We start from the raw sequence: 140,280 nt of genomic DNA on the forward strand, positions 1-140,280 counted from the left end.
TGGTTGTAGGTACGTAGGTTCTGGTAGGTATATAACAAAAATGCGGACCGGAATTAACTTGACACGATCGCATACCTTACCCTTTTGTTTTCCGATGAAGACTTGAATTCTCCACTCTGGCTGACAATTCTGATATTTTTAAACGTTCTTCTCTTCCAAACATTCACTGCCAACGATAACAATGACAGACAAACACCTACATGTAGATATTGCTAGTGTTTTACATTCCCCAAAGTCTTCAGTGCTGAAGATGGCTGCATACTGAAGTTTTGTGAATGTGCCATGCCGATGGGACAAGCAATTTCGTCGATTTAAAATTGAGTACAGTGTCGCTTCCATGGGACAAGCACTTTTGTCAGTTTAACAATGAGTATTGTGTTACGTCATTCTGAATTTAGTCAAGAATTCTCATTGGGTTAACGACGAGTACAGTGTCGAACAAATAGGACAAGCATTTTCGTCTGTTTAACATTGAGTAGTACACAGAAGGCTATGTTCCAGACCGTTGAGGACTAAAGGTCGTGTGAAATCTAGATTTTGTCACTGCAGCATAGCATGCAGCCGACATTTACATTGAATGTCCATGTTTGTCGATAATTAACAGATAATGAGTAAAAGAATAAATATGCCTGGCAAGCCAAGAATATTGGCACACGTACAGATAGCCATGTTCCTGACGTTATAAACCATGTACCTTAATTTAATGGTGCACGTAGCTTCTGTTTTATGTAACATGTAGGAAGTATTGTAGAAAATTTTCCAACATGAAATGCGATTGTAATGTGGTTTTTGTTTTAGATATTTTTAACACGGTTATAAATTTAAGGATACATAATGCCTGTAAAAATTATATATTATTTCCCCACATATCTATTTTTGGGAGCAATTGCATGGTCTCAGTCTATCAGATAGTATGTTTACTCAACAACTAATACAGCATATCCTAATTTTTGCTGAGTTCGCAGGAAAAACGTGTTCAAAAGAATTTGTGCTGGAGTTATGATCGTTCGCTTCCCTCCTGACTTATTCCATATATTTCTTTCCATAATTAAGCTAATATATTTGAAGTTATATCAACCCAAAGCTGCTTGAGAAGTGCTAAGTTGCTTTTACTCCCTCACTAACTGACCACATTATTGAAGAGACTTGAATGTTTACGAGAGATAGACAGACAAACAGAAGAAGAAATTGATAGATAAAGAAATATAAATATCATAGATTATATGTTTCTGACTTTTTGGAGGAAATATGTGCATTTTATTATATATTTCCTAGTCGATTTAGTTCATTGATCGTTCATACTGATAATACAGTTTTATAATGCATTATCTGACATACTGACCATAATGAATGTGGTAATTATAGTTTACTGCATTTGTATGAGAAAATATTAACTCGATTTTTCGGATGGATACTGCATAACCTGTGGGAGTGAAATATTCATCCGATAAAAAGTTCAGAAAGAATTGTCGTTTTGGTCTACATAAAATTTAAATTTTGAGCATTATTTTGAATGAATGCGCATTGCAACAGCTTTTCCATTTGGTCTGGAATGAATGGAGTTTGCTTCGGGGTTTTGGCGGGGGGTTAAGGGGATGGGGAATGTTGTCGATTTTATTCAATTCCTCCTATTATGGACTGGATTTAGCTGCGTCAATTCCACATGAAGTACATGTGATTTGAACAGGGATGGACTCATCTTCACTCAGTTGATTGTGTGTTTCTGTTTGTTATTTAATGTTTGAGATCATATTGTGGGAAAAATATGAACTCTTTCAATTATAATTATCAAAATGATGCTATGGAATATCACTTTCATTTCGTTTCGAGTGCAGTAAGGAAAATATTTTTGCAGTCGGAATACAGTACAATTTCGTAATGTGTAATCAAGCTTTAGAACCCATGACACAGCTCCTGTAATTCGGATTTGTAGAACTAAGAAAGTACATTTTGAGGAAATTTAAGACGCAAAATATAGTATATTTTTGCCAGTCTTATTACCAGCTAGAGAAGACATGTTATGCCTGGTAATTTGCATGCTCCTTGTATGAACCCGAGCTATGTTATGATCTGTATGGCGTCTATCGCTAGCCTAAATCTGAGACACCGTATAATGAATTTGCTGATGGAGTCCATGATCAGCACCATTATAAATCCTAATGTATTTGCTGATGGAGTCCATAATCATCACGATTATAAATCCTAATGTGTTTGCTGATGGAGTCCATGATCAGCACCAATATAAATCCTAGTATATTTGCGGATGGAGTCCATAATCATCACCATTATAAATCCGAATGTATTTGCTGATGTAGTCCATAATCATCACCATTATAAATCCTAATCTATTTGCTGATGTAGTCCATAATCATCACCATTATAAATCCTAATCTATTTGCTGATGGAGTCCATAATCATCACCATTATAAATCCTAATGTATTTGCTGATGAAGTCCATGATCAGCACCATTGTAAATCCTAATCTATTTGCTGATGGAGTCCATGATCAGCACCATTATAAATCCTAATGTATTTGCTGATGGAATCCATGACCAGCACCATTATAAATCCTAATGTATTTGCTGATGGAGTCCATGATCAGCACCAATATAAATCCTAATGTATTTGCTGAAGGAGTCCATGATCAGCACCATTATAAATCCTAATGTGTTTGCTGATGGAGTCCATAATCAGCACCAATATAAATCCTAATGTATTTGCTGATGGAGTCCATGATCAGCACCATTATAAATCCTAATGTGTTTGCTGATGGAGTCCATAATCATTACGATTATAAATCCTAATGTGTTTGCTGATGGAGTCCATAATCATCACCATTATAAATCCTAATGTGTTTGCTGATGGAGTCCATGATCAGCACCAATATAAATCCTAGTATATTTGCGGATGGAGTCCATAATCATCACCATTATAAATCCGAATGTATTTGCTGATGTAGTCCATAATCATCACCATTATAAATCCTAATCTATTTGCTGATGTAGTCCATAATCATCACCATTATAAATCCTAATCTATTTGCTGATGGAGTCCATAATCATCACCATTATAAATCCTAATGTATTTGCTGATGAAGTCCATGATCAGCACCATTGTAAATCCTAATCTATTTGCTGATGGAGTCCATGATCAGCACCATTATAAATCCTAATGTATTTGCTGATGGAATCCATGACCAGCACCATTATAAATCCTAATGTATTTGCTGATGGAGTCCATGATCAGCACCAATATAAATCCTAATGTATTTGCTGAAGGAGTCCATGATCAGCACCATTATAAATCCTAATGTGTTTGCTGATGGAGTCCATAATCAGCACCAATATAAATCCTAATGTATTTGCTGATGGAGTCCATGATCAGCACCATTATAAATCCTAATGTGTTTGCTGATGGAGTCCATAATCATTACGATTATAAATCCTAATGTGTTTGCTGATGGAGTCCATAATCATCACCATTATAAATCCTAATGTGTTTGCTGATGGAGTCCATGATCAGCACCAATATAAATCCTAGTATATTTGCGGATGGAGTCCATAATCATCACCATTATAAATCCGAATGTATTTGCTGATGTAGTCCATAATCATCACCATTATAAATCCTAATCTATTTGCTGATGTAGTCCATAATCATCACCATTATAAATCCTAATCTATTTGCTGATGGAGTCCATAATCATCACCATTATAAATCCTAATGTATTTGCTGATGAAGTCCATGATCAGCACCATTGTAAATCCTAATCTATTTGCTGATGGAGTCCATGATCAGCACCATTATAAATCCTAATGTATTTGCTGATGGAATCCATGACCAGCACCATTATAAATCCTAATGTATTTGCTGATGGAGTCCATGATCAGCACCAATATAAATCCTAATGTATTTGCTGAAGGAGTCCATGATCAGCACCATTATAAATCCTAATGTGTTTGCTGATGGAGTCCATAATCAGCACCAATATAAATCCTAATGTATTTGCTGATGGAGTCCATGATCAGCACCATTATAAATCCTAATGTGTTTGCTGATGGAGTCCATAATCATTACGATTATAAATCCTAATGTGTTTGCTGATGGAGTCCATAATCATCACCATTATAAATCCTAATGTATTTGCTGATGAAGTTGATGATCAGCACCGTTATAAATCCTAATGTATTTGCTGATGAAGTCCATGAGTAAAACCTATATAAATGTATTTGCTGATGAAGTCCATGAGTAAAACCTATATAAATGTATTTGCTGATGAAGTCCATGAGTAAAACCTATATAAATGTATTTGCTGATGGAGTACACAATATTACAAACCTCTGAGCGGATATTTTATCAGTGGTTTTATATACCTGGACTGAGTTCCTTCAGTCAAGGCAACGTCTGACATCAGTAGTACTAGAATGCCGAGGGACAATGGTAGAAAATGCTTTTTGACAGATGTAAATGATAATTATTGTTGTAAGGAAATGCGAAAGCGTGCGGGTTCAATTAAGATTTTGTATAGTATCTTATATTCAATGTGTATCTCTTTACAAAAAAAAACACATTTGAAAAGAATACAGTTTATTTCCATAAACCAGGCCTTTTCAAAGAAACAAATACTTAATCTTTACATTTGTGCTTGAATTCTGAACATTAACATGAAATTGTACAACAAAAGTTTGGAATGGCCTACGTATCCTTCTAATTAATATGTATAAATAAGTCTATAACATCGTTCTGGGACCCTTCCTCAACTAGAATATTTCTTCTATATAGTCAGTAGAATGAAATTTAAAGACGCATTTTCCTCCAGCTAATTATTGTTCCTGCCGTCTGCTTCAAGATGAAAACGTGACAAAATGCGAACGATATAACAAAATTTTTATTAGGTCATGAACAAAGTTATTGGAAGTTAGAGATGGATGCTATGAAGGGTTTTTGATCAGATTCTTATTCAATATATCAAGACACAATCGTCGTATTCCTCTCATGTGAATGTTTGGTATTTAATGTTTTGCTAAAAATTATATAAAAAGGCCAAAGGCTTTCGATCACTGTTATTATTGTCTACGAACAAAAAACCCCAGATATATTTGTCATATTTTCGTGATATCGTAAACGGTGACACGCATAATATCTCCAGGGAAGTGAATCAAACTATCAATTCAGTTCATTATGTTCTTGTCAATTGCATTTTCTCAAGATCGGAAAAAATAATAAAAATATTGATACAGTGTGATTGTAGAAAATGTTTCATCAAACAGGAAGAATTTATTGTCTCTAAAAAAAATCCATGTTCAAAGGGCGATCCCATATCATAACTTGTCGGCAAGCGAAGTGCGAAATAACAACCTAGTCTATCAAAACTTCTATATACAAAATCAATTAATCAAATACGTAACAGTAGTAAAATTCCTAGGAATGTTCTTTGACAACCACCTCACATGGAAACAGCACATTGAACAACTCACCCAGAATTGTAACAAAGATCTCAATTTACTCAGGAACATCACAGGGACTGACTGGGGATCCAACCAGGAAACCCTCCTCACGATATATAAAAGCTCAATTAGATCAAAACTGGATTACGGTTGCCAAGCATATAACTCGGCTAAGCAACCTGTACTACAAAAACTTGACACTATCCAGAGAAAAGCCTTATTATTATGCACAGGAACACTCCCCTCAACATCATTAGAAGAACTACAAACACTAACAGGAGAACTACCCTTAAAATCACGTAGGCAAGAACTGCTCCTCCGATACTCCACTCGACTTGATACCCACCCAGACAACCATCCCACCAAAATAGCTATAAATATAAATATAAAAACCCAAAATCATACCCATCACACCAAGTGGCAAAGTAATCCTTGAACTAAGAGAAAAGATACCTCTACTAAAAAAAAACAGGTAACAAACAATACAGACCAGAACAAATCACCATGGTTACAAAAACCACCAAGGATTAACATTGAAGCTACCAAATTAGGCAATAAAGAAGGACAAGAAAACTTACTAAAACCTGTACTGGTAAACGAAATCAACCAAAAATACCCGGACTATGTTAAAATATATACCGATGGATCAAAAAACAAACAACCCACCAAGAACAGCAGCAGCAATAGTCATCCCTGAATTCAATATACAAACGGGATCCAGATTACCTGACTATTGCTCCATTTACACCACTGAATTCAGGGCTATACTTGAATCACTACAATGGATCAAAGACAACCAAATACCTAAAGCAGTCATTATAAGCGATTCCCTAAGGGTTATCAAATCGATCCAAAATCGCAACACACTCTAGGGAACAATTCCTCGACAGAGCATGCCAATTAATCGACGATATCACCACAGCACATCAGTTAGTCGAGCTCATGTGGATACCGTCGCACATTGGAATCTCTGGCAACGAAATAGCAGACAAAGTTGCAAAAACCAAACTAGAGATCAAAACTCTATCAAGCTTAACTATAGCTCTACAGAAGCGATAAGCTTCGCACAAACATATATAGACCAAACATGGCAAGATTTTTGGAACTCCTCCACAAAAGGTAAAAAGCACCATGAAACCAAAAAAAAAAACGTAGATAGGAACATACAGCTACCCAAGGGTACCTATTTAGAACAGAAAACCATAAACAGGATGATAACTGGAAAAACTAAACTAGCAAGCAGTTTTGGAAGGTTTATAGGACCCAAACCAGCAACCATTAACTGCTTTAACTGCCACACCACCGAAGATCTACACCACGTATATATGCCCAAAATATCAACCCACTCGGAAAATATTTATCAAAAACCAAAAAGAGATTGGATCACCACACACATACCCAGTGTTACTTATGGACTTTAATAAAAATATAAATCAATTCATAGACTCAGCAGGACTTAGGAACAAAATATAATTACTATCCCCACAAAACCAAAAGACCCAGGAACTAGCTAAATAAATTTAGAAGCCACCACATAAAAACCCATAACATATCATTCAATTTTATAAAAGTATTAATAAATAATTCGCTTACGAAGCACCTATAAAAAAAACTAAGGAAACCGCAAAATCGGATGTCCTAGATGTCCTTAACGAACCGAGTAATCAGCTAGGATTCCGGTCCTAGATGTCCTTAACGAACCGTGTAATCGGCTAGGACTCCGGTCTCTTGCTAAATAAAGTATAAATAACATTCAATCTCTAAAAATATGAATTAATAAATAACTTAAAGAGGTAATATTTAAAAACTTATAAATAACATAACGTAGGAAACACACCCTAAACACCTCGACTAGTAATACCATAATAACCTTGAAAATCTCTCTTCATACATGATTTCTACTAAGAACCTCTATAAACAGCATAGAACATCCCCCCTCCTTTTAGAACATTTTGAAGAAGAAAAAAAAATCGAAAAAAAAAAAAATCGCAAGAAACACCAGGCAAATGAAACAAGAAACTAGCGATGCAAGCAGGACCGTTCCCGAGCTCTCCTTCCCACTAATGACAGCCCACCATTCAATTGTAGGGACCTTTATGGACCCACAGATTGAGGCCAAACTATCAGGGTTCCTTGAATCCATAAAAGCCTGGGGGAGGTGGCACCATCCCCTTCCCCAGGAACAACTAGCAGACTGCGGTGCAGTCAGAAAAAAGTGACACATGCACAATTGCGCGCACGCCACTATAATTAAACTCAACAACAAAACAAAAAGCGAAGTGCTTAATCTTAATTTATCATGCAAGATTTTTTTGTAATTATTTGCATATTATATGTATATATCTACCAAGTACCTTCCAGACCATTACAAACAATTTGTCTCTGTGCCAGCAGCAGCTAACAACAACAACACACATCACACAAACACACACCAAATCCTTACCACGAACGAAATATCACCCTATCAAACTGAAGATTGAATAAGCATGACAATATTCTTCAGGCTAGAAATACATCCGCATTTGAGTTATTACGCATTTCTGGATAATAAAATTTAATTGAAACTTTAAGTTCTATGTAAATAATATTAAGCATTCTTGTCTGTCTGAATCAACCTATAAAACTCAAGTAAGACTCCAGTAAAAGATAAGTATCATCTATATATCATTTTGTGGAAAGACAAAGACGACGACTGTATAGCTTACTGAGTATACAAGAGAACACATTTGGCAGACGTACCGTAAGCCTATCCATGGTAACCAGATAAAAGCCATACTGTGTGAGTGTTTTTGTTTTATTACTAACACTCATCAAAGTAATAAAACCTAACCTGAACCATTACAATTTGGCGCGAACAATCTGAATTATTCTGTTTTAAAGCATCGTTGCTGTTACATTGCACGTGTGATATTTTATATTTCTTCTCCGTCTGTGGAATTAATCACGGGGTCGATGTGTGGATGTATGGGTAATTTAATCATTACTATAAGATAGGTTTTGGAATGTATGGAGATTTAAAACGGATGTGCCAGTATTGGGATGCATGAAAAATAAACATGGATGGATGCGTAGTTAGGTAAGGGATTTTAAAATGGTTGGGTTGGTATGGGATGTTAGGTTACTGTGGTAAGGGATTTTATGGGATGTTTGATTACTGTGGGGATGCATGGGAATTTAATATGGATGGAGCGGTATGGAATGCATAGGAATCTGACATTATGTTTGGGATAAATGGGTTTTACAGGAAACGCTACAGAAAAAGGGTCGACGTGCTATGGTGTCCTATTGAGATTTTACGGCTTTCGCTTTGAGGGTCATCATCATTGGCGACTCAGTCTCGAGAGACCATGCGAATAGCGCCCTTGGGGTGTTGTCTGTCTCTGTTGGCATCGTCTGCTGTGGCTGTGCAGGCCTATACGTGAGTGACAGTTGGTGCAGATATACTGGGAAGTCTGAGTTACTGTGGTTGCTGCCGCATTGTTCTTTCTCTCACGTTTCCCCGCCGCCAACTGGCCTCTCCTCGCATCATCAGCGACTGATATGCCATTGTTTACCGTCAGTCTCCAGGTGCCTCGGTCCTCGGCCAGCTCTTCCCAGCCATCGGGTGAAATGTTGCATGCCTTCATGTCCCTCTTGCATACATCCTTGAAACGGAGTGAGGGGCGGCCGACTCTTCTCATGCCAGTGGCCAGCTGTCCATATAGGTTGTCCTTTGGCAGCCTTCCATCCTCCATGCGTCAGACGTGTCGCAGCCATCGAAGGCGGTGTTTGCTCAGCAGGGAGTACATGCTGGGGGTACTTGCACGCTGCAGGATCTCGCTGTGTGGAACACGGTCTTGCCAGCTGATTTTCAGGATGCGTTTTAGGCACCGTATATGGAAGGAGTTGAGCCGGCGTTCTTGCTTCATGTAGGTACTCCAGGTCTCACTTCCATATAGAAGGGTGCTGAGAACGCAGGCCTGGTAGACTTGGACCTTGGTGTGCTCTGTCAGTACGTTGTTTTCCCACACCCTCTTCGTTAGTCGTGCCATGATGGTGTTTGCCTTTCCAAGCCTTCTGTCCAGCTCCATATCAAGTTAGAGAGTGTTGCGGATGGTTGACCCCAGGTAAGTAAAGTTGTTGACTGCTTCCAGGGTGACACCGTTGATTTTGATGGAAGCGGCAATGGTGATATCTTGCACGCTGACATTTGTTTTTTCCAAGCTGATGGTGAGACCAAACTGCATGCAGGCATCAGCAAAACGGTCTCCCAGTCTTGGAGGGCTTCCTCGGTGTGGGTCACAAGAGCTGCGTCATCTGCAAAAAGCATCTCCCTGATGAGCACAGCTCTCACTTTGGTCTTTGAGCGCAGTCGTGCCAGTTTGAACAGCCTCCCGTCGGACCTGGTGTGTAGAGATATGCCATCCGGGGACGAGTCGAAGGCGTAGGACAGGATCAGGGAGAAGAAGATCCCAAAAAGTGTTGGTGCCAGCACGCAGCCCTGCTTCACGCCGCTGTTAATTGGGAAGCAGGTTGAGGAGGATCCATTATACAGGACTGTTCCTGTCATATCTGCATGGAAAGAGATTATCATGCTGAGGAGTTCTGGGGGGGCAACCGATCTTACTGAGAAGTTCAAAAAGGCCCTTCCTGCTGAACAAGTCAAAGACCTTGGTGAGGTCGATGAACATGTAGAGTGGTTGACCTTGCTCTCTGCTGTTCTCTTGGAGTTGTCGTAGGGAGAAGATCATGTCTGTCGTCGACCTGCCTGCTCTGAAGCCGCACTGGGATTCCAGGTATGCACGGTCTTCCAGCAACTGCAGCCTGTTGAGTATGATGCGGGCGTACACTTTACCAACGATGCACAGGAAAGAGATCCCTCTGTAATTATTACAGTCACTGCGGTCGCCCTTGTTTTTGTAAAGGGTCACAATTGTGGCATCGCGCATGTCTTGGGGGACTGGTAATATGTATTATTTATTATTCGTTTTATACAAATACACATATAAAGAGAATGTAGGGTCTATTTTGTTTCATGTACACAATCCTATAATAATACATACAAAGAGAGGTGGTATTATTTGTTTATACGTACAATTACACATTCAGATACAAATACACATACACATAAAAATACACATACAAATACAAATAAACATTCACAAAAACATACAAATACACACATACACATATAAATACAAATATACATACAAATACGCACACACATACAAATACACATACACATACAAATACACATACACATACACATAAAAATGTACATACAAATACAAATACACTTACGAATACACATACAAATACACATATACATACAAATACAAATACAGAAAACCATGCAAATACGCATACACATACAAATACACAAAAACATGCAAATACACATATACATACAAATACACATGCACACACAAATACACTTACAAATACATATACAAATACACTTACATATACACATTCAGATTCACATACACTTTCAAATACACATACAAATACATATTCACATAGACATACAAATACACATAAACATACAGTTACACATACAAATACACATACACACAGACATATAAATACAAATACACAAAAACATACAAGTTCACATATGCCTACAAATACACATACACATACAAATAGAAATATACATACAAATACGCATACATACACATACACACGTAGGGATATTATTTTGTGTTCATACTTACAAACACAAATACACATACAAAGGGATATGTATTATTTTGTCTTATACATATAAACACATGCAAAGGGAAAGAGGGTGTGCTTTAATACAAGTTAAAACGAGAGTGTCAGGCTGAAGATCCAACGATTTGCAATTTTCCAGCATCCATGAGTTACAAACAGTTTGTAGTAAGGTCGAATTTAGTAGATCTGCTGAATTAACTAGATACAGGATGGTTTTACATCACGGATGGGATGTCACTCACGTCTCGTTTCCACGGGGCAGCGGTGCAGACGGGACTTCCCGATTACAAAACCGTACTGAATTGAAGGAAGGGGTCCGTTTTCACCTACAACCTAGCCAAAGAAAGAACATCATCTTCCTCTTAAACATGCTTTCTACACAGAACAAAAGACGAAAGTGTGGAACCCTAAGAAATATCAATTCATGTTTTTGCAATACCATACAAAGTGATACAGTCTCCTTGCGAAACATTTGATGTTATCATCTGTTACAACTCACACTTCATACCACAAGCAAAAATGAAACCCATCGTTCCAGAACAAACCCCTCCGTATTATAGAAATCATGGCTGAGGACAGACTTTACGTTTACCATAATTATGAATGGATATCGTGATTCTGTCAGCTGCACTGAACAAGATCATCGGGAAATGACCAAAATATAAGTAAGGACACACTCCAAAAGCTTTAAAAAGAGCAGTATCTATGTATATTGGAGAAGGATACAAAGTACAGTGTTTTAGTTGTGGTGTACAACTCTCTGAATGGAAGCATATAGTTTTAGCGTATCAAGAACATGCCCAATGGTCTCACTACCCGCACATGGTCGGTCCAAACACCACTTAGAGACTCTCGTCATCATTAGACGAAAGGACATGATTGCAAGGATGACAAAAACTGTCTGATCTCTAGAAAATCTAAATTTTGCAATTGGTGATGAAGATAAATACCCCTGGGTGAGAAACAGATTTGTCGTGCTTTTCAACACATCACATTTACCAATAACTTTGTGTAGATAATGATCTTCACCAACACACGCTACACAAAACTGATCTGCGCTTCTGGAATATTACTGGATTCGAGGCCTCGATACAAGCAACTCTTTTTCGATCGTCCTCCACAGCGCATCATGTGGTTTTACAATAAATGGCCACTCTTCTTACTTGTTGCTTGAGGAAAGTCAACGAGAACAGGGTTTTGTTGTTGTTTGGGGGGGATTTGGGGTTGGAGGGGGCGGCTATTACCAGGTAAGACTCCACCGCGACAAATCTCGTCATCGTCGATGAAGTATATGGTGCTGATGAGAGCGAAATCAGACTTGTTCACAAAAAGGACATCTTCACAGCGCTAATATTATGTACATCACACAACACTTTTTCCTATAAAGCTAAGTTAATCGCACCATCATTTCAATGCCCATTATTTTGTGTTGTTCAAAAGTCCTTGAGACAAATTTCAAGTAAATGTTTTGGCTAACGAGGAGTTTTTCTTATGATGGTAATAGCGCCGTTATTGATAAAGTAGCTACCCCCCAGGTGTCCCGTTGTGGGAAAATTTGTCCATGCCTGATAGGATCATATGAAGTTTAGATTGTACTCCGAGTGGCCTAACTTGCCACTTATAAAAGGGGAGAAGAAATTCTCGTGGAAATTGAGGTTGGGATCTGCGAACGAAGGCTTTTTAAAGTAACATATCTTCGCCTGAATATTCGTACTACTATCATAAATATAAATTTGTAAAATTGATACATTGCTACTTAGAGCAGATTGTTTAACTGAAATCTTAGTGCATTGATTCATTTCCTACTATGTTGCATCGTGATGCATAACTGAATTTATAGAGATTTGCGTTAGAACTGTACTTGCTTATCAGCATATGAACATGTAGTCATTCTTGGAATTATGTATTTGTATGTGTCTTTTATAACTTCATAGGGCGGAAAATGCATATGATTGCTATTGATGATGATAATTTACTATGCTATTGATGATGATAATTTACTATTTCGGTAAGTTAACAATTAGGGATGTGTATGTAGCTATTTGAGCTTGTTAATAATATACAATTGCGCAATTATTATTGAACAAAGCGTGGATGGAATACTTAAATGTGAGTGCGTAAGTTGACCTGGTAATTCATTTGCCATTATTCTTATGAATGGTCTTTGAGAGTGTGGTGAATTTTCCTTAGAGTAGAGTAGGGAAATCAGACTATACGACCCTTTTAATTCTATGCTCTACAAGAAGCTTTCTGGGTGGAAGTGCAGGTTAGGCGCCCAAAGAGCGGGAACGAGGAAAAGGCGCAAAAGAGCTCGTGGAAGATGCCATAGTGACGTCAGAGGTTTGGGGTGCAGGTGCTATGCCGGAAGGAGCATGTGAATGTGAGTACCGGAAGTGCCAGGAGAGCACAATTTCCAGAGTACCGGAGTACCAAAAACGACCAAAAGAGTGCCAGATGAGTAACCGAGTCAAACATCGGAAAGGAAACTCTTTCTTGAGACCGTTAAATTTATGTGATGACATTTGGTAAATTTTAATAGGTCATCGATTATAATAGTTTAAAACAGTTGAATCTGAGAAACTGAGACGGGAATTATTGAATTCATTTGTTATATTTGATTAAATTGTTATACTTTCCACCTTGAGTTATTTATATACTTAGACCGTCGGCATTGCTGACTAGGGGCTCGGAGCTATTTAAATTTTTGTCCACCTTTCTCCTGTATTACAAATACACCACTTTAGATAATGATTGTGGGTTCTCTTTCATGTCAAGTTATGAAATACAATAATGACATAAATGATATAAAGAGTATAGTGCATGTGAAGAGTCGAATTTTTGAATTGTATTGAACCTTAAGTTGAATGCATTGAGCATTAAAATCTTATCGCATAAAAGCCAGAAAAGTCTTTGTGAATTGGTCACTTCGACCTTTCTTCTTTTCACCCGCCCCCCCCCCCCCGTGTCAGTGTTAAAACTTGAAAGGCTAAAATTTATGACTGAGTGAGATTTGACCAAGGCAATTGCTACGCTGTCATGAGAATGTAAACATTTGAGCTACCAACCATAACCGCTTGATAGGAACCCATGTCAAATTATCATTTTCAAAGGGAAATTAATATACCCCGTAGTTCAGAGATTTTATGCTCTCTAAATCTGACGGAAGCAATTATTGTCTTGGGTAAAGTTTAATAACCGCTGCCTACGATTGGGCAGAATAAATTAAGGTGTACACTTTAGAAGCAAAGAGACTTTAAAGAGACGACCGTAATCGAATTTCTTTAGTCCGAAATTTTCTGAAAGGGGAGAAGCTTGGCTCCGGTGGAAGCCTAAAGAGAATATTGCTTTCCTCGTTAAACAAGAAAGGGACCAAGTCGATGTCTTGTGAGAAAAGACAGGGTTTAGTGCTAGGACGCACAAGTTCTGAAAGAGAGCAGCATTAAGGTACTCAATTGTAATTTGCCACGTAATTTTCTATTTTTTGATTGCTTGTTTTATGCAAATGTGTTTGCTATGCCTAGGTTCCATATTATGTATCGTTTTTTCAAATTCATGGAAATGTGTTGACGCTAGAGTTTTTATGCAATTTACCTTTAACTTTTACAGTTATAAGTTCATTGGTAGAATGGATTGCATGCGATCCAAACTTTCATATGTATAGGATTTCATTGGGTTATATGAAATAATTTCCTCTCTCTGTTAGGACGATACTGATTAATTACCTATTTATATTTGACTTTGTAATGTTTAAATAATTTTATAAGTTAGAGATTGCTGTGAGTTAGAATTTGTGAATTTCATGCAATAGTAATCGAACATGTAGTAGCATAGGTAAAATAATACGGTAATGTTCGATAGACGCTAATGTGGTAATTTATGACCTGTGCTGTAAAGCGATGGTAATCTTCTACCGTACTAAGTCAGAATTTACGCAATGTGTGGATAGCTAGTATGCTTCTGAGTATCGAAGTGAGGGACTTTCATGTCCGTGTAGAAAGAGTTACATACAGAGATTATGGGGCAATTTTGTCCTTTAAGGAACCGCTTTCTGGAGAGAGACGGGACAGTCCGAATACGGAAGTCCAAAGAAAAAGGAGTGACGAGTTCAGAATAAAGGACTAGGAAGTCCAGGAAGGGGTGAAGCGTAGAGAATAGGAAGGCTTGAAGAAACAGTAAGACTTTGATACACTATCAAGGGAAGGAGGGTGATGCAAATCAGTCGTGGACATTGCGCTCTTTTCACCACCCGTTATTATGATGAAATAAATCCAAATTGGACACTGATATTAAATTATGTTGACATAATTTAGATTGAATTGGAATGCCACATTTAATTTGCTTGATTAAATTTGTTTTGTTTTTTTCTTGTCTAAGAGGCTCGTATTGCTTTTATTCTTCCCAGTATTCTTGCTCAGTTCTCTGTTGAAAGTCTATTCTTTTTCACTCCCACCGGCCTATAACATAAAGGGAGGTCATCCTCTAGATAACGCCAGCCAAATCCAATTAACCACCCCTCTTACTAAGAGAGCGACGATACAGTGTATCATTCAGAGAACGCAGAGAACACAAGGAAGAGAAAACATTGAAAATGGGAGAAGATCTGGAAACGTTTCAAACCCAATTCGCCAAACCACATACATCAAAGATGACGTCCAATCTTGCAGCACGTTGACACCAACACCGATTTGACAATACAAGAAAGCATGGGTTAATAGGATATATCGAATCTATCCCCGTCAGCGCAGAAAAGAACTAAATTAAGAAAGAAGTAAAGAAAAATCCGATCAACAGCCGTTTAGACATCACTTGTAAATTTCTATCCTCTTCTTACATGCAAACTATCACAACAAAAACAAGAAATATATTACTAATACAAGAACAAAAGGGCATCGAAAATTTGTTGATTGACTGAGTTTTTGTGCTCTTTTGGCTAGCGTTATAACAACCATGCACACGACGCTGGTTACTGATAAATTCAGAATTGTATCGTGCTGCAAATACGAAACATTCAAAGTATACACATTATACGCTACCGCGACGTATAATGGCGTGTGCAAAAACTACATTATACGTACACGTTACACAAATCGATTCGACACAAATTTCCAAGAAGTCACATAGTAGTAGCAGAAGTATCGATCGTCAATACTTGTATGACAAGCAGCTTTATCTCATGTTTCACACTTGACATTGTGCAATCGAGGTTACAAGTACATGTATCTGGTTTGTGTGATCGATGTGTTTTAAAAATATGTTTGTCATGCACCTATGACATCCAAAACGTGTTCTGAGTTCTGAAATGGTTGTTGATTTAGAGTGTTTTATAGATATTACTCTCTCTCTCTCTCTCTCTCTCATTAGTACGTATTCGAGGCCATTTATCGCCTTTAAAAGCATCTTTACCATCGAAAGATATTATGATGTTTCCTGATTCCGCTCATAATAACTGATATATTTTTGTGAAATATCTTTGCCTTATAATGCACAGAGTTACGGCTCTCGCTAATCTCCATAATTTACAAACCAAATTGAAATGCTTTTATAAAACCGAATGTCATTCAAACCTTCTAATAACGCTGGACATGCAATCAAAAGAGTGACAAGAGTTGTAAGCAACGGTTTATTACACCAAGTGATGTTTAAAAAATAGCGCATGAAAATGTCGTTGAATATTACATGCATGCTTGATTCTGTCTTTACTCTAGAACTGAAAGTAAAGACTGAGGCCGCAATATAGAAGTCGGCATATACGTCCAAACTCGTCCAGACGACTTCATCTGTACATGTTTGCGATCTGGGTTTTTTGTTTGTTTCACTTCAATAGTTAGAAGAAATAGTGTTAGGGAGGTGTAATATGAGAAATGTCCATACAGTTCACGAGTTGCTTTCAAAAGCATTAGTCAGCAGTATGCATTATCACCAGTAATTAGTAATTAACCGAGAGTAGTTGATTGGTCACTCAGCATAACATCCTTGTAACGAAGTCCGTGTATAGTATTTGTATCATTCAGACGTGCATGCTAGTTGCATTAAGCCAGTACATTAGCTTTCCAGTGGAAAAAAATTATATTAGTGTCTAAGTTACGATATCTGGACATCTTTCATCTGTTAATAAGTTCTCATTGTTTGTTTATCTGTGAAAACAGGCCCTATGCCGATGATGTCATACTGAGACATCTTTCTCACCTTGCTTTGACTTTAGCGCGAAATCAACGAACTAACGCATTTATTCTCTTTATTTACATTGTTCTTCCAAATAAATAGCTTCAATTAATCCTTTAGTCCATAAAAAATTTAAAGCATTAAATATTTCTACCACTGTATTTTTTTCAAAATTTAGCACTGTGTAGCTTCATGCCTGAGCTTCTAATTGTTTAGAAAAAGTGTCAGTGTCATTGTGGTCGTCTGCGTCTTAAGAAACCAATCTCCACAATCGCTAATATTTTGTCTTCCTTTGTTTTATTGCCTTGAATTTTAAGCAGGACGATAGCATACTATCCCTGAACTAGAGCAGTTAAATATAGTATGCTTGTTCATGTTAATTTGTAATTCATCATTAGATTAACAACAATAAAACGAACAAAGTCTCTACTATGCCTGTAATCAGTTACATGGTTGCGATAATGCGCAGCGGTTTCCGATAGTTACCTACTCATTTTTTTTTTATCTCGACCGCTAACAAACTAGCAACACTGCCAATAGCAGCATGAGAGAGACTACGTAAACTCTCGAATTTAGGAGGATGTTTCGTGAACTTAGTCAACGTGAAGACCAGTCATATTCTGAAACATATGCTTCTAAATTATGAACACAAAGAGTCTCTCTACAGGAAGAAAATGACGATCTTATCCCATCATTGTGAGATTCAGTTATAAACCAATGTATCAATGTCTTTATTTTATGAAATAAATATAAATAAATATATGCACACACTATTCTGATCCTGAGGATGATTCTTTATGAATGCTGAGTCGTGGTTACCTAGACTCTGCGATAGATCCATGGACCTCTCAGAAAATCATCTGCCTAGTCGTTAGCAAATCTATTTCCTTAAAATTAGCGTCTACTTTATTATAAAAACGTTAATGAAGAACCTTTAAATAAGTATCGGAAATTTCATAAAAAAATATTGGACCGGAAATTTCAGCTTTGAATATGCAAACTACGTACGTTTCCCTCTCACATTCACCCAGCTTCGCAAACACTTAAATCCTAGGTGACATCATCTGATGATTCCCACATAACTGAAAATTTGATTTCTCCGCGGTAAACTGGATATCTGATTAGTTCATTGGAAGCTGGAGCGCGAGGTCAAGAGTTTAATATGAGCTTATTCTATAATTATTGTAAAGGTTCGTATTCGTTCTTGCTTTATCGATGTTGCTGTTATTAAAACTCGCTTACAATGTTATAGTCCAAGGTCTCGCCATCTGTTTATCTTTGCGCATCTCGTACATTTGTAAATCTTTAAATCCTTCTCTTTATCAGGTTGTTCCGTTTATTGGCCAGAAGTACACATTAACAGTGGTAGGAAATAATTAATGTTGAACAGTTGATACTAGGGGTTTGTCGTCTACTCTGTTATTAAAACATTGACGCAAAGCTGAAAGTGACGCAGTTGGAGATCTTGAAATCTGCTTAGCTTCAGGCATCATCTGTATCGTTTTGCTTATCGAGTTGATCCATTTGTTCTATACATCGTGGAAGACATAGAGTTTGGCTTTGGCTGTAAATATATGCATTGTGTAAGAGTTATGATAATGGACTTCACTAATTATGGGCATGATAAATAATGGCTAACTTTGTGATTTCGATTCTAAAAGACTACACGTCAACATCACATAAAGCTGAAAATGTTTATGACAGATATATGTTTACTGCTATATAAAAACAGTAGATGAATGCATGTCACATTATAACAACACACGAAAAACAAGTAAATATATGTACAGTAAGTATGCGTACTCTTCCATCTAAAACCCATTTGAATTTCAAACATTAAGACCTGTTAGGACTGGTGACCTTTTATTGCTAGAATTATATGTCCGTGTACAAAAATCAGCTAATATCTTGACCTCAGATGGTCATTACAATTTAGTCATGAATAAAAATTACATATAATATAGATACAGTCATGTGCCAAGAGTTACAATATAGATGTAGATAACTCTTCACAATACGAAAAGATAATTGTGAATGGGATTTGCTTCGTTTTCTTATAATCATCTATTTGCATTTTCGGGATCAGTTAATTGTATAGTTTTGTAATGGTTCGTATTTTTTGTTGCTTTGTTGCTTTTCGATGTTATTGTTATTAAAATTGCACACAATACCGAAAGTACCGCAGTCACAGACTTGTCATGTATTCATCTCAGGGCATGTCTTAATATGTAATATTTCTAACATACTTTTGTTTATCGCTTTGGTCCGTGTAGTATCTATGTCGTGGATGACTTAGATTTGGGTTTTTGGCTTAGGCTCGAAATAAATTTAGTATGTAAGTGTTATGATAGCTAACAGCAATTTATAGGCAAGATAAATCAATATAGTAGTATTCTTAACTTTGCTTCTCATATGTTGTGATCTATATGTACAGTAATTATAAGTATTCTTTTTTATACCCAGCTGAATTGGGACCGTGCCTCCTGCGCAGATCTGTTGTGAGAGACGGCCGTTCTTGAATGACCACTTTTTGTGGTCAGAAGAGGTGGCCTCCCAACATAAATTTGTATTCTCATCGTTTCCTGGCGTTTGGCACATCAACAGTTCTAATGAGAAGGATTATCATTAAAATAATTTACCTAATTTCTTTCCTCAAGTATCAGCTCACCTAAGAAGTTTTATTTCCCGAAATTGGGCAAATAGGTCCATAAAGGTCTAGTGTAACTATAGTATGTAAGGTGATTTCTTCCTTTACATGCTGTATCACTCCGAGAAGGAACTTTGTAGAAAGCCACGAATATATATATATATATATATATATATATATATATATATATATATATATATATATATATATATATATATATATATATATAATGTATGACTCGGCAGAGGTTCGAACCCGCGACCTCCTACATCCGAGGCGGATGCTATAACCATGTAGGCCACTGAAGTGGTTGTACAGTAAATATAAAAGCGATCAAACTTTTCAATATTTACATTTTGGAAAAAATAAACATCAGACAAATATAAGATATTCACTGTATAAGACACGCAAGAACATGCATCATTAAAATACAGACTCACAAACACACATACAAATCTAACTGCATTCAGTGGCATTTCTCTATAACCCTTGAAGGAAATGATGTAAAAATATAACATTATATAAAATTAATATGTTTGATTTCAACCTAGTCAAAATACCGTCTAAAAGCAGTTGAAATAAAGAAAGGGACTTAGAATTGCAACGATCTTTTGATATAGTTCAAACTTACCGCTACGGATTCAGCATCGGGATGAGGACTTGGAAACTAGTAAGATCTCCACCTCATATCCATATATGTACACTTACTAAGAAGGAAAGGGCAACATCAGATAGACAGCCAAAACTGTACCATGTGTTTGCTTTTATCCCCTGAAACAATGCCATGAGAGCTTCGAGCTTGTAGGTGGACTGGACAAGGATGGAGAGAAGAGAGATATATATGTTTTGCAAACACTTTAATTCTAGTTTTAACATTGTGTAGAACACCTGCTACCATATAGGGGATGAATCAAGATTCTAAAATCACTGTGTACATATACATGAATAGATCCACTGACCTCTCAGAGAATCCACTGCCTACTTGTTGGCAAAACTATATCTTTAAACTTGGTATTTACTTTATTTTAGAATAAGTAAATGAACGATAAAGGACATCTAAATACACATCAGAAATTTTATACAAACATTGGACAGGAAATTTTATACAAACATTGGACAGGAAATTTTATACAGACATTGGACAGGAAATGTTTATACAAACATTGGACAGGAAATTTTATACAAACATTGGACAGGAAATTTTAACTAAACTCCATAGGTCACCCACTCACATTCAGTCAACTTTTCAAACACTTAAATTCATGGTGACAGTATGTGATGATTCACACATTACTGAAAAATTGCATTTCTCCGAGTTCAACTGTAAATTCATTTATATATGAATTAGTTGATTGACAGCTGCATTTCGAGACAGAGAGTTCAAATTACCCGAGGGGATCGGGTAGCATCTATAAATCGACTATGCATTAAAACAGATTTCAATTAAAATATCTCCGTGACTGCTCCGGTGGCCTAAGTGGTTAGAGCGTTTTACCAAAGACTTATAAAATAGTACTAGCAGATGCCTTTCTTGGCATTAAGAGGTTAGTGTTAGGACTGGTCGGCCTGGTGTCAAGATAATGATGACACGTGTCTGCGGCATGCTGAAACAGTGCTAGACATCACTGCCACACTGTAGACATCGTAGCGATATGACTCAAATTGTTAAAGCTTCGTTACAAATAGCACACACACACACACACACACACACGTATGCTGATACCCATGGAACAATAACCAGTTCTATTGCTGTCGAAGTTGTAACGCTTCACGTGATTTTCAGGCGCACTGGAATCTAATCGGACATTTTGACTTAATCTCAATCACATAACGAACTGCCACCATATACCATATACGCATTCTAATCTCCTTAACTTTACCATTTGTCATGAAATATTTAGCATACATAAAGGCAATACGAGAATGTTTGGCGCATCAACAGTTCTAATGAGATTTCAGATTCCATTATTAATTCCTCCGCAAAATAATGCCGATTTCTGATTGGTGAAATTCCGTAAATCCTTGAATATCGACCGCGTTTACCGGTCGAGAGAGTTACATGTGTTGTCATAGCCAAGCATTTGTGTGAGGTTAGGTTCATTTCACAGCCTGTCGGGTATTCGAAACTGTCATTTTCCTAACTTCCGAAACACTTCCGAAATTTCCAAAGGACACGCATTTTGTGAATTTCAAGATGAGCGGCGAGGAGTCTAGACTGGAAAGTTTCACCGGCTTGGAACACAAAGGAGTCGGAGTTCTATACATCCTCTTTGGTATGTCGCCTTTCGTTTTGCACTGTTGTAATTAGAACTTCATTTCTTTGTTTGGCTGGTTGGATTGCTCTGGCTTTTTATTATTTATGAAACAATGAAAACAAGAAGAATGTTTCTATCATAAATCTAGAGCTGACCGCAATGAAACATTATTATCAAACTAGTATTTTAGAATTTTTTTCAATTTTAGAAAACATTGCCATTTGAGAAAAAAAATATTTAACGATATCTATATAATAAGAAAACGTATTCGCACATTACATATATATAAATTCAAAAATTCTGTACGGATTGTAGTACCATTTAACCCTTTTCACGAATCTCTTGCCTTGCGCATTAATACTGTGTCCTCATGAATCGATCATTTTCATGGGGTTTAGTTGACAGGAAATGTTTCAGATATAAGATTGTCATTGCCGCTGAGGGATAAAAAATAATGTTCGCAATACATGCAAACAATCCGTAAAAAAAAAGGTTTTGTAGGTTTGCTGAGGAAAATAATGGTGACTTTCCTCCGTGTCGAAGTATGTGATATTTTGCCACTTCAGAATTTCACGAATTTTATGTTCTATCATTGCAGGGGTTGTCATGTGGAGAAAACAAAACAGTCTTGTAATAAATAAAACTCTAATTTAATTTTTAATCTTAACATTGTTTTGTAATCGTATAGCAATGGGTATTAAAACTTAACTGTTGCCAACCATAACCATCCAATACCGTCAATACTGTGGCAATCATCTCTAAGATCAGTGAGAAAATAATGTTACTGGAAAATGTGATCCAGTCCTTGTAATGTAAAACATTATTAACTCGGAGGAAAGTGTGATTCAGTCCTCTTCATGCCAAGAAAGTAAGATATATATATATATATATATATATATATATATATATATATATATATATATATATATATATATAAAAGGATTTCCCCACTTTGAAATATGCTTTCAGCAAGATATCACTCAAAGTGTTTATCTAAGTTTGTCTATGACCTTCGAGGCATTGTTTAAAAATGGTATTGCAAATTTAACATTTCTTTATCTTATCAAACAGTGCTAATTAAAAAGAAAACAGAACAATAATTGCATATGATATCAATTCAGCTGGAAATGCTTATACAATAAGAAACATACGTGTAACGGAGTAATTAATCGTGCTTGACCACCAGCTTCCACCCCTCTTTGAAATTTCCTTATGGCTTCCATGCTTTGCCACTAGATTAGTGGGAGCAAACAAAAAGGTACAAATTAGTAGTTATAAAGAGTGCGGAAGAATTTTGCAGTTAATGAACATTTTGATCAGATTTACAAAACAAGTTTTTTGTATATACTTATTTACGATATTAAGGCACCACCATTAATCATTATGTTTAAGAAATAACAGTAAATGTTGTGTTAGTCAACTCCGTTATCTAGTGTTGCATCAGAATGAAAAGAAGTAGGTGTTTTGTTTGACAAAATAAATATATTACCTTACGAACAGGTAAATACTCTATAATCACGTGGGTGCATCAGATCAATTGATTTTTGTAAAACCTCTTTTGTGCTCTTTGAGAGTTTCTACGATTTTTTAATTTCAAGCTGTCTGGTAAAATGTGGTTCTCGTCAGGAACACTTATTCATTACTTTTTTATCCTGCCTGAAGAGACAACCAAGCCAACGTGTGTTCTCTCTCACATCTTTGATGATATAATTGTGGTCTACTACTGAATCACAAATATTACCACAGTCAAAGATTATAAGCACATTATGTACACATCAACCAGAAGTTCTAATCATGTGTCTAATTTATCCTCCGGAACAATCAGGATCACATGCTCATCTTTCAGTAACCACTTCCAATCGTAAGTCTTCTTGATTAGAAATGCTGGTAGATGATGACAACGATAATGATTGAATCCACAAAAACTCTGTATCAGATATTTTACAGATATATTCGTTACCAGTTAGTCACTGCAATGCTTATCATGTTATAAGGCTATTCCAATACGTTTATGCCGCTGAACGTGTGCCTTCTTAATACTTGCATAGCACAACATATATTTCAAAAGGTTTCATCTGTAGGTAAAAATATGTTGCACATGTTCGTGAAGCACATTTCTCAGTTCCAGGTAGATATAGTGATTGCCAGTATATAAAATGTTAACTTTTGCTGTTGTTATTCATCATATAAATTTGTTTTTTCAGATTCTGCTGCTTGATAAATTAATATTCATAAACATTATTTCGCCGGCTTCCAAAAATCTTTGGGGTTCTTGATATTGCTGAATTGTACGGCGTTTCAAGGTCAATTTCTTCACTCTTTATGCACGCCCTTTAAACTAATTCTGGGAGAATCAAACATGATATTCGTCAAACTTGAATTGATTGTTATATCGACAATATAGTTCCAAATGATGTAGTTATAAACGAAAGGAATTACATGTCTGTACAGGCCATTTACTGTTTGTCTAATTGAGTCTAACGTAATCATATTGCAGTCCATAGCCGTAGTTAGCACCTGCTATTACTTCCAGGATTTTGCAAGTGTAATGCCAGATCTTAATTTCTGTGAAAGTGAGCAGGGATAAGCGGACAGTGATATATTAGTATCTGAAAAGTCTAGTGGTACTCTAAATTTCTTTACATACAAAGTCTAGTGGTACTCTAAACTTCTTTACATACAAAGTCTAGTGATACTCTAAACTTCTTTACATACAAAGTCTAGTGATACTCTAAATTTCTTTACATACAAAGTCTAGTGGTACTCTTAACTTCTTTACATACAAAGTCTAGTGCTACTCTAAACTTCTTTACATACAAAGTCTAGTGGTACTCTAAACTTCTTTACATACAGAGTCTAGTGGTACTCTAAATTTCTTTACATACAAAGTCTAGTGGTACTCTAAACTACTTTACATACAAAGTCTAGTGGTACTCTAAACTACTTTACATACAAAGTCTAGTGATACTCTAAACTTCTTTACATACAAAGTCTAGTGGTACTCTAAACTTCTTTACATACAAAGTCTAGTGGTACTCTAAACTTCTTTACATACAAAGTCTAGTGGTACTCTAAACTTCTTTACATACAAAGTCTAGTGGTACTCTAAACTTCTTTACATGCAAAGTCTAGTGGTACTCTAAACTTCTTTACATGCAAAGTCTAGTGGTACTCTAAACTTCTTTACATACAAAGTCTAGTGGTACTCTAAACTTCTTTACATACAAAGTCTAGTGGTACTCTAAACTTCTTTACATTGAAAGTCTAGTGGTACTCTAAACTTCTTTACATACAAAGTCTAGTGATACTCTAAACTTCTTTACATGCAAAGTCTAGTGGTACTCTAAACTTCTTTACATACAAAGTCTAGTGGTACTCTAAACTTCTTTACATACAAAGTCTAGTGGTACTCTAAACTTCTTTACATACAAAGTCTAGTGGTACTCTAAACTTCTTTGCATACACAGTAAACTGCATAGCTTCTGTGCCAGTATTTTATCCTCTTGGTTGTAACTTTCTCAGTTTTTAATTCATGCTGTCTTGTTCAACCCTACGTTTCCTAACTGAAATAGAAAACCATAAATCAGTGTATGTAATAAAAATGTTCTAGTAATTAAACTTGAACAAAATTATCCCTTCCGTTGGATACAGTGAAGCTTTCCACAAGCATTGGTTACGACTCTATCGTCATAAACTAATGAAAAAAAAAAATCAAAAGCTTTGTAAAAGTTTTACAGTTATAAAATGAAAATGTAACAAGAACTTACAGTATTATGAGGTGAATCCAAAACAATTATGTACAAGTCCAAAAGATTCGAACGTTCAAAGTGAATCCTAGAATGCACTGGTCTGCCAACAGTCCTTATGTATCAAAGTGGCATTGTCAGGATCTCCTTTGAATAATCTACAATAGTCCCCGCATTATATTTTTGTGAAATGGGTGCCTTGTAATGCCAATGAATACTCCAAACAAATGTTTACTCTAAAATAATATATAAAGACAACATTAGAAAAGTCTGAAGAAGACTGATGTTAAAACAGGAACATAAGGAATAAGAATAAAAGAAAGTATTCTGCTCCAAGCTAGTATATATAAGCATAAGGGGTGAAAACACATTTTGCTCCAACTTTTGCAAATATCCCACATCTTAAAGGAACCCACCTGTCCTAACCCATCCATTGGAAAATAATTGTCTTCGAAGAACCCACTTGACCCCACCAGTCAATGAGAAACTACCCCAAAGTTATCAACAGAATTTATTGATAATATTATGATTAATAATTGCAAAAAATTACGTCAAGAACTAGTTTTAGATCCTACGTAATTTACACTCTTAATATCTTATAATAGAATGTTACACCCGTGTATAAAAATCTGATATCTTAATTATAGATGGTTGTTATAATTTAAAGTCATGAACAAAAAGTGCACATAATATAGATACATTCATGTGCTAAGAGTATCAGAAAATACAGATAACACATTCTTCCCAAATTGTTTTACACAGATGTATTTGCATCAAGATCGTCCATTAATCTCTCTCATTGCGACCGCACTGTCAAGATCGTCCATTTATCTGTATCATTGCTACCACACTTGAATTGCTACCACATTATGTCAGGATCTTCCATATATCTGTATCACTGCTACTGCATTATGTCAAGATCTTCCATATATCTGAATCTCTGGTACCAGATTATGTCAAGATCGCCCATTTATCTGTAACATTGCCACCACATTACGTCAGGATCTTCCATTTATCTGTATGATTGCTACCACATCATGTCAGGGTCTTTCATTGATCTGTTGAACTGGTACCACATTATGTCAGGATCTTCCATTTATCTGTATCACTGCTACCACATTATGTCAGGATCTTCCATTTATCTGTATCGTTGCTACCAGATTATGTCAGGATCTTCCATATATCTATATCATTGCTACCACATTATGTCAGGATCTTCCATTTATATGTATCACTGCAACCACATTATGTCAGGATCGTCCATTTATCTAAATCACTGCTGCCACACTATGTCAAGATCTTACATTTGTCTGTATAATTGCAACTACATTATGTCAGGATCTTCCATTTATCTGTATCATTGCTACCACATTAACCAGGATCTTCCATTTATCTGTATAATTGCTACCACATTAACCAGGATCTTCCATTTATCTGAATAATTGCTACCATACTGTCAGGATCTTCCATTTATTTGTATCACTGTTACCACACTATGTCAAGACCTTACATTTGTCTGTATCACTGCTACCACATTATGTCAGGGTCTTTCATTTCTCTGTATCATTCCTATCAAATTATGTCAGGATCGTACATTTATCTGTATCATTGCTACCACATTATGTCAGGATCTTCCATTTATCTGTATAATTTCTATCTCACTATGTCAGGATCGTCCATTTATCTGTTTAATTGATACCACATTATGTCAAGATCTTTCATTTATATGTATCATAGCTACCACATTATGTCAGGGTCTTTAATTTATATGTATCATAGCTTCCACATTATGTCAGGGTCTTTCATTTATCTGTTGAATTGCTACCACATCATGTCAGGGTCTTTCATTTATCTGTATCATTGCTACCACATTATGCCAGGATCTTCCATATATCTGTATCATTGCTACCACATTATGTCAGGATCTTCCGTATATCTGTATCACTGCTACCACATTATGTCAAGATCTTCCATCTATCTGTATCATTTCTACCACATTATGTCAGGGTCTTTAATTTATCTGTTGAATTGCTACCACATTATGTCAGGATCTTCCATTTATCTGAATCTCTGCTAGCAGATTATGTCAAGATCGTCCATTTATCTGTAACACTGCCACCACATTACGTCGGGATTTTCCATATATCTGTATCACTGCTACCACATTATGTCAGGGTCTTCCATATATCTGTATCATTTCTACCACATTATGTCAGGGTCTTTCATTTAGTCTGTTGAATTGCTACCACATTATGTCAGGATCTTCCATTTATCTGAATCTCTGCTCCCACATTATGTCAGGATCTTCTACATAATCCAACTTAAAATACTCTGTCCTGGTGATTAAGGTTGGTTCCATTTGCAGTCAACATTCTTCAACTTTATTCGAGTACATCTCAAGGTTATATAAAAACATACGATTAAAAACAGTCCTTTTTCATTCTTGTAGCTCATGTAATTATATATATTGGTTGTTTTAGTTCATTCAGAAATATTGTCGTACCCGTGCAGTAAAACTATTCACTGTAGTTGAATGGATAGGTGACACTGTTTGTTTTCAGCTGGATTGGTAAATGATTTCTTTTTCAGTTTGTGCATTACACTGTGCCAGCCATTACCGATCAATCTTTATCTGAGCTGCGATGTAAATTGTACTATAACTTTCCATTCCGTTCTACAGATGCTGTTTAGAAAGGTTGCCTTTAGTCAAAGACACTTTGTGGCACTTCACTCATGCGAAACGTTTGTATAAACAAAATTACCGCAGCAATATCCTACGTTTTTCTTTTCAACGTATACCCTATCATGCAAGTGTTTGTAGTATAACTTATTTTAATAATTTCTTCCCTTCTCCCCCCCCCCCAGTTTGTTTTAATGATGTCTGTAACAAATTCTAAGTCTCAGACCATTCGATTCTGCACTTTTTACTTGATTGATGATTTGTGATTGATTTCATTGATACCGATAGCCTTACATATGAACCACAAGAGTATTCTTTACATTTCTATTAACACCAACGCAAGCCGAAGGAACATGAGAGACAGATGTGCATGCAGAGAGATTAGCAGTGGTAACTGTCTGTATTGACTCGGTAGATGGTGTGTCATGTTCTGTACGTGCACATTATCGGCTATTGTAGTATTCTACCTTAAGTACATACTGCTTTTGGCATCATTTATATCTTTAATAGTTTCATCATGTTTGATTTTTAAAACACAACCGTAAATATCTTTTAGTCTGGTAGTACTCTTTTTTTTAAGGATGATACGCTATTGGTGTTGTAAACGCCACACAAGTTAACTAACGGTAATGGATAACTTTCACAAAACACGAAATATGTAATAATTAAGTCTGGTAAAAGTTACTGTACTATTAAGCAATCATTTATGAACTATTTAAAATAGACAAGAATGATAATCTTCACAATTTCTTCAATATCCATAACTGAAGGTAGACCAACTGCAAAACCTAAATATATGTTTCAAAAACATGGCTAAGGTAACTGTACAATTTTTTAAAAAAAAAAGATGTTTTGACTTCAACTGACATTTGTCTTCAGCTAAAACCTATTCTGCTAAACAGTCAACATAGATAAACATCTAACAATATACGTTTTATTTTCGCTTGAAACAATTAGTTTGCCTTTAGTATATCTGTTTTTATGGAGAACATGTCAACATCTGTGACAGCCTCTTCGAATGATTTATCTATGCAATTATGATAGTAGAATTAGCAGCCGCGTGGTAAACAAAATTAATAACGTGGTTTTGATTCGCTTGACAATTTTCTGAAGGTAAAATCTATAGCTATCTGTTAGTTTACTATTGTGCTGCATATAGTCAATGCCTTTTCATGTTGTACTTTGAATATTCATTGTTGACTTCAGCGTCTTGTACACCTGGATTTGGAACAGTGTGATGCATTGACATTACCTAAAGGAGACACATGTGGAAAAGAGAAAGTCATCTCTGAGTTTAATGGAACCAGCAGCTATTAAAAACCTTGTCAGAAGTTATATTACAGAAACATATTATATTACGGCACGTGGAAAAGAGAAAGTCATATCGTTGGTCAAAAGCAATAAAGCATATAAAGAAAATAAAAAAGGAATCTAAAGACGAAATATCAAATCACTTGTAGAGCTTAAACCATTCCAAATGCTAGCTGCATCATTTGTGTGACAGTAACATATAATGCCCCTGGCATATTGCTGAACATTATTGCTTAGCATATTTTCCTGTAAGATTATAGACCAGAGAAAGCGTATATGAAGAAAAACCTGACAAACAACAGTGCACAAATCGATTGAAACCAGCCTCAGCCTTGGGCTTGTTTGTCAGATTTCCATTGACAAATATACTCTGAGCATCAATTACTTTTGTATTTGAAAATGGCTTTGGATGAAGTAAATGATATTTGATAGAGAGAAAATAATACAAGAGATGTCTTGGAGAACTGAGATTAAAGGTCCAGAGTTGTTTATGCTTATAGCGCCAATTTATGAAGATACGTTTTGTGTTATTGCATATTGACGAATTCTTTTTTTTAATTCCTTGACGAAGCAAAATATCGAAAATATTTAACACTGATCCTAAGAAAGAGATTTGGTCTCTTATACTAAAATACGTTTGAACAAAACAGGAAAACAGTTTATTTTGATATCAGAGAATCAGTGATAAAAACGCAATATATATATATATATATATATATATATATATATATATATATATATATATATATATATATATATATATATATATGAATTATTTATAGATCGCTGGTTATTTACTTATTTATTTATTTATTTATTTATTTGTTCATTTTTTAAAATTTATTTATTTATTTATTTTTATTTATATATTTAGGGAGATAACATTTTAAAGCTTTTTTGATTATCCCACATTTATGGAATATAGTCATTTGACTGATTTCAGCCTCATTTGCCTGTGTTGCTCAGCGATCTCATTTTTTTAAACATATTTGGTTGGTTTTTAGTTCATTTGCCTTGATTTTATTTCGAAAATCTTAGATTCCTTTTGGCAATTTCGTCGATTCTTTCTCATAAATTATCGGAACGGGAACCTCAATGTAAAGGTATTAGTAACACATCTGACGATGTCTTAGACTGCATTATTTCATTTTCAGGAGTCAAAATCTTCAAGAAGTTGTGAAAAATAATACCTAAATAGATAATTTAGTATAATGTATACATCAAAGAGTTCTAAAATTCAAATTGTACACGATATTAACTCTTGGCAAAGGTCATTTGGTCTTCTAATGCAAATTAAGTGCGTTAGGGAAAATGTAAAGGAAGCCTAAAAATATTTGATGTGGCTATGTCTGAAGATTTACTTCGGCCACTAAAATCACAGAGGATCCAACACATGAAAAACAGAGGTAAATTTCAAAATCAAGTAAACGTGAAGCAGCCTGTACAAATGATCAAATGTGAAAAAGACATTCTTGAAGTGAGCCCATTGGATGAAAGGCAATTCTAGTACATCGATATGTCTTTTCGTAGAAAATATGTCTGGGACATTTTCAGCATATCATAGAAATATTGTAGGTACTGTTTTAATTATTAGGTAGCACTTGAGGTAGAAAAGCAAATTGGTGGAGAGATTGATCTTGTTCTAGTTCTACAAATAAATGGAACCTTAGTTTAATATCACTGCATATGAAAAGATTGAATTTAAGCAAAGAGAATTTGGACTTCTGGCAGAATTACGGAAGAATTTTTGTGTACTTGTACGAGTACAGCAATTCACATTTTGAACTAAGGCGATTATAGACAGGATAATATCGGCAATGGAATTACATTCTATATATTAACACATGTTTATCCAGCTGATTCAAATCACATGGTATTTTGCTTCGTTGTTTTCGATTTTAGTAGTCTGCAAAATAACAAGTTGCTCAAAATATCTTTCGATTGAAAATTATATTGAAACAGACTATCATCATTACAGTTGTTAAGCTGTGCAAAGCAGTCTGTTTTGCTATAATGTGTAATCTGTTTCTGCTGCGTCAGCAATCAACAACAACAGCAGTGGTACCAATAAAATAACCACGAAACCTTTTCTACTTATCTTTCTTCTTTCTTTCTTAGTTTTAATTAATTCTTTTCCATATATGTTGTTTCGCTTCTTCACTTTCTTTGCTCTCTTTTAGTAGATCCCTCTAAATCTGTGTAAGTAATTTTACCGCCTGTATAGACTATAAAATGTATGTATACATGTATGTTGTTCAGCTTTTTTTATCTGACTTGAACTCACTATATTGTACTCATCGCCTTAATTTAATTGACTCAGTTAAGGTTAGTTCAAGGATGTTAACAACACGACGGCATGATTAGCACGCCGTTTCAAGGCAAATGTGAGTGCTCGCATTGAGAAACAGACCGTTAATAAACAAACCAACGAGGAGCCGAAAATTGTCGCTAATGGATGTTGCTGGTCAAAATAATGAGCACAAATAATAGCGATAATTAAGGGATAATTTTCTATACTCAGCATGTGCCCATTTTGTAATTAATAATTCGATAGTATACGGTAAGGAGATGGAGATGCGATTGTGTCAGCTGTTCCAAACATAAGTTTTTCGATTGAAAGCAACAAAGAGATGGAACAAACTCTAAATAATATGTTCTTCCTTTTAATAAGAAGTCTGACATATGATCTTGGCTTTTCCCAAACCATTTGATATAATTGATTAGCCTCATGCAATGTTATTACATTAATTTATATCTTTAGATTTTAATCTCATGAAAGATTATCAGAAAGAAATAAGCAAAGATTCTTACACACTTTCGTCAATTAATATAGCCAGCCATATTGTTAATCTCTTCAATTGATTCATGAGTCTTGTTTCTGTTTTTTTCTTCTTCATGTCACTTAATAATATGTCTCGCTCTCATACAAAGGAGCTAGTGGGTTTTGATGTAAGTATTTTATTGTGATTAGATGCTTCTGTCACATTCGTTATTCCACACAATCGATCTCTACCGTGCCAAGGTTTAACACAACCCTGCTACAGAAGCGACAGTTTTTCTCATCTGCCACAGTCTCTTTCAGAAAATAATCAACTGAGCCAAGGATAGAATTTTTTTACGGTCTCTATAATACCCCTATTCATACAAGTCTAAATCGCAATATGATGCAGGCGGTATGTTTCCATGTAGAAGACAAAAAATGTTGCATGTGCTTCATTATTTTTTTCCCAGAGTACCGACGTTAAATAAAATTTCTTGCATTTTCACGAAACACAGTTGTTAAACGTTTATTGGAGCACCCTAGAATGAATTCAACCCTGGGGTTCAAACTCTTGGCTCGTGCCTAAGCAAACTTTGGCACGTAACCACCCTTGCACAATGTCTTTCGAGAACTATTAAAACCGAAGACATAAACAGATTAGTTTTGACAAAATATACAGTGGAAGGTGAATCTAAAGAGAGATTATGTTAATTAAATAAAACTGAGTTTATTGTGTCTGAAACACAGAGACATGAAACATAATCAGCTGTTTCGAAGGTAATATTAACTCTTCTGGTCATAGACTAGGAGACTTTATGTCATGTCCTGTCCTCCGTCGTCCGTCCATTACCACGCGGTCTATTGCCGTTGCTACTTCTAAACAACAAGTATAATTTTAATGCAAAAATTCACAAACATATTCATTTAAAGGTCTAGTTGGTCCTCAGTGAAAAGTGTGCCTGTCGGATATCCAATACAGCCGTCACGGTGGTCATCTTGAAAATATCGCTATCCCTTCATGTCTTCCGTATCTGTCATCTTGAAGTTTTAACTCAAAACTTCTTATCGTGTCTGCTTGTTCCTGCATGAAAATGGTGCCGACCTAATGTTCCAAATGTCCTCAGCGATCATCTTGAAAATCTTTTCATCGCTAATCCTGTATGGATCATCGTATGGATATGGGGTTATTACTAAAAGACTTCTTATAATGTATGGTTCGTCTTAAGTAAAATTAATGCTAATCTGACTGCCAGCATGGCGGCCATGTCTAAAATTCTCACAAACTGATGGCTGTTGTGACATGGGGTTTTCAGTAAAAGACTTCTTATGGTCTCATGTTGGTCCTGAATAATAATGGTGCAAACTGGACATCCAACATAGCTGCCATTGCGGCCACCTTAAAATATTTTATATATCCTTCTTCCGAACATGGTCGTTTCGACATCAGTCTTTCACCAGAAGATTTCTTATGATAACTAGCTGGGCATAAATGAAAATGATTAAAACCAGAAGAATTCTTATGACATCAAGTTGGGAATACATGAAAATGATTATAACTAAGCCATGGCAGACATTATGAAAGTCGTGCTATTTATGCATCTCTGTAATGAACAGTCGTAGCGACATGGGTTTTCACCAAAAGATTTCTTGGTTTAAATGAAAATAGTGCTTATCAGATTCGATATGGTATCTAGCTTTAAAATAATTTAAATTATAATTACATCCCCTGAAAAGATGATCATTTAGACATAGTGTTTTCACTAAAAGATTTCCCATGATATCCAACTGGTCCTAAATGAAAATTGTGATGATCCGATCTCTAACATTACCGTCAGAGCAGCCAAATTGAAAACGTTATTACTTCAAAACTTGAAGGTAAATTCATACCGACACTGGCTTTTCACTACTACACCTCTCATTACATCCTCTCATTACATATAGTGTATCATACTTGAAACGGTACACCTCTCATTACATCCTCTCATTACATATAGTGTATCATACTTGAAACGGATACCAATCTGACGTTCCATCTAATTGCACGCTAACTTGACTCATAAAAACGCACAAATATCAACAGAAAAACAGATTAGTAAGGACAATGTAGACATAGGCCTAGTTTAAAAAAATAGGTTTACATCCTAAATCATAGCATGTACTTTTACTTTGGTTCTCTCTCTCTCTCTCTCTCTCTCTCTCTCTCTCTCTCTGCATGAGTTGTTTGATGTTCGAAATTGTCTATAAGCTGTAAATTACGACATAATAAAATACAATGGTAGTAGAAGTGTTGCCTACAGGATGACGACCTGACTGTTCTCTAAACAAGTTTATTTCACGGTGTGAAAATTGTGCTTTCCATTGAGGCATTCTCATCAAGTTGACATTTGGATCTGCACAGCTGCACAAAAAAAACTTTGATAAGTACGTATTTTATTCATTTTTTACCTTTTATTTTCTCTATTTACGTTGTAGCCCTATCAAGTTTGGTTCGTAACGTTTTAAGTGAAGACAGTAAAAATATTAGCTTCACCAGTGGCTGCATACGACATAACACATTCATAACATACATATTACGTTAATATTTTGACAATTATGCAGGCCCGTGTTTATTGTAAACCTTTATACTCTTAAAGTGTGTGGAAATGGTAAAATTGTTTCGTTTCCAGGAAGCATTGGTGTCACAGGGAACCTAATTGCTTTCTGGATATTTTGGCGAGAGAGACCTCTACCGGTGCCAAGAAACATCATGCACGTCAATCTTGCCCTGGGAAACGCACTGGCGTTAGCTCCATTCGTCTTTTCCGGATCGTCGTCATTTTACGGAAAGTATGAATGTAGCCTTTAGATATTAAAAACAACAATGAAGCTTACAACAGTGATCATTTGGAAACTTTATTCTATAAAAACATGTTCCTATATTAATTCACAACCTGTAAAATGCAGTCTCCTCTCTTACCCGAAATGGGCCCAGAAAATTCTGCATGAATATCTCATTTCGTCTGCGTTAAATATCACCTACGTGTATTGAAAATTAAGCTAAAGCTCATTAAAATGAAATGCATTATTTTTTAACAAGTCTGGAGTTATGACAAGTGCAAGAAAGAATAGCTAACGCGAGATAATGAACCATTTTGACACTTTATACTTGTGTGCATATATATATATATATATATATATATATATATATATATATATATATATATATATATATATATATATATATATATATATATATTGTTTCGAACCTTCAAGTAATTTGTACATATTTTTTTAATTCTAAAAATATCATCATAAGACTTCAGAAACGTTACCTTTTTTCTACGTCGTGTAACTTGGAGTGTAAAGCTTTAAAGATATTTAATATACTAATAGAAATAGTTGATTTTTATCGTTATTAACATATATATCAAACCGAGTGGAGGTATCTAACTAAAAGTAGTCGACATACCAGTCGACGTTAGTTTTCAAACGGTTAACGTTTTGCAGGTGGCTCTATGGTAAGACAGCATGTACCATGTACGGATTAGAGACATTTACAGCTGGCACCGCAGCTGTTGGCTTCGTCAACATTCTCTGTGTGCAGAAACTGGTGGAGACATGCTGTAAAGATTTCAGTAAGTTTACAAACATTGTACAGATTTTCTTTGCTTTCTAGTATTGAGGTTACAGCTTAATTGGATTGATGGTGTCTTTAAAATATAATTTAAACTGCACCATGCATAATGATCATTTTAGTAAATCAAGTTAATAAAAGACACTGCGTTTTAAATTGTTTTATTCGTTTTCTATTTCCGGTAATAACAATCGTTAATTTACGTGAATCTCATAATAAGCATGAAAATTTAGTCCAATAATTGATATCTTCTTTCAATTGCTGCAAAAAGATGGTTCATGTCAAATTCTGCAATTGTATTTTTGGGTATCCACAGTTTCAAAAATTTCCACGGGATCCATGTATTTCCTGGCTACTCTGAACTGGATACAAGCCTTTGCGTGGGCACTTGCGCCTGTCTTGGGGTGGAACAGGTAAGTACATACCATAATCGGAGCTGAGGTGCTATTTACTTTGCTCGTGTGAGTTTTTGGTCTTAACATTTTGGCCCTTGTCCCATCGACAGTGGTCAGTCAGATCCTTTTTATCCGTGATACCACTCATCCACTGACCGCTTAAGCAGCAAACCAAATGTCAATCAGATCCTTTTTATCGGTGATACCAGTGATCACTTGACCGCTTAGGCAGCAAGCCAACTGTCAGTTTTTACGCAGTAGTTGCTGTACGTCTTTGTTTGCCCTGGTCCTCGCTGACTTGGACTTGATACCAGGACATTACTACCTATATAAACATCTACAAATTCGGAAAGTTTCCAAATGTTGGTTTCCTTTAGAGCCAAAAGATTAAAAGTATGCCCCGGAAAAACTTAAAATGCAGGAGCCTCCGTTAGGGGTTCCATAATACATCCCCTTATAGCCCGTGTCTATTTGTTTACGCCCTTCCCAACCCACACACTCACATACTATTCTTGGACCCGCCCCTGGTCTCAACAGTGTTGTTAAAGTATACTTGTCGCAAATTTTTTATTTTAGTATATGATTTGGATTATCTCGACTTTGTTATAGGTTTGTGAATTGGTTATGCTCCGCCATCTTTTCTGATCTGAGAATTGATAAAGCGTGAATCTTTGAGGATGGTACAGGTTTCAGCGTCTTTTTAATGTTTTTGAACAATGTATTTATGCAGATGTAATAGAAAGTGAGTGAAGGGCTGCAACTTTAAACAAACGGAGTATGACATTGTTCAAGATATGAACATATTTAAGAGGTCTCCTTAGTTAGTTTTCTTTTGCGATTGGCCGTATAGCATTGTTTCTAAAATAGTTTTTTATTTATTACCGGTTTAGCACAAAATGCTAGTCCCTAACTCAGTTCCATTTCCATGCTATGTCTATTAAAAAATATAACGGCCATCATCTCCCCATAAATACAATTATCACTTATGTGTAGAATTGTGAGGCTTTGGCTGTCTACTCGCTTGCGTCTTCAAGAACTTTAGTTAGAAGCTTTTGTTGTTGAAGTCATTTAGAGCAATAATTAGTGGATTATTTATGCGTGACCTAATTGTTTTTCTGAGAAAAGAATTTAATCAATACAAGTTTTAGTAACATTCAGCAAACACAATAATAAAATGGTTAAGTATAAATTTAACATCACTACTTTTACCCGTGTGTTTCAGCTATACCGTCGAGTCCTCAGGCACGGCATGTGGATTAGACTGGGCTAATCGCGATTACAGCTATCGCTCATACCACGTTGCTCTGTGTGCCATGCCAGGAGCCATGATTATCCTGTCACTGATCTGCTTAAAGGTAGCTTACTCCAACCTCAGCGAAGAATCAGATGGAAAAAAGGAGGTCAAGGATGCACCGGAGGCCTGGTTCACAGACAGGCAGCTTTTCTGGGTTAGTTCACAATCTTAATTTTATAGCAGCAAGTGAGACTGGGAATCTTTCAAGCTAACGGAGTTTTAATGGAGAAAGCACTGATGAAAGATGTTTGTTCATTTCTCTTGTCCTCATGATCTTGGCCTCGTCTTCCAGAATTTGGTAAATGTGTTCCTAGAAGGGGAACTAATTTTAAAATCCAATCTTTATATGAGATCAGTAAATTGGATAAAAATGAATATTAAAACTCATCGACAAATATTTTAGAGAATCGACATTATCATAAATGCCCAGTAGTTTCCACCAAAATGGCGCGTAAGAGGAGAAAGTAGTTAGGTTGTTGGAGGTATACATTAAATTGAAAGTGTTCCATAAGGGGAGGGGTGCGTAGCGGGAGAAAAACGACATCCTCATCTGGATGTTTATCTGCAACACTAACTCGATTCAGTCTATACTTTGAAAATTTGCAACAGATTCGTTGTGTATGCAACGTTTGCCGGATATAAAAAAAGATATTGTTTATATAGTTTTATTGCTAGGACAAAATAACGTTTAAGAAATTGACTTAAATATGGGCATTTTGTGTACTTATGAATTAAATAATCCACGAAGTTCGTTTCAGTGTTCTCCATACATCACTTTCAAAGATACCCAATTGTATCGCATACATCTCCCACAAGTTTATGCTACTTGATGTCAAATTTTATTTTCTATTTCTTCAAAAAGACAATAATATGGAATGTTCAAGTCAATGGCTAACTTTTCATTTAAGAATCAGAACTGTTTCACTAGATATTTCTCATAATTCTTTTAAATAACTAATGTATGTTTCAGGTCACCGCCTGTCTGCTTGTGATCATGCTGATTGGCTGGGGCCCATACGGGTACATGTCTTTCTGGAGTGTCGTATCGGAAATCGGCGTCCCCACTAGCATGGCGTCTGTTTTGCCACCGCTGTTTGCCAAGGGGGGAATGATGTTCTACCCCATCCCTTACCTAGTGGCCAGCCAGAAGTTTCGGGAGTCTTTCAGAAGAGTTATTTTCGGTGTTGAGGAGAAATACAAATCTTCTTGAAGAATACGCTCAATCTATACTTTGTGGGCGAAACAAAGTCTATTAAAAATACTGGCATGCCATTTTAATGCGATATATATACATGTAGTTACCGGCTTCACTTCAAAACCCGAATTTGTTGCTTCTGTTCATCTAGGGCATTATTGGAAGCTTCTATTTAAAAATTAATTTATGTTCATTATCTATTTCGAATTTTCAGCATTGGAATACGTGCTTTTCCCTCATTCTTTTTTGTGGTGTATACAGGTGTTGTCTTGTTATTTATATAATATGAGAAACTGTCATACTAGTCAGTATTTATTTGTCTTGTTCAGCGCATGTTGTGAAATTGTATTCTTATTAAGGATACGTTTGATCAATCAACACTTCGAATGATATTGAAAACCATAAAATGCATTAATTTGTTCAGGTGCCATGGAAACGTTGTTTTATCACGAAACTTGTGATCATGAAATATCGGATTTGCTTTCCGAAGCCTATACAGTGATGTTGATTGATTTCCAGACTATTCCGTCTGCCAGGCGAATGCAAAATTACAGTAATGATGGTCTCGGTGCGATTAAGGTGATACACATTAATACTGAGGACTTTCTGTTGTTGTCTGACACGTGAATACGAAATCAAAGTGTTTATCATTTTCAAAACATATGCGTTATCATGATCTAAGTGAGATCAAGGTCATATACTTTAATTATAAAGACTTCCCTGTATTTTTATTGTACGTTGCTATTTTGGGACGACATGTCACTACTCCATTTTACATCTATGTCTCTTTTAATCAACAGAAATAGCATTTATTTCCTGTGCCCTAGAATTAAAGGTTATAGGTGGTTAGCTTTAGCGCACACAAAAGCTTATTATTAATTTACAGGCACTGATCTTGCTTGTGCCTCGGTTTGGTTACGTTACTACCATTATACCAATAGGCTGATTAGTGTAACCTTCGCAAGTTATTATACTTTTCCTCGGTGGACTTAAAGTTATCGCATTGGAACCAATAGTATGCAAAATAATGTTTAATTAATTACAGTCTTTTCAAAGTTTCAACTCATATAGATCCCGATTTAAAACAAAAAAATGTCATAACTTCTTGAAACAATAAGATGCGATTTGCATTTTCCTCGCAATTTAAAATGTTACTATATTTTTATTACAATGGAGTGGTTTGTGTCCCCAGTAATGCATACTTCAATAAATGTATGCAAGGTAATATTTGTAACTCAGCCAAATTGTCGTTAAGTTCAAATTAAGTTTCGAAGGAGAGTAATGTCATGTGATTCCTTTTCATCACGAAAGGCCGCTCTGAGTGTTCAGGGCAACAAAGGCCGGAAATTATTTTCTTTTGTCATGCATCAAGTGACTTAGCAGAATTTACTTATTACAAATAAACTGTTGTTATTTTATTATTGTGTGAAACGAATTTTGTTTCCGTTGTATCAAGTGATTATTGTACCAAAAATGAATTACGTGGTACCAAGGAAAGAATGGATTTTCTTTTTCCATCACTTTTTGGTTTGTAGTAAATGCTGAAATAGAATGAAAACGAGGATTGTAATCAATGTTCACATGGAAATTATTGAATTCTGGACTTGTATTGTGGAGCTGTAACTTTTATGCCTTAATTAAAAGAGCTCAAACATTCTTGACTTTTCCATGTTATAAAAATAATTCAAACGAGAAGTTTTAGTGTGACAACATTTCCTAGAATCTTCTGACGCTACTTAATTCCGCTGTTTTCTTCACGTCAATATCGCAGCAATTCATCTTCCGCTGCACCTCCGTAGGAAAACCTCTGGGTGTTTTTTCCTCTTCAAAATTGTTAAATAACAATGGATGCTATTTTTAATTTCTTAACAATGTCTTATTTCACGGATGCCATCTTCCTGCGTACTCAGAGAAACTAAATAGCAAAAAATGTACGTTTACATTGTCCACCACGGTGCAGATCCCTCAAGCGTAGCATTATCCTTTGTTACAATCCATTCTTTTCTTTTGTTCTTTTTCTCTTTTCTTTCTTTTTTCTTTCTTTCTTTTTTAAACACCAGTCAAAAAGGTCCCCTTCCCCCTTCTCGGTACACATTAGGATATTTCATCAGTAAGATCGGGAAACGTTTAACTGGTATCCTGCGTTTGCTGCGCTCGCACACACGCTAAACAGATAACTGTTAAAGGCTAATTTAAATTATAGCACAGAAACAAACACTGTCTACTCCAGCGGTAAAGAATCGTCGTTCCAGTCTACAGTTTCGAAAAGTACACGGGGTTTGAATTTTAATTAAAAAGAATTTTCGATCTCTTCCTCACAGGTTATCCTGGTTATATCAAAATACTTTGTATAATTTAAGTATTGTTAAATAACTTTTAATTCGCATTAATTTTGGTTTATTATTGATGGATTTATTTTGAACTATTGTGCAAACAGCAGCTGTGCATCTCCCAAACGACTGCTAGCTCCACGTCCTGGACATTAGAGCTAAATTAAAGAAGAAAATAAGCTAGCTGGTAACGTTCTTTTATAGCTTTTTGACACTTTAAAATTCAATTATTGCACTATCACATGATAGTTCTGTCTACTCTGACAAAATTCGTTTTCGCTAATCAAATGACTGCAAAAGTTACTGCATTTTAAGTTAATTCAAGTTTCATGACTCGAGCAAATGGGAGCAGCCATTTCGATCAGCTGTTTGATTTACACAGCGTGCTGTTTGCCTAATACCCACTATAAAGAAATTTCAGTCACAGTACATTAAAGTAGCATTAAGGTACGCCAACATTCTCCATTGTTCTAGTTGCAAATGAGCACATCTTCTCTTTATGCATGTCCTGTTTTCTGAAGTATTTAATATTTGTAGAAAGGAACCCTTTTCAGAAGTATTTAATATTCGTAGAAAGGAACCGTTTTCAGATGTATTTAATATTTGTTGAGAGGAACCGTTTTCAGAAGTGTTTTAATATTTGTAGAAAGGAATGGTTTTCAGAAGTGTTTTAATATTTGTAGAAAGGAACCGTTTTCAGAAGTATTTAATATTTGTAGAGAAGAACCGTTTTCAGAAGTGCTTTAATATTTGCAGAAAGGAACGATTTTCAGAAGAGTTTTAATATTTGTAGAAAGGAACGGTTTTCTGAAGTATTTAATATTTGTAGAAAGGAACCGTTTTCAGAAGTATTTAATATGTGTAGAGAGGAACCGTTTTCAGAAGTGTTTTAAAATTTGTAGAAAGGAACGGTTTTCAGAAGTGTTTTAATATTTGTAGAAAGGAACGGTTTTCAGAAGTGTTTTAATATTTGTAGAAAGGAACGGTTTTCAGAAGTATTTAATATTTGTAGAGAGGAACAGTTTTCAGAAGTGTTTTAATATTTGTAGAAAGGAACCGTTTTCAGAAGTGTTTAAATATTTGTAGAGAGGAACCCATACCCTTGTTAAAAGGATTTGATATTTTAAAAAGAAATTATTTTTTTTACTGAGTTGATGTTAGTATTAATATTAGTACCCTTACTCCTACCTCGTTGACAGGGTACTAACATGAGATTATAAATGAAAATGGAGCGAGCCGGGTGTAATTTCACACACGGCACTCTTTTAGCCTAATATCAACAATTTGAACATATTCCTTGCATATAATCCAATAAATTGAGTAGTCCTCTTATTTAATATCGGAAGTATCGAAAATCATTGTAGAAATAGTTGTAAAATCTCGTTTACCTTTTTAATCCGATATTTTCGTTTAGATCGTCCGCCATATTAGGTCAAATAATGATTACTTCCGTTCTCAGCCTAGTTTGTTTGTGTGCAATATAAGGACATTGATGCCTTATTTGGGAACGTAAATAAATCGTAGTAAAAATATGGTGCGGTTTGATTAAGAAATTCTGCGCATTAAAAGTAAATAAGGTTTATCGGCAACTTTGAAATTCCAGCTAGAAGCCATTATTTGTCACTTGATTGATAATAACATAGCGTAGAATATCCAAATATGATCTGGAAAGCCTTAAGTATAAAAGGGGTCACGGCGAGAGTCTCGTGTTATCAGTCATGGCGGCTACGGTGAGGTTAGTGTAACCATGCCAATTTACTTTATCGTGTTAGGGCTTCATAATTCAAAATAAGCCAAACTTTTTTCACAACATGATTATACTTGTGGAGTAGATTTCTACACTGTTTGTTTTTCTGACTGTAGTAATGATTGTGTTTGGTGCTCCAGTACATGATATGGGATCAGTTCGTAGCCTTAACCACAACACTGAAAGGTTATTGGACGAAAGATCAATCGGGAATTTAAGTTAGTCTAAAACCTTCATATCCCCTTTTTCAGATGGTCTTAAAGAAAAAGACCGTAACTTCATGTAACAACTTGCACCGAAAAAAAATAGTGTTACAAGCCAGGGGTCTTTGCTCGACCAAGCGGGGTCAAACCCTGGCGCGATTCCCGCTATAAGTCATAAGTTTACCCTAAATTTCCAAAGGCTTCCATACATGTCCGTTCTATGCATACATTTTACTCTAATCAGTGCAAGACCACATATTTCACAACCTGCCAAATATTTATCAACCGCACATCTGCATGGTTTCTCTTTGTTAGATTTCTGTACAGCCAGCAGTTCACACTGTAGTAACTTTACAACTAACCCTTAGCACAGAGAACAATGGTTTCCAGGGATATTTCGCCAGTACAAATGCACCACATTTGCCACCATGGCGATATAAATTGTATCTGCGGAGTCCTTTCTTATTGATTCCATTGTGTATTTTTTTTCCTACCGTAAATACTGCACTGCAGCCACACCACCAATGTACACCACTAGGTTTTAATATGGACTATCTTACGACAGGGACATTCATTCGGTTTTGACCTGAATTCACTACTAGTGAACCATGACATCATGGAAACTCACTAACACTTTACTCCGTGACGTTTGCTCCTAGTAATTTGCTATTTTTTTCGGGCAAAGGAATATTTCTATTGCACCGAATTCCAATAATTAGACAAAGGATCATAAAAAATCTGAGAATTCCTTTTTTTATAACCAATGCACTTACTCCAAATTTATTGCAATAGAATATAGGACTGCACTAACAGTAAAATTTGATTCGAGGCTACAATAAAATGGACCAATTGCAATGCAATACAAGTAAACAGAAAAAAAATAATTTAGAGGCAATTTTCTTCTTCGGGACAGTCAAAATTTCAATTTAAAACACAGACAAAAATGAAATATCACCAAAAATGTGTTATTCTAAACTGTGACAGCATACACAACTTGTTTGCATTAAGATTTATCCAATCAAAAGGGTGCTAGTATTTAAGTCTCGGATCTGAATACTAAAAGAATGCTCAAAATCGTAAGACAGTCAAACTCTGATATGTTTTTTTTTTTAAAAAAAAAAACATTTTTTGAATATCGAAAGCATAATCGAGGTGGGGGGCTATCTTGTATCACCACTTAGCTATACCTATATTAATTTGGTCATGTGGTTGAAAAATAATTCTTAATTTCAAACATATCAACGATTCTTGTAAAATATAAATGTAAAAAAAAAACAAGTTAAATTGGCTTCTCCGCACTGGACCAACCCTATAAATATTTGATGTTAAGAAATACGTCGAGGAGAATTTTAATATGACGATGCAAATATATAAACATGATGACTCATGCATAGAAAAAAGTTCCGATGAATTTTCCATTCAGATAAATCTGTAGAGTTATGAAAGTTACATTTTAAATGACCAAAACTAGAATGACCATATAAAATTACATTTTTAGACACATAGACAATCTCAAAATCATTACCCTTGGGATAGCGCGAAATACAGAGCAGTTGAATTAACCGTGTTGTACTTAATTCCAACAAGCTAACAAAAAGAAATACGTCAATTCTTTACTTTGATAAAATCATCTTTTGAAAGTCCTTCTAGTGACACGAAATTGTTTGCCCTAAGCCTAAATCATGATTACGGGAATTTGATTATGAGTGTGCATTTGTGATATTGATTAGACCCAGATTAGCGCTGAGTCGCCTTTGTAAAGCCATAATTTTCCGTGACACGTCAATTTCTTACAGTACTACTACTCCCTTGACCCTAGCACCAAGAGGTTATACCGCATTACGGCATGTTAGTGCGTCTTATTTAAAATATTATTCGAATTACCGCATTACAGTCAGCTGATTTCTCAGAGTATTAACATTCGGAAGAGAGGTGGCCTGCAAGAAGCTCAAAACAAATTAAATGTATCAAATTGTATACAATTAGATGTATTTACACTGACCCTTCCCACCCCACTTTTATTTGGACATTTTGTGGGTGTAATTTACTGTTTCCGCACGGTGGCAGAATAAGGTAGCCGCTGACAAAAAAGTTTATAGGTCCTAATCTGTTTATATATTCTCATTCACAATGTTATCGATTTAGAGCATGTTTATTATTTTAGAGTGCAGTGCAAATTCCGCTTTTGTATTAGTAAAGACCTCGTATGGTTTGAGCCAAGTGCAGTTAATCGCACCTCAAGGCCATACTTTCTCTTTCTTGCTTATTCACGAGAGAGAGAGAGAGAGAGAGAGAGAGGATACATTACAGAGATGAAGATTCTGTTTATTCTCTCATCCCTATGAAATTTATTTTTACTGTTAATCTGCAGTTTACAGTGGCAGTTTAATTATATATAAGAATAAGGTAAATATTCAAATTATACAGAATTCTTATATATGTATGGCATGGATGATTATGCAATAGCCAGCAAGTATTGTCACTAGTTGTCGTAACAAGTATCTCATATCTCCAATTTCGTTTTAAATCTCCAATTCCAATACAATAGCAGGAGGCAAATGACTTGAAACAAGGACATCACATACAAAGCATATACTGTAGCACAGCAATATGCTAAAAAAGGAACTTATTTATCATATAAGAAAATAAATTCTAACAGTATGATATATATTTTCTATGTATAAACATAAAGAACATTTCCATGCAATGATGAAATGATTTATTTCCATATTTATCAAACTGGAAATTACATTTTCTATTATATAAAACCGTATTCATCCATATATGAAACGATATTTATGGTACAGATAAGATGACTGATTGTATGGCACCTCACTGAAAAAACATTAGATTCCTTTGGTAGGGATTATAAAAATAGAATATACTGAATTTAAATAACGTTACTAGAGCTACCAGTAACTAGCTCAATTTGTTTGTATTATTACTGCTACAATATAGTACTAAAACTTGCTTGATACATTTGGATATGAAATTAATGTAGTAGTTTAAAAGATTAACACAAATGTTTACATCTATCTTCCACAGATATGATTGTTTTCTGTTAGAATAGTAAGATCCCACCACCACATTTGAGAAAACGGAGACCACCTGATATACATTCTGGTAATAATTGGTCAGTGAGCAAGCAGATTGTTGTTCCTAAGTCCTATAGACAGGAAATTCATAGTCTAGCCCATAAAACCCCTTATGCTGGTCATTTTGGTGTCAATAAGACTTATCACAAGATATTGAATCATTTTTATTTGCCGAAAATTAAAAGTGATGTTTAGAAGTATCGTCGATCTTGTCACTCTTGTCGAATGGTAGGAAATCCCAATCAGAAAATATCTAAGGCACATCTGAAACCTATCCCTACATTTGACCATTTGACAAGCCATTTAGCAGATAAATGGTAGACTTGGGTTCCTTACCTAAGCTCAAGTGAAGCAAACAATATTTGTTGACCATAATGTGTGCGTCCTCAAGATTTCCGTAGGCTATTCCCTTGAAGAATATTAAAGCAACACTGTTCTAAAAGTTAAGGCAATGTTTTTTTGAACACTTGTTTGCCGCCCAAATCTGTCCAGCAATTTTATGTTTGATTATTTCCAATAACTTATGCATGAATTAGACATCCAACAGTTTAAATTTTCTGCCTATCACCCTGAAAGTCATGGGTCTAGCACAAGACTGTCCGAAAACACTCTCACATACCCGGGATATGTGTAGGCAATTAAATAAAATCAAATCAAATAAAAAGACGGTGATCAGTAAGATTCTAACCTGTATAATTATCGAATAATATCAATAGGTTTTTCTCTAGTTGATACTTGCTAAAGGAAAGACACTAAGACTGACCCAAAACACGCTCATCGACCCAGGATAAATGTACACAATTACAATAACTTAATGAAACTCTCTCTCTTTCTCTCTCTCTCTCTCTCTCTCTCTCTCTCTCTCTCTCTTTGATCATGGATAATTCACTAAACTACTTTTATATTGCAAAAAGCAGCACACTTATTAAGACGGAATCATGCGTCACTACACTCATATTTCAAAAATTCTTTTAAAGTTGTTTTTAAAAATCTTTAATGTGACAAAGAGCAGCTGAATAAGTATAACCTAAGGGAGCTATATTTCTACTTTTTAAATTCTTTAACCAATTTATTATTTTTAATTGGTTTGATAATGGTAAGTATTACAACAAATAAAACTAAAATCTCCTGTAACATTATGTTTTTGTCTCTGATTATTTCTACTTTCAGAGACAAAGTTTTAAAGGATGCAAACCAGTTTTAAAGCTGTCTATTTCGTACACTAAATATAATACTTCTAATAGCAAGTAAACATTTATCATGATACGAACATGATTTTCCACAGTTTGATTATTTCGGTTTTTGCGACAAAATATATTCTATTGATGTTGCTCTGAAATATATTATTTTCATTGTACCTTATGTACAATAGTATCACAGGAAAAGATAGGAGTCTCTGAGGTGCGTCAAAATGGGTGACGTATAATACGATCCTTACAACCAGGGGTCGTCTGGTTAAAGCTCGTTAAGAAGAGTACAGGGGAATATATCATTGTCATTTATGATCCGTAAGTTGCTAAAATAACTAATGTTTCCAAAGTAATGAGAGATATCAATACAAAGTAGATTTCTTAAACGGTGAAAGTAAATACTTAAGTGGGTCAAAACTGGGGTTGAAGATGGACCACCCTGCTGCAGTGTATGCGTTTTTGTTTTCGCAGGGTGCTAGATCTTCGAGAAAGCACATGGTTTTATAAAACTATTATAACCCTTCCATGCTAACGTACACCTTAAAAAGGGAGAGTAACAAAATGAATGTCGTAAAGCTCCGTGGGAAGCAATAATTATTTCTGGTAAAGGAAAAACCTTTAGAAATTTGTCCCAATACCATGCTAATCTCTAGTATGCTATTATGACAACAGATGACGACACGAGTTGGGCAACAAAGACGATACTGCTAAAACTTTAGTATTTATATTGTTGCAAGGCCAACTCTGTTTGTAAACAGCAGTTGGGTTGGAATGATGTACGTTTTATATGGCAAGTTCAAAAGGAGAATATACATAAACTTGTAATAACTGACATAGCGTTTATCGTACGATAAACTACAGAATCAGTTCAGTAGTTGGCAAACTGCAAGATACAATGATGCAGGAGGAAACTAGATCAAAGCACTTGCAAGCAGCCATTTACAGTTTGCGCTAATGAAGAATAGAAAATTCATAACTAGAATTAAGAATGTAGCACTTGCAAGCAGCCATTTACAATAACGCAGAAGGAAAGTAGCACTTGCAAACTGCCACGTACAATTTGCATCAATGAAGAATAATATACATTAATATAATTATGAAAGTAGCACTTGCAAGCAACCATTTACAATAATGCATCAAGGAAGGTTAGAAAATACACGAATTTAATTATGGCGGTAATCCCCCTCCATAGTTCAGGGCTTATCGCCATTTTTCAGCACATGGTGGCCAGTTAACCTTGGAAAACCCCAGGAAGAAACACCTACCCCGGGAAGTTACTGGCAAACGTACCCCAAAACCGAGACTCGACACCATGCGGATAGAGATGAGACTGCAGTGATAGGTAAAGTCGAACGCGTTAGACCATTCGGCCACCGGAGGCCCCGTGTATTGATTGCGCCCAATTTCGTGCCGATCCGCCATACTAAACGTCTCTACCGATCGATAATTTTCGTCTGGAAGTATTGTGATGACAACTAGGATGTAGATCACTCAACAATCAGGAATGAGGAGACTTTGGAAAACTATATTATTATTAAATTTTAGAACAATAATTAACGTTTTATTTAAGATGCAATAAAGGTGCCTTCATGACGACGTTGACGTACACTTTAGTAAAGTTTATTAGAAGTGTACTTTGAATTTTTCTCCAATCTGTTAATAGTGTAGTGTTTTAAATAAAACCTAACTCCAATTTCATAAAAACACTAAATTCATGATACGAATTCATTGAGTAGACATCTGTATAAAACGAAATTATAGATATAATTTTGCTCTTGGAGTATATTTGGAATGGACAATTTTGCAACGATCACCAATACTGTAGTTTACCAATGTATTCGTCTATTGAAACTTCTATTATTGCTTCATATATATATATATATATATATATATATATATATATATATATATATATATATATATATATATATATATATATATATATATATTTGTGTGTGTGTGTTTGTGTCACATCTGGACCATTCACTAAACTGTATGGTTTTATTGGCATTTTATATCAATACAGAAGGTACATAAAAAAGATGAATCAGACACGCAAGTAAGGACTTTCTGGTCTTAACACCGTCAACATGGGTGATTTCGACATGGCTAAAGATTAGATGAAAAATAAAGAAGACATCAGTATCCACTACAGTTTATGCTGATGATCAGTTAAAGCATTAGACGAGAAGACAAACACATTTATTGAGAGGGAGAGCGAGATTAAGAGGGTGAAGACGACAGATGAAAGAGAAAATAAGACAAGGGAAATGCGAACCTGTTGTCAATGAAATTAGTGTGATAGTGGGGCTTTGCTATTTTTGGATCAATTTCAACTGGAAAACCGAAAATCCTTCTAGTTCCCATTTAACAATCTTTCCACTGGGAATTTTGTTTTACTTGTGCTCTGAGGTGGCCAACTATTTGCTCGACTTCTACTGCCTGTAAATCAGTTGATTGTTTTGCGTATCTGTATTCACCAACGCGGATTTGATCAAACTCTGCCATGTTAAACTTTTTATATTCGATGACCAACGAGTACAGATTGACAAACTATGTTAAGGCTACTTTGGGCAACCGCGATAACTTCCGAATACACAAGATAGTATTTCACGAGTAAAACGGTTTTCTTGGTAATTTCAGCTTGGATTATTTAATCGCGTTGGTTGTTTTGAGGGTCCATCACAGTTCTTCTATTAATACTGTTACCGCGAAATATAAGTGCTCTACAGGTTGGCCTTGTTCGGCTGAAGCACGCACACGACATACAACCAAGCATTTTTATTCGCTGATACAACTTCCATGCAATCGTAGAAAATATATTCCGGGGCAATATTTTTATCTCAGTCCAGTATTCGGTCCAATGCCTTTACCACCTCGTTTACATACAACTACATAGATTACACCTTTGCTTCGTGTTTTCAGTGGTTCTCGTTTTTACCCAAGAACTGATACGCGGATATGTCTGTATTTTTGGTGAATATCAGTTAAGGTCTTTCCTTTAATAGGCGAGTCAGTGTTGATGGTTTTGATGTGATTGGTGGAGAAGTTAATCGCAGTGGGTTTGTAACATTGATGGTTACAACGATTGATTTCTTTTTGGCCCTTGTGCATACGAGGGTTTGAAAAAACCGCTTTACGGACAGATATTTGTTGCCAATAGACACAAAATCACCATAGATGTTAGCACACCTCATCTGTAAAGTCCGCAACATTGTCATCGCGTTGTTCTTCAGAATCCATCAGGTATATATAATAATAAATCTTAAATACAATATCAAGGAGGGCTAAGCTCTCCCTGAATATACGTTGTATCCTTCGAACTGAGTTTCATATCCAAAGACAATCGGTAATGATGCTGTGCATGTGATAGGTGCACAAATGTGTCGTATCCGACGTTAGAGGGGGATCCACCAACCTGATGGTCATTTACTAATATTGCTGTTATAGCGCACCAACTGCTAAAACGGGATAAGATGAATAAATATCATCCTGGCTCACGCACCTTTAAAATGTGAGGTTAAGATTTATCAAAACCATACTCAAATTAGTGAAAAGAAATGGACCACTTGCTATAACAACATCAAAGATATCCACGTTGGGCGTTTTAAGTTTTCCAGTTTGATCTAGAACAATCACAATCAGACCCGGATCGATGTAAACATATTCAGATCTACATCATCGACGGAGATCGCTGCGCTAGCAGATCCGGAAGTGTCAACAGACATTTTGTGTACTGTCATGTATGGTTTCTAAGTGATAATGTAAATCAAAAGTACTTGCGAGGTTGAGCTTTAGGAAGCTTTGTATTCCGAGAGTTTATGCAGTGCTTCAAGAACAAGTTTTCAAACATATAGGGCCGTGAATCTGAGTTTTCAACAGCAGCATAAAATTAATCAGCGGCAGATGACTTTGTCAACTATGTAAATAATCAACAACTTCACGTGGTGTTGCAACACCATACAAGTCAGAATAAAAGATGTTCATGAGTTACCACGTATGCAACACATGCGAGGAATACTTGATGCAAATCCATCTCGCATGAAGATACTCTGGAAATGCTCGACTGACTTTGTCATCGTAATGTAATCAAAATTGTGCGCGCTCTCGTGACGGCCAACGGCGAGGACACCACCAAAAACCTTTCCCTGAAGGTAGTTTGCGAGTTGTCCCGTGAAGTCCAAAACCTCTTTCCTTTGGAGTTGATGTCCTCCTTTGTGTGTTTGGCTCCAAAAATAGCCATTTGGACATCTCTGCAAAACCTGAATATATGACTGAAGGAATCGCGCACGAACACGACAACAAGGTTGTAATTTGTTTGTGGTTTTCTTGCCATTTACAACTGGCGTTGGGCATGTCCTGACGCGTTTCTGATGTTTGTACTGGTATACTGTATAGGGTGTGCGTGATCGATTCTATGCTTCTTAAACGGCAAAGCCTAACCAATGGATACTGCATAATTTCGCAGTAATTGATGAGTCCGTAACAATGTCAACATTGATCAAATATGCATCGATTTCATTTCCATCGATGAGACAACGTGCGCTGATCAACAATGCTATGATACCATTTTAAACAAATCCAATCTTTGTTCAGTAGTCGAAATTGTTATTGTTGTCGTTACCTTTTCCTTCAATTTCCTAGATAGCATCACACGGGAGAAATTATTGAGATATGTCCCTCACTTGTAATTATATTTGGTCTCTTTTATCAGGAATTTTAGACGGATATTAATAATAATGAAAATATAATTTGCTACGATCTATCATCACATGCACGTCCATGTCGAGCGCGGTATCAGGTACTACTTGGAATTTCGCCATAGTGTCTCGTATATATTATCAGGTTTCGTCTAATACCTTTTTTTGAGACGGCCTTGCCGTCCTGACTCTCTTCACAGCTGTAATCCTCTCCCCACTGGCACATTTGCAATCAGTCGTCGTTGCAGTTAGCGAGAGTAAATCACCTGGTGGCGCATTCGAGGAGAACTCGAGCAAAATGTAACCCAGAGAGGTCATGTCTCCATTAGATAAACGGTAACTGCTACTGAATGCGTCACTGGTTAAATTAACCTGAATCGTCGAAGTTGTCTTGACAATGTCCGATGCCATAGTGTAACTGGTACCGCCGGGTACCGCACACAAAATTTGTTTGCCGATATCTTATTATTATCTTCGGGCCAAAAAAGAACTCTTCTCAGAGAAAATTGTGCAATATCATATGCATGCTGTGGAGATGGTAGATCTAAATTTTGGCTTGTGCACGCGTATGAAAATCTTAGAAATGTTGCCGGTCTCCACTGTAATCCTCCATTGAAGCTCATTGATTGATTCAATGTGGTACGCGCCCGTGAAATGTTCAATAACCTTCCTGGTATCTTCTGCTAAGATTACGAACGAGTTAGACGCAGAGAAGCACCCAAAGGGCATTGATCGGATATTAGGCCAAATGTAATACACTGCGAAATTTCGTGATTATGGACTGGATGTATCTGTGCCAATTCTACATGAAGTACATCTGATTTCAGCAGCGAGGGAACATCATGTTGACATCTGCAAGTGTGTTTCTGTTCTGTCATTGAATGTTTGGAATCATAACGTGGGAAAAATATGAAGTCTTTGAATTGTAATTGTCAAAAAGACGCTATGGAATATAATGTTCATTTCATGTTGAGTGCAGTAAGGAGGATGTAATTTCACTTGGAATGTAGTCGAAATTGCATTACAATTTCAAAATGTGTAATCAAGCTTTTGAATCAATGACATTGTTCATGCAATTCGGATTTGCAGAACTAAGAAAGTACATTTTGAGGAAGTTCAGGATGTAAAACTGTAATAAGTAAATTTTTCGCCATTCTTATTACCAGCTAAGAAGACACGTTTATGTCTTGTCTCTTGCATGCTATTTGTAGGGACCAAACAATCTTATGACCTGTCTGGCCTTTTATCACTAGCCTAAATTCGAGACATTGTGTCACAAAAGTTGCGCGGAATATTGCAAAGCAGCTGGTATGTGGCAGTCCACGAAATATCTGCTTTAGTTCATTCAGAAACAAACAGAATCAACCAAACAGTAAAGTGTCTACCGCATGAGTATACATGCTTTGTTTACAAAGAAGTTCTTGAAACACTATTAGGCACACGTGAAGGTGTGCAATAACGTAAAATATGTAAATGTACCGGAGACAAAAATGAGCATATTATATATATATATATATATACATATATATATATATATATATATATATATATATATATATATATATATATATATATATATATATATATATATACATAGCTACACGATTATCTTGGAGTAAATATCCTGGTTTAAACAATTACTGTGTTCCTGGAACACGAATGGATATACGACTGCGCAATAGCCAGCCTTAATCTGGAGATGTACCTGTAAACCGAGTCAATGTTGAATGTTACTGGCATGATTTTGCTTATACAGGATCAAGCGATATTAATTTGCGGCATCGTGCCGACGAAGATCTCATCCATGACTTCAAAGCAATTAATTACTGGACCGACTGTCGGAGAATGAATCGTCAGATATTTTTGCTAAATGAGGCATGATCATCAAGATTGAACCTGGAGGCAATGCCTCGATATAACAAACATGGACGAGAAAATGTCAACGATATGCTATAGGCCATACTGTTTATGAAAAGGTGAAGTAGCCCTTGAACAATTAGCAAGCGCGACAAAAGCTGTACCGAATGTTGCTAGAGCGTGGCTGGATAAGCAAGCGTTGTGATAGATTTATTTACCCGCGTAAAGAAAGTTTTCCCCGCGGATGGTTTGAAGTGGAAACGATCCAATGAAGTTAACTAGGTAGATCTTATGTTTATCCCCACATGAACGGATACGTGGACCCACATACAAACACCGAGAGTGCCTTCCAGGGTCAGAGAATAATCAATGTACGCGCGATGAAATTATTCAGGGTACTCCAGAACAACTTCAAAAAAGTTCCTGACCTCACTGTTGCTGTCTTACTCGCGTATGTATTTTCGCGTCTAAGTGGAGGGTATCCACTTTCATCATCGGCTGCATCATCGCCAGTTTATTAGTTGCTTGTGTCAGTAACTACTGGCGAGGTAATGGTGTGTCTCTCCATGGAAATTCCTCAACGGACGCTAGATTTGACAAACAATGTTGATCGAAGTCCGTTACCATTTTCAAGTCGACCTTGCTTTCGATGGCAGGCCATTTCCTCTGACGATAGGTAGTGCTCGGGATCGAGCTTATACACGCGTATGACAGTATCGCGAAGTGACGAATGAACGGTCTCAATTGGCGGCAAATGAGTTTCGGGATAATTTTTCTCAGTCACTCATGTATTCGAAGGGATATATTCCTTTGCGAGTAAGAAAGCCCAATCCGGAACTTTCAGTTCGGTGAAAGCACCTCCATACCAACTAGTGATACTAAAAATATGGTTGCCATGGGAAGCTTGGCTTCCTGATGTAAGATTGCTGACAAACTTAAAAAGGCAGAAATTTAGAAAATGAAGTCTAGTCGAAACCTATTCTTTTTTCCATGTAGTTTTAGAATAACTCGTGTTATTGCATTCGTTGCTGTTGCGTCTCCTTCCTTGATCAAGTGGCCTTCGTAACCACGGAGGATATGAAGTCCACCCGGATTTTTTATTTTGTTTGGGTAAATTCGCAAGTGTCGGTTGTGAACACTATGTGTGGAACCTTTGGACGAACCAGTGATGTGACAGTAGTCGTGATCATGCACTTTTTCATCAGTGGACCTAAAAAACTCATTCACAGATCCTCAGAAATCTCACAATTGTTATCACGCATCATGCTCAAGTCTGCGGATGAGGAAAGCTGGCGATTTATCCATTTTGCTTTAATCTCGAGCGAATTAATAAACACGACAAACGAGTCCTTGCGGCTATATAATTCTGGCAGCTTAGTTTGTCCGTCACACTGAGACTTGTTCAACAGTTTGTGTCGCATTTGGATAAACCGTTCGGGCATCCACCTGAACATTTAAACATTGAAAGTCTGCGTAAATAACATATTTTTTTCATCTTCCGTTGTACCGCTGTAAGTTTCAAAATATTCTAACTAGGTTCTGACATGGTCGTACGCTGCGGCTTCTCACAGACTCCCCAACAGTTAACAATGTATGGCTACCAAGCAGATATTGAGAGCTAAATACATGTAGGTAGCGTGGACCTGGAAACATTTTACCCTTGTGATTGCTGTGTGTGCACCATTCGTGGAAAATCGTTTATCCACACCTAGTAGTACTGCGCCGCTTTCCGTTTGCTCAACAACAGTTGGTCGATAAGTCAAGTCCAGACAAACACGGCGATGTCAGCGTTAAGTCGTTTAAACTTTTTTTTATGTCAGTAACCTGCATAGGAAATTCAGTGTTACCAAATTTGAGCTCGCCCATGTTTTGTTGTATTTTCGAGGCTGATTGTCGCTCGCTGGATGCCCATTCGAAACACCGGTTGTCATTGCTTTTCACATGTAATACTGCTCGCGTTGGAATACACGCTGATGTTGGAATATAACTCAACCTGCGAAAAAGTATGCACAAAGAAATGTGATGTTGAACTTCAAAGCGTTTGATAAGACTCCATCGTGATCCTCAATTGGTGTTCTTGTAGTACGTGTCGAGAATTTTTACAAAAACTTAACAGATTTTTGTATTAATGGCTTCGGCATCTTCACGGTTTAAGATTACAAAGGCATCACTCTAAAACCATAGTCTTAAGATTTTATGCGCATCTCTGGCTGGTGAATCGGATCTTTCTAAGGGGCTAAGCGGCATAATAAACTCCGTGTCAAGATAATGTACACAGTTAACCAGGCAATGCCGGCGAGTTGCAATGTTGATATGAGTCTCTGACTCATATTGGAAAAAAAGATTCACAACATCATGACCTGACTTGTAGTACTCGATTGGAATATAGACCGGATGATCTTGTGAATTAACATTACCATGTACCTCGCTATTTTCATCCTCTGATTTGGACTCAGACGGTAAAAATGCAGCATAATACGCAAATATGAATTAAACCCCACCATCTGCTCAGTTTCTAGATTATTACCCAGTGTATAGATTCGGAATTGTCTCAACTTTAAGGAATACGTCTCCATGGAATTAATTTCTAAAAGAAGGAAACTTTGGTAATTAGTTCATAAGAACTTTGCATAGTGCCACTTTCATTCACTCTATGTGGAATTCTTTTTTTCTAGCCATGCAGTATGGTGTCCGGTGTCGTCATAGCATAATCCGTTGTAACGATTTAAAACAAATTAATTCCCAAGAGCCCTAAGGGTATAAAATATAGACTCGCCATACTGTTATTTTGTCATTTGCCATATATTAACATTGAACTTTGTACTTCAGTACGTGGTTTATAACTGATGATGCGAAATAACTCATTTCATGATAACCGTAATACCAAAAATAATATTCTGGTATTTCTGATCAGTCAACAGATCGTTCTGACCCATTTTAATATTTTACTTTTCTCTCTGTATGTTCTTACACCTTTTACTCGTGACCAACTGCTAAATTATTTTCTGCAAACTCGTCTTGTAAAGCTTGCTCCAAATTACGAAATGTTTATTTAAGTAGTGAAATAACTAGTTTTGGTTTGATTCTATTTTACCCTGGCAAATAATAGGAAAACAAAATGTAAAATAGTATCTGAACGACTCAGATGTAGCTCATAAGTGTTTTTTCTTCTATAATTTAGCTTATTGAAATCTTTTATCTAAGTTTCAGATAACTTCAAGAGTGAATTTTCGGTAATTTTCCCCCTCCTATTTTATTTCAGTCCACTTACCCATATTTTACCGCCTTTTGTATACCATATTCCTAAACCGCCACACAAAAAATGTGTGCAGCCTTGATGAACTGTACGGAATAAACTCTCGACACATAAGAGATTGAAGGCATTTAACAGATTCCATGGAAACGAAAGTGGGTCAGAAACATGTTCTGTTAGCTTCTTTTCCTACATTACGCAGTGATTCACGTCATTCTAAAGCTGTTGTCGTTTTAAATTCGGATTCAGGAGGCTCTTTAATTTCGCGCGATGATCCACACTATGTCCGGCTCAGAAGTAATTCGAAGATACATATCAGATGTAATACGAAGATACATATCACCTGTAATACGAAGATACGTATCACCTGTAATACGAAGATACATATCAGATGTAGTACGAAGATACATATAAAATGTAGTACGAAGATACATATCACCTGTAGAACGAATATACATATCACCTGTAGTACGAATATACATATCACCTGTAATACGAATATACATATCACCTGTAGTACGAATATACATATCACCTGTAGTACGAATGTACATATCAGATGTAGTATGAAGATACATATCACCTGTTGTACGAATATACATATCACCTGTTGTACGAATATACATATCAGATGTAGTATGAAGATACTTATCACCTTGTTTGTGAAATCTGCTAATTAAGAGCTCATGGTTTTTTATTACTAAGTGTCTTCTGATTCTTCCTTGTTGTTAGTCAGTTCAAATCTTGATTGGTATTATGCACAATGCACAATTTGAATTCTCAGCTAACTGTTGCAATAGTAAATAAATCTCTTGAGCCTTCTGAAACTCCCGATTTCTGCTGTTATTGTGATCTAATATAGAACTGCATTCAAGTAAATTAATTAAAATACACTCTTTCGAAGGAACTCTAACACGTGTATGTATGTATGTATGTATGTATGTGAGAATGCTTGCCACTAGCTTCTCGTGGGTCGGTGGTTCTTTCCGGGATTTTCCCGGTTTCTTCCTCCACCATTAATACTGGCCGCCATGTATAGTCTATCTTGTGCTGAAAAATGGCGTTAAACCCTACAACAAAAACAACAACAGCAACAACAATGTATGTATGTATGTATGCATGTATGTATGTATGTATGTATGTATGTATGTATGTACTTAATGCCTCTTCATCACATAATTCTTCACCTCCTTTATTTGTTTGTTTCAGATATATAGTTATCGTTGATTCTGTCTGTACATATACTATATCTGTATTTTTTTACTTTCCATCTATCTATATATGTGCTTCATTCAGTTCCTTACCTTTCCTGCCCTTTACGGGAAGGAGTCAAGTAAGTCAGAAGCATTTGGGGCCAGACCGATCTGCCATTTACAGTGGTGGCAAAAATACTGGAGTAAAACAAAATTGCAGCGTTTGAACCTGCATGATTTAATTCCATGCTCAGTTTTGAACCAGTAGAATACAGGTAGTGTCTCACTGTTTTTATGCCCGTAAATACCAGTCGACCAAAACAACTGGTTTAATCTGGTTCTTCGCGATCAAAGTAGGATGCAGGGGGTTTCCAGCACAGTCGAAATGGATGTTCTGTGCGCTAGGAATAAGAAGTGAACGGAGAGCATCAGTGCAGACACTGAGCAATGACGGCAAAAAGAGCGTCCGCTTGGATCCGGTTGAGACGTTATCAAAAGAACTGGCATCCAACACAAACGGGCAGTGTCAGATCAACACTGTCGCCCCAGCATATCTAGGGCAGGGGTCTCAAACACGCGGGCCTCCCGCCAAACCGTATCCTGTGGCCCGCAAAATGGTTGGCGTCACAAGGTGTCATGAGATATAATAAAGGTGGTGTGGACCTTGGGCCACCGTAAATGTTGTCATGAGGACTTCAGGGTAGTTTGAGTTAGAGACCCCCTTTCTAGGATGTACCGAGATACGGGACGAAACACCTGGGGACAATGGGAACAGGGCTAATGACGTCTGTGTAACGGCAGGTGTATATGAAAAATGAAGATACATTATATAAGTAACCCATTGTGAGGCAATGAATCTTATGATGCATCAAATACAGGGTAGATCAATCTAAGCGGACTTTGCATGAGTTTAGGTTTTGCAAATAAGTGTAAACCGCTTCACGCAGAATTATACACTGCGTACAGAGTAGATCAATCAGGGAGGACGTCGCGTGACTTTAGGTTTCTACTTCATCAAGAATGATGCACCTGATACGGGGCAAATATATTGATCGGACTTATGCGTGATTTTAGGTTTTACAAACAAACGTAAACTACATCACCTAAAACGATACACTGGATACAGGGTTGATCTATCAAGGCGTGTTTTGCATGATTTTTGCTTTAACGAATGCTTCACCTGAGACTAACAATGAGAATCAAGATCTGCTCTCATTATGTTTCTCTACGTAGTTTTTTATTTTAAATAAATGATTCTGTGTTGATAGCAATTAGTACAGACCGGTTAATAATTACATTTCTGACTGTATTTTTACACCTTGTAACCTTGGTTCTATTCGATATATTTTATAGATTATCTATTCTACGTGATTATAGCAATATCTTTTGTACGCATGAAGCATGATGTTTTGTAATGTTTCTTTCGTTGATTTTACCCCAGATTGTCTATCAGCAAGTAGGATATAATCCTAATACACGCAAAAAAGGTAACACCGAACTCATTAGATTTTTGTAGTTTTACGCCTCAGTTGACATTCTTTCTCTGTTATATTGGCTTGAGATCTGAGAATGAAATGACAGGCACTTCAATCCTCTTTCAAGTCACGTGATTTATGCTGCTAGCAACTGGACTCGTCTGAACTCTTTGCTCTTTCCTATAAAATAAGGCCTACTGTGATTCCAGCTTTTGATCCAAAGACACCGTCAGCATAGGGCTGATTCCCTATCCAAGAAAACATAATTCTATGAGTTTCATTTAAGTCGTATATCGCAAACAGGAATCCGAACCTGAAATTACTATTTTCTCATTTTGAAAGTGACCTTGTACATCGACCGTTTATAAACTCAAGTAAAACACGTTTAAATTAAGACTAACGGTCCTTTTTTATTATATACATCGCAACGTTTCCTGATGTATAATTTAATTTTTGTCCTGCCCCAAGTTTATATCTGGTTGGGACCACTATCTTAAGGTAGCGCAGTATTATGATGTCCTACGGGATTGATATGCTGGTCCTCTGTCTCGAACGGCTTCGATCACGAGAAAAACGTTTAAAGCAAGGAACCAGAAATACCGTAGTACATCTGCTGTGGTAATTTGTGAGGAAATCATTTCTGTGGATATTTCTAGATATTGTCTCTCACTCAACGTGTCAATTATAGCAATGCTTAAATTCATTTCTGTGGATATTTCTGGAAAAGGCCTCTCACTCAACGTGCTTATCTTCACACAAAAAATAATTTGTTCCAGGATATAGGTATCAAGTTCATTTGTTTGTTCATGAGTCCCAGTGATTCTTTCTTAAAAGTTGAAACGTCTGTTGTAATAGATCATGTGTATGCATATACCGGAATATCGTATATCGTTTTAATTATAATTACTTTTACAGCCCTGGTATGTCTAGACTGCCAAAACAAATGTATACCATGTACTGGTCCACTATGTCAGTTTCATAGATATGCTTATGTAATGACCTCACTACCTTCGGATGGTAGAACTAATGGACATTTAGACCCATGCACTTCGGCCTCGGTTCAAACTTCAATGTTGTTCGTGATGAATTTAGTTCACGTTTAGCCAATAAATATATTATTTCAACATCATTAGGAATGAATATAAATAGTCGTACAACTGCAGTCGACGAGAGAAGTGGATTCGTGAAAATCTTGCACAAAACAGTTTAAGAAAGACAATGCAACCTTGAAGAATCTTTCGATGCATTTATTTAGTGATGAAGAATTCCAAATTTCATAGGTATGCTTTTGAAATGAAAAAACAAATAGAACAACTCAAACTCGAAATATTCATCATGAAATAATGACGGAAGGTTTTATTCACTGATGCCATTTGGTTTCTAAAATGACCTCAAAAGAAAAGAAAAGAAGGACAATACTGGAACGTTGATGTCTAAATGTAATAATGATAGCAAAGTGTGCTGCATATAACATTGATGACAAGAAAAAAAAACTAATTAATTTATATCTGAATTTAAACTTTTCATCACACATAGCAATATTGGTCGAATTAGTCCAGGTTTGTCATGGTATACTGCATTTGTGGGGTAAATGACACATTAATGGAAAGCATTGATAAAAGAAAGTCGTATAAACATAAAATGTAACAGATCACGCTCTACAGTTTGGTAATTTTGCATAGGGTTAGATTTGTAAAGAAATAGAATTTCCTAGGTTTTTTTCCCTGGTTATCCTGACTGTTTCAAAAAGATCTTGCATATCTTAGGTATCGTTCATTTCCTCGACTTCAAAGTTAAGTGTAGAAACAAAAGATCCGATAACTTTTTTCATTATTTATAATTCATTCATTGTACTTTCAGAAGCTGGTATTGTTTAGTCTAGTAAATTTCTTTTTCTCTATTTTAATAACTGCTAATGATAGTGTACTTAAGACTATTTAGGTTGATTTTTCGGGCACATGGCAGCAGTGAATCTGGTTAGCTGCGTGCTTAGATCATGTACAATCTCAACAAGTACAATACCCATCGAAATTTCAGTCATGGTACATGAACGTAATATAGAGATATGCCAATATTTCTCTCCACTAGGCATGTTGAAATGCAAACAACTTCATCTTAAACATGTCACAAGTGTATCTAATATTTGTACGGCGGCGCCCTCAGAAACCGAGGCTACGGTAAAAATGAAATCTACAGAATTATTGATAATCCTTGATTATATTTAAAGACAATTCTTGTGATACACTACCTTGTTATTGTTAATACATAGAATATATCATGCATTTATGTTTTAAAACATGATAAAATGTTTTTCTCTGATTTTTATAAAGTATTCAATGCATAAATCTTGCTCATTGGCCCTCAGTAAAATGGATGTCAACTATGACAGTGAATCTGAATGACTATTGACGCCCTCAGTAAAATGCGTATCAACTATGGCAGACAATCTGTATAGTAACTGGCGCCCTCTATAAAATGTATATCAACTATGGCAGTGACATCTACATAGCAAAGGATGCCCTCAATAAAATGTATGTCAACTATGTCAGTGACATCTGCATGACTATTGACGCCCTCAGTAAAATGTATATCAACTATGGCAGTGACATCTGCATGACAATTAACGCCCTCAATAAAACGAATATCAACTATTGCAATGACATCTGCATGAAAAAATGACGCTCTAAATAAAATGTATATCAGCTATGTCAGTGACATACATGAAAATTGACGCCCTCAGTAAAATGTATATCAACTATCTCAGTGACAGCTGCATAGCAACTTACTCCCTTAATAAAATATATATCAACCATGTCAGTGACATTTGCATGACAAATGACATTCTCAGTAAAACGTGTATGACATTTGCATGACAATTGACATTCTCAGTAAAACGTGTATCAACTATGTCAGTGACATCTGCATGACAATTAACGCCCTCAATAAAACGAATATCAACTATTGCAATGACATCTGCATGAAAAAATGACGCTCTAAATAAAATGCATATCAGCTATGTCAGTGACATACATGAAAATTGACGCCCTCAGTAAAATGTATATCAACTATCTCAGTGACAGCTGCATAGCAACTTACTCCCTTAATAAAATATATATCAACCATGTCAGTGACATTTGCATGACAATTGACATTCTCAGTAAAACGTGTATGACATTTGCATGACAATTGACATTCTCAGTAAAACGTGTATCAACTATGTCAGTGACATCTGCATGACAATTGACGCCTCGGTAAAACGTGTTTCAACTATGTCAGTGACATCTGCATATCAATTAACGCCGTCAGTAAAATGAATATCAACTATGTCAATGACATCAGCAAGGCAATTGACGCCTTAGTAAAATGAGTATCACTTATGTCAGTGACATCTGCATTGCATTTGAGGCCCTCAGTAAAATGTTTGTAACTATGTTAGTCACATCTGCATGGCAATTGATGCCCTCAATAAAATGATTATCAACTAGGTCATTGAAATCTGCAATGCAATTGATGCCCTCCGTAAAATGTATATCAACTATGTCAGTGACATCTGCAGTGCAATTGACGACCTAAATGGACAAGATATATCACGATCAAAAGCGATTCGGTATCGGTATTCTGGTAAACTTCAAATGTTCTCATAAAACTGCCGGTCCTGAGATATCGCTTAGTCGTAAAATCCCGAAAACATTCTAATTATCTAGTGCAATTCAGTGAAATTGGCCCAAATAGTAAATCATATGTGTAATACGATACAACAAAGAGAAGGAAACAGATATTATTTTGATGTTATTCTCTGGCACACGTTTCCAAAGGGTACAAAGTCTAGACAGTGGGTCATTAAGATCATTTTTTGTTTGTTCTCGAAGTAATTACCCTATATTTTTACGATGATTACAGAAAGTTTACATAAACTTACAAGTGCAATTATTAAACGCCCAACTTGTTTGAGATCAGCACTGTTTTTGGAGAGGATCCGTAGCAGATAGGTTATAGTTATAGTGCCAAAGGTTAGTCATACGTAAATTTGGCAGAAACTGCATTTCTGAAATATTATCGTTGTATGATTCTCTCTCTCTCTCTCTCTCTCCATATACTACAACAAGAACAGCAGCAGCAGGAACAAGAACAGCAACAACAACAACAGCAGCAGCAGCAACAACAACAACAACAACATAATAATAATAATAATAATACACTATTATTATTATTAACACTATCTGAGTAGTAGGTAGTAGTTGTAGCAGTAACAAATGACGACAATATAAATGATCAACGCATTATTGTGCAATAATAATAATAATAATAATAACATATGTCTGAGTGAGATATGGATTTATAACGTAGCTTTAACAATTATGGCAGCTTATAGTGATGCCTAGCACTGGGGCATCATACCGCAGACATGTAGCATGATGTCCCACCCAGTCACATTATCCTGACACCAGTCAGACCAGTCCTAGCACTAACCTCCTAATGCTGAGCGCCAAGCGAGGCAACTGTTAGTAACATTTATTTTTTAAGTCTTTGGTATTACTCGACCGGGATTCGAACACGCGAACCCCGGCATCCGAGACAGACTCTCTAACCTACTAGGTCACCGGTGCGGTCCAATAATAATAACAATATAGTAGTAGTAATATTAATAATAATATCTGAATAGTAGTAGTAGTAGTAGTAGTAGTAATAGTAGTAGCAATGAAAATGACGACAATATAAACGAGCAACGCAATATTGTAATAATAATAATAATAATAATAATAATAATATGCGAGTAGTAGCAGTAGTAGTAGTAGTAGCGATGAAAATGAAGATATAAATGATCAAATTATTGCTGTATTCCATGAGTAGCCTACTTTGAAGTACAACCTTTTATCGGATGTTACCAACAGTGGTTGTATAATTTCTATACTAATTTATAACCCTCTATCAAAACGACTCATTAGATTTATGCACTGTTTCACAATTTGACCTTTACAACGTCTTAAGAAGGGAGTGTAGTTTTCATTACAATAGCTACATTCTCTTTCCATGGCTATTTGAAACCTACTTCAAACCTGCAATCGTAACTCGGACGATTTAGTTCCGAAATTGTCCCACCACAAGAATGGATTTCATTCTTAGAACCTAAAATATGAAAAACAACCTTCAGTTATTTGACTATCACTTCAATTGCACATGCATGCAAATAGGGAAGAGAAAAAAGAAGAAAAGAAAGAATCCCGAAATGTTCATGATTCTGGTATTGTTTGCCTTAAAAAAATTGAAATGTAACATTTTATTTTCAGTATATGTACCAATTTTTCTTCCCTTTATTTCATTACTACAGAGGAAGGTAAAATGGATGTAAAACATAACCCTTTTACGAGAAAAGCTAGTTATATCTGGCTGTTTCATTGCATGGTATATTTTCTGGTGTATACATTCATGTTTATCCTCAATTGCTCAGCATTTAATCACAGTATGTGAAATAACATTATATTTTTTTGAGCTTCTTTTAGTTTAGTTCGAATGTAGTGGTAGCTTTAATTGGAACTGTTTATGCTGATAATCATTACCAAATCAACTTTAATATAATATAATATTTTCCTGTAAACAAAAATGGCATTTATACGTCAATGGCTTTGCTGACTGTGATGAATTTTGCACAAAACAAGCTGGAGCAAACGCTTGCAAAGCCAAAACTAAAGAAGTCAGTGTGGTTAATGTTGTGAAAACGGCCCCAGCGTTACGCTCCAGTCAGAGAAAAATCGGACCAACAACACATACAGCTATTGTTGTGCAATTATTCACACGTACCCAGTAATATGATTGCTCCGCGACATATGTGATCCATGATTATTGGCAATTTATTGACAGTTTATCTGGATCAATTTTACCTAACCCGTCAAAACTCTCCAAGTAGAAACAAATGTACTAATAGGCCGCAACGACCAAATTCTCCCTGAGAGCACTGCGCTTGGATTCCGCCGATGCACTCCTGATACGTGAAAGTAAGCCATGTGGCAGAGAATGTCAAATTTCTGTTTGTTTTGAACAGTTCCACCTGCTAAAGTAGTTGACCCATTTTCCGGTTAATTTACTGAGAGGGCCAGTGTATTCATTATGTTGCTTAAGGTCGACAAAGAAGAGGTGTACTTCGAACATATGTTTTGAATACAGCAAAACACACAGCAATGAAGAAAATAATTGCCTGTTGGTTAATAAAATAGATGAGTCAGTCCTTCACTTATCCTTTTTATGTGTTTTGCAATGTGAATCATGCTCGTGGCGTACTAAGGATAAATTGCGCCCGGGGCGGCAATGGTGGTCCAACCGAAACGTTTCTTTACAGTTGGATAGTTAAAATTATACCATAAAAATGCTTGAAATGCGGGAGCTTATGGGGGATTCACCCCCTGGGCCACTGCCATGTCTTTCGGCCTACAGCCCCCTTGTCCCTTCTTGTACCTCCACTCCCCTTCCCCTATTTCTGGTTCTTCCTTTGGTGTCACGTTAAAAACTGTTGGATATCGGCTTCCAAGAATAATCTCACGCCAAGAAGTTTTTACGAAGCATTGATCAAAATGACTTTCACATAAAATACCCCAAGACACCAACATTGCCCATGATTTCGATTCCGTTGATGTCATTTTGAAAGCGGTGGGAATGCATTATTTACACGTAATTGATGCAACAGAATATCTGAATGTAATTTAGCGTTTTGCTTTCAACTTTGGCTGTAAGTAAATATGGTAACCCCTTATAAAATGCATAGTTTCAAGATATCCGCGCAATTCCCATGTTAAATTCAGCAATAATGGTCCCATATAAGCAACAAAGATGCTTGAAAAATCTTAACTTCTTGAAAAGATGTGAAGGTCATTCTGGCATTTTGCATTATGGTCATAAATTTGTCTTTTATTTTCAAGACGTAATGATAGGGTGATTTACCAAATGTGGATCAATTTTATTTTTGTCTCTCGGATTTCTCTTTCTTTTTTGTCTTGTTTCTTTGTAGCTTGAGGGATATTGGATCGAAATAGTTGGCTTTAATCTTTGCGAAGAGTATACATGATCGATGAGTTATGAGTGCTTACCAAACTTAATAATATGCAATAAACTCATATATATCTACCTTCCCAAATACATGGATACATAAGTGTGACATACGCAGGGAGAGAGAGAGAGGAGTGTATTAGTACCACGTGCTCGCACTCTGCAGAGTGCAAGAAATGAATCTGGTGATGTTATCTGAGGAATTACCTACTCAGTAACTTAAATATTGTTATCTACTCTGTGGGATTATAATTGCAAAACATCATCTCTAAAATAAAAAACAATAACTCCTGCAATGTCTTGATATAACACATGTTTTCATACCGTAAAGAACTTAATTCTCCTGGAACTAACCCAGAAATGAAGCCCAAATAGTTGTTACGTGCCTATGATGCTACTATAAAATGACTTGAAATGCTTCGTTGCTTCACAGACTCAAACGAAGGGTCGCTGGAGTGCACTTTCCACAGGAACAAGGAATTGCCACGTTGCAATTTTGACTTATATTCCTGGATTTTTACAATAACATTCTGGTATTAATTACATACTGGTTGACATGTTTTTTGTGCTCATGTTTTTTATTTTGCTACAATGGAACGGGTCACAGTCCATGGTAAGTACGGAGTCGTATTCTTTTATTTCATTGGTCACCAGTGAAATAAGTGAATCCATGAGAATAGGTCTGTAAAGTCGAGTATTATTTCAGAAAGAATGTTTCTCAAATTAAGATACTTAAATGGTTATAATAATTAATTTGACAGCGTATCGAATCTTTTCCATCAAAGTTAATGTAGATTCGTTTTCTACGAAAATTATTATTTCGAATACATTGTTCTTTTAAATTTTGCTGTCTTTTCTCACTTTAATCTTCATTTATTTGAAATTTTAATATTAGGATAACTAATGTTTTACCATTGTCTTAGATAATAGTGTTCAAACTTATTATTATTATTATTATTATTATTATTATTTTATTAAACATTTTTCTATTGTTACAAAAAGAACTAAAAATCTATGTTTAAATTGATTGCTTTTTTCTCTAGTCATCGATAATAACATTACCAGTCTGAATACAGAGAAACCCGTACTTTAAGGACAGTCAATGGACTTGACAAAATAGTCCTATATCAACGGGTGTCCTTTATATTCAGAACAATATTCTTTGTGCGCTTTATATCTCACATAGTTATGACTGTTCATATTTTATATGATGCGAAAGTTAAAAGTTTCAAGGGATAGTAGTATTTAATCTAAAAAAATTACGGCACTTTCACATTCATTTAGAATGAGAATCCAGCGCTGAAAATGTTAGAATCGGTTGCAGTGAAACTGAACAATGAAATGCACGATAAGCTTAAAGATTTAAAAAGTACTGCATTTAAAATGCTAGTGTCTTTGCATGGACTAGGACGCTTCATCATGTTGATCAACAATTTTAAAATTTAAATTTAAATTTAAAAAATATTTTTAAACAGTTTTTTGATGGAGGGGATCTAAATGTAAAATGGGGGTCGTTTATAGTATCCACTGTAATAAGTTTTCCTTTATAAGCAAAGAGTGCATTAACGTAAGTCAACATGGGTGTTTTATAGCTGATCGACCTGAACCAGATGTAAACAAACTCTTGTGCGTTTTTCACCTTTAATTAAATTTTCTTCGCTAAAGTTAGAGTTATAAAACTTATTTGGATATGTAATAATATTAACTTAAAACTCTATTTACATTGTACTACATACTGAGCCATATCTAGTTACCCATAATTGTGAACCATTTAATATCCAAGTTATTTTGAACCGCCATGATGTGTATCTCTAGTGTATCCCATTCAGACCACTTCGGCTATTTCTGGCAGACTCATATATACCTCTGATGTATCTAGGCGAAATAATTTTGCAGAAAATCATGCATTTTGTTTGCCGGAAATTTCTCCACAAGAAAAATAAACCGAAATATATTTGGGCCACCTTGATTATTTCTAAGATTGGAGTGAGCGGAGGATTGACTGAGAAGTTGAAAATGCAAAAATGAATAGTTCGATACATTCTCAACTTCTTAGTCAAGCCTCCTTTCGTAAATAGACGATATGGTGGCTATCGCATCAATACGGGATATAATCTGTATGATTGACCTCAAAATTTCGAATGGAGGCTGCCCATCACTGCAATTGTATTATTTTATATATCACTGACACAAGATCGTTTCAGTTATGAATGAAGCGAATTTCGAATGTAATGAGAAATATCAGAAGCTGTTCAATGTCTACTGAAAATAATTAACTGTTTAAAGAATCTTGGCTTCACAGCTCTGTACAAGTTCAATAGCAACAGTGGCGAGCTTCAGGGAGGCAAATCCACGCAGTGTCATGTCATGATCTCTGTTGTACGTAACTTTTTTGACTAACAAACACTGCCTGTAATAACACTGTGAGTGTTAGAGAGTTGTATGCAATATAAAAGACATTTACCCAATGATTTTCATCAGGGATTCCAAAAAGGACCAGTTATGAAATATTTTGTGCACTGTATGAAGGTGTCCGCCATGACAGATTACGATGCACCTATTTTCTTATAGTGTAAGTGTTTTATGGCCCATTTGCGTAGAAACATATTCTATAGCGCTGGGTTGCAATTTTTCTTTTCTTTTTGTCACTAATACGGTAAGGTAATAAACGAAATCTGTATGATAATTTATTACTTCTTGACCCTGAAGCCGTAACAATGAAATCATATAAATGAATAAACTGGTAAATTCTTCTGTGTTTGTGCACTTCGGTTTTGTAAACGGGGCTCCTTGGTGGGAAATTGAAAAGTTCATCAAGAATATATGGCAAAGGAATCCAAATAATTTTTGAACTGTGATTTATTTCATTTCAGTTTGTTTCTCTGTCAGATGATGAGAATTTAGAAGGTGAGAAACTTATATTTTTAATACTTACATTATCATTCTCTTAAAATGAAGATTATTATTATTATTATTATTATTACAGTATAATATTATTATTAATGGTGATGATAATGATGCTACTGTTGCTGTTTGTGCTACTAATATCTCAGCAACACAACCACTTTTTCAAATGCTTCTTATTTAGTGTTTCATACCACTACTGTTTATTTCTACTGATGATATTACTATTAACAATACTACTACGACAAAACCTACTACTTCACCTATTACTACTAATAGTAGTCAGTTTAGAGTATCTGCCAAGAAATACAATCGGGTCTTGATATTTCTTAAAAATGCTGCTCGTCTTGAACGATTCCGAAAGATAAAGCTATCAAATGACTCTCTACGATATTCTATCTCACACGAAGATAAGCTGATGCGTTTAGCCTGAAGCTGTTCCATGACTGCTGAGACTGATACGAGGCTAATATTCCTGAACTCACCAGTTATCTTTTTCCTTCTTGCTTCATGTAACACAACTATAGCTGCCTTTAAGAAGAAGAAAAGAAAACATTTATTATTTACTCGAAACAAGCAATGGGTTTGGGCTAATCAAATTAGTTATTACAAGTTTGTAAACGTTAATACGGAGAAGACGTGTAAATAAGAATCTGAAAGAAAAACGAATTTGAAGAAAAAATGAAGAAGAAAAAGAAAATATTATTAAATGTCAAACAGTGATGAAACCTCCATACAACGATAAACTTTTATGTACAGTCATCAGGTAAGGTCTGCACACCTTGAATGCCCTGTATTATCGAACTGTTTGAATACGAAATTCCAGATCAGGCTTAAAACAAAATAAAAGACACGATTCCTTGAAGCATGTTTGTTCATTTAATTTAACATTCTGGGATAGGACCACAAGAAAACCATCAAAGTCTTATTATTCCAATTTGAATATATTTAAAGATTGAGATGACTATAGTTGCTAGTTCTGTACTGGAGTATCAAAACATTTTTAGAATACGAGGTTTGATCTTTCCAATTGTGTAGTTATTCAGTATTTATTCTATCAAGTACGCGGACAGCTGTTGGATTATAAATGAAGACAACACTTGTAGCTGGGGAAAAACGCAGTTCTACCTATGATTTATGATATATCAGGCAGGAACCAGGAAAATCCATTTCAATACCGTAGCAATCGACACAATGCAATCAATTAGGATATGTATTGCCAGTCATCGTATGTCGTACCTGAACGTATACACACTAATGGACAATACATCAGCAGATGGACCATAGAGAAAAAAGCTTCAACATCCAATTAGTAACCCTACGTGAAACTCGCCTAGATGAGAAAGAACAACTCACCGAAGTTGGAGCCGGTTACGCCTTCTTACGGAGTAGCCGAAGTAAAGAGGAACGATGTGAAGCTGGTGTTGGGTTTGCCATCAAGTCAAAACTAGTCAGCAAGCTCACAAATCTCACAAACGGCGTAAATGACAAACTAATGTAAATGAGACCCCCACTGTCAGAAAAAGACATGCAACTATTATCAGCAACCATGCACCACCATGACCAACCCTAACGAGATCAAAAATTTATTTTATGAAAATCTGGAGTCCATTATTTCAGCAGTACCAACGACAGACAATCACATCAAATTTTAACGATTTCAATGCTAGATTTGACACAGATCGCTAGACATGACCAGGTGTCATTTGCAAAAATTGTGTTGGTGAATGCAACAACAACATATTCCTCTTACTGGGGAAATGTGATGAACACGAAGTCTGTATCACCAACTCAGTACTGGTATTACGCCTGCCAAGCCACAAGATTTCTTGGATATAATTATGCTCCAAGCACTGACATATTATTTAATACGTCATCACCAGGAAACTATACAGGCAAACTGTCCCAGTGAGGAAAACTATGAGAATTGCAGAATACTGGACTGACCACAGCCTCATAATCTCCAGGCTCAGTATTCGGATTCAGACTAACAAAAGACTGCAAGGAAAAATGTGCCCCAAACGCTTATTGCTGCCAAATTGAAACAGGTGATTGTGAGACAGGCATTTGTCGAAATACTCTACAGCCAACGGGATAAAAGTGTTTTAAGTTTGTGAATGTTGAGGAAAACTGGCCATCCTTCAAAGACTCGATGTACTCAACTGCATCCATACACCTTTCTCGGTACACGCGTAAACATCAAGAATAATTAGATGAGAACGATGCTGCCATACAAAGACTTTTGAATGAGAAACATTGGCTATGAAGGGCTTGTTCAGAATTGAGTACGTCATCATCTAGAAAAGCAACCTTCAACAACGTCAAAATAGCTGACCAATGCCTACTCAAAGAGTTGCAAGACTTATGGTTAAGCAATCATTAAGATGAGATTCAGTTCGATTTGACGAATTTCTACGATGATCTGAAGTCAATCCACGGGCCACAATCATCAGGAATATCTCCAATACTGAGTGCTGACGGCGCCACGATGCTCGCTGACAAGGAAAAGATACTTCAAAGATATGCAGAACACTTCAACAAAATCTTCAGCAAACAGTCCTCGCTGTTAGGTATCACCGAGGAGGCAATTGATCGACTGTCCTTAATGATGCCTTTCCTGACTATGACAATGGGAACGACATTAGATACCGGACTGATAGCAAGGTCTTCAGTCTGGTGATACTAAACTCGAAAACGAAGTTACAGGAAGTGACTGTTCATGATCTCATATTTGCTGTGGACTGTTCCCTGAATGCCAATATGAGTCTGACATTCGTCAAAGTATGAATCATTTCGCTTCCGCTTGTGGCAATTTCTGTCTCACCAACAATATCAAGAAAACAGATACGATACACCAACCTGTACCAGGAAAGCCTAACGTAGAGCCTTCCATCACAGTAAATGGCCAAACCCTCATGGCAGTGGATAAATTCACCTATCTCGGAAGAACACTGCCATGTGCAGTCCACATTGGTGATGAAACCAATGATGATAAAAGCAATGTCAGGTTTGCTAAAGCAATTATGACCTTTGACTTTCTAAGTACAAATATGCAGGAGGGCAGAAGGATGAGACTCCAAACAAAACGTATGGTCTGCAAAGAAATTGTATTGCAGACGCTGCCGTATGCTTGCGAAACCAATACAATGTACAGACACCATGCCAATTCATTTTCACGTGGGTTGCCCTTGGAAGCTGATTAGGATGTCAGGATATAGTCCAAGGCAAGGATGTTCTCACAAGGTCAGACACTCCAAATATTCACACTCTGCTGATTAAATCACAGTTGAGATGGGTAGACCATGTCACCAGTACATCAGAAGAGTGACTACCAAAGATCTTCTACGCCAAGCTGAATGCGATCACATGTTGATCTGAAGAAATGCTTCATAGATTCCCTTACTTCATCCCTGAAATACTTCAACATTGACCCTGAGTCTTGGAAAGATCGCACAGAGGATCGCTCCACCTGGCGGAGTCTCATTCATACTGGATCCACAGACCTTGAATGGAAGAGAACTGCAGAGACAGTGCAGAAATGTAAGCAGCAAATTTCAGAACTGAAGCCCGTCCTCTGTTGATCAAGCAAAACATATGTGAAAACTCCTCTCCTTGTGCCACAAACGTTTCAGTGCACACTTGGTTTGATCATCCATTCACATATACACAGAAACCGAAAACGTTAGTAATGCCATGGTCATCTTTGAACGCAAAGGACGAACAATATGTCATACTTGCGTTGCGTAGTAAGTCAAATGATATTGCTGACATTGGTGGAATTCTTACACCCGGGTAAAACAATCTTTATTTGAAATTCTGGATTTTATATCTTGATAATTGACCAAAACATATTTCAATAATTTTGTTTATGAGGTAATAATTAATTGCTTATGATTAATAATAGGAGTAAATATAGAACAATCAATTAATATACAGGGGTTCGATACTGCTATGTAAATATGGCTAGTAATGACACCTGCATACATAGCCACTAGTGAAAAACAATAATCATTCAAAACATTATTACAAACAGTTCTTTATTTTTATTTTTTCATATCCTATACTCCTATATTATTGATTCAAGCCAGTTTATATTGATGAATGATATAAAAACGATCCTACTCGAGTGTTGTCCATATCTGTCACGTTGCAAGTGTTTGGGTTGGTTACAAAAACTATGACACTAAGTTGGCCTTAATCTAAATATGCAAATATTCTGTTGTAGATAACGCATACGGCAACAACTGTAACGATGTAAATTCGGTAGTATTCCCCTACACAGTGGATAAGTATGGAGTATTCCTTAGTTACAACCTATCCCAGAATCGATTCCCAGGAAATGGCGCTGGGATTCCAAAACACCCTGATCTGTACGCAGTCGTGCCATGGGAAGACTATTTGCTACATGTAACTCTTTTTAGACACAAGATTGTACTGGAGGGTAGTTTAGCCGAATGGCGGGAGAATGATTCCAAATATGCGATGTCATTGCCTAGCAACTGTTTTTACCATGGATACCTGAGCGGAGATCCTCTGACTTCATCGGTTGCACTTTCTTTGTGCGACGGATTGGTAAACACTCTATTATAACATTTTTTAAAAATCAAGTTAAATTTATTTTTGAATAATTGTCTTAGTTTCTGAATTTTAGAATAATACAAAACAACAGAATACTGGTTCAATTTTCCATAAAAAATTAAATAAATATAATAGAGCTTATACTTAAATAAAATAGCGAAGTATGTGTGCTTTAAGGGTCCTCCACTAATCTAATAATAAGTACTCCGTGATACATTTTCCCTCGTCTTTCATTGCCTTGTCCATCTTTAGATAACTATAATCTCTTAATCTCCTCGGTGTTTAATGTGGAAAAGATTATGGTGCTACGTAACTGATTTGAACCTGTATTTCGTACGTATATTATATTTGACAGAAAATATATGATTTTTTGTGGTTATACCTATGTACCATGATATACATTATATTCCTGGTAGGAGGGGCTTATACATATGGAAGCGGAAAAAACGGACATTTACATTAGTCCAGTTGATGATCAAGCTACTGATGTAGAGAGTAAGGGTTACCCGCATAAGTTAAGGATTTGTTCCAACAGGAATGGCACCCTAGAATTATTGAAGGCAAGAGATCGTGGTGATAAAAACAACAAACATGAAACGCAAACGTCAGATGGTATTCGATCAAAGTTGTTGCCTTCAAACGACCATGTTAAATATATTCGATCCCGAAGGGCAACATCAAGGTCATCAAAGTTCTTGGAAGTCCTGTTAGTAGCTGACAAGCAGTCTGTAGACTTCATTGGAAAGAGCAAAGCAAGAATTTACTACCTTAGTCTAATGAATATCGTAAGTATTAACAGACTTTTTACGGAACCCTTTTACCCCTCGTATTCACGTTATTTATGTCCACATAGGGAAATTCGCCATGATTTTGAATATTACGACTAATTAAAAATTCATAGCATTCTGATCTTGCAGCTAGATACACAATGCCTTCAGTATTCAATAGAAAAGGGGAAGATGTGATTTTTAAATCATGATTTATCACGGGGAATATGTACTTGAAAAAGTTTGGAATTCTTTAATGACCGAAAAGATACGGAGTCTTGTCCCACATGTTAAATTAGAAGGAAATCAATATGTCGCTTTGGTGCCGTTGACAGAAGACACAATAATATGTCCAATTTTGGGGAGACCTTACACAGCCCGGATCTGTACGTTGTCATGACATGAAAAGTTTTGCTTGTCAAATCAGATCGTCTTTAAATGCAAGCATTGTACTATGTGTTAGACACGCTAAATGATGGGAAACTGATACGTACTGGGTGATGTTTGTGTCAGTCAGAAAACTGCATTTCTCAAAGTTTCCGAAATTTCAGTGTTTTTAGACATGTCCTATTGACCGTATTTCATTCTGAGCAACAGGGTGTGTTACAATGTCTTTCTTCGGCTGAATGTGATCTTCTTGTTGTTATCACAGTTATAAAAGGAAGGAAACTGGAGCTTGTCACGTAAACAATTCATGAGTTAGGAAAGATGGCACCGTTTCTCTTTCAACATGTAACTTTTGACATATATGTTGGTCATGTCAATTTGCAAATGTTAAATCACACAAAGCTACGTTTTTTTTTTGTGTGGAATGAGTCGAATGAAGTTATATTAAAATAATGCTCTATGTACACACTGTCAATATACGACATTAATTAAGCGCTGGAAACCTCAATTTCTTGGTCTTTACAGTTAAAAATGATGTTTACAGTTTCTAGTGTTTAATTATAGGTAAACTCAGTGTATCATCACCATTCGCTTGGGGTTGAGATAGAAGTGGTGACCGTCAAAATCATATACATGGATGAACAAACGGTGAGTCGTTATTAAAATAAGTGGAGACAGTGTACGCTGAGCCATTAAGAGATAAGACCTGGCTAATCATAACCTCTTTTAGTCTGGTGAACATCAGCATAATTAAAATTCCAATTGATACTTCAACTTGGACAAATGCACCTAAATACTATAGAATAAATTAAAACATCGTTTATACGTCTGACCAGTAGCAGATATGGTAGTCCTAGAATATTATTTCTAGCGACAAAGATTGAGTACGAATATGAACATAACACACTTCCTGATCTCTAAAATTCCATAAATGTGATACAGTCAGAAATAATCAACAAAGATTATCTGAAAATCTTGTCAATTTATCATAATTAATAATTTTTGCAAAGTATTAATCCAGCTTAATACTAGTATTCACCGGATAAAATGATGTGATATACATAAGTACATGAGAACGAATGAAACATAGGATTTGTCCACCTTATTTCTCTTGTACATTTTCATCAGTCTCTGTTCTATTCACGATACAATGTATTTATAAGGCTTTCCATCAACATCTACTGTTTCTATCACAAGGGACGGAAGGTGATCTCGGTGAGCAGTCCTCAGCGAACAGTGGAGCAGTTCTGTCAATGGGCCAGCACTTTGTCGTATAAGAACTCATACTATGGGGGAGGGACTCAATACGATGTGGCCGTGCTTGTATCCAAGAGAGATTACGGACCTGCAGGTCAGTCTGAGAAAACTCCATCACTATGCACATCTTGGATATATATATATATATATATATATATATATATATATATATATATATATATATATATATATATATATATATATATATATGTAACAGGGTAGCAGTCTTAATGATTTGCAGATAATGGCACAAATGCATAAGAATTTTATTTCGAGTTTTCTGTTATTTATCCTGCTGACAAAAAGATAAATTTTCTTTTCCCGGACTAAATAAGTGGATGGATTCTCCCTGCCCTAAAGGTCAATAACCATCGTTATTTGGTTACATATATATGAGGTCTTTTCTTATTGAAAATTTGGAGATACGTGGGTAGTTCTATACTCTGTGCTGGATAGAGACCACCACATAGTATGGACCTATTTACATATCTGGTGAACAGACGACACGCAGCACAAAAATATTCTCATACAAGGTGGATAGAGGACACGTGCTATTTAAACTCTTCAACTATTATCTCTCCATTCTACAGAAAATGACAATTTCGCATTTAGTTTCTTAACGTCTCATGATTTTTGGGACCCCTTTAAAGACGAACCGTAAATCTACTATATCTATGTGCGCATCGACTTCAGACTCTTAACTGGTCTTCTCTTTAATAACTTAGATTGCGCTTGCGGAAATTAATAATTATGTTTGTAGAGCTTCCTCTTTAAAGAGGACGCTTATTTTCTAGACTTCTGGTGAGCGTATCCGTTTGCTTGGCGGATCGATATAAATTTTCTCTTTTTACCTCGTGTTAATCTGCTCTCTTTCGTCGCATTGCTCAAGGCAATTTCTTTCATAACAAAGAAGGAGACACATAAATGCTTGTTCTGTGCTAATAAAATTTGTCCTCAGTTACTATTCTCTTCTAAGCGTCAAATGCTGTACTACGATTACTAAACAAATATTTTTCTCCCTCGGTGCCTGTTTGTGTGTTTTATAAACCTTTACAACTATGCATAATTCTGTGTTGGTTATGGGTTCTTTCAAAACACGATCTGAATGGAACCTTTATTAACAATCACATGTTTAATAACTGTATGGTATAGTTCAAATTATCAGTCACGTTCTTAGCGACTGCACATTTTTGTATATATCTTCAAGAGCTCTCATTATACGTCACCATATGTCCATATTGTTTGTTCAGACATTTTATTTCTGAATTATTTAAAGTTTGGCTCTAATTTTTGCTTCAGTTAAATGTTGCTTTGGTATTGTTTATCCTCCATCTTCCATCCTGATCCGCCGTTCCTAACCGCTACCCCACCTAAACCTACGTTAATTCCACTTTTGAGATACTAGGGAATTTAAAGAGTAATTTATTCACTAATATCAGACGATAATAAATATTTTTGCTATCAGTGTTTTTAAAATATCTTTATTCTTTTTTCAGGAAAAACAATATATACTTTCCGATAATCGTAAGAATCGTGCGTGGAAATTCACGGATGCTGAACTCTATTTTAAATAGCCACTTTTGTACGTTTAATATACATTCCCAACGTTGATGCTGAGTTTTCATCACTGTATTAGTTTAGGACTACCATTACGTTTATTTAGAATGATTTCTCTACCGGTTTAATAAAGTCAAACATTAGTTTCCTCATTCCAAGTCAAAGACTCCCTGCTGTCTATTAATTATTCCGTTTTCAACTGCTGTGCATGAATCGTAACAATAATTACATTGATGTTGTCTTCGCTGTGAGGTCGAATATGTATTCTCTTTACATACGTTTTTCATTAGTGTGAACAGTTCTGAAGGTGGTTAATCCAGAACAGTTGCTATAAGGTCTGGAGAAGAAGAAGGAAAAAAAAAAACAGCAAATAAAACGAGCAGAAATCTCACACGAGATGCTAATTGAAAAACAACCGAGTTGCCTCCCTTTGGTACAATGACCGGCGCAGAAAGATAAATTGTATGCATGTGTATGTACACAGACAAAAAAGCTTCACTGCGAACACTGTTATTGTCGGTTTGTTTTCTCTATAAACTTCACTTACTTTATGTGGGGTTTGTTTTGGTTTCTTTTTCTTTCTTCTTGGTTCTCTTTTTTTTTTTTTTTTTTTTTTTTTGGTTATCATGTTTTGGCATTATGAATTAAATAACCTTCGATAGCACTGTATTTCGTCTTTTCTGTCAGTTATTCCATTTATTATGCCCCCATTCAGACTGCTCTCCTGCTCTCATTTTATTTTGATAAACATCAAGTCATACATGATAGGACTATGACGACCATCGCCTAAGCTCCAATATTATACGATGCTCAAATGGTATTGAAACCAAATTGATCGACCGCTCCGGTGGCCTAGTGGTTAGAGCGTCCGGGATGTCGTGGGTTCGATCCCCGGCCGAGTCATAACAAAGACTTATAAAAATGGTACTAACAGCTGCCTCACTTGTCGCTCAGCATTACGAGGTTAGTGTTAGGACTGGTCGGCCTGGTGTCAGGATAATGTGACTGGGTGGAACATCATGCTACATGTCTGTGGCATGATGATCCAGTGCTAGACATCACTATAAACTGTCACACTGCAGACATCGTAGCGATATGACTGAAAAATTGTTAAATCTACGTTAAAAATCGAAATCACATCACACACCAAATTGATCCGGAGATAAATTTGTTTCAAACAAAAACAAAACATAGTCATGTGATTATTTTTTACTATCTTCCATTTTACAGGTTACGCTCCGATCACCGGCCTGTGTAACCCAATCAGAAGTTGTGCACTCGTAAAGGATGACGGCTTCACTTCAGCTTTCGCCATTGCTCATGAAGTTGGCCATGTGTAAGTTCTTTTCTGACCTATGCTTGTTTTGCATAATGTACCCTGTTTACGATGGTACACTGTAACCTTCGTGGTATCCTGACCGAAGGATGGTAATGCTGCAATTCGCAATAGTATTTTTTTTTGGACTTATTTGATTCATCATAACTGAGTAAATACTAATTTTCACTTAGATATTGATATGCAGAAATAAGTCATCAATCATAGTCAAGTGTAACGTAAAGACACGATGTCTGAGTGGTTCCTGACGTTTATTATATATCATTCGCTTATTAAATCTTCGCAGTATCAAAATAATAAAATGTCATTATTTGATCCTAACTGTACAACTGTTCAGATTCTTAGGAATTAGACTTCGATGCTTTCTGAAAACAGATGTCATGTAAACGTGTGGGCAATTATTATAATACATTAATGCAAAAAAAAAAAAAAAAAAAAAACCCATTCATGGAAATAAAAGGAAGCAATCACTTTTATGACAAAATATGAAGACTAAGAACTCAAAATCATTGTTATTTAATTTAATTTCATTATTTGCTTCGTTGCTTCAGATTCGGACTATATCACGATGGCCACGGCAACAGATGTTACGGGCGGCAATACGAGCGGTCTGTCATGGCAACCACGGTTCAGTCGTCGTACAATAATTTTTGGTGGTCCGAATGCAGCAAACAACGCATGGCGGAAGTTATAGAGTAAATTCATCTCTAAAAGTAATATAAAATTAAAGCTTAGAAAATAGTATTTCCCCGAAAGAGCGTCAATGACTTTTCTTCGTTCTTCATTACAGCCTCTTTAAGTTTTTTAAAGGACATTTTGAGTTTTTATTATTCATTTGATTCATCCAGAAGGAAAAAAGAGAGAAGAGATTAAACTATTTGTAAACAGTGGTTTTCAGATCTTTGTGAAATAAATTAACACAAATATTAAAATTAAAGCATAATAAGAGAGATGATGCATATACTAAAATAATGGATCCAGAATGTATGACCCACGTTATCAGCAGTACAGGAGTAGATTTAAACATGACCATTGATATATAGTGAAACCCATGAAAACAGAATCCCCGGTATAATTTAATCTCCTGAAGATTGAAATTGTTATTTGGTCCTGTAATTTCCTTCTGTAATATCATTTTTTTTAGCTCACCGAATCCCCTCTACTTGAGAGCGAAACAAATTTTGGTACCATATTCCACTTTTTACAATTAAAAGAAATAATAAAACCGAAACTCAGTTCAAACTAAGACGTGCATTTTATCGACTAAATTCCATAAAATACTGTCGCAGGCTTATCGCTAGGTCAATCACTCGGAAATGGCACAAACAATACTCGACACGCGCGCCCACACATATTAGGGCCGACAATTGGCTAATGCGAAGTCTTTGCGTGTTACCAAAATGTCCAGCTTTAAGGTGAATTGTTAATATCTAAAGAACAAGAAGGAACAAACAAATGATAACTAAAAGCGTGTATGTTTATCTGCTTATTATTTAACCTTGTTTAATGTTAATCCGTTTTTATAAATGATCAATAATCTCCCTTGTTTTCTTTTCTTTATTTTTTAATAAAAATTAAGCAGACGAGTTTTAATAACCAGGTTTACTGCAAGACCATCAAAACAGTATTCGTACTAACATACATTGTTTAGATTTTAAAAAGCAAACAGCTGGCTTAATTATTTGCACTCTTACATGCACACAGAATCATGTGTTCTCTCACAATTACATCTTCTCTCCATCTTCACATAAATGCACCCTTTTCGTATTTCACACACGCACACACAAACAAAATTCTCTCTCAAATTAAGTTATGCAGATCTTTTTGGCTTAAATAGTTTACGGTTTTTCTTTTTTGTTTAAAATTAAAAAGACTGGTCGGGATGTTGATGTGCTTGTTTATACACAAACACAAAATAATATGCTTTGGTTTCCTCTTTGCAGCTCACTTCCGTGCTTATATAACAACCCTTTTCAACCAACTATTGATGATGACGTCAAGAAACCAGTTGGCCTTTCGTTCAGCTTGGATGAGCAGTGCAGACTTGAGTTTGGAGATAACTATATCTACTGTCCTACGGTAAGTTGTTCTTGTTGTTTTTGGTTTAATACCATTTGTAGCGCATGATACATTGCGGGCGCTATAACTGGTCAAGGAAGAACCCGAGAAAACTAAGGGAAGCCACTGTCACGATTTCTCATATACTTATAATGGCCGTGCCCGAGACTCTAAGCCAGGGGTCGGCAGCCTATTTTACATAGTCCGATAAATCAACCCCACAAATATGTGTCGATGCTGATGGACGATGTTGTGGGTATTATGTCACCTGTTTATTAAAATATGCCATTTTTCCGCATACAAATCATTCCTGAACAAACCAGCATACACTTTAGACACATACCGGTGATTGATAACAGCCATATCAAGAGCGAAATTCAAAATGGCCACATGACAGATGGTTGTGCTATTCCAGGTGGATTTACAAGTCACCAAACATTTGATTTGCTCAGGAAATATAATCTACATGTCACCAAAAGCCGACGGTAGCTGCACAGCCACGAGCAATACCGGTAAGTGTATAAAAATATACATCGACGTGTGCAGCCAAATTTGAATGCATATAATTGCAGCTTTTAATGAATGCGTGATACCAGCCCCTCACCCGAAAATCAATATCATTACGGGTGAAGGGCTGATTTATCGGCCTAATTTTACATATCGTGCCACTTTTTTTCAGGATTAATTACAAAATGAACGAGCGCGTGCCGGCACTACGAGAGTAACACTATTAAAATTGAGATTTTTGGCTGCCCTTCGCGTGCCACACAAAACTTCTTGACATGCCGCCTTGTGGCATGCGTGCCTTAGGTTGCCGACCCCTTCTCTAACCCACATAGGTGAGATTTCAGGCAGTGATCGGTAGACCATTCGGCCACCCGGGGCTCCTTCCTACGATAAGAACATACATTTTTAATGACCAAAATATTCCGGCAGCCTATATTTATCTGAGACTAACGTGTCGGCGCTCAAATGTACATCCTCTTAGACTATTATACCGAAATATACCTTCTACTGACACCTAAATCCGGTTTTGTCTTCAAGATTTTTTTTATATCCCCGGACTTTTGAAAAAAGTGCGGGGATTATGTTAACCTGCCCTTGAAGAAGTGCGTGGATGAGTAACGTCGCTCAACTTCTTCTATATCGTTTGAGATATATATACTCTGGGATATCATCAAGAAAGTCTGCATATGAACAAAACCGTTTTCGAACTGAGATCCATCTCATGGTTTGCAGAGCTGGGGGGAGGGGTTGGCATTTTTTTGTAAGTGGGACTGGAGAGTGAAACAGATAATTAAAAAAACATGGAGATCATGCTGGTTTGCTGCAGACTTTGTTCTTGTGACATTGAAATCTCAGTCTGCTGCATTTCTGTAAAGAAAACTTGTATGCAAATTGAAAACAAGTTATACGAACTAAATTTTACCAAAAACAAAGCGAAGTTTAAACACAACTTTTAAAACTTTGTATCGTTAGTTGTGGCTGTTGTATATCAACTGTAAGATTAGTGTTTATATGTGGCTTCAAACGTAGATAGATACATGCATGCCTGTGTCATCGCATATATCAGGAACTAATTTGTACTTCCCTTAATGATAGACCGAACGTTTTAGATTCCACTGGAATTAATAACTGTGATCTGTTGAAGTTTTCCTCCGTCTCGTTCCCATTGTTGATATGCGTTGTAGTGAAACCCTGTTGGAAGTTTGTTCTTCTTTTATTCATATTATCGACGTACGGTGTAGTGAAACGCTATTATACGTTTTTCTCCTTGCTGTTCCTATTACTGACGTAAGTTGTAGTGAAACGCGGTATACAAGATACCGCTAATAAATGATATACGAATATACAGAAATCTTGTAGACTTTTTGTGATACATTTACAGTTCAGCAGAACTCCTTGTGGAATCCTGTGGTGTGGTGAAAAACGGCAGCCGACCTACTGCCGCACAAAGAACGGAATACCTCTCAATGGAACTCAGTGCGGTGAATCACAACATGTAAGTTAAAGCAGAAGAAATCACATAGTTATATCAAAACGGTTTTGAACTCGAAACATTTACAAGAGTCATCAACTGAACTAACGTTAATATGGTGCAATCATGTGACAGCGTCTGATGTATCCTATCAATGGTTGGTGGATTTGTCAGAATACAAGTACATTGATATCTCAACCCCCAAATCTCTCTCTCTCTCTCTCTTTTTGCTGTCACCTCTGAATACAGAAGTATCCACCAATGGCAAGCCAGAGTACCCGAAACAACATATCTTATAACTTCAATAGACATCTCAGAAATAGTTACACGAGTCATCAACTGAACTAACGTTAATATGGTGAAATCATGTGACAGCTTCTGACGTAGCCTATCAATGGTTGGTGGATTTGTCGGAATACAAGTACTTTGATATCTCAACCCCAAAATCTCTCTCTCTCTCTCTCTCTCTCTCTCTCTCTCTCACACACACACACACACACACACACACTGTAAAATATTCTTCCAACCCTTTTCTTATAAGATATCGTACAAGCTTAGTCAGGTATCTTATGTATTATATTAGATATTGTATACAGTTTATAAGATATTTTATAAATTTTATGAGATATCATAGAAAAACATAAGATACCAAATTAAATTTATTATATGTCTTACATATATATATATATATATATATATATATATATATATATATATATATATATATATATATATATATATATAATTAACATTATAATGAACATTGCTATTCTATAGGTCATAAATTGGTTTGATATCTGATACAATTTAATAGATATCTCACGTAGATTATGAGCTATATAGTTATTTTAATAAATACCTTTCTTGCTTTCCATATATAATATGTTACTATCACTTTCTTTCACTAAAATTTGGGGGCCCTGAGTGGCCGAGTGGTCTAAAGCGCTCACCGTTCCGGATCACTGCCATCTCACCTCTGTCTGCGTGGGTTCGAGTCCAAGGCTCGGCTAGCGTGGGAAAGCCTGCCAGTAGCTTCTCGTGGGTCGGTGGTTCTTCCCGGGGTTTTCTAGGGTTCTTCCTCCACCAGTTATACTGGCCGCCATGTATAGCCTATCTTGTGCTGAAAAATGGCGTTAAACCCTAGAACAACAACAACAATCACTACAATTTGCTTATACATTTTGTAAACCTAACTACCTGTACCAGGGACATCTAGATTTGGTCCCGCATACCATTCTGTGCTTTCTGAGAAGCTACTCAGCAAAAACGACATGAATGAGGAATGAGTTTCCTGATATTTAAGTGTCTGCTATGACTTTCATGAGTATACAGCAATTTTAACATTTTTAATACGTTTATCAAATTTGTGGACTAAGAAGTTTTGATATGCAGTAGGGGCATTCGTGTTTTACAAACACAAATCAAATTCTCCATAAACTTTCGATGTGTACTAACAACCACGGTCATCGTAATTTTACGAATTGTATAATTTCTTCTTTTATCGGCTATATACAAAATACTGCTTACGATGTGTCCTTTTGAATGTTCTTTTGCGAAGTGGTACAGAAGGTGAATGCTCTGGAGCACTCAGTATGTTTTTAATTGTTACTTCATTTACACAGAGCAGCTGCTATACTTACCTCTGTTACACAAATCTACCAAGTAAAAAAAAAAAAAAAAGAAACAGGATGCACCAAAACCCGCACACCTTCAATATTATATAAATGATCAACATATACAATTTACCAAAATGCAATGCAGGTTGCTTCAGACACTTTCATCTTCTGTACTACACACAATTTTTCAAATCATAACACCAGTTGTGCCAGAAACTTCCATTTTCTGTATCACATACAGTTTACTAGAGGTGCTCGGTATAACCGTACACTGGTGGTACGTACCACGATACTTTTTCACTCTACCAGTAAGTCGGTAGTTTCCGTCAGTAAGGAATTAGGGAAATTTCTGAGGACTCTTGTTAAGACTTGAAAGATAATAACAGCGTGTTTTCAGTATTCATTATTTTTTTCTTCTCACAAAATGGTTGTATCTGTCACATATTAATGGTGACAAATATAATTCTTTTCTATTTATGGTCATTTAATCAAATCTTTGACATGACACGCATTCCAGTGTGGTGGCCAAATGAATTGGGAAACAGAGTTAGGCAAAATCCAACTGCCATACAATTTTCGGATTATACAACAAACAAAATGTCTTGATTTAGTTATTCACTGTTAAGTAAATGTATTCCTTCGGAATCGTCCTGCGACTTTCATGAGCGCACTTGTTTTCTGTCTGATCAATGCGTACTTTCTTAAGTCTACTAAATACTTTTTTCAGTAAGTCTGTTTAATGTTTACTGGCCCTATCCGATAAATATTTTGCCCAGTTGTTGGCATCCCACTCAAAGTTTCCATGCCTAGTATATCAATAGCATAGATCGAAAATTGCAGTTTTTAGTATCACCACTTCGTATTTGTATCAACAGTCCCTCTAATGTCTTTCACTGTATCAGCTATAATGTAAACTTAATCATTCCACTATAATTACAGCTTTTATATTGCACTTATACAAAAATTAACATATATCTAGCAAATTCATCTAATGTAATGTTCCGGCCACTTAATTATGGAGGGGGGGGGGTTGTCTCTGATTTTCTTGTGAGCTGAAATATGTTCTTTTCTTTCATCTCAAGATAATTAATATTTTGTCCTAATTATATCATGGATAAAATGTAACAAGAGATTTTCCAGATAATGATAGACGTATAATATGCAAAACAAATGTCAGATCCATACCCAGAACATAAAATTGTTGGTTTTTAATATAACTGCAGCATACTGTAGTACATATCGCGGTACGATGAGAAACACCGCGGTGTATCATGATACAATTTTTTTCGCGGTAACCAGCTCTGCAGTTTGCTAAACCATTAAACTGGGTTCTCTAGAAGTTCTCATGTTGTGTACAATTTACTAAATACTAATAGATAGTGCTCCAGCAACTCTAACCTTATTTGCTACATAGATGAATACATGTTGTGTCAGTTATATCACTTCTCAAATAAACAATAAAATGCAAATTTGAAATGGTTTGTTGAAAATATATATTCGCAAAGAAAGACTTTAAACAGATTATATATATATATATATATATATATATATATATATATATATATATATATATATATATATATATATATATATATATCTTGATATTTCACTATCTCAATTATCATAGACAGTAATTTTTCTTAATGTTTAATCAAATTACTATATTTCTGTGGTAAGACCTGCAAAACGCGCTTACGTCTTACGATCGATCTATCCAAGAGAGAGATTTTATACAGATGAAAACAATATGCTGCGTAACTAGTTTCTGAGATAATTCCATCGTATGTGCCCACTATAAACTGTCCCATTGAGTTGCCTGTTTACATCCAGTACTACCTGTGAGGCGAAAGCGATACAATGAAAACGGTTATCGGTTAAGTGGCCGTTCTGTGCACATTAGCCCCAAAATACGTAAGTTTCTCTTGAAAAATGAGATTTTCCTTTTTATATTGGCAGGCACTATTTTTATCAGGTCACTGACCTTCATTCTTTTGAAACCATAATTTGAAGATAACAAGGAATTTAGTTAAATTGGGGAGCCCACTGTAATAATAAAATGATAACAGTTGTGTGCAAAATAATTAAATCTTCCCTTCTGAAACCTATTTATAAGAAGCGTCTTAGTTTCTGTATGAAAATGTTGTGTATATCCTTAGTTATCTGAATTAAAAATCTCATTGACAGAGGATTCTTAGAAATTGCGATAGTCTGGAATCGCTACGTAGGCTTCTAGTAGATAGAAGATATTGAAAATATTTGCGCTTCTGTAGACTCAACGCTACTGAATGTGCTTTCGAAAAATCATTAGCATTATCCTTTTCACTAGGAGTAACATGCCATGCAAATGTTTATATAAAATATGTGCGTGTACAGTGAGTGCCACAGAAAAGAAAAGTAAACCTTGTAACCCACCTCTCCGTCTCGACAGTCTTCAATTTCCCCCAATTTTGGGAGATCAAGCAGTCTCTTTCGACATTAATGAAATCCCAAGTTAAATATTTGATAAATACATTTCACCTTAACTGCCTGATAAAACGGGTGAACAGAGGGTTAGACATATTTTATTCGTGTCCTTCTCCACTGGTTGTATTTTTTGCTATCATGTATAGACAGCTAATTCAGACCTACTATTTCGGATAATTGATACACAGTCTTATTCAGAAATAATTACATTACCTTTTTCGATATTTATTTTCAGCCAATCAGCGATCTTCATTCTTTTAAATACGGTATTTAATATATCACCACATATGGACTGGTTCCCTGTCTCATCTCATAATTAGTTGCATGTGAAGGACTCACGGTGCCAATTGTATGGAAAAATGGGAATCAGCCTGGAAATGGGTGAACATAAAATAGTATATATATATATATATATAATATATATATATATATATATATATATATATATATATATATATATATATATATATATATATATGGGTTGGGTGGACAGGATTGGTTGATAATGAAAGTTATTTTGTAGGAAAAAGAATCTTTTGACAGCTTATCCTAGTTGTAACTGAAAAAAATAGAGACATTGGTTTCTTGATGGAATTTCAGTCCTTAAACATTCTTGAGATTGGAACACTCATTACTGAAATTAGCACCTGACTCTTTGGTGCGGAATTGAAATCACATGTTTCAAACACATGTAAGTCCAGAAAATGCCGCGGCTCATATCCTTTCCTCTACATAGAGCTGACATCCAGGTTTCATCTATACTGATAAATATAGGTCTGATCATGAGCACTCAGAAATTGTAAGTTATTGAATTTTTAATATCATGGTATTTGCATATGTTTGCTATCGGAACTGAATTAGTACCATGAATGCTGAACGCGATCCATTTGGCTGTATGTTGCTTCGTTTATCTTATTAAGTTGGTTATGTCATCTATTGTGTATCCGTCCTTTAAGCTTTGTTATTGTTTTAAACTATTCGTTTGCGTAACTTTCATTTATCTTTGAGATTTTCCCCTTCATCGAGTTTAGCCACGCTTTACATAAGTATCCACTTTGGATATCACAGAACAAAACTTGGCAGGCCATCAAAAGATACGTTTTCAGCCGTGTACCACGTATTGCTGTTGTGTACTCACCAGATAGATCAGACGATGTGATCAGCAGAGTCGATGCTTTCATCTCGTTTTATGTCAGTGTTTAGATCACCTACGGTATTTTAATGTTTAAAGCCCACTACCTAATGCATCATTACTAGTTTCAAATTAACTTGTACTTTTTTCTTTTTTCTTTACCTCCTCTAATTGTTTGTCTTCGTCTATTTGCTATATTCTTAAACACCTAAAATGATTGCTATTTTAGTCTATGTCTTAAGTTTATAATATGTATTCTTAGACACCCCAGTACATGTTCGATCACCGGCCGCGTCATACCAGAGACTTATAAAAATGGTACTAACAGCTACCTCGCTTGGCGCTTAGCATTAAGATGTTAGTGTTAGGACTGGTCAGTCTGGTGTAAAGATAATGTGGCTGGGTGGGTCATCATGCTACATGTCTGCGGCATGATGCCCCAGTACTAGACATCACTATAAACTGCCACACTGCAGACATCGTAGCGATATGACTGAACAATTGTTAAAGCTATGTTAAAAGTCCAATTCACACACACACACACACTCACACTCACACACACACAGATATATATATATATATATATATATATATATATATATATATATATATATATATATATATATATTCCTGACCCAATCTTATTCGAACAAAACGTTCACGATAAATGAAAGTTTATAGCTTTCTTGCAATGCCTTTAATATTTTTGATCGGAGCATTCACCTTTCATACACAATTCTTTTATCACCGAAATATTTATTTCCAGTGACATTTCTTTTATTGATTTAAATAGACCTAAGGTAATATGTTCACGTTATGACCCCCTCCCCCGAAAAGTCCCGCTTCTCATCGTCAGCAGACAAAGATTCCTTGCATATCGTTAATCGTTATGCTGTATATTATCATGAAGATATAATAATATGTTAAACATTTTAATTTTAATTACCATTTATTTGATATATGTCGATACTAAAATCCTTGTTGAATAAAATGTCGTTATCGTAGTTCGGTATAATATATGTCGATACTAAAATCCTTGTTGAATAAAATGTCGTTATCGTAGTTCGGTATAATCGTTACCACTGATCAAGATCATATCTATCCAACCCATTGATGAATAAGTGACCTTCATAACCGTACGATTTGATTCTGCATAGTGGGATGTATTTTGGATATATCACATTTAAATCGCATTCGTTATGAGCAGAACCAGTGAAATGACCATAGTCCGATTGATTGCATTTAATTATTCTCACCAATGTAACCTGGTTTGATGAGTTAATTCCCAATTAAAAACTATTAGCATGTCAACATGTATCAAACATAACAATTATCTGAATTTTTTTAAGATAGCTTTAAAATAAAACAATTATGTATTATTTTTTTTTATATGCTTGAATTAAACTTCCGTGAAGACAATGGGCTTAACCAGACTGTTAAGACCTGTTAAGGAAGTACCAAATCAGATGACAAAATAATTGCTTAGTGTCTTGATCTATGCAACAAGAAAGTTTGTTATTATTAAGTTTATTTATAATTTAATCTGCTCTTTAAAACCTAATTTGAATTTGTCCTATTTTCTCATGTATACGACGTCGCATTCAGAGTCTACGAAACCGTGATCTTCACTGTCTTCGCCGTTTTGATATGAAAACTCACCAATGTTACATTTTTTCTCTCTCGAATTCATTAATCTTCGCCTGCGTCGGAATTCTTGTTACTTCCCAGTGGTTTGCTTTATATATGATTAATGCCACTCGTGAATAATGAAAATGTTGTTGTCCCTCTGTAACACCTCAGTAATGTACTTCCTGAAGAAAGTACGTCTCTATATGCTTAATAAGTTCACCAGCTTTAATATCGGTACGTTATAAATCTTCGAACTAAACTCGCATTCATTAATCTATTTTATGCATATTTTTATTACTTTAAATAAAATTGCATATAATGAGCTTGCATTTTCTTTCCATATTTACAGTCTACCAACGTTTTACCTTGTGGTATTTCAGCGTTTCTTTCTATTCTTCTTGTTTGAACATTTCGTACATCTAAAATACGCATCTTTCCTTTATTTAAATTCTTGTGTAGAATTTGTACATCTAAAAATGCCAGTCTTTCCTTTATTAATTGGTTTGCAGATTGTATATAACTATTTCGATGAGCTAATCAACGATATCTTTCTGTGGTTTTTGACTAATTTAATATATACACAATTAGAAACTGAAATTGATTACCTAACATAATTTAAACTGACCACCTCAAGTAATTTGAAATTGACTACCTAAAGTCGTTAACTAAAGTAAAAGAAAGTAACTACCTAAAATAACTGAAACTGACAAAACAGAGTAGTTGAAACAGACTACCTAAAGTAATTGAAAGTGAGTAAATAGAGTAATTGAAATTAATTACTTAATGTATTTGAAACTGACTACCTAAGCCACTTAAAACTAACTACCTAAAGTAATTGAAAGTGACTAAATAGAGTAATTGAAACTAACTACCTAAACTAAATTGATATTGACTACTTAAAGTAACTGAACGTGACTACCTGAAGCAACTGAACGTGAATACTAGTTACTTTTAGTAACAAACAGATAATTCACTTACGAAGCACCTATAAAACACTAAGGAAACCGCAAAATCGGATGTCCTAGATGTCCTTAACGAACCGTGTAATCGGCTAGGACTCCGGTCTCTTGCTAAATAAAGTATAAATAACATTCAATCTCTAAAAACATCAACTAATAAATAACTTAAAGAGGTAATATCTAAAAACTTATAAATAACATAACGTAGGAAACACACCCTTAACACCTCGACTAGTAATCCCATAATAACCTTAAAAATCTCTCTTCATACATGATATCTATTAAGAACCTCTATAAACAGCGTAGAACATCCCCCCTCCTTTTAGAACATTTTGAAGAAAATAAAAAAAAAAATCTCGAAAAAAAAAACCACCAGGCAAATGCAACAAGAAACCAGCGATGTAAAACAAGCAGGACCATTCCCGAGCTCTCCTTCCCACTAATGACAGCCAACCATTCAACTGTAGGGACCTTTATGGACCCACAGATTGAGGCCAAACTATCAGGGTTCCTTGAATCTATAAAAGCCTGGGGGAGGTGGCACCATCCCCTTCCCCAGGAACAACTAGCAGGCTGCGGTGCAGTCTGAAAAAAGTGGCACATGCACAATTGTGCGAACGCTACTATAATTAAACTCAACAACAACAACAGATAGTGACTCCAGTGACAGTCACTTAATTTTTCCTACGTAAATAGGACGGTTAAACCTAAACAGCGCCGTTATTGCCCCCACTCAAAGGAATTGTTAACATGTCGAAAGCAAACATCTGAAGAGATACATTAAGAAAACAATTAAAGCATCAAAGGCTATGTCTGCAATAACGCAGGTAGAGAACAGACAACGCTCACTAGTGTTGATGATTTTAAATTTGAAGACACGTCTTTCTAAATGAGGAAAAAGGTTAATACAGAGGAAACCTTCAATTTAGTGTCAAACGATTTAGCACTGTAGAGGAAATGATTGACAATTTGTTAGCAAGGAAGAAAAAGAAGACAATTTCAATATATTAATTATGTTGCACCAGATAAGTAAATAAAATATTACATTGAACAACTGGGGGAAATAAAATATCGACTTCTCAAAGGAAGAGCCAACAATAAAGAGGAAAAGAAGAGCAAACGGCTTTTGGAACACTGTGTGAAATTTGGTGTTTATTATCATCAGCCGTATCATTTACAGACTAAAAACACGGTCAAAGAAAGCGATTTTACAAAGTACATCTACAAAACAGGAAAGTAAAAAGCGGAGCCTGTGCAATTCACAACCTGCGTCGTGCAACGCCGCGAAGCACAATAGCTTTACATTATCATAATAGCTATGCCATCCCGATCATATGCCATCCCGAAGATGTAGTTTGTACGCCGACTAAAATGTTTATCAAAGATATTAATTTGACTGTACCAATCGCTAAATCCGATATCATGACAGACTATTTAAATGTACAAGGTTGTTACGGATCAAAACAGTTCCACTGACATCTGTTGTTTGGTTTTTTTTATATACTGTTGTTTGGTTTTTGCCTTTATGACAATATTTGCAACCTTGTCTTTTTCATTTTTTTGTAAAGACACTTCTGTATTGTAATTCCTTATTTCAGCAATGAATTAATTTAGTGGTTTTTTTTTTTTTTACAGTTTTGATCAGATAGGATGTTACTATGTTAATATGATGCACTGAAACAATTGCAGTTTTGTCGACATTTGTGTCGATAATGCATATTGCTTTATGCAAGTTATCTATAAATTACATCGATGATATTTAAGTAAACAAAATTATGGGTCTACTATTTCTTGCTTTCTAAAATTTAAGTATATTATAGTGCACACACACACACACACACATTATAGAATATATGTATTGTATGTACGCTGTATCAATGATATACCACGAGATGTATAAATTTTTCAATAAAAGGAAACGAGGCATACTAGACATATATTTTGTTTATATCACATACACATACACATATTTGCTCTGAGCAACTGTGTATTGGCCAGGTGAATGAACTCCTCACATCCCTGCGAGTGTGTCCGCTACAAAATGTATTTCTACGATTTTTCTTGTTGTTCACAATCACATATGCAAATTGATAAGCTCGTTATTTTCTTTTTGAGTCTCTATTTTTATTCACATTTATTAAATCAATATAAGACACACTCATGGTTTAAACTTGAAATATGGTTTTTATGAAGAAAGTGCACTACAAACACGGTTTAGCTGCTTGTACACTCAACCTGAACTGTCAGGCATTCACGTACTGGCGTATGGAAATTAGCGTGGAACAGAAACTAAGCAAAATGACGAACCAACAAGAGGTAATTAAAATATTTTAATATATTGAAGTTTATCTAAGTTATTATTCTGCTTTAATTAACATTTCTAAAGACTATAAAATTCTCTCTCTCTCTCTCTCTCTCTCTCCTTTGGACGGTTTGACTAAACTTTACCATCATTCATAGGTTCAGAGACATCGTCGTATGACACAAGCGAAACTCCCCAATGTTCGTATTTTCATGGATTTTCGCCCGTATCTAGCTACGATAACCCGGGGGGGGGGGGGAGGTGGAGAGAGGGGGAGCGACCATTTGGACAATTTTATATTTAATAATTAATAACGGACCTTAAGAATATTATAATAGGTTTAAGAAACAACAACAACAACAAAGCATTAAATACACTACATTATGTGTGCCTCGTAACCGACAAATTTAACATAATAGGCCTAGTGTCGACGGGCTATTGTAGCTAAGTATAATTGATATTATGAACACTGTAGAAGCGTAAACATACAGTAACGACGAACCAAATTACTCTCACTCCAGATCTTTGCGTATTTTGTCCCTTACGCACGAGAGGGAGAGGGGATCTGAAAAAAGAAAGGATTCCGATGAAATGGGAAACCATTTTAATTTCATTTAGAAACCAGGGACTATTAATACTTTTTACCGTTATTTTCATATGTCATTTATGATTAATGAATGAGTAGAAAATCATCGTTGATCTATAGGCCTGCAGTTGAAAGAATGTTTATGTATTCGTATCATTGCGCCATGGACGGATCACAATTTAATATATTAATAGTATTGGTATATCAATTTGCTTTATACCAGGAGTGCACAACCTTTTTCGGCCAAGGGCCAGATTGCATTTTCTAAGACCACTCGAGGGCCTCAAACACTAATTTCTTTCATTTAAATACTGTTCACGGGCCATAATTTTGTGTTGTTTTCATTTGTCCTGAGGGTCTACCAGAACACGTTAGCGGGCCGGGGGTTGTGCACGCCTGCTTTAAACCAACACTTTAAATGATATGTTATTTTTAATGTATGTGGTATACATTTATTTATTTATTTATTTCAAACATGATATTTGTTGATTATTTATTTCAGAACTGGTATAATTGTTATTCATACATGGAGATAATGGTATGAGAGCTGCTGGTGCACAAGCTAATGTTAATTTGTCAATTGTAAATAGCGTAATGGGTGAGAATCTTTAGCGTACCGTGTGTTATGGTTTGGTAAATTGCATGCTTGAATCATCCATGTAGCACGGAAGGCGAAAGCTCATGTTTTTGTAAACATTACGTAATAAGAAATAACAAATTAAAACATTGCAGGTGCATCAAAACTTGCACTTTCTATGCTACTGGCGGAAAGATAGTGCAATCGTTCAGAAGAATCATAAAAATATATTACGCTTCGAAACAAAGCATAAGGCAACCAAGGACAGATAGAAGAGCGGAGCCTGTGCCAAAAAAATACGATATCACATGATCGGGCAATAAGTGATTCAATGCTCCCAACCTATTCATAAACTTTTTTTTCCAAAATTATCCAACTTTTCTTTAAGTTTATGGGTGATACCGGAATGATATTATCATAATTAAAGCCATAGGTTATGGGCGATTATTGGATGCTAAAATTCTCTGTACCATAATAGATTATGGGCGATACTGGGATGCCAAGTATCATATGTATCGTCATAGAGCATGGGCGATACTAGGGTGCTAGAATTCTGAGGATCGTCATAGATTATGGGCGATACTGGCATGCTAGTATCATAATTATCGTCATAGATTATAGGCGATAATGAGAAGCTAGAATTATGTGGATCGTCATAGATTATGGGCGATACTGTGATACTAGAATTCTGAGGATCGTCATAGATTATGGGCTCTACTGGGATTCTAGTATCATAATCATCGTCATAGATTATGAGCGATACCGGAATGGCAGTATTCTGAGTATCATCATTGATTATTTATATGATACCACTGGATCTTTCCATGTGATATACATAAATGATGAATAAGTTAAATTAAATCATTAAGGAGAAGTTGATACATTAAATCTCTGATGAATTGTCAATAATAAAAACTATATTAAAGGTGTCTATGATATTCGCTAACCCTCCTGTTTGTTAATACCCCACTGCCGATCTTAAAAACGAAGTTATCATGGTATAAAAGATGCACATAACTTAGTAATTTCTTTTATCAATTTATAATTTCTAACCTCATTTCCCAGAGAGGTCGCTAACACTGTCACTAACACTGTGGGTAGGCGAATAATATACCAACTCACCTGCTTGAAAACAGAATTGGACAAATGTTCAGAATGCAAATTTCTATCTGTCCTAATTTAGTGGTGGTGTGAGAACGAAAGGTGCAAGTACCATGGTCATGAGAAACCGGTGGATGGCGGCTGGGGCGCGTGGTCCAGCTGGGGCAATTGTTCCTCGGAATGTGGCGTCGGATTCAAGAGACGGACCCGAAAATGCGATAATCCTAGGTGAGGCTACTACAATCAATCCAAAGCATTAGTTTTGACAAGTTTAATCGACTCTCTAGGATAAATACAGTTGAGCAGAAAAAGGGGGATGGGGATTTGCATTGTTTATGCTCTCTCTCTCTCTCTCTCTCTCTCTCTCTCTATATATATATATATATATATCAATGTTTTATTCAATTATATGAAAGATTAGTCATGTAGTAATGTCACGCTTTTGCTTGTTTTTTCGGAGGGGGTGGTGGTGTTGTTTTTCCTTAGCGTCATAAGGCACTGTGCATTAACATTCGTTTGGTATTAAATTTATTATTAGCTGAGTTTTTTACGCGCCTTGGCAGGCAAAAATCATTATTATTGTATTCGTATAAAGTATTTCTTGCAGAGCGTTCACTGTGTTAAATATTTATAAATTTAAAAAATGTAATGTCTAAATATTGCTTTTAATTATTTTATTGATGTAAACCGTTTGGATAATTCTCGCTTGTAGCATGTGTCAATTTATGGTATATCTTGTTTTTATGTGCTGCAAAACACATTCAACATGGGTTTCTGAAATACTATATCGATGACGTCATCATACAGACAATGATGCCATTTATACATTAATTCTCATTCTAATTTCGCCAGTTTCGTTACATGTCATTTTTCATAGGTAATAAGTGTTTAATTGTGGACTGTATAATTATTTTGTTTTCAGTGGTAAGTTAAATCCAATTTAATTTAACAAGAATACTCGAGAACAGTTCATTAATTTATGACAATGTTGCTTCCTTTATACAGCGTTATAAAGATAGAAAAATCACGGATTTCACCACTTTTGGTGAAATATTACCATCATTCATCTCCTTGCTTTTGTTTATCACGTTTTTTTTTATTTATTTCCATCTTAAGCTAACGAGTTTTGTTTTCGCAAATCTAATATTTCCGACTTCGAATCATTGAAGACAAGGTGAATTTGGACCAAATGTTAATACAAAATATGCAATGTCCAAAATATATACATAAAACTTTTAAGTTTATGGTGACATTTTGTTCTTTATATCCATTTTATTGTTAGTTTATACATATCAAAGCACGATTTTAAGCAATTTCTTTCATATTACTGATTAGGATCTTTTTTTTAACTGTCGGACGAAAAAGTCACGATGCTCAAAAACATAAAGTTTCTCAAAGATATATTACATTTCTAGTTTCTTGTCATTATATCATTTTAGTGCATGTAATAATAATAATAATAATAATAATTCTACAGTTATGCCTTCCTGCTTTGTGCTTTGATTGATTGCTTGTGGAAAGAAAGATGGTAAAAAATATTACCTTTTGAGTACGCGTTCTGGAAAAGCCAATCAGATTGCGTTTAAATCATATCACCACTTTGGAAAGCGCTATAAAGCCTGCCATTACGCTTAATCTGGGTATTTCTTTGTTTAATTTTTTTATTTTTATTTTTTATTTTTATTTTATTTTTTAAGCTAATAGAGCGTTTGTATGGAGAGAATCCTTTTGACTTCCCGCGGTTAGTATATTACGTACAAAATATAGTCTCGACTACATCTGCTAATGATCATCCTTCGTCTGATTCAGAAGCATCAAATTGGCATTCGAGAACTCGTGTTTTCATTGAGAAACATTACTTTGATATGCAACATGCAAAACTTCGATTGTTTGCCATAGCTGATAATATTTAGGTTGCATATGCAGGCAATTTAAACATCTACAAATTAATATACAGACATCACTAAGTCCGACGGTTACGTTCCCGTATTATTGTTCTTTCCGCCACAATACAAATGCTGTTGGACACAATACGATGTATCAGATAGTTTTGTATTCTGATACTACAATTGAAAGTAATTCTTCAAGCTGTCTCTAAGCGCTTCCATCCTTGTTGCAATATTGATCGAGAATTCATCTTAAGGATACTAGAAGAAGGAAAAATAAAACTTCATGACTGGATTAAGGATTCTTTTTAAAGACATTAATTACGTCCTCAAACCAGCTGAGCCTTCCACTTTTTCTGTTCGAATTTTAATTGTACTGGCATTTGTGAGTACAATCCATAATTCTTCACTTTTACACCTAATGCTTCTGAGTAATAACAAGTTATACGTTTCTTGTAAACAGGTAATAAAGTAAAACACCGTGCGATAATATGTATTGATTTTTTTTTTTTATCTTTACGAAACTCTATACATACGTAGAAAATTAGTAACGTTCTCAAATCAGCTGAGCCTTCCACTTTTAATGTTCGAATTTGAATTATACTGGCATTTCCGAGTACAATCCATAATTCTTCACTTTTACACCTAATGCTTCTGAGTAATAACAAGTTATACGTTTCTTGTAAACAGGTAATAAAGTAAAACACCGTGCGATAATATGTATTGATTTTTTTTTTTATCTTTACGAAACTCTATACATACGTAGAAAATTAGTAACGTTCTCAAATCAGCTGAGCCTTCCACTTTTAATGTTCGAATTTGAATTATACTGGCATTTCCGAGTACAATCCATAGTTCTTCACTTTTACACCTAAGGCTTCAGAGTAATAACAATTTATACGTTTCTTGTAAACAGGTAATAAAGTAAAACACCGTTCGATAATATATATTAATTTTTTATATTTACAAAACTCTATACATACGTAGTTAATATCAAATTCTTTTTTTTTTTTTTGGTCTTCTATTTGAATCACATATTGTTAAAATGAATGTTCCAGAGGAAAGGAACGTAGATGTAGCTTTTACGCTTTTGTCTCCTATATGCCTTCTTTGAAACTGCTTGTGTTGCCGGTTTAGATGAATTATTGCTGTAAGTTTTTTAGCTGGCATCTTATATTTACACGATTTTTTAGATTCTTAAAAAACAAATGTCTTTTGTTCTGCTGATTATGGTATTTAAAAAACGGACTCAAAGATTGTAATTTCATCCTGGATAGATTGATATTGCAGATGTGTTTATTTTTCTGAGATAATACTGTCTGGAATTGAGCCTTTTTTAATTTTTCTACACCTTTTTCTAATGAATATTCATTAAATATTTTTTCCAATCATTTTCATATATTTTCATATCACCTTTCTTCATGAAAATAACATTTCCTAAGCAAAAGCAACAACATCAACAATGATACTCATAATAATAATAATAATAATAATAATAATAAGAAGAAGAAGAAGAAGAATTCTGATAATGATAATATTAATTTTCAAAGGTGACTGAAAAAAGAATTGAATAGGTTGAAATTGAAATTTATGAAAATATGAAATAAAGTAATGAAACAACTGTTCCTTTCTGTTATTTGTCTTCATGAACTGTTCAGTATTTAAGTCTGAATTATCGAATATGTGTATATATATTTTTTATTATTTGGATACAGACTGGGTACTCTAGACATTTGAATTGCTCTCAGGAGATTTTGTCCTTTTTAGACCGCAGTATGGCGGAAAATCATGTAGTGGAGATGGGGAAGAACTGGACACATGCAAGTCTGAGGTAACACATCTTAGCTAGCCAAGGGTCGTCGATTTGATTTGTTCCGAATCAAAGTCGATTCATGACCCTTGACTAACGAAGATGAAGCAATCAGCGCAACTGACAATACAGAGATCATTACGGTGTTGCTAGCTTGATCGTTTAATTCCAACTGTTGTTATTTCTTCTGTTGGCAAAACGTGCACCTTACAACAACAAAAATTCTTGGAATACAATTCAAATTTGAAGTAGATAGAGAGATTTGGCAAAGTTTAGGGCAAAGCCATGGTGGGATAAACCGCACATAGGCAACATTATAAGAGTAATTAATACCACCCTAAAAGCGAGTAAAATACTACTACTTGATAACAGTAAGAATTATTTTTAAATCGAGTTATGAATGTTTCAGAAACACTTGAATGGATCCATGGTATGCTTTTCATCTGCAAGGTCGACAGACTATTGAGAAAACCCACTTCACTTTATCGTGTTATTGAACGTGGTGGTATTCGAATGCTCTCTAAAGTCTACATCGTTAACATCTGAAACAAAGTTCCAAAACTTTGTCCAGAATAGTAGAATACACGCCATACAAAATGTTTATTTTTAGTTTTCTTTACATAAATATTCTCACTTCTTTGTCGTCTGCATTTTAGGAATGTTCGGAATACTCGGACTCCAGGGCTATGCAGTGTACTGTCATGGATGTTCTTCCAGTTAGAAAGGGTTTAAATACATGGCTTCCATACCAAGTAGATAAAGGTAATATTACGCTGAATGCTACTTATTTGTCTTCTACAGGTAATTACAATTTTATTGTGTTTATTGAAACATTCCTTCATGAAAATCTTTAAAATCTACCAGACAACAGAATCATAGTAACATTATTTCAGGTTATATATGTTCCAAGATAATATCGAAGTAAATGAAGAAAAAATAAGTGCCCTTTATAAAAACAATTAACTTTTTTTTTGTTTGTTTTCTTTAATGAACCTTTTCAGCGCATATACAACACGGAAATAAAAGAGTGACAGAATATAATAGACAGTGTCCCGCCAAATGAATTTTACTGGTACTTCTAATATGTTCTTGAGTGAATTACGTGCTTTCAGTGCCGGATTAAGGGGGAGACACACGAGGCACGTGTTCAACCACCCCTCCCCCAGGTCATGAACAACCCCGGTTGCCTTGAATAAAGTAACACATGTTTAAATGAACCATATACAGCTCTAAGCCGTATAATACTTAGCCTAATATAGCTATAATAATTATACACATATAAAGGACAGGTTAAGGACTATTTTCAGGTTGTTTTTGTAGATCTACTTCCCCCATCTTAAACACCCCGAGACCCCCCAGCCTTAATCCAGCCATGTATACGTACAGAGCGTTTTCCAGTAGAAATACTTTCCTTGTTTGTTAATCATTTCCAGGTCAAAAGCCCTGTCTTAAAAGTTGACGAAACACGTAAACAAAAATCATTGCTACAAGTAACTTAAAATCTTTTAAGCGTTTTTTATTCACGATAGTACGTTTGATAATACCGATCTTGACTGGTTATAAATCGTCTAGTGCTCGGAGCGTTAACATCGGGAACTAAGGTAGTTAATGATTGTTAGTGATTGAATAGAATTGAATAACGTTAATTAAAGGAATATAGTGAATTTTATGTCACTTTAATTTAAGGCCTAATATAAATTTTAGTTTCAGATCGCTGTAACCTAACTTGTCGTTCCAAGGAAACCGGAGAAGTGGCAATATTTGACCTTTACGTTGAGGACGGCACGCCATGCTCGTATGACGAATCAGACGACATTTGCTTGAATGGAGCATGCATTGTAAGTCTGTTTACTCTATCATGAAGGATGCCTCTGTTATCGATAGCATTCTCAATTATGTACATCTGTTTCGTTCTGCTAAACGTTTTTATTGTTGGAACAGAGCAGTGAATTAGTCCTTTGCATTCATTAAAAGTAGTAGTGCCAAAAGAAAAAGAAAAAAGAAAACGGTAAAAGTCTAAACAAAAAACAGTGCCAAGCCCCTGTAAAAAGCACAATTAAGGCCATACAGTCCATAGTAGAGTTTCCTCTTAACTTTTCCACTTTTAGAGTTTTGGACAGTTATATTGGGTTGGAAGCGGGTCCGGCGCGAGGCAATACGGCCCTGTGTGAAACAGAAATCCCCCTCACCATTTTTTCTGATACAAAAGCTCGTGAAAAATTGATGCAATTTATTATCAGATAAAAAGAATTTCATATGAAGAATTTTGTTGTTGTTTGTTGCCATTTTAGATTCCTTGTCTGATTGTTGCGACCCTCTTTTCTTCTCCGATTTGTTGCCCTTTTGTAAACGGCCCTGTGTGCAAGTGCACTGCTTGAACATAGCTTGCGCCCATCGAAAATATGGAATTTGCAAAAACCATGCGGTAGAGGCGTGTGAAGGTCTTTTTAAACAGAGGTAGAAAAATTTACAGTAATTATAACATACGGTTTCTTTCATAAGCTGACTCATCAGCCAAGCTTACAGTATCTTTTTTTTTTAAAAAAAAAAACAATCCAGACACTACATTTTGCCACAGATTACGTTTCATGCTCACGAGATCCAAATCTAAAATTCCACATTTTTCTTTAAATCAAAGGTTAAAGGATCATGTGATGCAATCAGCATATCTAGAAAAACGACTGACTGCGATCGAATAATGATGCTGCGAGTTTTGTTAATAATGGAATAAAGCAATGTTGCGTGGGAGAAATACTGGTCGTAAAAAAGGAAAAAGCTTATGTGTCGACTTATGAATGTTACAAATTATGTGCTGATCGTTATGTATCCGATAATAACCATTCCACTTCTCGATTTCAACAAGTTAAGAGTGTATACGAGATCGCTTAATTATGGAAACCGTTAATATAGCAACTATTCTATATCGCTATCGCGCGGTTTCTGCGAATTCCAACTTTTTGATCGGGAATGCGCACTGGCCTTCTACTCGAGCATAAATCTTGATGTATCTTAAACGGTAGTAATTAAGGTCAGGGAAAACTATAGTGTCCATAAATTGGTACAATAACCAGGAACCCTGAAATCGAGGGCGTAAAAATTTTATCATCACAAGTCTATACTAAGGTAAGGGCATACAAATAAATAGGAATTGATTTGTACATGGAGCGAAGGGGAAAGCGGGGATTTATACATGCATGCAAATATAAAAAGGTATGGATCAAATTAAATCATTTAAAGAAGAAACGAAACTAGACGAAAAATGAAAAGATAAAGGTTGCGATAAAATCAAGGAGTTCGGTGGGTGTGTTAATTGCTGGACCACATATATGGCAATAGTCGTCCCCTCCCCGAAAACGAAATTTTTCCCGTTAGGCATAATTTACAGTTAACTGGTGATAATTAGTTACACAACGAACTCGTTAAAGGAACGCGCAACACACTCGCACAAGAGTAAGAATAATTATATCTTTATTTCTTCTCGGTGAGGTGAGCTATAACACACACACATACATACACACACGCACACGCACACACACACACACACACACAAATAATAGCTAACATTTTTTTTCTTTATTTCTAAAAACAATCTCATTTCCAGAAAGTTGGATGCGACGGAGTACGTAATTCAAGTAAAAAGGCAGACAGATGTGGAGTGTGCGGTGGCGATGGCTCCAGTTGCAAAGTGATGGAAGGAGTTTTCAGTAAAAAGTTCGAGTATAGTGCAGGTAAGAAACAGTGGGACATGGGGGCAAATAAATCAGAGGCCAAAACTATTTCAGGGCCGAATTTCAGATATGTTATTTAATTGATCGTAATGTCGGACGATATTTATTATTTAATTTGCTAATATTGTTGATTTTCGAGCACCAGTGTAAGCTCAACTCTGCAAGATATATGCCAGTTGGAATTATGTACATGTACAACCAGACAACCAGACGACACATTGGATAAAATATTTGCAGACTTATAGCAGTAAACAAAGATGAAACGACTCTGAAGATAAATAATTTATACCCAAAAATATGAATAAAAATCATCAGATACCGGGAACCAGGCATTACAGAAAATAGGAAAGAGAGAGAACGGTGTACACAGAAGGTTTATAGGATTTAAAACTATGATCTACATGCATAAATCCCTGGTTATGACTAATATTGATTATCCAGTTATGGATGGATACATAAGGAAGGTAGTAGAACGGAATACGCAAAACTATGAGAAGTGCCGTATGTTCTCGCCTATAAGTTCAGTCAAACAATGTTGTTTGTCTTCTAACAAACTGCATAGACCCATATCTGCCAGCGCATGATGCAATGGCAGGTCTGGGTTTGTGCAGTTTGGAATTAGGTGCGATTTATAAACGAGTACACAAGGTAAGAAAATGATGACAGGGTTCAAACTGCAACAGTGCGGTATAATGATGATCAAGAGAAGGTCGGGTGGGAAAAATGTATGGGTAGGGATGAAATAAATATACAACAAAGCCGATGCAGACAGCGTGCATATAACTTTGTATATATTCCTATAATTGTTTAATTGGTGTCCTCTCGTATTCACCCGCAAGAATCTTTTATCCTTAAACTCTTTTAAAATATGCCTTTTATTATTTTATTTTTGTCTAACTCACAAAACTTATATATTTATGGAGCAATTGTTGTGTGAAATTATGAGAACATTTTCAAATATTATTTGTCACCACAATCCTAAGCTGGTACTAACAGCCGGCAAAGTTCTCTCTCTCTCTCTCTCTCTCTCTCTCTCTCTCTCTCTCTCTGCGCATGCCTGGATTTATGTACATAATCATCTGACAATAAAATGCTCATTCCAGGAAGATGAAACCAGTTACTGTTTCAGATGTCCCTTGTTTGCATCATATAATCTTTACAGTGTAATTAATCAACAATACAAATTAATTTTCTCATAATCATCTTTTCATCATACGAAATGTTTTTGGTAAACTTAAACTGAAAAGCAATTTCCAATAAAACGCAGATAAAAGGAGACTTTATTCTGCGAGACCTGAGATTTAAAGGGCGTTAGGAAATCGATGGCACTAAAACAGAAACATCAAAAATACTCCACCACCCCAAAAAAAATAATTCAGATGAAAACATTGATTCTTTGAGAATACAAACGACGAAATTTGCAGAAGATCAAGGTGTTTTTTTTAAAAGAGATTTTTTATGGAGGAAATATTGTGCTCGCTGTGTTCTGCAAATAGCCATTTTTTTCGATAAGACCGGGATGCATTATATCATGCTTTAGGTACAGTGGGTATGCTTATGTTTATGACATAACTTACGTACTTCAAATGAATAAATAACGTTTAATTTTGTCTCGCCAGCAAATCATAGGCGAGATAAAAGCATCACTTTTCCGACGGCGTTTTCGGCGTTGGCGTAGGCATCAGCGTTAAGTTTTTGCACACGGCCCAGTCTGACAGTCTGCATGTGCAGTCATAAAACTTATTGATGAGTGAAGTCTTCTTGTGAGATACTTCTCACCACGAACAAAAGTAGAGCATTGTAACCTACTTTATATGCTCTAGTAACGCGTACTCGTCAAATGTCCACTGACAGTGGAGCAAGCACATTCTCATCGAGTGTATCAACCCGCACCCTGTGAGACAGACATGTTCAAGAAACCTTATGATGAAATACCTCCAGAGCAAATCTTCGACTCATTCAGGAAATGTTGTTTATATTAAAAATTTACCATATTAAGGCTTTTATAGTTTTACACTTAGCTTTTATTTTAATGCGTTTTACATATATTTAGCATCTTGACCTTGTAGCTTTCATCATATGGCACATTATGTCTTGGTCTATTTGGAAGGCTTTATCTTAATAAATATTTATTACAATACTTCATATTTTTATATGATCTAGAACTGAGCTTTTGATATGAACCATATAGCCAGGATTGTGCTGGCGTGCTCTTAAACCCTCACACACACACACACACTTATATATATATATATATATATATATATATATATATATATATATATATATATATATATATATATATATATATATATATAACACCATGTCGGCAAATTTCTGGTAATTCTGCGCATTGATGCGTCATTTCTATAAACATTGGATCACGTGCTATTCTGGGTCAAAGATCAATTTTGCATCAAGAAAGAACGATCGTACTTTTAATTAAGAAAATTGATATTCATAAAGTGTACAAACATATCCCACATTTCGACGCAAAAGGCATATAAAAATACGATTTCTGAATGTCAACATGAAGACCCACTCCATGACAGTCTTAAACCTGTAATCCAGAAAATCCTATTTACTTTGTATTTTTTGGAACCATACAAATAAATACATTATATAAAAGATGGAAATTTATACCTTAAAAAAATCTGCATCTTAATCCAAGTTTCCAATTTTGCAAGAAGTTGTCCCACACGTACAATGTCGTCTGCTACCCAATGTGTCTACTTGCCGCTAGAACATTATTCTCAAGAAATTCCCCGGCCTACAGTCTGTTTCTTAATTCTTTAGTAATTTTTCCCCATAAACAAGACGTTGTAAACACATTTTATCCTATTGATTGTTGTTTATCTTCCACTTATTGCTTATTTTTTTTATAAAATATTGAACTTTACTAAATAAATTACAAGATCGGTTTAGTTTGCTTAATATCTCTCGCGATTTATTGTCATTGTTACGTTGACTTTTGTAAAACTAGCTATAAACCTGACCTAATTACTCGACTGAACTGCTGACAGAAACAGTCGAAAGTAATGTATTTCATTTCTATAGCCCGATGGATAAACATTACATCTTTTCAAAACTGTGCGCAGACTAGGACGACATATCACGAGTCATGAAAACACGGGGTAGGTATCCCGTGTGTCCAAAATTAATATTATTTTGAACAGAATATTATGGTGACAATTGCCTCTTTTCAAATGGCAAGCATGGCAGTTTTTTATTTTCGTCAATCGGTTGAATTCGGTAAGCGTTTTGCTTCAATATTGGAGACGGAAACCTTAGATGCGCAGAAATGCCCGAAAATATATATATATATATATATATATATATATATATATATATATATATATATATATATATACACACACACACACACACACACACACACACACACACATACGTCCGTGTATTGTGCCACTGTGGAGCAGGCGAAACATATCATTTCTCAATATCCATGTTATACTTGCAGTACATAATGGCTCTAGACATATTCTCATCTGACAAGTTTGGGTGACAACATCGGAAAAGATCTTATATTAAAAAGGAATCCTTTTTTCGAAATTGTTCTTTAAAATGTTTCGTAATAATAAAAGTTTGTATTTTCATCTCGCTGTAGCTGGAAACCATTATGAACAGGTTCTAGTACTGCCTAAGGGATCACGTGAAATACAGCTCTCAGAAACCTTCACATCTTCTCACATTCTGGGTAAGCTTTCTGATTGCCATAATTTCGAAACAGCTTGAAGTATGTAAAACCATTTCCAATCTCTGCTCCGGCCTAGAGTTTTATATGGATTGATGCACATGTAATAGCGTAGTGCACAATTTCATTAATGTTCATGCAACAAATACATTCGCTTTATCTGCGTATAATTTGTACAAGCCGGATTTGATTTTACTGAATTTTTAAAATAATATTTTCAAAGTAGCCAAGCTTCATCGAAGCCGGATATTCAGTATTACCATTGCTATTTACGTATGTAATGCGCATTTTTAATTCCTTGTCCCTCGCATGGTTAACACTATTGTGATCAAGCTTACAGAATTTGACACAGGTGCATGATTATCACATGATTTTTATATTATCATTAGATAGTGTTCCCATGTACTAATAATGAAATGCGCTCATTAGTATCACGAGATAGTGTTCTCAAGTACTAATAATGAAATGCGCTCAGTAGTATCACGAGATAGTGTTCTCAAGTACTAATAATGAAATGCGCTCAATAGTATCACGAGATAGTGTTCTCAAGTACTAATAATGAAATACACACAGTAGTATCATGAGAGTGTTCTCAAGTATCAATAATGAAATGCGCTCAATAGTATCACGAGATAGTGTTCTCAAGTATCATTAATGAAATGCAGTCAATAGTATCATCACGAGATAGTGTTCTCAAGTATTAATAATGAAATGCGCTTAACAGTATCACGAAATAGTACTCTCAAGTATGAATGATGAAATGCGCTTATGATATGCTGTGGCTGTGTTTCTACTGACAGCAATCGTGGTGCTATTCTATACAAGACAGTCTTGTGGGTAGCAGTGGGGTGAGGCTGTCATATGTTAAGTAAGAGTCTTGTTGATGGCAATGGGTGTGCTATGATATATAAATAATTGTCTTTTTCATTGTAAAAGTGTTTTTTTTTTCTTTTATTCAGTAAAATATAATCATGGGGTACCATTCAAAACAGTCAATATAAATATGGGCTACCATTCTTTTCAGTAAGTATAATTATGGGGTACCGTTCTATTCAAGTACGAATCTTATTAACAGATGGGTATTGGAAACATATCATGTTGACCGCAATGTTTTGATACGAGTGTGTGTTGGAGTACTATTCTAAGTAATAAAGTCTCTTAGCGGCGGCTGTGGGTGCTATTCTAGATCTATCACACACCTAGTGTTACAAGCATGAACACCTAAAATATTGATATTTCCGTTGTTGTGTAATATTGATTTAACAATGTATGGGTGTATTTTGCCGCGACCGCACGGTGGCAGAATAGGGTAGCCTCTGACAAGCAAGGTTTAATGATATAATTTGTTAATATATTTTAATTCACAATATTGTAAATTTAGAGCATGTTTATTATTTTAGAGTAATGCAGTGCAAAGTCTGCTTTTTGTATCAGTAAAGACCTCATACGGTTGGAGCAAATTGCAAATAATCGGACCTCAAGGTCATACTTTCTCTTTCTTTTTTTATTCGTTCGTTCGTTCGTTCGAGAGAGAGAGAGAGTACATTACAGAGATGAGGATTCTGTTTATTCTCTCATCCCTATGAAATTAATTTTTAGTGTTAATAGTTTACAGTGGCAGCTTACATACATGCATACATACATACATACATACATACATACATACATACACACACACACGCACGCACGCACACATACATACATACATACATACATACACACACACATACACACACACTCATACATACATACATACATACATACATACATACATACATACATACATACATATATGCCAATCCCTTTTGTTTTACACTGCCAATCCCTTTTGGTTTACATTTTCACATGAATAAAACATGAGTAAAGACAAGTGTTTCACGCAATTAGGCTTTTGGATTGGACTTACACTCATAACTGTAAATTCTGATAAAGTGAATCTGTAAATTCTTGATCCACAGAGACACTTTTTCTCTTTTATACCACACACATTTGCAAATTATGTCTTAAGAACAGTCAGGTTATATTCCCTAGTTTACGTTTAAAGAATGAATCTCCAAAACATTCCCATTACTGGATTTGTATTCAGTGTATACAATGTATAAAAATGAACAATTATTTTTGCGGGCAACAAAATAGTCCTTTGCACTTGCTATGAGCAAGAAACCATGATAAAGATGATATTTTATTTGCTAATTTGTTATATTTGATGCTTTGACCTTTACAAAACTATTATATTTATGAACCTGAGATGAAATTTTAAATTTGGCATGTTATTCATATTACATGTGCCTTGGAACAATGGATAAGATAAGTTCCATAATTTAAATGACTTAATCACAAAGCAGAGAGAGAGAGAGAGAGAGAGAGGTAAATAACTTAGTTTTTTTTCACGGAATAATAGAAACCACTTGCCAGTTTCTGCCTGCAGTTGTAGGATATCTGAGCAGAAAGTAAGAGTTACTTTATAAGCATGCAAATCATTTTAATGTGAGTTATAGGCCCCCAAGTACAATTCCTCAGAAAATACACAAGACTGAATTCAGAATTTGAAGCCACATAAGTAATAGTTTGTTACTTTGCGAAAAATGAGGTCATTATGTGAAAATGGAGACCGCCTGATGTACCTGCTGGTGATGAGTGGTCAGTGAGCGATCAAATTGTTGTTTCTTAAGTCCTATGGACAGGAAATTCATAGTCTAGCCCATAAAACTCCTTATGCTGGTCATTTTGTTGTCAAAAAGACTTATCACAAGATCCTTAATCATTTTTATTTGCCGAAAATTAAAAGCTATGTTTATAAGTACCATAGATCTTGGCACACTTGTCAAATGGTAGGAAATCTCAATCAGAAGATATATAAGGCACATCTGCAACCTATTCCTGCATTTGACCATTTGACAAGCCATTTAGCAGAAAAATGGTAGACTGTCAATTCCTTACCATATACCAAGTCACTCAACCAATACTTGTTGACCATAATCTGTGCGTCCTACAGATTTCCTTAGGCTTTTCCTTTTACGAATATTAAAGCAAAAACTGTCGTAAAAGTTTAGGTAAAGTTTTTTAAGACTTGTTTGCCACCCCAAATCTGTACATCAATTTTATGTTTTATTTTTTCCAACAACTTATGCATGAATTAGACATCCAAACACTTTAATTTGTCTGCCTATCACCCTGAAAATAATGGGGCTAGCACAAGACTGTTTGAAAACACTCTCACCTACCCAGGATACATGGATACAATTATATTCAATCAAACCATAAAAGATACAGTGATCAGTAAAATTCTGCATTGTATAGGTATCGAGTAAGAGCATGAGACTTGTTTCCCCATGTTGTTAATTATCACCAAACGAAAGACCCCATGACTACCCTAAAACAACAAAAGACTGTCCCAAAACACCCTCAACTACCGAGGATACATGTAGTTAATTAAATACAATCATGCCAAATAAAAAGACAGTGATCAGTAAACTTCTACCCTTTTTAATTATCGAGTAAGGTCAGGAGAGTGTTTTCTCTTGTTGATACTTGCTGAAGCAAAGACCCTAACGCTGTCCCAAAACACGCTCATCGACCCCAGGATACATGTATACAATTACAATAACTTAATGATATATGCAGTTTTGGTGCATTCTCTCTCTCTCTCTCTCTCTCTCTCTCTCTCTCTCTCTCTGGTCATAGATAATTCACTAAATTACTTTTATATTGCAAAGAGCAGCACACTTTATAAGTCGGAATCAAGCGTCACTATATTCATATTTCAAAAATTCTTTTATTGTTTTTTTTTTTATATCTTTAACGAGACAAAGATCAGCTGAATAATTATAACCTAAGGGTGCTATATTTGTATTTTTAAAATTCTTGAACCAATGTATTATTTTTAATTGGCTTGATAATGGCAAGAATTACAATAAATAAAAGTAAAATCTCCTGTAACATTATGTCCTTTGTCTCTAGAGACAAACGTCTTAAAGGATGCAAACCAGTTTTAAGTACATTCAAAGGTTGAGGTTCTGTACTTTAACAATGCAAATTAAGTATTGGAAAAGAATTGTACACTAAATCTAATATTTCTAATCGCAAGTAAACATTTTTATCATGATAGAAACATGATTTTCCACAATTTGATTATTTCGGCTTTTGCAACAAAATATGTTCCAAAAATAATGATTGTGATGAGAATTAGAAAATCTTTAGGAATGCTCTTTTTAAAATTTAATTTTACCTATACGCTTTTTCTAATGTGCTATTGATGTTACTCCTATATATATTATTTTCCCCGGAGCTTATGTACAAGAGTATCACCGGTAACTATACACGCATGTCAGATGCGTCAAAATGGGTGACTTACAATACGATCCATACAACCATGGGTCGTATGATGAAAGCTCGTTAAAAAAAGTACGAGGGAACATATCATTGTAGCTACTTTGCTAATATAACTAATGTTTTCAAAGTAGTGAGAGATCTCAATAAGAAGTAGAATATTTTTAAACGGTGAAAGTAAATACCTAAGTGCATCAAAGTTACGGCAATGGAAAGTATAAATTAGTGACCATATCACAACCCTCGAGGACAACGCCCATAGCAAGGATGATGTCGTTAATTACATTCGACAGTGACAGCAGATATATTGATGAATCTTTGTCCAGGTCCAAAGGTTATTATACAGCGGTCACTGTTCAATAACTTCAAAGATCAAAGTCATAAGGAGGGAAATCATCTAGAGATGGGTGCGTCGTGTTGCGTCTAGGTGTTTAAACTTAAATAACAGGGCAAGGCAACGCAACAAGCATTCAAGTTTCCAAAGTATAAATTTATTTAAATGAAATATAAAATAAAACTGAACGAATTACAATACCTTGCAATGTATGAATTCCTAGTATGTAATCCTAATAATACTGAAATGTTCTATCAATTTCTCACTAACCTGGAAACTGTTCCAAGGTAATTCGGACGAAGCTTGTAAAATGCGTATGTGCTACCGTGATAACACAGATGAATTCAACAGAATTATTAATCCAAATGTTTTTGCTTCATTGTAATCTCACGAACGTAGACTATCACAGAGGTCCTGGAAAGTTTCATATAATCTAATAAAGTTTGTTAGATTTTGAAATTCTTGAATGTAATCATATAATCCCAAAGTACTGGCAGGTTGTGTCAATGATTATTCTCCTCTGCAATACCCAACGAATATATAATTGTGAATCTCTGTTTTCCTCTCAAATGACTCTTACAAACGCTATGTATAATTGAAAGAATAAACATTGTTCGTGTACATTTATTATAGAGTGCCTTTGAACATTTCAAAATAACAATCTCTGATTCACAATAATATACAACAATTAGCTCTTAGTAGTTCAACATAATTCAAACTTGACGTAAATTCTTTTTAGTCCTGTTATGACCTTCGAATTTCATTGATCTGATTAAATGCTAGAGCGCGCGTCAGGACAATTTTACTTTGATTTTCCACACTTGTTTACGCGACCCACAACCAATACTCGCGTGTCATTCTGACCAACTTCAGTGTTTGATTTCACCTTAAACCTGCCTTGTCTTGAATGAAACTATTACCACGAAATATACATGTACTTTTACGATAGTACTAACCATTGAATTAAAGGATAAAAAATAGAACTACATAGTCTCAAACGACTTAAATAAAACTTATACTAAAAATTCAAAAGATGATACATAATTCCGTAATACTAGCTTTCCCTCTGCGATACTTTTGTTCAGCCAATACTCCTGCATGTCTCTCTACTCCTTCAGCTCTACTGGACCCCGTATATTACCGTTATGTACTAAACGGTGATGGCAAACAGGCGCAAACGAAGAACTTTGCTTTTGGTGGAGCCTGGTTTCAGTACATCAATAATGGTGGCCACGAACGGTTGTCTGCTAAAGGACCACTGAGGAACGAATTACATGTCATGGTTAGAAAGCATGCATTATTCGTACATACGACACAATATTATAATATTCTTTAAAAACGAAAAATAAAGCATGATATTTTATTTCCTACGAACAATAATTCATCTCTCTCTCTCTCTCTCTCTCTCTCTCTCTCTCTCTCTCTCAGTGAATTTCCATTTTTTTAAGGAAAATTGTAGATAAATGTCATAACTTAAGGTAAATGTCAACAAATAATTTACTTACCGGCTGAGTATGGAAGTCAACAGTATGACTTTGAAAATGTCCTCTTTTTCGTTTACATGAAGAGTCAATTTGTTTTCTTCACTAAACCATGTTCCTCTTAAGATCAATCCAGTGGACCTCACCCAGAAAGCTTCAGTGAGCTACAGGTACTCTGTCAGGAAAGACGACTTCACCCTAGAGAAGACTAAATACCTCTGGAAGTTCGAAACGTGGAGTGAATGCAGTGTCACGTGTGGGAAAGGTTAGTTTACATCCTCATTTGCGGTATATCCTTCATATACATACTTTATTTCCTTGAAGACTATCATGAATGATGATTCACCCTATAGGATACCAAATCTTGTATTAGTTCAAATGACATCGTCAATGTTTCTCGATATACAGAAGAGATTCTTAACGCATTTGTTTCATAGGTGGAGAAATAGGCTTAGAGTTTTAAATCAGTACGGCCTACTCTGAATCTCATCAATCGAATAAAAAAAATCAATGAGTACTTCAAACGCTAAAGTGCAAGATTTGTGTTCTACATTTTCCCCAAATCGAAGAAAGAATAATTTGTCCATTATAGTGGCAGAATAGGTTTAGTAACAATGTATACAGCCATTCTTCATTAATGACATTCTGGAAGTACGTCTTATAGACAATTCAAACAGTTGCTTATTCTAGCATCTTCCCTAGCCAAGGTTCCGACGTGATAACCCTATCTACACCTTGGCGTATCTAGAGATAGTTATGCTTTTGGGGTCTGTGAATTTCATTGGATGCGGCAGCGAGCCACCGCATTAAATCAAAACTAAGTTGTTCAGATTTGAACACGGTGTTACATGATCAAGATAAAGCGAGCACACAACTTGAATGGACTGATAAATAAGCAATTTCGACTGTCGGTATGTGTTTGCACAATACCTTTCATTCAAATACACCTGTAATGGCTTCCCTTTGGTACATTGTCATACTTTCGATGGTAAACTTACAAAGTATCCTTTTTAGATCAATTGCCCTCTCAGTGTTCGGCCCATGTACAATGCACCAACCTATTGGTTAGTTGGCATTACATACTAAGGGAAGCAACGCATGAAATCCAATAGAAGCCGCTAGGTCAAAGAACCACTTTATCTGTTCGATCCACCAAGATGTAAACAGGGTAATCATATCGGAACCTTGGCTAGCGTAGACGATTATTCTAGATGAACATATGTTAAAGACAAATTGACTAATTTGACCTTCTTTTCAGCACATTCCATTTCAGATGAATCTGTTAAATTTACCACAATAAACTCATGGATTAAAACTCATTTGTACTTGAATACAGGAAAATGAATAATTTACTCCAGGATTTAGTGGTCTTGCAGAAAAAGGTTTTGTCCCTTTGGTTTTGAAGGACCACACATACATAGGACAATTCTAAACATTTTGTCGTACACATGTACTCAAGTGCACGTACAAACCATCTGTGGCAAAGGAAGATAACTGAGTAAAAGATAAATGAGCTGTAACGTGCTTACTAAACTTTGTAATCGAGTTCGGCCCCAAATAAAGTACGAAGAGTTGTATTGCTCGGGATTCTTCGGATCTATGATTGCAATACCAACATTTCCTAAATCTCCTTATCTTTCTTTTCAACTGCAGGTGAACAGACGATAGTCCATGGTTGCTACGACAAGGACACTGGGGAGAAGTTAAAAGACGATCAGTGTAGGTATATGGAAAGAGGTGCGAGCGATACTGCCGTTTGTGAAAGACTTCCATGTGAATCTTTTAGGTGAGTGCGACAGTTCCGTAATTTCTATGAAACAGGTTGGTGTATTGACAATGACATTACGCTCCTAATAGTGTGCCTGATTGAAAACGATAACTCTATGCAAATCTGATTGTTCACGCCAATTTAATGCACGTGCTACTTTTAGTCTCTACATATTATCACACATTTCAACTATTAAGCGGACCGCTCCGGGTGGTCTGGTGGTTAGAGCGTCCGCCTCGGAAGTGTGAGGTCGTGGATTCGAACCCCGGCCGATTCATACAAAAGACTTACAAAAATGACACTAGCAGCTGCCTCGCTAGGCGCTCAGCATTAAGAGGTTAGTGTTAGGACTGGTCGGTTTTTGTCAGGATAACGTGCCTCGGTGTGACTTAATGCTATATGTCTGCGACATGAAGCCCCAGTGCTAGATATCACTGCAAACTGCCACATTGCAGACATAGCAGCGATATGACTGAAAAATTGTCAAAGCTACGTTAAATATCCTAATCACACACACACACACACTATTAAGCGATTGATTTTGTAATATTTTTAAATCCTTCATTGGTGTTTAAATGTACGAGAATAAAGATAATGGTAGAAAATCATGTGCATTATGCTAAAAAAATATATTTAGGCTCTAGCTTTATGTCGTCATTAATTTTTCTTAACTAGATATAACTGGGCCCTGTCACTAAATTGGAGTGAGTGCTCAGCTATCTGCGGTGATGATGGAACGCAGTATCAGCTCTTCACGTGTGAGGAGAACTTAGGAGAGATTGTCAAGAAAGTTGACGACAATTACTGCACCTTCTTTCCAGAACCAGTAGTTATACGGCCATGTAACAGAAAACCCTGCAGTAATGTTCCACCAGAGTACTTCGAAGTCAATGAATGGGGTCCGTGTTCCAAAACATGTGGTTCGGGGGGTGTCCAGTCGAGAGTAATTCGATGTGGAATAGAGGACCCACCTGGGAAGGTCAATTACGTTAACGATTCTTACTGTGCTGGTCTGACCCAGCCAGTCACGGAGGAGAAACCATGTAGTATATCGCAATGTGAGGAAGTGGAATACAGCTGGCAGTCGACAAATCAGTGGGGCTTTTGCTCTGAGGAATGCGGAGAAACGGGAGTTCAGAACGAAATTCTGAGATGCATTGTGGTTTATAAAGGCAACAGAGTAGAATCTGTTGAAGAGCAAGCATGCTCCCAAGTGCAAAGACCTACATATTCTCGTCCGTGTAATAGAAAACCTTGTGAGAGGCTTTCATGGGAGCCTGTAGACGAATGGTCGGAATGTTCAGCTTCATGCGGGATGGAGGGAGTGAATTATAGACTGGTTGTTTGCAAATTGAAACTAACAATTGCTGATTCTAAGACTGTAGCAGATAAATTTTGTGAAAAATTATCCAAACCTAAAGAATCACGACCATGCAACCGAGTGTCCTGCACTAAATACGATTGGTTAATGACGTCGGAATGGACAGAATGCAAAAGTACTTGTGGCACAGATGGAACTCAGTTCAGAAAAGTTACTTGCGTTGCAGCTGACTCACGTCAGAATGTGTCAGATACAAAATGCTCTGACTTAGAAAAACCAGAGGAATCGAGACCATGCAATAGAGTACCATGTTATCGCTATGAATGGTCAAAGTCAGAAAAATGGTCACCGTGTTCTCATTCATGCGGTGAAGATGGAATCCAAACAAGAGATGTTGTTTGTACTAAAAGATCAGCTAACGGTAATGAAGTTGACGACGGACTAAATGTGAGCATAACATTATGTGACAGCGTGTCCAAACCAAGCAACACACAAGTTTGCAACAGATTTCCATGCGAAGGTTACGAATGGAGACTGACGAATAAGTGGTCCTCGTGCTCTGAAACTTGTGGCAGTTCAGCGATGCAGGAGCAAGGTCTGCAGTGCACGCGACTCATGGGCAACAATCAGACGAAAGCCGTTGATGAGAGTCTTTGCGAAAATATTATCTTCCCTGGTGAACGCCCAAGGCGTACGTGCCGCTTGAGGCCCTGTGTAGGATATATCTGGAAATTCGGTAACTGGTCACAATGTTCGTCCAGCTGTGATAATGGCACCCAAACTAGAGAGGTTAAGTGTATTGTCAACCACCCGGACGGACGATCGGGAGCGGTTAAGAAAGAGTATTGTCACAATTTAGAAAACCCTGAAACCAACCGAACATGTAATATTGTGAACTGTCCATCAAAGGTGATGAAAGAATGGACTGTAGGACCATGGTCAGAGGTAAGTTTATATATATATATATATATATATATATATATATATATATATATATATATATATATATATATATATATATATATATATATATATACCCTGATGAAATAAAATTGTCACTTCTTTCCTACACATACGTCTTTCAACCAGTCTATGTACGTTGTATGATAATACCATGGCTCAGGCCTTTAAATTTTCTAGAACACTGAAGTAAAGACATTCAAGTAATGCTTCTTTATCATGAGTGCTTCATTAACTGTTGTGTTATTTGGTTTGATGCTAAACATGCTATCTTTGATATTGGTTTTGGAGACATTTTGAATAAATCAGAACTCATAATATTCTTATTTATTTTATGCTAGGCCTTGAATCAGTGGATTTCTTAGAGAAATAATCTTAATATTTGACTGGAGTGAATACATATTTTTTCACTGTCCGTCAACAGAGAACGGTAACGTTATAAACCATTAAATTCGCGGCAATTTTTAGACCCTTACGATGTCGAGCTGTAAGTATGGCAACCTTCCGCTAAAGACGATACGATATCAAATCAAATTAGGCACAAATTATTTTTTCCTTAATTTTTTTAAAACTTTGAATTAGGAAGGAGACTTATTTTACTGTTTATATTTTTTGTGCGAACAATCACAAAACACAGCAGAACATATACTATAAACCGCTGACATCGCGGAATCCAATACGAAATCTGTTCCTTCAATCTGCTATGCATCTTGCTATCCAGTACGTTTGAGCATAACATAGAAAGGAAATTTGCATGAAAAGAGTGAATAAAGGATATATTTCATTGATGAAATATATCCACTACTCACACATGCTCCCTATAGTTACACTGTCTGAGACTAAGATCTTTGTATTTAACTTCTGATGACTGCACGTGAATGGCCTGCCTCTTTTATCCTAGAGTGACTATAAAGCTCCTTCACGTGTTTTGTTGCGTTTTTGGCTCATAGATATATCCTCCTTCTTGGATTTATTTTCTCTCTCCTTCTTAATAACCTGTTTACGACATATAGTTGGGAAAATAAAATGGACTAATTCTTTGTACGCACTTCGGTTTGCCTGATACATTTATAACTGCTTGCTATTCTCCGTTAAATTAGTATTTAAAATGTTCTGTGTAGGCAACGAAACGGTAAATGGCAATAATCGTTCGCATTTTCAGTGCTCAAGATCATGCCAGCAAGGAGTTCAAACGCGGTCGGTGCAGTGTGGCGGTGGACCAGAGAATGCCACAGAAAATGTTGTTTGCCCGGGACTCAGACCCAGCACATCTCAGTTCTGTGACAAGGGACCATGCCAGGGTATGGCTAGTTCATTAATAATAATAATAATAATAATAATAATAATACGAAGAAGAACAAGAAGAACAACAACAAGAAGAACAAGAAGAAAATATAATCAGTCCCCAGCATTACAAAGTGGTGGGACCTTACATCTCCAAGATAAAACTGCTGAAAGGTTATTCTTATCTTGCTACAAGGATATAAATAAGTATACTTAAATAATGGATGTAATTTCTGAATGTGTCACTTAGGGCAAGCCCAACATCACAAGATGGAAGTCATTGATTGACCCATATTGAGCCAGTGACAACATTGTAAAGTAATCAGTTCATACTGCCACGAGTCTAGGTCTTAAGATATGTAAAGCAATCCAGAATGTCTTTGAATTATTTTACAGTAATTCCAAAACAGTGTGTTAGTCCAGAAGTCAGTGAGCATTTTATTAATTCCAGTGAATATTTTCAATAAATAATTCCTAACAAATTATATCTGATGCCAACAGTATAATAGCGAAATCTAATCATAGGTTCCTACAGGCTGATATAGAACAGATATGATTTTTTGGGGGTACTAAATCCCTATTTAAACGCATTCTCACTTGACCTAAATTTTAATAGAATGTAAAGATTTCTACAAAAAAAAAATGAGAGTCTAATTGGAAACCAGACCGTCCTTGGACTCAAATGCTGGTAAAGAGTTTGATTACATCATACGATCTTGGACAAAAGTTAAGCAGAAAATAGAGATTATATATACATAACAAAACCATATCGTTTGCGTAATTGGCGATCACACTTGCTATTCACTCGATAGCATCCTCATATTTTACCTAATGTTAAATATAATGCCTACTCTTGTATATACATACATATTACTTCTTTTACTTGTAACTACTCCAAAGGCAAATTTCTTCTCTCTAGTCATTGGATTAGCATCCATATTTTTATTATTCTTCATTATTGATTACACTTCTTTCCTTATGTATTCAATGAGTTCAACCGAAGATGCCAATGAACGGTGACAGCCATCGGGATGTATGATATTGATCTCATTTCCTCCTCCTCCTTCCACTCGTCCTCATTATATTTCCTCTCCGTACTGATATATTTAATAGATAAATACATGTACTATATTTGCGTTTGGGATCCGAAACTTGTCACATTCAGATTGCAACAGATGACTACAATTCCATCGGATTGTTTTAAAACTCGGCAGGTAATTGCGTTACTAAGGATATATGTGTCCATACGGTGTTGTGCAGATCATTACAATATTCAATTGCAATTAAATTAGCCATTTTTCTGTTCCAGGGAATGAAAGCCGTGACATTTGCGAGGACAAGACAACTCACTGTAGATCTGCCACCCACAGACGCTGCCAACAATATCAATTCTACAAGGCGACATGCTGCGCCACGTGCCGTCTCCTAGAAAACAGAATCCGCTATCACCGAGGCTAAGATACAAATAGACTGGGGAAGAAGAGTTATTCATAAATATAAATTGCAAGACTTCAATTGTATTGATATTAGTATCATTTTTTTTTTATCGCTAAAACAAATTTTTATATGCTATTATTCCACATCATTGTAATATTTTGGAATATGCTGATTATTCGTAACTTTTATTGTAACTTACCATGGAAGTCAGATCACATAGATATTCAACTGACGTCTCGCTTTTATTGAAAGCTACGATTTATGGAGAACATTTATTATTCATGTCTTCTTTTACTAGCTATTACACCATAAAGAAATTGTTTCCTTTAAATTTCGCTAAATCAGCAATAGTTACCCACGGAACCAATTACACTGCATCCCTTTTTCTACTAATAAATTCGCCATTTATTTTTTCTTTTCAGAAAATCATTTTTAATTGTTCCATATTTAAGTACTTTCATAATAAAAATCCGTTGAATAAGAACGTACATATGCTTGAATGTATTACACTCCTATCTTTATTGTGTGCACTTTTAATTTTGCTTGTTTTGCTCCTTTTACACTTATATCTGTTATACTCCATAGTAGAATAAACGTTTTATGGAAAAGATTTATAAATACAAACATTTTGATGTCTGAATAATTTACATTTAAAAAAAAAAATCACCGTTCCGTACTTCAGGACTGTATTGCGAAGGCAATAGGGTTAAAAAAAAAACAACAACATATTTTACACGTATATTACTAGACCCAAGACGCGGTAGCATATTGGCAGAAAGTCGGACTCATAATCTAAGGTCGCGGGTTGATACCCGCTCGGGCCTGGATCGGCTGCCTAGGTGTGTCATTGGAAAAGGCACGTAGTTCACATTTTCTCCGCATGATTGTTACTTGTTTAGGCTCTAATAAACAGTAACAAGAAAATAATTAAGACAACTAGCATTATAAAATTTAACAAATAATTTATTTCCCTAGAAAAACAAGGTAAAAATAGAAAAAAGAACTTACGGTTTTAAGAATCAAATCCAGAAATAATCCAAGAATAATCCACGAATTCAAAATTATTAGTCATAGTAATATAATGTTCTAATGAATTTGAGTTCGAGTACCGACGAAAAATCTAAAATGGAAGGCGATGAATTATGTTATAGCCATTGTTGTACTGATGTGCCAACAGTTCTTCGTTGGTCCACAAACAATAATATTCCGGAGTTTGAATTCTGAACAAAATTTCAATAAATTTCTTTGTCCAAGAATTCTGTATGAGCACTCATATATTCTCCAGGGAAAAGAATTAATCTCTTAGAATGCAAATATTTTGAAGAACAATTAAAATGTAATTCAGACTGGTCACAACAGAAAAAACACCTTTCAGTGTCAAAGGTAAAATACCCAACTAGGTGGTTCATTTCAAGAAAACGATTATACAGTCTAAGTAAGTCGCAAAATAGATACCCGTATGATGATCACGTGATCATTTTCTAGAAACAGATCGAAGCATCAAATGCTTAAAATCACGTACTCCCAGTCAGCCTCGATTTCACTCTTATCAATCCCACATTGCGAATAAATAATTTAAAAAAGTTGTTTACGTGATTCTCAATGAAGGTCAGGAACTAGGCCAGTATAAAGATACAAAGTAATATTATTAGGTGTTTATGAAAAGAACAGTCAGGTCAAACTAATTTCTGGAAAATGTCAAATTCCAGTGAACAAAATTACATTACTATAACATGTAATGGAACTAAAAATTTAAAACTAGCAATCTAACAATTAAATTCAATCAAATATAAATTAAATCAAATATACATAACAGTGATGCTGCCAATATTGTGTTAAAAATGTCCTTACCCTCACCAACAAAAACAACAATTCTATACACAAATTATGTAACTGATTTTTCTTGATAAACACGAATATCAAGTCAGCGTGCTCCATTTTAAAAGTTTGTTTTGTTGCTAACATTTTATTTTAAAATGCCTTCATTCTTCTGTATGCCAGAAGCAGTGGAAGCTCGGTAGTTAAGGACCTGAATGGTGCGCATTCGATTCTCACCATCCGATCAGCTTATGTCAGCTACGTAGTATGTGCTTATACAAGTCACTTTTCTTGCCTCAGCATGATATTGCCTTCATAGTTTGCAGTGCTATAAAACGCCAATCCAGTCCTTCTTTCGTATGAATCGCTTGTGTTCGGATTCTCTCAGATTATTTTCGATACGGAAATAATGACTTCATTGAAATTGGTTCCAAATTAAAATGCATGTTATGGGCGAAACTGTGTGGGTGAGGTGAGGGAGTAACAATGAGGATAGTGGCCAGGAACATTTAGGGGTTGGAAACTCTCTAACTTTTGGATGCATCGTTGTAAGCCACCTGTGGCTGCCTGCGATATTATTTTCCTCGTTTGCCATGAATATGCATAAACCTCCTTAACCAGTCATTGCATGCCCGAGTAAAAGTGTTTCGGAAGGTTGACATAATATGACATTTCATACAGACTGAGTCAGCAAATCACATTTTCTCTTCCAGACACAGTCACTTTATTCAATGATAGGGGGTCACTTACGCTGATGTATAAGAGATTATTTCATTAGCTCATTGATCACGTATTTTTTATTACACATATTCACGAAAAACGGGGAAATCTTATTGCCGGCAGCCAAGGGTTGAAAGAGAGCATATCGGGTTTTCGCCGGTGGTTTGCGACGAGTACGGTGTCTTTTGCAGAAGACAAGTTGTACAAGTCGGGTCCATCTCAATGTAATGAACAACATAATAGATTGATTTACAATATATATATATATATATATATATATATATATATATATATATATATATATATATATATATATATATATATATATATATATATATATACACACACACAACATACATTAAAAATAACATGGCATTTAAAGTGTTGGTATAAAGTAATTTGATATACTAATACTATCGGTATATCAAATTGTGATCCGCCCATGGTGCAATAATACGCATGTATAAATATTCTCGCGACTGTCTGCAGTTGCTTCTAGATCAATGATTAATTTTCACACATTAATCATTAGTGACGTATGAAACTAACGATAAAAAGTATTAATAGTCCCCGTTTTCTAAATGAATTTAATATGGTAAACATTTTTCATCACAATTCTTTCTGCTTTCTGTACCCGCTCCCCACTCATGCATAACGGAGAAACTACGCAGAAATGTGGAATGAGAGAGAAAAGGAATTTGGGTTGGATTAAAACCTTGAAATAGAAATTACACCAGGTAACCGACAAGAATATTGTTCATAGTAATGATATATGTGCACTTTCCTTGGGATTTATCCACAGTGTTTATCAATGATACAAAGTTGCAATTCATGTCGACATTATACGGTAAAATTCTCGATTACGTGGTACACATAATGCGACGTTTGCAATGTTTTGTTGTTGTTGTTGTTGTTTCTTAAATATACCACTAAAATGTTCCTAAAATCGATTATTTTTAATTAAATATGAAAATGTCCCGAGGCCGCTCTCTGTCTATGTCTCTGTCTCTGTCTCTCTCGGGACCATCATAGCAAGATACGGGCTAAAATCGACGAAATGACGAGCGCAGAGGATTTTCTTTTGTCATCCCACGATGTCTCTAGACTTATGAATGACGTTAAAAGTCAAACCGACCAAAGAATGAGAGAGAGAGAGAGAGAGAGAGAGAGAGAGAGAGAGAGAGAGAGTTTATGGTCGGTGATACTGTTACTAAAACAGAATAATGACTCAGATCAACTGTAAATATATTAAAATATTTTGATTACCTATTGCTGGTTCGTCGTTCCGCTTAGTTTCTAGTCCACATTAATTTCCATGCACCGGTACGTGAATGGCAAAGTGCTCACGTGAATGGCGTTGCAAACCAAGTTTTTGAGGTGATTAACTTTTATCATTGAAACCATCTTTTATGTTTAAATCATAAGTGTGTATTATATTGATTTAATCAATGTGAAGTAAAACAGAAACTAAAAAAAGAAAACAACCATCTTATCAATATGCAAAGGTGACTGTAAATAGTCACAAAAGCCATATAACTACATTTTGTAGCGGACACACTCGGGGATGTGAGTTCATTCAATCGGTCAATACACATATGTCTGTAGTAAATCTTAACTCCGTTCAAAGGGCAAACATGTATTTGTATGTTATATAAATCAAATATATGTGCAGTATGTACGCTGTTTCAGTGAAATACCACTCTCTGCATAAATGTTTCATTAAAAAGAAACTCGGCAAGCTTCGTTTCCTTTTAATGAAACATTTATACATCTCGTGGTATATCATTGATACAGCGTACATACTATATATATATATATATATATATATATATATATATATATATATATATATATATATATATATATATATATATATAAACATACAGTAAAAAATAAGGTATCCTATTAAAGAAAAGACCAGTCTTCAAGATGTAAAGCACGTTTACTTTAAACAGCAGATTTAACCGATATTTAATTTTAAGTTGGGTTGAAATTACAAGGATGAACTCAAAAAAACTTTTCAATAAGGAACAAACACTTGCGCTAATTAAAATGATTTTACTTTTGTACTCAGATAGGCAGCACAAGCAGAGGCTTCAGTGTAGGAAACTAAAACTCTTGGCTTAGTCAAGCATTAGAGATTTAAAGAAGCACGAGTTTACAGCTTTTACATCCAGTGGTGTGGTGCTTAAAAAAAAAAAAAAAAAAAAAACAGTCAGAGATACCCAATAAAGAAGTGAGCGAACCCATGTTATTCAGATGTGGAGAGGGGACAATGGCGATCACAAAATAAGTAAGGGAACTCCTCCCTACGCGTTCCGAAGGCACTACACCCTTGTTTACATCTCGGTATAAAGTAAAATTGGTGAATCGAATATATAACGAATCGATATGAAAATGTTTTCCAGTTTATCGTTAATCAATCTGGTAAATTAGAGGATCCAAATCAAAATGTTCTTACGCATTTAAAAATGGTTTCATAGTCTTCTGCACATTGCGACTGCTACATTATTTCAATCCAGCGAGATTCAGTCAGTATGCGTTATCTCGGTTGGGGTAATGCGATGTCGATAGGGAGTTTCTATTCATGTGTAAATTGCCTGGTTAGACTTAAACCTTTCTTGCGAAGATTGAAAGGCAATCACCTGTGCAGACTCAAAACTGTATGTTTTGTCAAAATGTCTCAAGTACCGGCAAGTTTAATTGCTTTTTGAGCAGTTACAAAAGGCGCCCTTGACAGAAAAGAGATGGTGTATTAAAATAAATAGTATAATTCAACGCCAACAACGAACAAGAGTCGATACGAACACACCTTCATCGTCGCTGTACATATACCAGATTACAAACACGCGACATAGCTAAGTAGTTTTTAAAAAAAATATAAAATGTTTCTGGAATCAATAATAAACATGTTGAGAATATTACTTCTTAGTTTACAAAATGTGTATCATATTACCTGACCCATCAGAATATTAGAGGTGAACAAAACCTGTATCGACTGGAATATGAGCTGGTTGGAACTAATTGTTGCAGAACAAATCGTCCTTACATCGTCTAAAGTAATTTTTAAAAATCGGGTTGGGGTGTGTGGGTTGATAGTCAGGCCGCCACAACATGTGTCTTAATATTTAGCGAACATAATCCGGCATTGAGCCATTGGAAAAGGTTGCTGGGTGCTGGGGTAGTTGGTGAAGATATTTTTAGTGTGCGTTATGGAAGCGAACCCATGCTTCACGCTGCAAAATATTTGTGGTAAACCTCTTTTGATCTGTCAGTATAACACTCCAACTTTTATATCAATTTCTTATAAGCTATCAGCAGTGGTCAGACGATTAGCAGAGAGAGAGAGAGAGAGAGAGAGAGAGAGAGAGAGAATTGTTTATAGTTTCACATTCGGTCTGGTATGACCAGTTACTATGGTGCATACGTTTAACAGGCTTGTTTATGTTAATCTCCTACGGAAACACGCAAGGAGGTGTGGCTTAACTATGAATGTACATTACCCGAATCGGGTGCAACAAGAAATAGGACGTACATTTTCTACGGATTACACTACCCGGCAATCTAGAAAAGAGGCATATACATTTACCATTGTATATTGATTTCAAACAGATTTATTTTTAATTAGTAAAATAAAAATTCAGATTCTGATGTATTCGTAAAAATGAATTGGTTGTATAATAATGGACCCACCGAACCCTCTATAAGTATTCCAAAAGCTGTTTCATTCATGAAATGACGCGTCTTTGTTCCTGCTGACATGTTGACCTTCAAGCCATGTCTGTCTTTTAGTGTATGTGTGTTATAACTTTGCTGTTCATTTTTTTAACTTGATTTTTCCGCTATATGTTGTCAAGAACATTATCAAAGCCTGAGAAAGGCGGAAATTATGAAGTTTCGACGCGTGAAGTTGATTGTAGTATTATTAGCGACGGGTCTAATCATGTATTCTCTATCATTTATTTTGGAGATGGACTATACCATAATAAGACCACGCTCTTACCAAAATATCGACTACATGGCCAGAAAGGTGATGAGAAAGAACCATAAAATTATTAATATTTGGACAGAGTTTGATCATGACAAATTTCAGTACGTAAATGAGGTTCGGGAATATTTACTCAAATGTCCACACAAATGTTCTGTGACCATTGACCCTAAGGATTTGGTGGATAGCGATGCCGTGTTCTTTCATTTAACTGATCTTTGGATCCCTAACTGGAAGATAGGGACAAAGAGAACGCTTCCATTTCCCAAGGAGTCTCATCCAAATCAAATCTGGATAATTCACAACAATGAGCCGCCATTTTCATTTTTTGGTAATGTAGACATATTTGGGGACATTTTCAACTGGACAATGTGGTATAGGTCCGACGCAACAATATACGACCCATATGGAAGAGCTGTTAACTTAGACCAAGTTGAGAAAAAAGTCGTCAGGGAGCAGTATGAAAGAAGAAATATCTATTCTGAGAAATCAAAGTTCATGGTTGGAGCTATTAGCAACTGCAAAGACCCTGTAAGACGATATCTCCTCATTGATCAGATGTCCAATTATCTGGACATTGACATGTTTGGAAAATGTTATGGAAATAAGATGTGTGGAACAGCTTGGAGAGATGGCAATACAGATTGTGATGAAGTACTAAGAAAATATAGATTTTATCTAGCTTTCGAGAGTAATCAGTGTATGGACTACATAACTGAGAAGTACTGGTATGCATTAGACCGGCATCAGATCCCTGTAGTAAACTGGAAAAGAAAAGACCTTTTGAGTGGGTACATTCCAAATTCTTACATTAACGTGTACGATTTTCCTTCTGTAAAAGAATTTGCAGACTTCATAAAACAGGTTAACAGTAATGAAACTTTATACAACAGTTACTTTGAATGGCGAAAGCAGTTCAGCATTGATCTAACCCATCGATTGCCATGGTGTGATGTATGTGAGAGACTACAGATGATGGACGTTAAATACGAACCGCAAGCAGTGAACTTGAGTAAATACATATACTCCGACGTCTGCCCTCCAACAACAGTAAGTACACTCTTCGTCCTATTTCAACATTTAATAGTTCAACCGAGTTAATCATCATATTGACCAACACCAGCTGTTGATGTGCTCTTTCATTCGCTAGCATATACAGATTTTAAAAAGTGAGTGATTTTCTCGCCAAAAGAAGAATGCTTTTTTTTCAAAAGTACGATTCAGTTAGGTTGTTTTATAAGATCTGACAAGCATATATGTTAGCTATTAGTTACCATTGAATTTAAAGGCCTCCAATTCGAAAGCAATAGCTTTTTAGTTACCATTGAATCTAAAGGCCTCCAATTCAAAAGCAATAGCTATTTAGTTACCATTGAGTCTAATGTCCTCCCGTTTGAAAGCAATAGATGTTTAGTTACCACTGAATCTAAAGGCCTCCAATTCAGAAGCAGTAGCTATTTAGTTGCCATTGAATCTAAAGGCCTCCAATTCCAAAGCAATAGCTTTTTAGTTACCATTGAATCTAAAGGCCTCCAGTTCCAAAGCAATAGCTTTTTAGTTACCATTGAATCTAAAGGCCTCCAATTCAACAGCAATAGCTATTTAGTTACAATTGAGTCTAAAGGTCTCCAGTTTGAAAGCAATAGATGTTTAGTTACCACTGAATCTAAAGGCATCCCATTTGAAATTAATAGCTATTAGTTACCATTGAACCTAAAGGACTCCAATTCGAAAGCAATAGCTATTTAGCTCAATGCAAAGGCACACACAGAAAATTTAATGTTTGTTCCTTTAGATAATTTTTTAAATTTATAATTAAAATAAACACACCAAATATATTACGTAGGAAAATCAGATATATTTGAACAGAAAATGCTTTGCATTCGAAGATTGGGAGTTTATATACATAATACCATATACGGCAAGCACTGACCAGGTGACATATGGTGAACAATTCTCTCTCTCTCTCTCTCTCTATCGCACACACATTCACAAACACATACACAGAGACACACACACATCTGGATTGTGTTGTCAAAGTTACCCCGAATAATCTACCTTTTATCTGAAGGCTTGTGGGGGGGGGGAGGCTCCTTTCTGAACAGTAAGATTGAAAATTGGAATAAATATCTGAATTCTATCGTAAACTACCCACGTTAACAACAATAGACACTGCACGTGTATCAGATCATTCTAAAACGCTTTACTATTTGTTGCTTAAAAAAGATTTAAAATTACTTTAAATTGCAGCAACATAAAATTCAAAATTCATCTTGATAAAAAAATATGTATTAATCTGTGTTTTCAAAAGGCTTACTTCTTTGAACATGAGAAAAAAGATGAAAAAGTTTTAAAAAGTATTTAAATAAAAGTAACTTCATCACATTTGTAATGTCTGTAGAACATACCGGTATAAGTTTCATTCCTCTATTACAAATACAAAAGAAACTGGTTTTAAAATCGATATATACCGTTGATTGATAGGGAAGGGTTTTTAGTTTGGAATGCGGCATACATTCATTTACGTTGTTTCTTGTAGTGTATTGTGTTTATATAATTAAACCTTAAGTAGAATGTTTTAAAAAATGAGCATATAATAAACAGGTTACTGCATTTGTATGGGAAAATATGAACTCGTTTTGTCGGAAGGATATGCTGCACTTCCAAGGTCGTGCAGTATTCCATCCCAAAACTCGTTCATATTTTCCAATACAAATGCAGTAGCCTATAAATATATCACAAAGTGAAACAGGGTCCTTAATGTTACTGCTAAAGCAATGAACCAACAATTATAACGGAACCAGTCTCAAAATATGTGCACTTAAATACAGGATCGTAAAAGAGATTCAGCATAAAATATTATTCAACTTTTATGTAAATAAACTCAATTTTAATTAAAAAAACAGCAAATATGAATTAAAATCAAAATGCAATTACTGCAAATGTTGAGAAATACACGATAGGGTTGAGTGCAGATGTTCATAAATCCACAGTTAGTAGAAAGAGTGAGTATGCACATTTTCAGAAATCCAAAGTTAGTAGGAGTGAACATACAATTGTTCAGAAATCCACAATAGGGTTGAGCATGCAAATGTTAAAAAATCCACGGTTAGAAGGAGTAAGTATGCAAATGTTCAGAAATCCACAGTTAGTAGAATTTAGTATGCGAATGTTCAGAAATCCACAGTGGGATTGAGTATGCAGATGTTCAGAAGTACATATTAGTACCGAGTATGCAAATCTTCAGAAATCCACCCCTAGTAGGATTGAGTATGCAAATTTTAAGAAAAACACAGTTAGTAAGACTGAGTATTCGAAAATGTTCAGAAATACAGAAATATTAGAATTGAGTATGCAGATGTTCAGAAATACACAATTAGTAGGATTGAGTGTTCAAAAGTGTTCAGAAATATACAGTTACTGGGATTGAGTATTCAGATGTGTTCAGACATACACAATTAGTAGGACTGAGTATTCAAACGTGTAAAGAAATATGCAATTAGTAGGACTGAGTATTCAAACGTGTTCAGAAATAAACAATTAGTAGGACTGAGTATTCAAACGTGTTCAGAAATACACAATTAGTAGAACTAAGTATTCAAACATGTTCAAAAATACACAATTAGTTTAACTGAGTATGTAAATGTTCAGACATACACAATTAGTAGGACTGAATATGATCAGACCGTTATGAAGTATTTGAATTAACCCTAAGCTGAAAGGCAAGAAAAAGAAACATGAGTTAGATTTGGGTGGGATGGTGGATTTTGAAAACTAAAGTAACCACGTCCAAGATCACAAACAAAGTAAAAATGGTAAATAAATTGAAGGATTCAATAGCAAGACTAGTTTTGTAATAATGTTACCAATTCTACATCAAAACACAATTTTTAAACGAGCAAAGATTTCTTGAACCGCCTGAGCTAACGAGGCAACCTCAATACAGAATTCGTTTTTCCCTTATAATTTTGACCGAATCTGTACCAATCTCTAAAGATAATTGAATCGATTACCTGCTGCTTATCTAATCCCTGTTATCTCAAGTTGGTAAACTTAATGTACCCCAAAGCCCAAATCGGTTTTATCTAGCAGCTGTTGTGATTAGTTGCCCTATCTAGGCAATCATAATTGGATGCAAGTAACCCGTGTAAAATGGCCATAGAACACCAATAGATGCTTCCAGATAAGGTCACTAGTAGACAATATTCTGCCCATTTTACCTGGATGATGGGCAACCTGGCAGTTTCTCCTATATGCGACGATAAAAAATTTGCCATTTTGAACAAGGTTTACTGAGGCAAAATCAACCTATAAATTACAAATATACATAATTGCAGAAAGCCTGACTTGCGTTTTGTTTGTGTGTTTGATTTGTAATAGTTTCTTGGAATTCAATTAATTTGTTTCAACTTCCAAACAACATAAAAAATCAACAGTAAATCTGCCATCATACCATGAATATGGCTGCTTATGAAGTCATTCGGAATCTGTCTATGCCATTGATATCCCTTGCCGTATCTTGGCAGTTAGAATTGTCTTTAAGTAGTCTGTGTAAAATGGCCATAGAACACCAATACCAAACTTATATTTATTATTTTCTAGAGTTAGTCTTATTCAGTCAACCCTTTATATATATATATATATATATATATATATATATATATATATATATATACTTTATTTAGCTTCTCGCCACTCCCCCGTCTCTATCTACTGCTTTCCGTTCGCAAAATTAACTGTCGACTGAATAAAGAACCCAGGTCTCCCGCTTATATATCCAGCTGTTCGAAATATATTGGCCGAATAAGCTCAACGTTTGATTGGCCGATATTGGACCAAAGGTTAAAATGATTAAACGGGCCTTTTGTGATCAGACTATCAAAATGTTTCAATCCCTTTCTGGTAATCAGATAAAGAAGGACTAGATTTTTAACTTAACGGAAAACGATATACATCTCGCTTCGAATCATGTCATTATTGGTGTATTTGAATGCCATAGTTAGGACAAATTTTTATAACTAATAAAAATAAAAATAAAAAATAAAAAATTTATTATCGATTATTTTTTCAAAAAGATTTATTAAAAATTTGGATTGATTTTAATTTCGAAAATGTACGTTTCGAATTAGTGAATGTATACAAAATACTTAACACTAATACGAACTGTGACTTGTTCTTTTCAGAGAGATATATATGACGATGCAGTCCAAGCACGAAATGACTTTCTAGCAAGAAAAGCCGCGAGTTGATGCTGCTTCCCATGCACGAGATAACTTTGACAAGAAAACCCTCTGGTTGGTACAACGTCGGGGTCTTTAGAAACCTTTTGTCTCGAAGTAAATATGCGAACATGATCGTAAAAACATTACAAGGGCCGCTTTCAGAGAGGGTATGAAGAGTGAGATAAAGAAAAACAGTGGGATAAAAATAAGACAATACAATTAAATGGCGCTCTATTTAATGGTTTGTTGATCAGATATATAAGTCACGAATTTTATCTGGACGACTTTACTGGATCTGACCATTGAATAACCTGTTTTATGCTCTATATTGCAGTAAGGGAATAAAATACCGAAGAATGGAACACAAATTAGCCTAATTCACCTAGTACTAACGCTATTTGTAGTAGAATGTGAATATGTGAACACTAAATAGTAAAATCAGTATTAATATTTATAGTAACAAATGATTAATACGTATTTCAGATTAAAAATATAATTTGAAAGAAACAAATTCGTTCCTTCTTTGCCGATTGTTTCCACCTGTTGTCTGCTGCTCTGTCCATCGCTAAATACCATTGTACCACTTTAAAAAGTATTTCCTTAATTAAGAACAGTTGAAATATATTTGTGCCCCGTGTTCAATAAAAATACAGTAAAATGCTGGTAAAAATAAGGAACAAAAAGCGACAGAAGGACAATATATGCAAGCACTAGGTTCAACGACACGTCAGCACATAACTATTAAAATATACTTTCCATTAAATGGCACGTTCTAAACGTATCTAGTTCAAAATTGCGACAAAAACAAATTAGGAAGATAAACCCTTCCAAAACACTAAAACGTATAACACTACAAGAAAAGGAAATATAAAATGTAAAGATCTTACAATTCTATCAATGGTACATCAAATACAGATAAATGTAACACATAAAGCCCTGAAACTACAGGTTCACAATTTTTTTAAATACATAAACCGCATTCCCTCAAAAGACCTCACACACACACACTGATGGTTCATCATACTAAAGTTTTTTTAATTGACATCAAACTTCTGGACAAGAATGTGTTCACGGCTTCACAGTAAGCGGACACTGGCTGGGTATGTACGCTGGTCGAGGTTCACCATAACACGAGACTTCCAATTATGTTTGTCCTGCACGCAATCGGCGGCTTATACCATTGACGGGTTCCTTATCAAAAGATTCTAATTTTCAATAAAGGGTTTGACATTCGGAAGCTTATTTTCATGTTTCCATTCCGCATATTTTGCCATGCAATTAGAACATGCCGATTTGTATAGTATTTGAAGTCGCTATATGTAGTCATCTGTTCAGAAATGCGTGACTGTGTGGCAGTTTTATCAGCTCTTTTATTACCCTCGATACCAATGTGATTAGACAGCCAACGACACAAAATCATTTTTCCCGATTGCACGTGTAAATCAAGATTCTGTAAGACTTGGGATATTAACGAAAATTTATGGTTTTGTAAGGCTTTTGGTGTCGAACGTGAAGCCAAAATGTGAAATTTGTTTTCTGGGAGGTCTCAGTGTAGTTCAGACATTTGAATATGACAGTAATGTCTGTGGTAAATCGTGGTTTATCTTCCGGTAACTAGACTGAGATGGTGCATCAGTTTCTTTCTAAATGTTACCAGACAGACAATATTTAAGTCCCTGATTGTGTATCGAATCAAACACGTGGCAGTACATGACAAATCCACGGCCTGCCAAGTGACACGACAAAGCAAACAAAATATTTCGAATGAACTAAAAATTGGCCTCTGACTAATCTGGCGATATTGATTTCCCTGTCGATTATCCCTGGAAGTAGTCAGAAATTAGAAATGGCGACGGACGGCAGTGTTATGTTATTCCACTCATAATTACACGATGTCAGACATCAGATGTGATATGGAAATATTTGTACAGATCATCGAAAGTCCCCTTCAATCGGTCGTAACTCCAGAGCCGCAAGAAATACCGGTGTCGAAAAACGGTCGAAATTTGCACTGACGTGTTACTGGTGTGTTTGTCAGCAATATTTTATAAATAGTCTAGATGAGATCCCAAACTACCAGCATGCCAATACATGTTTGGGGGCTGATTTATCAAACTACACGCAAAAACACATCTGTACTGCAGTATTGAAATTAAAATAGTTGTGAGGAGTTTTTTCTTCTCTTTGTGATGACGAACACTTCTCCTGGAGCCTTTTCAGTATTTCTGAAAAAATGTATATGTTATGAAATGTATTAGATCAACTACGACGTTCCCTTTTTAAAAATACTTCCGAAGACAGACAGCTGATTGGACTTGTTCTTTAGGTGGAAGACATATTTCGTCAATATTTGCCTTTATTACACATTGGCATTTTCAGTGTATTGCTGTCAAGCAACGTTATGAAAAGGGGGTGGGGTACAGAACTTCTGGAAGTTTTCCCTGGTGATGTATCAGGGTGTTCTCTAGTTTCCATACTTTCAAGACTTCCACGTTTATTAAAGGGTTTGACAGGATCGTCATATGCTCACCGAAATTTATATGTAATATTTTCTCTTTATTCGGTTTCGAAATGTATTTACACCAGGTCCAGCGGTTTGCTGTTCTTTTTGGTTGGCTGGTTTTCGCTTAAAGCGTCACGTTTGTTCCTTTTCACACTGTTACTTTGGTTAACTGCCTTCTTTGATTCATAGTCGGCGACAGCAGATTGTATATGTTTGAAAGGTGCCAAGTCAGTAAACATTGTCTCGCCATGTGGCCAGATAATGTCAAAGTGCAGACATAATTTGCTCAGCTGATTTGCCCAGTAGAGTTTCATTGGGGTTGTTGCCTTCCACAAATTTTCTTGCCTTTGAAAAAAATCATGTATTTCTCATGTTTCGTGTGTTGGATCTCTTTTTCAAGTTTCCGATTAGGGACGTCTTTAAAGTACGAAAGTGGTCTCCCTGAAAATTCTCACAGATCTTCTCCTGACATGACGATACATCACGGCCCTCCTGCCCACATCTAGGGCAGACTGGTTTCTTCTTGCAGGCATCTTCGTGGCGGCATTATTTCTGGCCGCAAGGGATTATGGACGAGAGGGTCGTCTGTGATATTTGATTGATATAGGCAAAGTGGCGCAGTCGAAAATCAAACCAGAATTGTTCGTGAGAATCAACCTGCTGTTACCACGAATTTTGATTCGTTTAGTAAATAGTTTACGTTGGGTTGCGGTCTTACGATACCAGGGTCCGCTAAATACTGTTAAGCCTTATAAAGCCTGACAAAGCCCGACAAAGCCTGACAAAGCCCGACAAAGCCAAGTCAAATAAAAAAGCGTATTATTATTGTTAATTATATTGATGAATAAATTAACAAAGCCGAGAGACTAGTTTTCAACACATTTATGCAAAATTAAATGACCGAAAATTGGACGCCTGAGTACAAATTCGAAATCGAATTATGAAAAAGTAATATCAAAGTATAACAAAATCATACGTAAGCTGGTTATTACTTTATAAATTGTTCATTGACCTTATCAAAATAAAAACCAATAAAATTTGGCGGCAAAGTTTGAATTCGAATAGTAAGAAAATCGTATGTAAAATGTTTATCATTTGATAAATTATTCATTTGAGTGATAATCGAAAGAAAATGCAATATATCAGTATGTCCTAATTATACAACGCCTGACATACAAAGCTCGACAAAGCCACACAAAGTCTAACTAAGCTTGACAGAGTCGTGCGAAGTCATATTGGAAAAATGTATATTGTAAATTATATTGACGAATAATTTAACCAAAACGGAAGGACTAGTTTTTAAAATATATATAATTAATGATAAAGTCTGAGGAAAAAAACAAACATTTGAAATGTTCGTTATTTTATAAACTGTTCATTTGACTGATTGTCGAAACATAGGTTGACAAACTCAACAAACCGTTCGATGTTTCATAAGAAAGGCATACACAGCCTGACAAGTCACACAAAGTGATAATAAAACTGTGCTATTGTTGTATGGTGTTTTTACCACATAAATTACCAAGAAAAATGTTGGATTTACTACGTACACCATCATAAATGACCGGTGAATGGGAGACAAAAACCAAAATGCACTGCATCTCAAAAAAGGCATACAGAGCCTGACAGTCTTAACTGCAATGTTTATTATTTCTTAGTGTCTCCTTATGATAAACTAAAAAACAAATGGTTATTTTTCACACAGGCACACAATGTCATAAAATAGCATAATACGTAATAAAAATGTGTCACTTAAGTTAAAAGTGAGATTGTCCTACTCACATACTTTTGATTGTAACGGGCGTTAACTCGTATTAATGGAATACAGTAGCACTTTACTACCGTATGCTGTAAATGTTTTATCAACAGTAAATAATTTCCAGTATTGTAAGTTTAAAAACGTTCTATCCTTATACTGAGTTCAATAGATAATAAAAACACAATGATCATAGACAAAGGAAACATTTTATAATTCTATAATATTTATTGATATATTTTCGAATATTGTAAGTAATTGCCATGTATTTGCCCGTCATGATCCTGTCATTTTTTCCTCCCACCACTTAACCTAATTAAATATTTTATAAATTGACACGAGGATGTTTCACTGGCAAACATAAGGAGAAAGAGTAGAAGTAATAAATAAGAAAAATCAACTTCCATTCTTGGACAATATTTGTATAAACTTACACCAACCTTAATTAAATATTTTTAGAATGTTACAATATTGTACAAATAATAATACGAAAATGCATGATTTAATATTTAACATAATTCACAATAATTATATATGCCTTTACCCGTCTTTGCTGTGTTTAGTAGGACCGATACGTCTTGGGGACGAAGCTTATTGTGCGCGACACTGCCCATAGCCAAAGAAACAACGCGACAACAATTACAGCTGGAAACCGCGAAAACTTTTGTAAATGGGTATACCCAAACAAAATATTATATCATTTATATCCTTGCTATATTTTTGGAGAAAAAATAATTATCTTAAGAAAAAGAAAAGAAATATTTAAAATATCCAAAGGCATGCCTGCCTCCCCCTCCCCCCTCACTCTCTCTCTCTCTCTCTTTCTCTAGGGGTGTGCCACCGCCAGAGCGCGGGCTGGAGCCCTCACCACATCTCTCAACTCGGACATACGGTTCCAACTCCCCTTGAACTTAATTAAACTTCTTAAAAATTTTAAGAATCTTAGTATTCACTTTTTCTTTGTGTCTCTAACCAACACTCTTAAAATTTATAGAGTAACTCAATAGCATAGGACTAACAAAACAGAAAATAGAAAGTTTAAAGTATTAGGAGGGAAACAGGCGACCTTCATGTGGATAAAGTACGATGCATAGACGTCGCAGGGCTATATCACAAGGTGCTACGCGAAGTGGATAGGCCTGCGAAAGAGTATCATAAAACACACATGAAGTAAATAATACAATATAAGAAAAAGCCTGCCTCATTGTGGAAATAGACTTTAATGCGAGAAACGCCTCACCTAGTCACTCACATAAAACACTAGGTTTTATTGTAATTTCCACTTATAGTACACCGTTCCTCTCGCCAAAATTCTAAATTGCAAATAATTTCAAAAATATCTAAATTTATACTAGGACAAACAAATGAATTTGAAAAGTCCATAAAAAAATATATTAAGACAAATGGGAAAAATTTGACAAATAGTTCTGCCGTCCCGACATAAAGACTTTATAGCATACACACACTATAGCATTGATACACATAGCATACACGGGACATATGAGATCTTTGGCAAAGATCAGCAAAAATTAAGGATAGAAAATATGAAAATGGGAATGAGACCCATGTTTCGGACTACTGTCCTCTTAATAACACTAGGACTCAATAAATACCCCGTCAAAATTTAGTCATAAACTAAAAATTTGATCAAAATTCTTTTGTAAAATTTAAACAACCAAACACATCTTGGGGGATACAAAAATACATGAAAAACACTTTATATTTTTGGTTAAGTGGGGGGGGGGAATCAGTCTGACACCCCCCCCCCCATAATTGACAGTCCTTGCCATGCTTTTCCTTGCAATTGTATTCCAAACTCGTTAATTTATGTAAATAATAAAAAAGTATAGTAAAATTAATGATCAACTACACTACATTCCACCTCTTATAATTTATAAAAACAACATCTAATGAATTCAATGCAATAATGAATGTTCAGTAATGTCTGTTTGTTATTTCTTTGAAGTACAGTCCGAAATTGAATAAATTTAACAAGGTTGAAAAGAAAAGAACCAAAACGGTATCAAGAACATTTTCAAGAATTATGTTCTGCTCTAATACACTGTCAATTTGACTTTAATTTGGGAATGCATAGCAAGAAAGCGAAAAAAATCATTATTAAATATTAATAAACTTATATTTTGCATAATCAACATTTTGTAACTGCCCTTATACTGACTCTGTATTAATTCAGCTGAAGGTAACGCGTGTCTACTCACCTACTCGTGATTGTAACACACGTTAAAGGGTGTTAATCGAATTACAGTAGCACTTCACTACCACATGCCTTAAATTTTACATCAACAGTAAATATTTTCCAGTATTGTATGTTTAAAAACGTTTTTATCCTTGTATTGAGTTAAATAGATAATGAAAAAGAACCATCGTAGACAAAGCAAACATTTTTTAATTCTTATATATTTATTGGTATACATTTTTATATCAACACTACATATATTATCCGTCTCTGCGGTGTTTAGTAGGACAGATACGGTATACCAAAATAAGCCATATTATATCTTTGCTAAATTACTTGGAAAAATATGTTAATTATCGTGAGACAGAAAGAAAATATTTCAGCTAAAACGTTCACGACCTCCCGTCCCCTACCCCGACATTTAAATGGCCAACACCTCATTGTAGATCAGTTGATATTCCTAAGATAACTGTTGTATTGGAAGACAATGCCTAAACATGAAACATCGCTGCTGATGCTAATAATAATAATAATAATAATAATAATAAGTGTTATTGGCAACATAATTCATCAGTCCAAATCATGCGCGTTTATGAAAACTAAAGGGACAAGAACAAAAAATAAAAATGCTAGCATTAATTAATGTACACAACATAACAATTGATTCTACCAAGACCTTAAAGCACGAATAACAACAGAACATACTGGTACATAATAATTCTCAACATATATTTATTAATACAACATTACAAAACAAAGAACAACAGAAAGTGTCACATAATTTCTTTATAATCGATTGCAGATTTCTATCGAATATGGCATGTCTAGCCGCTAGACTAGCAAGTTGTTCTCCACCTTCTTTTTCTTTCTTTCTTTGACTGGCGGCGCCAGTCAAAAAAGAAAAACAAAAATAAAAGTGGAGAACAACTTGCTGGTCTAGCCTAGCCGCTAACAAAAAATTTATAAATATGTACAAAGATTATTGTTCAAAGTTTTGTCAAGCCCAGTTTTAAACATGAAATAAAGTGTATCAACATTAAACTAATGAAGTTCAACTCAATTGTATTTTGCATATTATAACATATATTAGAAAATTAAATTTTCTTCCGATAATCAGTTGAAAGAACAATTTATAAAATAACAACGAACATTTCCAACATTATTGTGTCATACTTTGTTAATACTTTATGGTTGTTGAAATTCGAACTTTGTCGCCCAATTTTCGGTCATTTAAATCTGCATAATATGTTGAAAACTAGTCTTTCGGCTAAGTTAATTGATTAATAAATATAATGAACAATATAAACACTCTTTTTTAATCTGACTTTGCATGGTTTTGTCGGGTTTTGTCAGGCTTAGCAGTATTTAGCAGGACCGACAATACCATATTAACATACTTAGCGAAATGGTCAAATAGAAGCCAAGTGATTAATATCAGGTCCACTTTATCCCTTCTTCTACTTTACAATTCTGTGAAATTAAAAAAAAAATGTTTTTTTTTTTTTTAAATGTCATTATCTCTGGAAATGGATATGAATAGGTATTTAGAACTTAC

At 35.5% G+C, this 140,280-nt stretch overlaps 3 protein-coding genes across 3 annotated transcripts; all 3 read left to right on the forward strand.

Annotated features, from left to right (window-relative positions):
- Nucleotides 1-21,708: 21,708 nt before the first annotated feature.
- LOC149803096 (visual pigment-like receptor peropsin) lies at nt 21,709-40,859 on the forward strand. The gene is made up of 6 exons (XM_089951341.1): nt 21,709-22,226; nt 35,373-35,532; nt 36,193-36,320; nt 36,636-36,732; nt 37,937-38,162; nt 38,979-40,859. Exons 1-6 carry the CDS (start codon nt 22,148-22,150, stop codon nt 39,216-39,218), a joined length of 930 nt encoding a protein of 309 aa, XP_089807467.1. The 5' UTR covers nt 21,709-22,147; the 3' UTR covers nt 39,219-40,859.
- Nucleotides 40,860-67,632: 26,773 nt separating this feature from the next.
- Nucleotides 67,633-121,145, forward strand: LOC149803097 (A disintegrin and metalloproteinase with thrombospondin motifs 3-like). Its single transcript, XM_089952694.1, has 22 exons — nt 67,633-67,897; nt 70,158-70,191; nt 74,414-74,760; nt 75,183-75,551; nt 76,485-76,568; nt 77,118-77,271; nt 79,965-80,070; nt 80,622-80,765; nt 82,014-82,149; nt 84,017-84,130; nt 96,554-96,699; nt 100,125-100,188; nt 100,824-100,929; nt 101,872-102,005; nt 103,769-103,895; nt 107,521-107,610; nt 113,389-113,552; nt 113,878-114,016; nt 115,405-115,537; nt 116,195-117,785; nt 118,963-119,101; nt 120,394-121,145. The coding sequence occupies exons 1-22, from the start codon at nt 67,841-67,843 to the stop codon at nt 120,540-120,542; spliced, it is 4,527 nt and encodes a 1,508-aa protein (XP_089808820.1). The 5' UTR covers nt 67,633-67,840; the 3' UTR covers nt 120,543-121,145.
- A 3,839-nt stretch (nt 121,146-124,984) lies between these two features.
- Nucleotides 124,985-132,780, forward strand: LOC149803098 (alpha-(1,3)-fucosyltransferase fut-5-like). Its single transcript, XM_089952695.1, has 2 exons — nt 124,985-128,097; nt 132,231-132,780. The coding sequence occupies exons 1-2, from the start codon at nt 126,949-126,951 to the stop codon at nt 132,294-132,296; spliced, it is 1,215 nt and encodes a 404-aa protein (XP_089808821.1). The 5' UTR covers nt 124,985-126,948; the 3' UTR covers nt 132,297-132,780.
- Nucleotides 132,781-140,280: the final 7,500 nt, after the last annotated feature.

Source organism: Sinohyriopsis cumingii, chromosome 3 (genome assembly GCF_028554795.1).
Source record: "Sinohyriopsis cumingii isolate HCF-2022 chromosome 3, ASM2855479v2, whole genome shotgun sequence".
Taxonomy (NCBI): Eukaryota; Metazoa; Mollusca; class Bivalvia; order Unionida; family Unionidae; genus Sinohyriopsis; species Sinohyriopsis cumingii.

Coding starts and splice junctions, on each gene's coding strand:
- LOC149803096 (XM_089951341.1), top strand. CDS start 22,148: ATGAGCGGCGAGGAGTCTAGACTGGAAAGTTTCACCGGCTTGGAACAC. Junction 36,321..36,635: donor GACATGCTGTAAAGATTTCA/GTAAGTTTACAA, acceptor GGGTATCCACAG/TTTCAAAAATTTCCACGGGA. Junction 36,733..37,936: donor CCTGTCTTGGGGTGGAACAG/GTAAGTACATAC, acceptor CGTGTGTTTCAG/CTATACCGTCGAGTCCTCAG.
- LOC149803097 (XM_089952694.1), top strand. CDS start 67,841: ATGTTTTTTGTGCTCATGTTTTTTATTTTGCTACAATGGAACGGGTCA. Junction 67,898..70,157: donor GGAACGGGTCACAGTCCATG/GTAAGTACGGAG, acceptor ATTTCATTTCAG/TTTGTTTCTCTGTCAGATGA. Junction 115,538..116,194: donor CTTCCATGTGAATCTTTTAG/GTGAGTGCGACA, acceptor TTTCTTAACTAG/ATATAACTGGGCCCTGTCAC.
- LOC149803098 (XM_089952695.1), top strand. CDS start 126,949: ATGAAGTTTCGACGCGTGAAGTTGATTGTAGTATTATTAGCGACGGGT. Junction 128,098..132,230: donor ACGTCTGCCCTCCAACAACA/GTAAGTACACTC, acceptor TGTTCTTTTCAG/AGAGATATATATGACGATGC.